At 39.3% G+C, this 121896-nt stretch overlaps 3 protein-coding genes across 12 annotated transcripts in view; all 3 read right to left on the bottom strand.

The window, feature by feature from the left end:
* Positions 1 to 366: 366 nt before the first annotated feature.
* On the bottom strand, positions 367 to 7581 carry lmod3 (leiomodin 3 (fetal)). 2 transcript variants are annotated; one of them, XM_084098915.1, is made up of 4 exons: positions 6577 to 7581; positions 5725 to 5996; positions 3904 to 5418; positions 367 to 782 (listed from the first exon to the last, which is right to left on the bottom strand). In XM_084098915.1, the coding sequence occupies exons 1-4, from the start codon at positions 6755 to 6757 to the stop codon at positions 735 to 737; spliced, it is 2016 nt and encodes a 671-aa protein (XP_083955041.1). In that variant the 5' UTR covers positions 6758 to 7581; the 3' UTR covers positions 367 to 734. The 2 variants fall into 2 exon arrangements, with proteins under 2 accessions (XP_083955041.1, XP_083955040.1); XM_084098914.1 differs by having other exon boundaries at positions 3904 to 5421; positions 6577 to 7578.
* Positions 7582 to 9249: 1668 nt separating this feature from the next.
* zbtb46 (zinc finger and BTB domain containing 46) lies at positions 9250 to 85140 on the bottom strand. 4 transcript variants are annotated; one of them, XM_084098913.1, is made up of 8 exons: positions 84871 to 85140; positions 59383 to 60384; positions 29557 to 29826; positions 23132 to 23361; positions 21618 to 21660; positions 21386 to 21508; positions 14673 to 14848; positions 9250 to 11316 (listed from the first exon to the last, which is right to left on the bottom strand). In XM_084098913.1, exons 2-8 carry the CDS (start codon positions 60347 to 60349, stop codon positions 10891 to 10893), a joined length of 2235 nt encoding a protein of 744 aa, XP_083955039.1. In that variant the 5' UTR covers positions 60350 to 60384; positions 84871 to 85140; the 3' UTR covers positions 9250 to 10890. The 4 variants fall into 4 exon arrangements, with proteins under 4 accessions (XP_083955039.1, XP_083955038.1, XP_083955036.1 ...); XM_084098910.1 differs by lacking the exons at positions 9250 to 11316; positions 14673 to 14848 and having other exon boundaries at positions 18138 to 21508; positions 84724 to 84876; XM_084098911.1 differs by lacking the exons at positions 9250 to 11316; positions 14673 to 14848; positions 84871 to 85140 and adding an exon at positions 79663 to 79715 and having other exon boundaries at positions 18138 to 21508.
* A 32205-nt stretch (positions 85141 to 117345) lies between these two features.
* uckl1b (uridine-cytidine kinase 1-like 1b) overlaps positions 117346 to 121896 on the bottom strand; it is a 37827-nt gene continuing 33276 nt past the window's right edge. For all 6 annotated transcript variants that reach the window (XM_084097938.1, XM_084097937.1, XM_084097940.1 and 3 more), the window contains 3 exons: positions 121278 to 121385; positions 119658 to 119814; positions 117346 to 118680 (listed from right to left, as the gene is read on the bottom strand). In XM_084097938.1, coding sequence (XP_083954064.1) covers positions 118601 to 118680; positions 119658 to 119814; positions 121278 to 121385 — 345 coding nt within the window. In that variant the 3' untranslated portion in view covers positions 117346 to 118600. The remainder of the gene's footprint in view (positions 118681 to 119657; positions 119815 to 121277; positions 121386 to 121896) is intronic.

Raw genomic sequence — 121896 nt, 5'->3', positions numbered from 1 at the left:
GATATGGATATATTGTTTAACACTAAGTGTGCATATTAAGCCTGGCCTATAATAACGGGGCCTACCATAATAAGTTGTTTATGTACTTTGCTATGTTGTTTAAATTGCATTAAATAATCATTACTGATGTACAAGTCGAATTTAGCTTCTTGACTGTAGCTTTGGTTAAAGATCAAATGTATTTTTGCTTAATGCAATATTTTTTTCATAAATTAGTTTGAGATCAAACAGTAATTGGCTGCCCCTTGTGTAGGAAGAGGAATGTAACTGAGAAAAAAAGCACTTACCGAAAACAAAACAAATGTTACTGCATTTACATAATTATCTTAATAACAGTCACTAGAAAAACAAGAAAAAGTCCAGAGTGACATTTACACTGTTAAGTTTATTAACACTATAAATACATGAACACAATTTCAGACAAGCAAAAGAATACTTTTACCATGTGCATTATGTGTAGCCAAAAAACATTCAGACATTTAGAGATGGGGTTAATATAAATAGATGCGCATGTTGAATTTTACAGTTCAGGACATCATCAAAGTGCCCACCGTGTTTTGGCTTATTATTATGCAACTGCTGTCTCTTATTACGTAACACTACTCTCTCCATTACTTGAGGAGCACCATGGAATCATTTGGCCACATGAACTTCCCCATTTCCATGATCTGTGTGATGTTGGCCTGCCCTGTCCCTCTGTGTGGTCTCTCTCTCTCTGAAGTCATGAGTGTGGCTCAGAACAGACTGGTTTCGCTTGACTCCAGGATTTTTGGAAGAGGTACCTGTGGGTGTGAAACAAACATAAGCTCTTTTGAAATTATATTAACACAACACTGGTACTACTTTCTTGGACCATCAGTACATTTCAAGATCACTGACAGCTTTTCAGTTGACATCACAATATCAAAGTAAATAAAATAACAAAGATATGTCTGCGTAAAAGGAAACAACTCTCCTCAATGGGGTTGTCACAATATCATAAAAATGTCTTATGATACTATACCAGCTGATGAAGTATCACGGTTCCAAGTAGTATCACGATACAATTCAGTATTGTGTTAATTCATTGTTCAAATCTACAAAATGAACCACATTTTCATACATACTGGCTATTGTTACTAATCAAATGAAATCAGTGTAAACAAAATCCATCTTAGCTCTGCACAGTATAGCACAGAAGCTGCATGAAGTGATATTAAGATGTGGCATTAATGCATTTACGCTGCAATTAAAATCGCATCAATGATGTTATGAGCTTAATGTTTTGAATATAAAACTGATTATAGAAATATAAAAAGTTGAAAAAATAAATAAATAATAGGCCTACTTTTAAAATGGGAAACAAAAACCGCCCGTAGGTGGCAGCAAGTCTCTACTTTAAAAAACAAAACAAATCTAAAATGTTTTTTTAATTTTATTTTGCTCACACTAGCACGACCATTCAAATTCTTGGGGGTCAGGGACGGACGCACAATGAGTAATCTATGCCGAACCATAAAGCAGTGCTTCTCAATTGATAGTTTATATATGTGTGTTTTGCAGTTCTGATACTGCTGTGTAAAAACTATGCTAAATGCAAAGTTAGCATGGAAAAATGAATGGCAAGTCAGCTTTTAAAAAGAAGAATTCATGTTTCATAGAATCTAGAGAGTGTTTCATAGAAGCATAGACTTCATAGTCTTCATAGAAGCCAGTCAAATGCAAAAACTACACAAGGGGAAAGAAAATACCTTGAAATTACCTTAAAATACCTACAAATTATTGAAACAATATCATTTACAAAATTATACATTTTTCTAGATTCAGATTAGGGACACTAACGGTTAATCGAAGATCGATTAATTGTCGATAATTATTTAATCGATAACTTATCGATAGTCGAAGGTCATCATTAGATTGTGTAATTTTGAGGTGTGTGCGGCTCATGGGCAAAACACGTACAGCAGACACACAGGGAAGAATGAAGCAAGCACGCCGTAGTTACGTATTACTTTAATCGCTCTTGCTGTACTTTGATGTCACACACCGATCCGTCTGCGCGGTGTCAAGTCGAACACACTTAGGGCCTGATTTACTAAACAGGGCAAATTAGCGTGAGAGCGCAATCCCACAAAAGCGCCGATGGGAGTGGAAAGTTCTACGCATGATCTACTGACGACACACAAATTAAAGAACACAAGATTCAGCCGGATCATTTCAATAATGACCAACGCAATCTACCAAGAGCAGCGCAAATTAGCGTCTGGTTTAAGACATGCTATTTTGGGGGGCGTTAAATAATGGCACAAATACCAGTAAATTGATGAGTGCAAACCTTAGTAAATCTCCTTGTTTTGTTTATTTAAAAACTCTCTTCCCATTAATTTTGCGTCTGAAAGGGAAACTCCTACAAATGCATATGCAATAAGGTCAGCCGCAAAAATAACCCTGTCCATGCTTTTTCAGCGCAAATTTTTCACTGCGTGTCTTTAATAAATCCTGAGAGTAGTTTTTTGCCGCCAATAGAGGGTTTGCGCTGGTGCAAGCTGTAAGTAAATCTAATGTCTTCAAGCCATGCAACGGATTAGGTAAGCTAGCTGTTTATTTAGAAACATAATTAAGCAAGAGTCAAAAAACCCTTGAAAGTGATTTTACTGAACAAAATAATTACTTAGTTGTGTAAACGCCAAAATAAAAGTACATCGAATAAACAAGTAATAAGATTCTGGTGGATGAGTAATGGTTTTCCAGCTCTATTTCAGCTGTGCGCTCCTATTCTATGGCCCACGATAAATAAAAACCTGCCAGTCTGAGCGATCAAACCAATCCAAGCACACTCTAGCTGTAAAACAGTGTCAGATTGGTCTCTACACATCTTCCCTATCCACTATCCCTATCCTATCCCACCACCCCCGAAATCCAGTTTCCATTGGTTGAACGTTCAAATGACGTTGGAAAACACTGCATTATAATTGCAACATGATCCGATCCTGTAAGTTCTATAGCTTTAGCCAAGCAGCCTGTCATGCCACTCCGGGATCTATGCATTGTCTTATGTTGTGTTTGGGCTCGCTCGAGACCATCTGTTTCAAATAAAGATATACAATCTACTATGGTTTACTAATGTTTCGTGAAGGTACAAACAAAAACCTGGCGCAAAATATATACATGGCATCATATGGATACTGTTTACACATGCGTCAGCGGCTCTATTTCATACAATTCTTGGTATAGTTTGGTCTAACTGAAACAAATACGTTTGTTGTATTGCTTGTTGAGACCTTTCAACGATACATGACACAAGTTAGCCTATATACAATGATTTTACAGATCACATTTTCATGTAAAGCAGTTATTTTTTCACTCTATGAAAATAGAGCACATCTAATAAGCACCTATATTCACTGTAAAACCAAGCTTCTATGCTTTAAAACGGCAGCTATTTTGTGTTGGTTAAGCAAGTGGTTGTCAAGTAATGTGATAACTTAGTAGCGCCCCCTCTGCCCGCTTTGGATTTAAGAGATTGGTTATCGATTAACCGATTGTTAATTTAAACAACATTAGATTATGGGAATTTATGTAAATTGGCATCCCTAATTCAGACGATGCCTTGTTATTAATTTTGTATGTATGTAGGCTTGTGTAGTTCATAATAACATTAATACATAAACAAAGAAACGTTAATACTGTACATAATATATTGTTTGATTTTTATGGACATTTTTGTACTGTGTTGACTTTCCCCTTGATCAGAGTCCTGAAGCAAGACCAGTTGAGAACCACTGCCATAGAAGACCTTAGTGTGCCCCCATTGTTAAAAGAACAACAGTTCCCAGTTGTCCCTCCCTGACAATGGCCCCCACTCAAGCTTGTGCACACAGCAACCAATTAATTGTTAACTTGAGAGACTTCAACACTACATACCGCTTTGAGATAAGCCACGTTGCTCTGCCGAATCTCGCTGAGCAACTGATCCCGAGGTGTTGGGTCCACTTTAGGTGGCTGTCGCCTCCGAGGAACCGGCTTTAGAGTCTTTATCATATCTTTCAGGTTGGCTCTCTCATCTGCAGGTCCTTCTCTTGCCGTGCTTCTTTGTTTAGGAACACTCCTCAGCTGAACATTAGCTCTTCCCTCTTTCCACTCATCCCTTTGGTTCAGTTCCAGAAGTGGATCCCTTCGTTTTGGAGTCTTTTTCAGTTGTACTTCCTTTAAGGGGTTTCCTGTGTCTGAACTTCGAGGACGTTGTTGTGGGTCAAGATATTGAGTCTTGCGGAGCTGCTGAGGAGGACTTGGTTGTGGTGAAGGTTCAGGAGAACCTTCAGGACTCTCCTCAGCCCCATCTTGAGAGCCCTGCAGTAGGGACAATGGTATGTAGCCTCCTAGCATTTCCAACATGCCAGGGGGCAAGTTGAGAGAGTTCTCATACATCTCCATGACCTTCCTATGCTCTTTCATCTGCTGGAGCTTCTGGTCCTCCATTCTCTGCTGCCGCTGACGGTCCAAGTTTCTGGTTAGGAGATTGGTGACCACCATCCGAGGCCCAGGGAGTTCAAAGTGGTAGCCCATCTTCAGAAGAGTGTTGTTAGCCTTGAGGAGACGAGACACTTCCATTTCTGCATGGTGTCCTAGCATGTGCCTTTGGTTGTGGAAGCGGAGCTCAGTAAGTGTCTCATTGAACTGAAGGCAACGTATTATTGCCACAATCCCTTTTCCTGTGATGAAATTGGATTCGATATTTAGTGTGGTGATGCTTCTGTTCTCTCTGAGCATGTTAGCCAGAGCGAATGCCACGTTTTCGTCTGCGCCGGTGTTCGCGATGCTGAAGGTCTTAACGTGTCTGTTCTTCTTGAGAGCATTGACGTAATCAAGGAGCATTACTTTGGGAATGTTTTCAATGTTGTTGAGATTGACATCTGTGACAGAGGGGTTGTTGTTGTGGATCTTATCCAAAGTGGTCTCCAAATTCGTTTCATTCCCAGAAGGTCTTGCGGTCTTTTTAACAAAAGTACTTCCACCTAGGGCAAGTTTCGGGATCTTCAGCTTGGATATGACCCTTTCCTCTTTCTCGGGAACCCAGTTCTCATATGAAGAGGGAGCAGGTTCAGACTTGGTGGAATCAGCTTTCGTCTCCTCATTCGCTTTAGATTCTGTCTCATTAAGTTCTGATTGTTCTGTCTTTGCTTCAACTTTTGTATCTGCAACCTCTGGAGGCGGCTGTAAACCATCTTCTGAGGTCACTATGGCATCAAGTTCTATCTCGACAGGCTGCTTGCTTGCTTTGTCCTCTTCTTCAACCTCCATTATCACTTCTTCAGTCACTTCATCAACAAATACAACATCTCCCTCTCCTCCCTCAACCTCCTCAACGATCTCCTCATAGACATATTCCACCTCTTCAACTTTATCTTCTTCTTTTGCTTCAAGCTCCTCATCGGTTTTCTTCTGATGATGACAAATGGACAGAAGGGTCAAATCTGAAGAGTTGAACAACTTTTAAAGACTACAAATTATGAAACATTTAATCTCCAGCAACTTACTCAAAGCCTAAAAATAGAATGTCCTGTTTACAGCACAGTTGCTGTTTCAAAGCATTTGTTGTTGTGGTATTTTTGGCCTCCTGGTTGCAGCAGTTATAAATAGTCAAATTTGATGATTAATAATCAGAGTTCGAAGCACTTCAGCAAAACAGTTTATATGACGTGAAATGCTCTGAATGTAAACAACGCAAACAATAACTTGTCTTACCTGACTGGGTAATAGAGTTGTGGGAACTCTCTCCTCCTCCAGCATGCGTTTGGACTCTTTCTCCCAGTACATATATTCCACCAGTGATCTGTGATCAAATGATCCAGTGGGTGGTTTGTCAGTTTGGTCTCTCTGCCTCATTCCCACCGGCACTCTCTCGTCAGGAGCGATCTCTTCCATCTCACTCTGGAGCTGTTTGAGCTCCTCTGTCGAGAGGCCTGCCAGAATCTCATCCTCATCGATCTCTTCTTCTGACTGGGGCTCGCTGCAATCTGAAATAGAAAAAAATTTACACTGTAAAATAATCGTTAAAAAAAGTTAAACATAGTCACATTTATTTTTAAGAAAACAAGTAAATTCTATGTTGTGTTAAACCAATGAAAGCCGGATATCGGGCACAAATACCTTATGTATGCTGTTAAATAGCGGAGTAATTTCTGTGCCACTGACATCACCAAAACAGGTTTCTCAATCACTCTCCCTGCCTGATATTAGTCAGACAATCAAGGTAATAAAAATATACAAACTTGGACACATTTGGTCTGAAAATTGCAATAACTATCCCTTTAAGTGATATTACACATCTTGTACTGAATGTCAGGACAGCTAATATGTTCAGTACAACAACACGAATGCGAGCTTGATATTTCTTAAATATATTTTAAAGCTCCATTACTTAAAACTATACTACCACCAGATTTAGCACTGGTCTACTGGGAGTTAGTTAGAGATGGAGTAGGCTGAGTGTTAAACTCATTTTCTTTCAGCACCTCAGAGCTTTTTACAAAGATCACCTATTTTTTTCTCAAGATTAATGGCAACAAACGGCTGAATATATTAACAACAAAATACCTCGGACTGTCGTCTCATGAGAAGCGTCTCTCTGCCTCATTCCCAGCGGCACTCTCTCGTCAGGAGCAATGTCGTCCATCTCACTCTGGAGCTGTTTGAGCTCCTCTGCCGAGAGGCCTGCCAGAATCTCGTCCTCATCGATCTCCTCTGTGTATGACTCCTGATCCGTGTGCTCAGACATGTCCTCCTTAGTGTTTTCAAGAACTCAACTAAAGCCACTGGTTTCGAAGCACAGCGAGCGTCGTGGCAGGACTCAAGGCCTTATGCCGCATGTACGATCTAAAATAACCTCCATTCAACAGAGGGGATGGTATTTATGGAACAAGTGGGGAGATACAGACATAGACTTTTTTCAGCAACTTGAGTCAGCTGGTCCGTCCCCTGAATTTCAACATGACAGACTAGAGAGAGAGAGAGTAGGGTGGAGAAAAACAGCAGCAGGTGGACATGCCAGTCAAGCGGCCCCGGTGGCTCAGACGCTAACTTCAGCTACAAACATTTTATTTAACTGGAATTACAGGATGACCAAAGAAAAATAGACATTGTAAACCCGGCTGTTTGAAAGGCCAGTAAAACAGGCCTGTTCCATGTGTTAAAAAGCTGCGTACCATCAGCACTAGAAATATATCGTGATTTGACCCCTAATCCTCCACAGTTCTATGAGGACAGAAATAAAATCTGTCTGATGTTGAACAGGCGGTCAGGAAAAGCAGGCTGATGTAGGATGGAAAGACTCCACAAACATTAGTGTTGTTGTCTAGCGTTGGAGGAAAAATACTCGAGCAAGTGTAGTTTGTCGGAAATGTTTGGAATGCTAAAATTGCATATTGACAGTTTCAAAAATCAAAAATTAAAAATAAGTGTGTGTTGACAGTCACCTTAAAATACAAATATTGCATAATCACAATATCCACTCATTTTATAATATTACACCAGGAAAACAGGGCATCCCATTAAAGTGTTCTTGGTGATCCCTTTATAGATGGCATTCAGTATATTCTAAATCTGTATCATTTGTGTCACAGATCAAGACCAACAAAGACTAATAGTCTTTTATTTGCGTTGAATAATCATCAAACATTTTTTGAAGGTTAGCTATAAATATACTAACGGAAACAGCTTAAATTATTTATTTATGCCCACAAAGATTATATAAACTGACATGATATCCATGTTCTTCCTTACTTTTACAAACTTGAATCAATGAATAGTAATAATCCTAGAAACAATCTTTCAATGGCATCATTTTTCCTGTCTCTTCAATAACATGCAACATATTCTTAAATAATGATGTTTATGTGTATGAAAATATAGTATCTGCATTTGACCCTTGTATCAGTTTCATTTTTTTCTTACATTAAAAACGCTCAACATGTTTTGAGCAATTACCATAATTCCCATGTAGAATTTTCTCCCACCTACACTAATTATACATCGATGTGTGTTGTAGTTATAATAATTCTGCAGTGTTGAAAAGAGGCTTATTGTTAGGTTGAAGCAAGAAGATTTGGTTTAACAGAAAGACATGAACACAAAGCCAGAAACACCATATTGTGCACCAGTATTGGCAGAATGTAATCTGTCTTTATAAAATGGTAAGCAAGGGCAAAACCTAGTTTTGCATGCATTCACAAACACTTGGAAAAAAAATAACACACTTGTATAGGCCAAGCACATCTTTTTGTTTTAGTATTCAACCTGTAGAAGTTCCTTGATTGTGAATCACTGAGAATTATAAAAGCTGAATTGGTGATGGATTCAAATAATGTGATCCATTTTCTTTTTAAATTCCAACAGATTTTATTTCAATTAAAGGTAAAGAACACAATAAATTAAACAAACAGGAAAAAAGCTAAATGTCCAATCGTTTGGAGGGATTTGGATAGCAACTGTGCCTGGCACTTAGACCAGTGACATTTGAGGTCTAAAGCTTGCACAAATACTCTTTGCCAAGCATACATTTCCCATAATTCCACATGACAGTGGCCAGCCTTCTAAATTCAGATACAGGGCGATGGCATACAGTAGAGCACATTCATTAAAACTTGAGCATGTTTCCAAGGGCAACAGAATTAAAGCTGCGATTCTTCTTTAAAAATGTACTTTCAAGTGATGGCCCTTCATAACACAACACCATAATCTGTGCTTTCTCAAAGTAGAGGGGAAAATAATGGAATCAACCAAGCAAATCACTGTTTGATCAAAGCTTTGCACCTGTACACCAAATCGAAACAAAAGCACTAAATGTATACAAAGTATACCGGATTATTATTTTTTGGTATAATATTCATTACTTAGTGTACGTTAGTAATATAGAAGCGTGTGCTGCTGTATATACCTTTCTGTCCAACACTTAAGTTAAGCTCTCAGAAGGATCATCCTTCAAAAATAAAATGTGAAAAAATGTTCTCAAATATCACTCAGAAATGCATGGAACTGGCACAATATAATAACTTCTGAAAGCCACATGGCTTGCTGTCCATAGAAAGGCAAGATTGGAAAGTTTTACACTGTTTTTCAAGAAAGGAAATGTAAAAATGAAACAGATAATAAAGCTTAGCCTCCAGCACTTAATAATAATAATAATAACAATAATTATAATGATAATAACAATAAGAATTACAACAATATCAACAGTAACCATAATAATTAAAATTTGTTAATCATAACAAGTAAAGCATAATAAAGCGTTTTATTCCCATTGTCAAAGATTCTGGCACAGATTGTTAAAACAATGAATAAAAAGACATTCATGAACCCGGTCCTACACACACACACACACACACACACAAACAAACAAAGTGTCAAACAGAATGGTAAGGATGTGTAAAAAGACTAGACAATCTCTCTCTCTCACACAAACTAAATAAATAACCATTTAATCCCAATAAGTGAACAGCAATTTCACTACAGCACACATCAATCCCCAGGGTCTCATTACAAAGCGTCTTTGTGTTTCGTCATTTCGAATGGACTGACAACAAAAGAAAGCTGTGGTTCACTGATTAAGAAATCGATGCATATTTCTGAATATTCCAGAAGTTAGAGCAATAAATATTTAGTGGGAAGGCATGATATCTCCGTCACATCACACGGCTTTAAGATTTCAGAGGCAGACTCAGTACAGTACAATGGCAAGGCTGCGAGGAAACGCGAAATACGTAAAAAGAGGGACGAGAGGAGAGAGTCTGAAAGCGCTTCAGTAAAGGCTTTTGAATGATGTGAAACACCCCCCCCCCACACACACACACCAAACCTACAAAATACACACATTTGCATACAGGTTTTGTTTTTTGTTTTTGTCTTATAAACACGCCACACTGGAAACCTTCTGTATAAAACCAAACCCATCCCTGACTGTGTCCACTATGGAATGCAAATAATGAGGAAATATTATATTAAATCTACTCGTATACTCTCTCTCCTCCAGTCTCTCTCCTTTGCCATTGCTGAAGACTCGTTTTCTCTCCCATAATAGAGAGAATAAAGATTGTTGAGAACTAGAAAGATTCGTTTCTGCATAGTGTTCACCCACCTTCCCCACAACCGTTCTTTGTCGAAAACACAAAATCAACATCTCACTTATATGTATCTATATACATGATTTCCCCCTTGATATAAATGTTTAGGAATGAAAATTGCAACCAAATAAAACATTACAAGGCATACATAATAATTAGCAAACCTAGCACAAATGTTCATATATAACAGTCATAAGGACATACTGCGTATCCTTAAAGGTAGGTGCGGTCACCATATTCATCTATGTAAATTGGAATAAAAATGTAAACCACAGAAACAGGGAATCAATAGGAATCTAGTCAACGTTTAAAGTGCAAGTCTGTTGCAGTTTCTCTTCGCAGAAAACAACAATGTGCCAAAAAACTGGTGCAAGTCTTCTGACGTGAACTGCTGCGCAATAGATTCGCCAGCGCCCCCTGGTGGCAGCTGACTATATGGCAAGAGCACATCTTTCGTACACTTTTTCTGTCTGACCCATCGAAGCATGGTACTGATTTTGGACAATCTCCCAAGACAACACAATCTCTTTTGTCTGAAGAAATAGCAAACACATACACAGAAACCCGTTTGGTCCTCAAGGAAGAAAGGAGACAAACTGAAGCCTGGGTCAGAAGCATATGGAGTCGGGGCGAGAAGACTCTCCATTGTCTCTCCTTTGGCAGCCATGTGGGCATCTCAAGGATCTCTCTGTATCCGGCTCCAACCAGATCCTGAGATCCGAGTGCCTCACCTTAAGCGTATCTCCTTACAGGAACAGGTGGTCGACCTTGGAATAAGGATTCAGGCATTGGACTAGGAGATCCAACTGAAGTCTTTCTCGCTTCCCGCTCTGGCATCTCCTTCCAGAGCCGAGTCACTTTCCTCTTTGCCATCGTCTATTGCTCTGTCGTCTCGCTGCGACATCCCTGAGCCGGCTCGCCATTTCCCGTTCTCCTCCTCGCCTTCACCTTCTCCCATCAGCTCGGCCTCCACCATCATCTCCTCTTCCCCGTCTCCGTCGGCGGTGTCATCAGGGAAACGGTGGTCCCCGGGATACAAGAGTTCCTCTTCTGGGGAGCCGTCCTCGCCGTTCTGGTCCAGCAGGGCAGCCATGCCTCGACCCGAGCAGTCTGCGCAGACGCCGTGGCGTCGAGAGCCATGTTTGATGCCCACGCTGGCGGCCGACATGAAGACGCGACTGCATACTTTACACACGTACTTCTTGTCCTTACTGTGCACCTGAGAAAGAGTGATAACGCATTGTTGAGAGACAGCAATTCATGTCTTTTACAAAAAAAGTACTGTGGCAAAACCATTATAACACCATAGTACAACTAAAGCTATAAGATACGAGAGGCTTACAGTGACCCTGTTTGAGCCTGGAATTAAAGGTATAGTTCCCACAAAAATGAAAATTCTGTCATCATTTACTCATCCTCATGCCGGTCCAAACCCGTAAGACTTTCGTTCGTCTTCCGAACACAAATTAAGATCTTTTTGAAGAAATCAGAGAGCTTTCTGTCCCTCCATTGACAGCTACGTAACTACTACGTTGATGCTTCAAAAAGTTCATAAAGAGATCATAAAACTAATCCATATGAATTGAGTGGTTTAGTTCAATTCAGTCTGTTCATCATATAAAGCGATCGAGTCTCTTAAGATATTTGGACTAAACCGCCTAATTCATATGGATTCTTTTTACGATCTCTTTATGAACTTTTTGAAGCATTAACGTGGTAGTTGTGTAGCTGTCTATGTCAGCAAGCTCTCAGATTTCATCAAAAATATCTTCATTTGTGTTCTGAAGATGAGCGAAAGTCTTACGGGTTTGGAACGACTTGAGGGTGAGTAAATAATGCAAGAATTTTCATTTTTGGGTGAACTATCCCTTTAAGATGTTTCTCAGGTGATCTGTGGCTGGTTGCAAACAAGTTAGTCATCTAATTTTCTCTTCAGCAGTGGTCACGACTCACAATTTTAAGTCATGAGGTAGAATGGTCCAATTTGAATTCGGAAAAGTGGCTGTAATGCAACATTTTGGATGCAAACTGCGTAAAACACCAAGGAAGAAGAATCTGTAAAGTGACTGTGTTTATGCAATAGGCCCCTGATCACAGGTGGACAGTGTTAAAAACGGGGTCCGACAGGCTATTTTGAGGTCGGGAAACACTCAAATTATATTTGTTAATAGTCAAAATTGCATGTGACCACACTGGATTTATACAACCACAACAGTTAATCATGCACAGCCAAAGTTCAGTTAATACAGGTACGGTTAACAAGCAAGTTAATGAGATTTTTGCTCAACATGACATGCCAAAGCAACAGCAATATAAAACACCCCAGTGCTCAATAAATAGTTTGATATATTAAGAATAATTCTTTCACCAAATAATATAATTTCCCAACCTTTTTATCCTTAATTGTACCCCAGAGCTCCTTCAGTACTTGAACTTAATCAATAGAAACCAGAAATGTGTTTCTCTTTTACCTTAATTTACACTGGATATCATTTAGCATAATCAGTAATATTAAAGCTACACCATGTAACTGGTTGTGTTTTGGCTCTGCTCTGTGTGGATGAATGTAGTTTGAGGCAAAGGTGTACACAGATAGAGGACATCAGAACCAATGGACAAATAAATTGTAGTTATTTAGTTTTTACCATTTTGCAAGACCCATGGTCAATTTTTCTAGTTTGTTGTGACAACAAATGTTCAGCTTTACACTGCCCAGAGCCAGAGTCACTATTCTCTGTGGACGGACATGATGTGACATGCATGGTTGAATGATGGATTTTTACCCCGAATCCATACAAATCATTATTATATTACTTCTATACTACAAACAATCACTACTGTGGGTAAAGACAGTATTCAGACTCACCAAGTAGCTTCCTCTCATCTGTTATTTTAAACTGCATTTGGTTTGATATTGTTTTGAGATATATTGTTGTAATTTTAATCTTTTGAAAGGTTCACAAAACAAAACTTTGCCAGTAGCCTCAAGAACCTGCTTCAGTACGTCTTAGGTAAAGCCCTGGTTGGGAATCACTGATATACAGCAGTTAATTAGGCTATTTACAGTTGCCTAGCAACATGCCACATTCATGTAGAATGTACATTTTATCCACAATTTATCTGCACTTTATAATGGCTTTGAACCACTGATCTATATAAATGACTGGACTGCTCATGACGTCATAAAAAGTGAAGCCACCGCTTCATAATATACATGCTTCACAACTTATTCAGACAAATGCCGCTGACTGCGTATGGATTTAAAGACATGATCGTGCACGGTAAACCTTTTTAATATAATATAGTGCAATTTAGTAATGGGATTGTATGTATTATAATATTTATTGTATATTCTGATAATAATCCCAGATATACGTTCATGCCTAATATTTCCTGCATAATAAAAATGTAGACACACCCATCTTAATGATTTCTATATATCGCTTATTCTACCCGAAAAGACCATAAACATTACAGATAACGTTCAAAGTATCAATTAATGTACATACATATATCTTACAAAGATATGTGCGAGTGATTTGCTGCAAATCGGGTGATTTTAGCTCAATGTTTTAAGAGAAGGAGAATCGTAAGATGGCGCTCGAACATTTCCAGTGGCAATGAGAAATCCAGTCATTTATATAGTGCTTTGAACACATTTACATTTAGGCATTGAAAATATGCTTTTATCCAAAGCGGCTTACAATGGATTCAAAGTAATCAAGACCTTGACATTGCTAATGCCGCGCTCTACTGTGGTACATTCACTTTATTAGCGTTACATGTATACATGTACTGTGCTAACATGTCTAACAGCAGCAAACTGTGTATCCACCGTCATGGCTTGCTTCACAGGAGAAAAGAAGCATTTCAGCCAAGTACAGTCTCTTATGCAGACCTTTGAATTTTTCACCACATTTTAAGGAAGCGTTGACAACATGCGGCGGTGTAGCATATCGGGTGCGATCCATCATGCTGCGGATCATGAATTAAGCAATGTTTAGGTGTTAAACGTTTCAGCGCTAAGCAGAAGCAGCGCTGTCTGTTATCATGTCACACTATTACAGGCCCTTTGATATGCTCAAAACCAGAGCTAATTTCTGTGGCACGTCGCTTAGCCACACAGAGACCAAGAACGTGCCAAAGCATGTTTATGAGTGCCTCCCATGAGATGATACAGTAAATGCAGGCTTTAAGAAAGAGAAAAGGAGAGGAGGTGTTAAAAGACTCCTGGCAATAAGGGCAGAGAAAAACTGAGATAAGAGGGGTTTATGGGATATGGCAGAATCTTGTGTTTAATAGGGGCCCACTAGAGACTCGAATGTCTCCCACACAAACATCTTTACAAAAAGCACATATGCTGTTTAGTCTTTCAAAAAAATAAAGAATTAAATGTTTAACCATGTGCTTCAAAATTTGTAATATTTAATAAAGAGCATTTTATTTTGAGGTGTATTTACATCCACATTGCTTCCACAGTGTTATGCAGTGCCGTGTACTTTTAGTGGCGTATACTTTAGTGTTTGCTCCAGTTGCTCCGCGCTCACTGCCGCCCCCTGTTGGTACTGCACTCACCAGCGTGTGGCGTTTCATGTGCTCCCTCCGCGTGAACTTCTTCCCGCAGATCTCACAGGGATACGGCCTCTCGCCCGTATGCGAGCGCATGTGCCTCTTCAGGATGCACTGGTGCATGGCGGAAAAACTGCAGTACGGGCACTTAAACTTCTTCCTGATCACTGTGAAGTCGTTTACTGTGGATAGAGATGAAGAGATGTGAGGAGAGCTGATCAGAGTATGAACACATGCAGGTTAAGCCACTGGAAGTATGAGAGTTAATATGTGAGAAGTGTTAAAGCCCTGCACAAGGCATTAATGCCAAACCTACTTACCAAAGCACTGGGCTAATCTCTCTCTCTTTCTCTCTCTATTGGATAGAATGACTTTAATTAACAGCCGCCATTGCTGCATTAACATTATGAGTTGATTCGTGTTAACCCTAATTATTTTAATGGGTGGTGTTTGGGCTTCTTCTCATTTTAGCATTTTGTAAAGCCACAAAGGATGAAAGAAGAAAAAAATCTACATCAGAATGAGCCAACTGTAATGTTAAGGTCATGAAAAGTAAGGACACATATTTTGCTTTAAAATGCCCATTTTTTGTACCATTCAGTTTTCCAGTTTCCGCCACTGAATAAAAATAAAAAAAAGTTATTTTTTTTCTCAGAATTGCGTGATATAAAGAGTTTGTGAGATAAAAAGTCACAATTACATTTTTTATTTAGTGGCGGAAACAAGCTTCCATAGCATTGTAACATTATTTTTATGACAATTAAACATTTATCAACCCCAAATGTTACATTTCTGTGATGCAGAAATTTGGCCGTTTGTAAACATTATTCAATACATTAGATATACTATTGTTCATCAATTTATGTTTATTTATAATACATTAATGTTCATTTATAAAATTAAAAATGTATCTATGTAGCAATTAACTACAGCTTTAAAAAAAATAAAAAGTTGCCAGCCATAGCCAGTGTTTTTGACCATTTTCACAAAAATGTCATGGCCCCGAAAATATTTTGTTGTCTGAATATCTGAACATGCAATATGTCAAAAGAAAGAACAGAGCTTCTGCTTTAAAAAAAAAAAAAAACTATTTTATTCTCCCCTCATGCATTCCTTTTGTATCAACACTAGAATGTGGACAAGTTTCATAAAAATAAAATAAAAATAAAAAAAGCGCAAAAAACTGAGAAAATCAAGTTTTTGTCAAACACTACTTCCAGATCAGATTCAGAAGGATGATAAAAACACAGATGGAGTCCATCAACACCCCTAATGCTTCACAGTCCTATAGCTCGTCCTGGGTTGACATTTCATTCACTGCAGTAACATAAGGCAGTTTTGATTTATATGCTGTAATGTCGATGATTGCGTTATTTTACATATGCATTACAGCAGGGCTGCCAACTCTCACTCATTCACCGTGAGACTCACGCTATTGACACTTTTCACACACTCACGCCACACATCCATTTTCTCACGCAGAGAAAAATCGCGAAGCAAAGAGGACACGGAGACCGACAGACAAGACAGAGCAGGTTACTTATGATATATATATAAAAAAATCTCAGCTCTCATATTCTGTCAATTCTATTACGAAATTCAAACCATAAATACCTTTTTGGCGCTTGTAAATGTGACGTGACCGATCCCAAGCGGCACGCGAACCGATCATCTCTACTAGCTAATAGTAATTAAACACGAACGAACACTGTTTAAAGATACAGTACAACTTACCGAAATGTATATTCCTCATATATCGATCAATCAGTGTTTTTCAATCGTGGAAAGGGGTCAATAAAACAGCTGGACAACAATTATGCCACATAGGCTACCATGTAGCCTACCTCAGGAAAGCCATTTAATGACCATAATATAGCCTATAGCTCTTTAGTTGGCTAGAAAAAAGAGCTATAGAGAGTATTTTGCTAAATATGTGCACTATATTACATATTTATTATATTTTTACTTATATCATTAAATAAAGTTGTTATTATAATAAAAAATGCATTGTTTTTTAATAATCCTTAAATAATACTACCAGCTGATAGGGCTTTCTGTATGTTTACAGCATTAGGTGAGGTTTTTTTTTTTTCTTGAGAAAAATGAATGCCTATCTTGTGTACCTAATATTTATGCTGTAGTGTGTCAGTAGGACATATCAGTTTACATTATCTAACATTACGTTTGCCATTAATTGTAATAATCCTGTGAGATTTTTGTATGCACAAGGAGTCTGACTACAGCCGATATGATCTGATCGAGTCCGTCTGTGATTACATGAAGAAACAGAAACACTGAGACAGACTAAATCCAGAAGAACTGCATCAACGTCTTCAAGACGCTCGAAGAAACCTAAAATACTAACGTGCCTAAGACTTTTGCACAGGACTTTACCTGTATTTTAATTTATATATTTTATGTAATTTATTTAATGGTAGCACTTTATTTTATAGTCCTGTTCCCCATGTATATATTATAGTAACTACAATAACTGGGTAATAACTAGGTTCTAACCCTGAACCTACCCCTAAACCTAACCTTAACCCATGTAGTTACCTTAAATTACCCGGTACTGTCTTAGGAAAGTACACTAAAATACACACAAGTGCACATACTGTAAAACAAAGTGCAACCTATTTTATAATAGTATTCAGTGCAAAAAAGTACAGTAAGGTCACTCATAAATGGTCAGTGTTCATCATCATCATATTATTATTAATGGAACTTTCACATCAGTTACTGTACATTCTTTCCAATTCACTCCGTGATCTAGTGGCAGACACTGAAGATAGCCAATGCTCTTCTATCACTTACAAACTGCAAGAGAGATACTCTCCCTAACTCACCTGCCCTTAGCTACCAAAAACAGCCCCAAAAGACAGTTTCCTTAGCAACCACAGCCCTGAAACAGATTTTACTGCTCAAATTCAACAAAGAAAGATGAAAAACCCACAATGCAGCATAGCATAGCATCCCATTGTTTGCTGAACAATTGCTGCACAAATTATCAACCCAAACTCACAAAACCAAACATCAATTCCACACGTTCTTGCTCTAATTCTTCCATCTTCTGTTAGCAAAAGATTCAGTCAGAGGCAACCATGCTTTATACTGCGATGACTGTAATGTCATCAGACAGTGATCTAGACCGACTCAGCTAATAAGCCGATGGGCAACATTTAGGTAAGAACAGACGAGAGCCCAGGTTTACCTGTAATCCATACGCATGAAACACCTGATGAGCACCAACATGTCTCAGTTGAGCAAATTTACTACTTCAGAATATGAACAGCTGCCCTGGTACTTTGACAATCTATACACTTTTTAAACACCTGATTTATGACAACAAGCTGACATTTGAGGTAGCAAATAAAGCCCATGTGATCCTCCAAACAAAACTGTAGTACTACAATTCCAATGTGAAGCTTGTGCTCTTTTTTTTTTTTCTTTGATAATAAAATAACCACACAGTTTTCATGATCAAATTTATTGTCTACAAAATTACAACCAAACAAATACACAATAGAATTATTCCAGAATACATAATTTAAAGAAATCTGTGCTTAAGTTCATTTCGGTAATAAAAATAGTGCAATTCAAAAGAGCTGTGACTGAGATTTCTGATGCGTTTTCACACCCACCGTTCAATCCTCTTGAAACAATATATCAGTCATTTAATTTCCTGAGGAGAAAGTGTTAAGACCTTGAAAACTTGCAGTGCAAATCTCTCTCTCTTTGCATAGTTCCTGAACAGTGATTCCTTTCACAAATCACCCCGCATTCAACACAGTTGAGATGGCAAATTAAAATTCCAATTTCGAATATTTGCCGAATTTAAAATAAAAAATCCACAAAACGGTGGAAAAACACACGTTTTAATGTTTTTCTTAGCCTATCCAGTTGAACCCACTTGATGTGGCGTCGCTGCGTTGTTCATTCAAAACACTGCAGAAATAGAGAAGCTGAATGCAGAGAAGGTTTTGGTTATGTTAAAACCGTTCACACACAGAGAACGCATTTTCTGCGCTTCTTCTCCATTGTTGTCTATGTAAACATGCGCTAGACGGACATCTTTGACCGTTACACTTGCGTCTCGCACAAGAGAGCCATGTTTAGAAAGCCATGTAAAGTTAAAAGAAGTTCTCGAGACTTTGTGGGTTTTTTTCCATTCCACTGCATCTCATGTTTTTAAACACAAAAGTGCTCTGTGTGATCGGCGCTTCGGCATTTTTTATTAAACTATGCATAAATGCATGCCGCTGTTTTGTTCATAATTGTTCATGCAATTTACGAAATTAGATTTGATTTATAAACGTTATGCACTTTTTTTACACAGTCAATTGGTTTGAATAAACAATTTAATGCAGTGCATTAATATTTTGCTCATTGCGCCCTCTTGTGGCCTCAGGACACAAGCCAAAAGCTTTTTTTTTCCCCTTCCTGAAATAATGCCTTTTAAATTTGAATAAAATTCAAATATTAGTAAGATTTAAATAAAAATTCGAATGTAGTTTTTCAGCCAATTTGGCAGCTCTACAACACAGCACCACGCTTAACAGTTTGAAAGATAACCGTTAGATCGCAGTTTCACTTTGAAACTTGGAAAGTTGTGTACCAAGCAGACATGTTGAATGAGGAAGAAATGCAACAAAGCTTTACATACGACACACATATTGGAAAGTATTTCAGAGCAGAGCGTGATCAAGACCTTCAAGACCACAAAGATGCCAGACAAACATCTCCATATTTTCTGAGGAGAAAAAAAATGAAATTGGGAGACTCATGGATAATTTTAGGGTGGTTGTAGTATGACAATAATCCACTTTTTTTTTTCACTGCGGTGTCAGTAAGAATGATGTTGACACATTCAGTTACTGCCAAATTTGATTTACTGCATAAGGGCACCTTTATGAGTTTACCCTGCATCAGAAAATACTGCAAACCCACTGATTTCAGTTAGGACTGTCCGTCACAAAGAGAAAAAAATGCCAGTGACACTCAAAAGTTAACTTTTGCTGCAATGCGCACTTGACAGGCATGACCAATCGCAGAGATTCTTTGAAAGGTGAATCGAGTTTCAGAAATCAATTCACTGCATTTCAAACTAACTTCTAAACTCTTCCACACTCTCCAAATGGATCTAACACATCCTGAATTCTCCATCAGAGCTTCCCCTAGTGTGTAAGCGCCCACTGTTACACTAGTAAACACGTCATAACTGTATGACATATGTTGTGTGAAAATCACAATTAGCATATCTTTGCCTCCAGGTATTACTACAAGATTAGACTGCCTTGAAGATTTCCCAGAACTCTCTACTAGACAAGTTTGTGGTCTGACCACTCAATGGCACGGCCAACTTTAAAGATAAAAAAAAAAAAAATCGTATTCACTTTAGACATTTCCGTCTTCAACAGTCACTAAAAGTGGGTAACTCTCGAAACACAACCATAGTTCCATCTACGTTAGCAAGGGTCCAGAAACCCCCCTAAATGCCCTTTCACTTTCCCTCTGGCTGTGTTAAGAGTCAAGACTTGGGAACTAGCGTGAGATCACACAACTTAAAAAGACTTGCGTTTCTTCTTACATCTCCTTTATCTGTGTGATTTAGGGTCAGCATGAGAGCAGAGAAGAGCTAATTACTGACATAATTCAGTGTACTCGCATAGTCATGCACACACATTTGAAAAAGACATAGCAGGGTGAAAGATTTAGGACCTAATCATCTCCTTCCCTCAAGCGCAGAATGCAAGAGAGAGATTCCCCTGCAGAGGGCAGCATTGTGCACAGGTTTAACAGCTGAATTCACTGCTCAACATCGAGACCCTTGTGCCTGAGTCCGTATTGCAGTCTATAAGATAGATGGGTGCAATGCCACCCAAAATAAAAAAAGGCATCGGCATCCAATGCACCGAGATCACTGTGTTCTCCAGTCTTTAGTGAGAACTTGAATAATCCTGCGTGGTACAAAAAGCAGACAGCTCTATATGCGACAAGAGAAATGTCATAAAACGTTTTTATTTTGCATAGCAATTGTGCCTATCAGCAGACATATGCAGTAGTCATAAAACAACCTGACGGTTTAGATATTCCAAAAACATATAAATCTGACATACTCTAAAAAGAAAGGTAGAAATATCAACAGTGCTGTGGCCAAAAATTGGGGAAAGGCCTGAACTGGGATGACCTGAAGTTTGTAAAACATTCCCTTATTGAAATGACGAGTCTGGCTGCTTTGGAGAATCAGTCGTCTATACGGATGTGGCCGTGGTCATCTTCCCGTAAGCTGTGCAGGTTCCACAGCTGCTCGCTGGGCGAGATTCCCGAATGACAGCAAACCTTGGCATGGGTGGCCAGGTTTTTCTGCGTGCTGAAGGTTCGAGAGCAAGCGGGGCACGTGTACACACGCTCGCTGGAATGCACGGACGACAGGTGGCGGTTCAGGTCGGTGCGGTCGCGAAAGTGCTTGAGGCAGTAAACGCACTGCATCAGCTTCCGCTTGAGGTGGATGGTCTTCTCGTGGCGGTCGGCGTTGGACTTGAGGGTGAAGCTGGCGGGACACTGCGAGCAGTGGTAGCGCGCCGGCGGAGGGTTGAGCGGGGACGCGGCCACTACGGGGCGATGGTGGTCGAGGCAGTCCAGCGAGAGGGCCATGAGCGAGAGCGTGTGGCTGTATTCGTGCTGTCTCAGTTGAAGCAGGCTGCTAAACAGTTGCTTACACAGAGAGCAGGCGAGCTCCTGCCGCCAGCCCGGCCCTCCGCCCTGCACCTCCGCCACACACACTCCATGCTTCTCCTCCACCATCTGATCTTCCTCTACAGGAACCTGGATGCGCTCCAGCCCTGAGAGAGAGAGAGGTGAGAACTAACGCCAGGATGTCGGCTTATGTATGTGAAAAAAATAACAGGCAGTCATGTGGCGGGCCATCGGCGTCACAGACGCCACACATACCTGCATTGTTATTTGGATTGTCGTCTTCCTCTTGCATTTCCTCCTGTAATAATACACACAACATGCAAATCAACACTTGTGTACTTCTGATCCCAGGTCTGTATAGAGGTGTGTACTCCTGAGGCATGCAAGTTCATGAGGTAAAACACACAAACAGACACACTGGAAAACGAGGAGAGAGATGGGAGCCTTGAAGGAAAAAAGAAAAGCAAAGAAACAGTCGAAGCAACAGAACCTGAGACACAAAAAAATAAATAAATAGCATGCAAAGAAAGCTGACGGTCTTTCGTGCAAAAAAAATATTTTTTAACCAGTATTTTTTCTTGGCTCATTTTCCGAGAATTCTAAAATGTTAACCTTAAAACAATTAAACTCTTTATCAGTAGGGTAAGAAAAATAAAAAAATAATATATTCAAATATATTTTCTGTAAAGTAAATGTATCTTAAGTGATGTTTAGATATTTTTACTGAATAAAAAGTACCATTTGGCGAGCAACCAGCAAGATTTACGTAAAGGTTTAATGGCTTTTCTACTATTTTTATGTTTGTATTCTATCAGTTATTCATTCAACTTGGGTTTTCAATAGCATATCCAACAGGTGGAGACAAAGAGAAAACCCCTGGCCCACAAGGGGATATTTAATATTTTTCTATGAGGAGAGGTGTGTGTTTGTTTGGAAGGTGGAGGGTTACAGATCCGATTGTGTTTTTTCAACCGTCCTGTGAGATGCATGCAACTTGAATGTCTATAGATGTGGCCCTTCCCCCTTATTCTCGTTCCGCCCTCCCTTGCATAAGAGTGACACATTATGGTTTAAGCAAACAGATGGCTTGTCCACAGAGATGGTACAACTTCTTGGGGGGGAGGTCCTGTGAAACCAAATGCCACCTCAGCACACACGGGGAGAATGCAATTTCCTGCTCACTCTAAAGAAAACTAAACCCAAAAATCCACCCTGCCCCTAAGCATTGTCCCTCTCTATTGATTTCTACCACCACCAGGATCCCCCTCTTATCAGAAGACCAGAAGCTGCGGAAGTTGTGATTTGATTCACAGAATGACAAATGCAAAGGGCGCACTGAGGACGACAAACATCCTGAAGTCGGTCACTTTTTTTTTTTTTTTTTTACTGATTTTAGGGGGGAAATATGGTAAAATGTGTTAGTTATTAAGATATTATATATTAAGGCGGACATAACCCATTGGTTCTTGTCCAAATATAACTTTTACACTTGGTCCCCTCAATCTTACATGATTGGATAAAGACATAATGAAACCAACATTTTTGATTATGTTTCTCAAGGAAAGGAAGAAAAAGCAGAAACATGAATTAAAAAAAGAAACAGAGAACATGCAAGAACAGAGCTGGCAATGCAACAAAAAAAAGAAGAAAAAAAGCAACAACTCTTCTACAGAAATCCGACAGATTCTTAATAAAGAGGATACAGTATATACCAAGAGACACACACAAAGCTGAAGGATAAGTGGCCTATAGGGTGTTGTTGGACTTACCTCAGTGGGTGAGGCCTTCAGGGCCTGTTCCGCATTGAGTTTGTCTGGGGGGCCCCCAAACTGTGACATACCGAGGGCCCCTGGGGGCCGCAGCACAGATGGCGGAGGCGGCAGTAGAAGAGGAAGAGGAGGAAGAGTAGACTGAGGAGAAGATGAAGACGCCCCGTGTTTGCTACCAAACAGGGCCCCTGGATGGTGCGAGCTGCTGCTGCCATTGGAGCAACGAGGCCCTGAGGAGCACAGGAAATGAGTCTCACCCACCTACTCTCAGACCAGCGGCCATCTTCCATACAGCAGCAGAGAGAGAGGAGGAGGAGGAGGAGGAAGAGGAGGAGGAGGGAGGAGGGGGCAAGGGGCACACATAGCCTTCATTTAGAACCAGAGAGGGAGAGGAGGTAAGAGATGAAGAGACCGGAGTGGGGTTAGGGCTTGGCCTCTCTCGCTCTGTTTTTTTGGTCCTCTCCATCCACCCACGTGCACACACAAAGGATGACTGTATGTGTGTGTGTGTGTGTGTGTGTGTGTGTGTGTAAGTGAGCCATAAAGAAATAGGAAAGAAGAGGCTTTTAAATAATGGCGGAAGTTCTCTTCATTTTAAAACCACATCAGGCTACTTGCCAGAATCCGTGCGAAAAGTTCAAACGTACACGAAATAGATTGTAACTGCCTTACTCGGCAGACATCAAGAGTAGCAAAGGTTCAGAGAAAAATGAAATATTTACACCAATTATATAATGTTAAGGGACAAATGTGTCATTTTTATTTGACTTCTTCGATGGATGATTTGTCTTTAATTACTGTATAGAACAAAAAAGCTTTAATGTACAATAATTAGGCATGTCAATTTAATGTGTTAATTCAGTGCATAAATGTAAAAAAATAATTAATCATGCCCTACGACCTGTATGCAATTCTGTAATAAGGAATTTTCCTAGCAAGTTTCACCTTTTTAAAGCTTTACTTGATACTGTGTTCGCATTGGACAAAGATGTCAGTCCGCATTAGACTCTTGAAAAAGAGTTTTTGTGATTTACTTGTCTGTCACAAGAATTTGTGTTGCATTGAAACTCTGAATTATAATAACAAATATATTTCCTCTTTAGACCTGTGCTAGATCTATACTATATAAAAGGTCATATGTGTATGTGTGAGACAGGTACTTTCAAGCCACAGTTTCTGAATGTTCTTCTGGTTTTTCTTCTTTTTTTTGGGAGAAGAAGAATGTTTGTGGACTCCTGTTGTTGGGAATATGCCGGAGTTGCTGGTTAAGAGCTAAGTGGACAGATGCACATGCTACAGTAATGCACAACCACGAACAGATTCCTGGAATTCTCCACTCCTACACCGTCCACTCCCATCCAGCACACATCACCCCCTCATTTCTCTTTCCTCGTGTCTGCAATGCGTGCTACAAACTCCTCGTCAATTAACAGCTATTGAAACCGAATGTATGGTTCGCATCTAAACATTAGTCCATTGTCATTCTCGTTTGTAAAATTCCCAACTAAAGTGCACTCGGGTGCTTTGATGTACGTTGCAAAACTTTCCAGGAACTTATTCGGGGGTAAGTGAAAATGTGGTGTAGGTTTGAGTGATCGGATCTGGGGCAGCCATTTGACCCGATTACCACCAATAGATATTGTCCATTACAACAGATATTTAAACACTGATCACAGGTCAGGGTTTTGATCAAGCCTGCAAAGCTTTGTCTCAGGCTTTAAACTAACTTTCACCTCTCTCCCATTAGTTATCTAAATAAAGCAACATGTCCTACGGTTGGTTTCCCAATCTAATGGAATCTACAGGGAGAGAATTCTCTTATGAATGTAGATGAGAGGTACAGGAAATCATTTATTATTACAGCTCATGATACACCAGATTTAAGAGAAACTAGCACAGGTTTACTGGCACACTGAGGTTAACCACCAGCTGCCATGTCTTTTCTGAGGGAAACGGTACAAACCTTCATGTCACGTTCCCTTAATGATACCTAATTGGTAACAATGCTTGTTGTTTGGTTTGGAAGACACGTTACTCTTAGAACAATTTGCTGCATGAGCTTTGGCTGCGGAAATAGTATGAATGTAATCCGGACGTACTACATTTGTGTTATCATTGTCATGTGACCTACCAGTGTCATTTAACTGCCATTCACAACTTTTCTCCCATGGCCGTATCTCACCAAAAGTAGTAGTAGTCATCCGGGTACTTACTGTTTTATGTATATTGTTAATTTGCACATAGTACTCTTTTCATATACTGTTTGCCTACTGTATAGTAGGGAAGAATGCTGTTTCGGATGCAGCTTATGTTCAGCATGGGCAGATCAAACACGAAACTGTCTAGCTACAACCCACCGAAAAGAGTAATGATCTATGAATTCTGCAGAAAAGGAAGCAGAGAAATAGCTCGAACTGCAGGACAGTTTTACCTTCATTAGCGAAGCATTTACACCCAACAGGAAGGCACATGCTCAGGTCTAATTTAATGAAATTTCAGGCCAAAAATAACCAAACATTCAGCTCACTTCTGCTGACAGCTTGCCAACAGATGCACAATTACGAGCACCTTCATTTGAATTCCACCTAAGCCAAGCAATTGAATATACTTGGTTCCAACTAATTTCCAAATGTACTCCAGCATGTCCTATCTACAGCAATTTAAACTGAATTTGCTCAGTTGATCCATGTTAATAATTAAGAAATGTTTTACAATCAAGAGTGCTGATCTAAGCTTGGGTTGAGTTTATCCAATATCAGTTTTTATTTTGCATTGCCAATCACTATTTCTAAACATCTTGAGAAAATATGAAAGTACATCAACTGATTAAAGATAAGGGAAAAAGAAAAAGGTATTCTAAATGTAACAGTGCATATACTACCAGTCAAAAGTTTGAACACACCAACTTATAATAATTATTTTCCACATTTCACATTAATAGTCATCAATGTATGAAATCATTACATACCTCCCATTTTTCCATTTGTTATCAAAATTTATATAAATATTTTAATGATTATATATATATATATATATATATATATATATATATATATATATATACACATACACGCACATTAAAATCTAATCCTTTTGATGAATATTTTAAAAGACAACGAGAAAAAAAGATTCTAAAAAATGTGTCCAAATTGAACTTGTAATGTAGGTGTGCTTGTTACATGTCTACAAATAAGACAGTAAGGACAAATTCAGTAGGACAGAATACAGTATTAATATGGTATATGTATATTCATAATCATAAACCTATTTAGTTATCTAAATATTTTATGCATACTATCCCATGTGCAGTAGTGTACATTGTTCTGTATTGTATTGCATTAGAGCATTGTATATTTTACTGTGTTGTAGTATTATCAGTGTTTCATTTATTGTTCACACTGTATTGTATGTGGTTTGGATTGTACATTGAGTGTGTAGCTTGTTCTTTGGAACAACTCAGTGATTCCTAGTAAGTGTAAATTTGTATATCTGTATGCATGAAACCATACACACACACACAAACACACACACACACACACTCCCCTGAGACTCCGGCAGTGGTGTTGAAGAGGACAGGTTGTCAGCCTGCTGTCAGTGTGTATAGATCAATGGAGAAGACAGGCACACACCTAAAGCAAGTTACACTACTAAACCTGACCCAGGATCAGCCAATAACACACAATCTGGGTTAATAACAGCAGCCTGCAGGACGCAAGGGGACCCCCGTGACCTGCTCGGCCCCATCAAATCAATTCCTTTCCCAGAGACTTCAACAAATCTACTTTGAAGTTTGTGAGAGGAGGGTGACTAGTGATCCGTCAGAGCGGACACAGTGCGATTGAACGAGCGCTGTTGTTTTAGAGGGTGCAGAACCCCAAACAATCATTGGTTGATCGGTTACATATTAACGAGAGTGTGTTTGGGCCAACTTCAACACGCGTCCCTTCATGTGGAACATCCTCAAGATCTTCCGTGATCATTGTTTAATATTGAGATTCGATGAACAAAAAATAATGGATTTTCATATCTCTAATAAAATCACAAAGAAATAAATCTATTGACATTATTATACACTGATCTTACAGAGACACTTTATCTAAAAATGATAATTCCGTCATTATTTACTCTCCCTCATGTTTCAAACCCACATAATTTACTTTCAAGCTTCAAAAAGGGCTTAAAGCACCATACAATCAGTCCATACAACTTGAGTAATATGAGTGACCAAATTTGTGTTTGAACTCGAGAACCGGATCAGTCCGTTTCGTGAATGAATCATTTAGGCCAATGTGAACTGGATTAACTGATCTATTAAGAAGATCTAACTTAAGTTTGTTCAGGAATCAGGAATTGCTACTTTCCTCATGAATGTACCAAGAAGAGCTAAAGCAGATGGCATGATTTTTAGCGAATAACGACATTTTTGTTTTCCAAAAAAAAAAAAAAAAAAACGTATCTTTTTGGATTATCTTTATCTTTTGTAATCAAACCACATCATTTAGAGTCCACTTTTCACAATCCAATCAATACGCGATTAAAATCAATTCATGCGCAGCAATTTTTCTTGATGAATATCCTGTTTTACTCTGAAATATGTCACACTAAACAGTGAAATGGTGACTTTAAGCCAGAAGTAAAGATCACAGGAACATTCTGCCAGTGCTGGTGGAAGGCAGGAGGATTTGTACATTAGCGAGATGATCAGATTAATGCTCCTCTACGTCGTCTTTTAGCTAGAGTTTGGGAGACAAAACCTCCTGTGGCGTGAGTGACAGCCACTGTGTTTCATCCTCAAGAGTGGCCATTAAGACTTAATGTAGTTCAGCAAACACACACTCTTGAGCCTGCCCTAAGGGTTTTAAGAGCAGGAGTGGTTCAGAGTTGTCCTCCCTCTCCTATTCACAAGACTGAACTTAAACAGACAAAAGAGACAATTACCAACCCAGGACAGAGGGAGAGAGAAGGAGACAAGGAGACACAAACTCTTAAAAGGAAATAGCCAAAAATAACAACACACTCACAGACATTCAATACTTTGACAAAGTGATCGAGTGTGGGCAAAGATTGGGTTTGGCGAACCCAAAGCTTTTATTGAATTTCAGTGCCATTCATAAAAGCTCTGCTGTTTTTGGAGGAGGTATTCTACCACAAAAATGTTACAACTCACACACACTTCACCAAAAGAACGTGTTGAGGGTATAAATATGTATGGATGCATCTAAATATGACAAACTACACTAGAAATTCTAGTCATTCCTCAGTTAGTATATTGTATTACATGCATTGAACTACATTCAAATGTGAAATTCAACACTGCGTTCTGTCTGCAACCATTTAAAACAGTATTTTTACATCTAGAGTCATTATGACTACACTGCAATACAGACTATCTCTACAGGGTAGCAGACATCACATCATTTTTCAATGTCCCATCATAAAAAAATGATATTAACACACACACACGTTTGGTTTCCATGTTCTATGGTGACTTTCCGTAGACATACCCGTCACAGAAAACATTATGCATTTTTTAGAATTTCATAAAACATCACTTAGTATGATTTATAAGCAGTTTTCCTCGTGGGGACCAGAAAATATCCCCACAAGGACACACATTTTGGATATTGCCATCCTTGTGGGGACATTTACCTGAACCACACACACACTCACACATATGGAATTTCCTGAGAATGTGTATTATCAATGTTCTAAATGTCAATATTTCATCATGCAATTCTGTTAATATTTAAGTATAACTGTCAATACTGTCTCCAGTGTTGAAAAGCAAAGTCTTGTTAAACTAAATCTGGCATTATATCTTAGTGTCAGGTTATATTAAATAATGACACTATGAAAAAATATGATGCCCCAAAGTAAAAAAAAAAACTTGATAATCTCTAGGCACAGTCAACTAATAGTATTTATTAAGACACGGGGGCACGAGGTACACAAAGACATACAGAGAGAGTTTATATAAGAGTTTTCAAGCACTCTATATACTAGCAAAAGAGCCGATACCATCCTAGCAAGAGCACAACTGTATAAGATTCTATAGAAACTCCGAGGTTTTGGACACATAAAATACAACAGTGGGTCTTGAAGCACTCAATGACAGCACATAAAGCCTTTACCATTCTAGCAGGACCACATACAAGTTCCTATAGATCCTCTACAAGAAGAATACAAAAACTCCACTATAGCACATACAGCCCAGCGGATAAGAACCTAAAAGTCCCTACAGGACCCTATGGTTTATGAAGACCTGTCTAAACCTATTGGAGAGTCTTCATGCACCCAATGATAGCACATAACACACAGCATATATTGTTCTAGCAGGAGCACATCTACATCCCAGTGGGATTCTATCAGAACCTAAGACTATGGAAACTCCATGAGTGAGAGCAGCAAACCACAGTTTGACTTACGGGAAAGAGAGTGTCCTCCCTTGGGCAGGTATTCGAACAGAAGCGGGTTATCCTCTCCGAGCATCTCTGCCCCCAGAGACAGCAAGCTGTTCTTGCTCATGAGGGCGGCCCGCAGGTTGGCCACCGATCCCCCTCTCTCCTGGGACACGGCCTCGTCCCGCTCCGCGGACAGAAACACGCTGTCCCCCGCGCCGGCCTCCTCCTGCTTGACCAGGAGGTCCATGCGCTCGCTGCGGCCGTCCGACATGTTGGCTTCCGTCACTTCTGCACCTGAGAGGAAAGAGAAGGAATGTTAAAGGGGTGGTTGAATATGATTTCACTTTTCTAACTTTAGTTAGTGTGTAATGTGGCTGTTTGAGCATAAACCACATCTGCAAAGTTACGACGCTCAAAGTTCAAAGCAAAGGGAGATATTTGCTTTTAAATAAATTGCTTTTTAAGGACTACAACAAACGGCTGGTAAGGACTACACCACATTGCTCCCAGGTTAGTGACATCACCAACCCTAAAATTTACATAAACCCACCCCTGGGAACGCGATTTACAGATTATCATGACAGAATATGCTAATCAATGACTAGAAGATAACTACACAATAGCTACATAAATTCATCAACTATCCATTCAGAAATGTTGTCTACATGTTGTCACTTCTTCTTGAGTCTCTCCATCTTTCAGACTTCGGTTTGAACATAAAAGGCTAAAAGTTTTTGAAATTTTCAGTGCATGTCTGTGTGAGTGCAAGCTCATGAAGCTCCGCCCCCTGTGCCGGGAGCAGCAGCTCATTTGCATTTAAGGGAACAGACACAAAACTGTGCGTTTTTGCTCACCCTCAAAAAGTTACAACTTTAACATGCTATAAAAATATCTGTGGGGTATTTTGAGCTAAAACTTCACATACACACTCAACTTACATCAAAGACTTATTTTAGACTTATTTTACATCTTGTGAAAAGGGCATTATACCACCCCTTTAAGAAATGCTCAGAGACACAAATATACACAATCACATTAAAAGATGGGAATTTGTCGACTAATTTGCAAGAACAGGTTCAGGCCTAGACCAGAGGATAGTGCATTTTGTTTCTGCAAATGTGTATTCTTAATTTAGGACTAAAATGTTAAGCATGACAAATGCGGCTGTGTAAAAATATCCATATTTTCCAATTAACCCTCTGAGGTCGACAAACGCGCCGACGCGTTTTGCCGGATTTTCTCCACATTGTAGCACTATAAACTTAAATTACTCCATCATTTATGGTCATACAGAAAAAAGAAATATAAAAAAAGAATCTGTGATATTTCTCCTTTTGTATGTGTCCACTTACAATCAAATCAAAACATTGTGCTTTTGTAAAATAAAGAAAATAAACAGGGTGTGCGTTCTGCCTCTCCGTCGCGGTGAACTTTTTTTTCTTGAGCACGTCTATAAACTGAAACAAAACTCAGCGAATACTTGTCACACATTTATGAGCCATATACCTTTATAAACATTTAAGTGTGTACTTTTAAATGATCGGATTCAAAACGAAAACAAATATTCTCTGTTTAAGTAATTTGTATAAAACCAACAAGATGTCCAGCTTCTCAAACGCTTGCTCATTACAGTTAATTTGGCCACGCCTACTCGCGCAAAAGATATTCACATGCAAATCTCCACATGGAACGCGAACGCGCTCGTTACCTCAACAACAAAACACTTCACTTTACTTTTCGTCGAGTTTGAAAGACGTGCCTGAGCTTACATTGGATTTAGGCTACCTCAGAAGAAGAAGAACGCGATTTGAAGACAAGAAAGATAAGGTAAGAAATTCTTACATAGCCTAGTTTGTTATTGTTGCATAAATGTCACGTTGCAGCTGAACTGTTGCTAGATATATGGGGAATATTATAATATTTAGACCCGTGTTTACTGTGTTTGTGGATATCTGCTCAAACATAGATATGTTTATGGTAACCATAATTTTTTATATTTGAGAGTGATCGCGTTTGAATGTATCATATTTTGCAAGCGATCGCGTTTGAATGTATCATATTTTGCAAGCGATCGCGTTTGAATGTATCATATTTTGCAAGCGATCGCGTTTGAATGTATCATATGTGTTTACTGTGTTTGTGGATATCTGCTCAAACATAGATATGTTTATGGTAACCATAATGTTTTATATTTGAGAGTGATCGCGTTTGAATGTATCATATTTTGCAAGCGATCGCGTTTGAATGTATCATATTTTGCAAGCGATCGCGTTTGAATGTATCATATTTTGGATGAAAGCAAAACGCACCAAACCGCTTCATGTTTTTATTATTATCTCATTTCATATCATCATAACGGATGGAAACATTTGAAGTAACATGATAATCAATATATTTTTCTCTAGCTTCTTTTGGAAGATTTATAGGCTGCTATAGGTTATTTATTGTTATTATTATTTTATCCGCACTGCGCATATACCTTATGCCTACAAGGCACAACAAACCTGGTGTTCATTATATTATATATCGTTGGAAACGTGTGTGTGTGTGTGTATTCTGTGAATTTTAAAAAGGAATTTTAAAAAGCAATTTTAACCAGAAAAATCTAATATTTATTTCCAAAATCGTGCAGGCCTTTCTCTTGATATCAGTATGTTCACTTTTTTTTTTTCAGGTCCCAGATGCCACTGAGGACTTCAACATTCACATGAGTCTCAGTACGTGAACATGGTAAAGTGAAAATCTTGGAAATGAAAGGTATGTACAATGTTTTTAGGAATGGCACAAAGGTCTCTGTCTTTGAAGTGCTTTTTTGGCATTTGTTGTGTATCTTTGGATTATGTTGTGTTGTAAATAAATCAAACAATTTAAAAGCCATTATTTTTTAAATCTCCTCATTTACAGTATTGTGCAAGGTTGCTCAGAATGATAGGGGCCTGATAGCTCCTAATAGGGCCGTTAGGGGAGGTTCTTTGTCTTTCTCAGGTGAGAAAAGCTTACATATTAATGAGCTCTCGCATAAGGCTTTTTCACACAAAACACATCGTAAAATTTTTAAATCAATATATTGTCTTATCTGAATGAGCAGTCAGGGTGATTTTCACATAGTTTTGCAGCAAATATTCTAGGCTACGTCATACAATTTTCAAAAGTCTTGTGAAGAAATAATCAGTATGGGTTTCATGGCCTTATTTCAGTGAGAATTTTTTTTTGTATTTTCAAAAACCACGCATAAATGTCATTATCTCAAAACTACAAACTTTTACATACATGCTGCTGATATATTATTGTAGCAGAGTTTGTGCTGAATACAGTGTAATTAGACTTTAGCCATGAAAATGTCACAAGTAACAGAAATAACCAGAAATGTCAGAGCATGTCAGAACACCTCCAGGGCCCAGAAAACAGCTCAGACCTCAGAGGGTTAACTGGGACTTTTATTTGAACAGTACTGTAGAACTTCTTAAAATCCCCAGATTGATCTCATGACTTGACTAAATGTGACCCTGGATCACAAAACCAGCCACAAGTCGCATGGGTATATTTGTGGCAATAGGCAACAATACATTGGATGGGTCAAAATGATCCATTTTTATTTTATGCCAAAAATAAATGGACAACTTTAAAGGGGATTTTCTCAATGTTTTTTGCACCCTCAGATTCCAGATTTTCAAATAGTTGTATCTCGGCCAAATATTGTCCTATCCTAACAAACCACACATCAGTGGAAAAATTATTTATTCAGGTTTTTTTGTGATGTATAAATCTAAATTTTAAAAAACTGACCCATGTGAGTGGTTCACAAATCTTATGACCAGGTTATTTTAATGAATGGTTCAAAAAGACAAATTACCATTTTGTATCTGAAAAACTGCCCTGTATATTTTACAACATTAACAGAAAAAAAAAATCAGCATTTTCTTCATGTAAAATGAAATGGATTTTCATTCAATTTATTTTCTAAATGCATGTTACTGATTTTTCTGTGAACAATTGCTATCATTTTAATCAAAATGTCTCCACTTGATCTTCTGGTGAAACACCATTCTTCTCTATGGTGCCGTATGCAGGTTTCCTCCAATCATTTTGTTCGTACATTAGCGAGAACTAATCTTTCTTAAAATCGATTGCAAGCTTGCATTCAGATCTGCTCCATCCAATTAACAACCAATTGATTGAACCAAGTCCAGCCCTACATTTGATTTAGTCCGTTTTGCTCGGATGTACATCACAATACTGAAGAAAATATCTGTCGCTCCTCCTGATTCATTGAAACTTTAAAACTGAACTATACCCAAATGAATCAGAATCGAAATTGGAATTAAATCAAATTGAGTTGGCAGAACGAAACTGAATTGAATTCCAGCCCTGAATAAAAAAGACAACTGATAAATAAACCATCAAAAGAGAAACCAATTTCATCCCAGCAGTTATCATTTTAAACAGAAAAAAAGCCATGTCAGTTTTACCTCCCTATTCATAACTACTGTCAAATCAGGCAACACAGAGAAGGCTGCCAAAACACACACGTACACACTCCACCTGTCAAAAGACAAGGACAACTGCTTGGATGTAAGGATGTCCAAACTGTAAGAACAACGGTAAAAAAAAGTGGCAAGACAAAAGCAAAAAAAAATATTTACCAACAGAAAGCCAAAAAAGGCTTGTTTAGACTCAACTGACAGCCTAAAGGAGAAGAGCTTTTCAAAACAGCTGTCAGTGAAGCTCAGATCACTGGAAGCCTCAAAGCAGCATGAGTGACAGCCCAGCCGGCGAACGGCTTCAGTCACGGCACCGCAAGACCCGTGCACAACCTGCCATACTTCACACCACTTCATTACACCTTACTTTAGGACAGCATGCTAGCAGAAAACACACACACGCAGCTAGGCTCTGAAGCATGTATTGTGTTTACACAGTATTCTCGGGGGTCTGGAAGAATAGACAGAGAAATGGAGACAGTGTGAGGGGATGAAACATAATGAGTGTTATAAACCCCCCTCCCTCAACACATACACACTGTAACTTCATCTGAGGGCCTCCCAATGACAAGCATCAACTTCATCAACTTTGAGTTTTAGAGGAGGATTTGGCTCATTTCCAGAGAGAGAGAGAGAGAGAGAGAGACAGAGAGAGAGAGAGACAGAGAGAGAGACTCTCTCTCCCTGTGTTTGTGTGTGTGTGTGTCCTTGTGGGGACATTTTTTTGGGACAAACCCAACCTGTGTGTGTGTGTGTGTGTGTGTGTGTGTGTGTGTGTGTGTGTGTGTGTGTATGTGTGTGCGTGTGGCTCATGAAGCAGTGACCCCCATAAAGATCTTATCATCTCTTCTGGTGTCCACAACCTGGAGTTCATAAAAAGGTCACTCGCGAACAACTGAGTCTCCATCATTCAAACTTAATTAAAATTTATTTTTGGAAAACAAGTGCTGTTTAAGCAGATTCTGTAGATTATAAGTTTCCAAAATGTACCTTAGCGGTCTTGCCAAGCTCGCATAAAGCTGGTTAGCATAAAGGATAGTGACTAATAAAATGTGTTCAAGAGACTGTTCAAAAGAGTCCTCAAGATAACGAAAAGGAAAACTGTTTTTAAAAATCCAGTTGAAAAAACAATTGTGCGGAGTTCTTAGAAATGTATTCATGCTGCTATATATCATTTTCAACAATGGTTTTTGATTTAATAACTCTAAAAATGTCATGTGTAACCATCAAGTGAACAGAAATTACATTTCCTTACACCTTGAATATGTGTAGATAAAAAGTTTTTTTTTAAATAAATGTAATGAATCATTTCAAGTTTGAACCATAATGACATTTACATTACAAATTAACCTTGTCATGTTATAAAAAGGTCAAAAGGACTTCCTGACACACTGTATCGGGGGTCTCCAGGGGTCCTCTTCAAGACCATTCTTTCAAATAATAAGAAGAAGTGAAGCTGTTTTCTTAATATATTTTAAGAAATAATAATAAATTCCAAATTACTCAAAGATTTCTTTTCAAGAATTTCATCCCTTAAATGATTTTGTTTTACTTCATTATGATATCAGTTGTATCACCTGACATCTATGCTGCCCAAAAAAAACGAATTAATTTATGTTTGCAAATTACATACACATTGATCATAGAATAGGTGTATTTAAGTCATTGCCTGAGTAAAGTGCATTTTTATTGCATTTTTAATATGTAATTATTATATTTGGGGGAATAAATGAGTGTCATGTCATATGGTCTGATCCACTTTAGAGTTTATACTGGCCGAGATCCGCCCATTTTCACAGGGACTGGTCTGCTCTGACCAACATATAAGGCAATCAACCACAAGTTGTTTCGTTTTACATACACGCTATTTAGGGACGAGTTTATCAAACCTATTTTTGTTACCATCACAAGTCGATAGCACAAAAATAAACTGAAGTGGAACAGAGTCTTGAAATAATTAAAAAACATTGTTGGTCCAGGACTGAGTGTATAGAACATCAATTTAACTTTAATTTAAGTCACAATGTGACTTAAGAAAAACTGAATATCTAGCTCTACCATTTAAAACCACTAACCTGGCAATGTGAGAGTCTTTTCAATAAAAAAATAAAATAAAATAAAAATAACATAGAAAGAAAGAGAACACATCTTATTCTAACTGTTTGAGGTGCTGAAAGAAGTAATTGTGAAACAGAATTAGAGAGAGGATGTGGAAGATGTAGAAATGAGAGAGGAAGCAGAAATGTGGAGGTGAGAGAGAGAGAGATAGAGAAAGAGATGAAGATCTACTAAAACAAGATAATTCCAACATAATTTCATCATTTCAAGATCATAATTTGGTTAATGTGTAATTTATGAAAATGTTTCTCATTCACAGATTCTGTGCAGCTGCAACACTTGTTGCTTAAAGACATGTTGAATGTGTGCTCATGAATATCTGACTGTGCGTGTTGCTCAATTGCCACAGGGGAACATTCCACTAAAACCAGCGGATTAAACACAATTCAGAGAGGTGTGTGTGTGTGTGTGTGTGAGAGCGAACGAGTGTTAATGGATGCACCCATCATACAATTGACCCTCACCGACCCAGAGCTTTAGAAAAAATCATACAATCAGCCAAACATAACCTGTGTGTGTGCCATAGTTTGAGGGTGTAAATATATAAATATATATTGAAAAAAATACAGTAAATAAGATGCATGTGTAAAGGATGTAGGCCAGTAAGATTTGTGCGTGTAAACCTCACTCCCATGGCCTCAAGAGGCCCACTAGCGCCTCTAGTGTCCTTGTTAGTGCGCCCGCCTCCCACATCGGAGACCCCAAATCCAACTCGGAGCGAGTCGAGTAGGGCCGGTTACATTTGGTGCCGTGACCCGGATGGGAGTGAGGATTAGGGGGGGTGAGTGTAACAGATGTAGGCCAGTAAGAGCTGAGCGTCTAAACCTCATTCCCCTGGTCTCAAGAGGCGCACTAGCGACTGACGCTATGGGCTGTGGTCTTTAGCCTCTATGTTAGCGCTTCCCACATCGGAGCGGTAAACACACATGGTCAGGACACATTGAGCCTTAATGCTCAAGTGGGAAATGTGGGTTTGAATAGTGTAAAAATAAACACTGCCCAACTTAACTTACGGTCAGTGGGTAATAAATTGGAGTTTGGCTGGTAACTTTACTAGGAAATGCAACATAAATCCAGTAATGATAATGTTGTTGACAAATGAGCAGAAAAAGGACAAGCAGGAGAAAGAAATGAGCAGTGGACAGGTAACACACACACACTGATGTGCACAAACATGCACAGGCAGAGTTAATTAAGTTGGGGGAGTGGGGAGACGGGAAGCAGGAATTCATTAGATAAGTTCACCCCTCATCTGTGGGCCGGGGCCACAGGAGTCAATCAATAAAATGGATCTGCCGCTCCCAAATGCCCCAAGACACGACGCCCACAATGAAGAGAGGAGAAACTCGCCCCTTTGACCCCGATTTCTCCCCCTACACACCTGCCCTGACCTCTCGCCCAACACAAACACATTACAGCCAACACAATACTGAGGCATGCCGTTATTTTAACCACAGCATATTCCACTCTGTTGCGCTCTATAACATCTCACTGTTCATTACGTCCCACTCAACGCACCACATGGAGATACAGGAGGGATCATTCCCATAGCCGTTATGAGCCCACTGTGATTCACATCTAAAAGTACAAACACACACTATACACTAATGCATGAGGAACAGTGGTAGTCTATAAGAAAATACTGTCTCTTATACAGGCATCAACAGGCAATACGGGCACGGCAAGACGGTTTAAAAACACATATAGAAACCTATAGGAGAGTCAGTGAGCAGTGCCAGTCCTGCTCCATCTGGTACCAATCCTGGGAAGATATGCAGAGTCATAAATATGCACAATGACAGACAAATAAACATGAACAAAGCACCAGCTAAGCATGTGTAAAATGCACAAACTGCCCAAAAAAAGTAAAAGACATCTTCTCCAAAGCAGGGAGTTTCAAAAGGGTGGAGCAAAAGTGATCTAGGGTCAGTGGAACCGCCTAGAATTCAATTTAATTTTAATTATTTCATTTTGTAGGCTTATTCATCTGACTTTCATGTTTAATATTACTCTAATTGACTGTCAGTGGGTAGAAAAAGACACACTTAATAAAAAATGATTCAATATGAGTATCAGATGTTAAAAAAATATAGTAGGCTACTTGGATATACTACCATTCAAAAGTGTTTCTTTACTTCAAAGTCTTTACTCTCACTTCTGATTAATTTAATGTGTCCCAGCAAAATAAAAGTACTAAATTCTTTCAACCAACAAAAACAAATACTGTACGTACACAAACAACGGTAGTGTAAACAGCATGGTAGTGAATTATTACTATGTTTATGTATGATGCTATTGATGAAAACAGGATACAATATATAGTTTTCTATCGTTTTGATACTTTAGTCAGAAAACGTCTTTACCTGCACATGCAAGTGAACTGAAAGATTTTCTTCATCGCTAGCAAACAGTAGAGAGCTTTTGCATGTTTGTTTTTAATGATTGTAGGAAAATGTTCCACTTCATCTAGAACTCTTTTTGTTCTCCGTATTCTGAAGTTTCCAGTTTTACAGAGTGAGACACGATTCAGTGCATGGGTGATCCATCCAAATGATCCACACTCAAGCCTCAAACTCTTTTTTTCTAACCAGTTTGGCCAATTCATGGAAAAGCACTTCCTTAAAAGAGTGATGTATTAAAATCCCATTAGAGAGTCTTCAAGTATTCAATTATAACACTAATTATTCATCATATACTACACAGCATAACATACTATACAATTTTTAAATACTATTTTATTCAATCCACACCACACAAGACACATTTACTAATGCCTCTCCGTTATTACGTCCCACTCGAGACGGCGCACTGAGATACAGGAGGCATTGTTGCGCCTTTGTTTCTGATAGCAGCTTAAGTGATTGAGGAACGCTTATGGAATCTTTCTTCATGTGTGTAATCCGAAAGCTTTAATGGGCACTGATTGAAGTGCTGTGTCACCCCGAGTGAGATTACAGTGGGAATAATGGCACGTATTGTCCCCCGTTCCTCTCATAAGAGAACGCCTGAATCAGTTTGATTCTTTCTTGTAAAGGGGATCTCAGTTTAATGTGGTTGCCATGGCAGCCAGGCACTCTTGGCTTCAACATTTATGCTAAATAAAACACCCTTTTAAGAGTAGACACAAATAGGCGGACCCACCGTGTTGGCTTTGTGTCCGTGCGTGTGTGTGTGTGTGCGTCTGCGCGTGGGCGTCCGCTGGTTTGTCGTGTTCTAGAATGTAAACTCTCGGTATGAGAGAATATGCATTCAGAAATGCGAATAAGTGTGTAATAATCGTGCGTAGTGGCTAATGGAAGACCTTGTGGTGCGGCACTGAATGCACGCTTCGTCTCTGAAAGAGCTTTTGTGAGCATTGGGAGTGTGTGATCTGTGCGTGTTAATAGTTATTGGAGGGGATGGGGTTGGGCGAATGTCTATTAAAGCACAATAAACGAGAGAAAGACACAGAAAGACAGAGAGAAAAGGGTCAGCTGATGGGCTCTGACCCAGTGACCCTCTGTTCCAGCTGCTGTGGCGATTACGACCCTCCCCGGCTGAAACTCAACACTGTCTTTTGTTTCAGCCGGTTTCGAGGTGTCCCTGGACTCTCTCCATCTCGCACAGAGATCAGGTTTACGCACACACAGCGTGGAGTTTGTTTCTGTTCGCTGATAAGACACCGAGAGCTGTTTAAGCTGTCATGTTTAACTCTTATCTGCTACATCGTTACATCAGAACTAGTAACACGCACTCATTAGCCACGATAAACGTCCCCTCAGGACACCGACGTAAACATACACACGCCACTCATGTGTCCAGCCGGCTTATAGGTAGGGAGGGGAAGGTCAGGCCTGCTTTCTCAGCGTGGTTGGAGTTCGAAAGGGTAAAAAGTAATTTCCAAGGAATGGAGGGAGGGAGGCACTAAAAAAGCCGAAGAATTCAGAGGCAATTTAAAAGCAGTGTGGGAGAGGGGGATGAGAGGGAAAAAAAAGAAGAAAGAGGAGGCATGATGGAAAGTAAAAGAGAGGTTGTTATTTTTCTCTTTCTCTCGCTGTTGTTTTTTAGGGACTAGTCGGGCCACAACCTCCAAGGAGAGAGAGAGAGAGAGATAGAGAGATAGAGGGAGAATAAATCAAACAAACCCTGAAGGCTAGAAAGGAGGGAGGAAAGACGAGAGGAGAAGTGTGGGTAATGATGGAGGGGGGAGTTGAGTGGGCGACGGAGAGGACGAGAGGGTGAGCGTGAGCAAGGGTGGAGGTGGAGAAGAGGAGTGGAGGATTGCAGGGCTCAAGGTAATCTGGGGAGTTAATGCAGCTTAGCAAAGCAGAGAGAGACCGAGAGAGAGGGAGCACAAAGTGGCAGACAGTGAAAGCAGCAGAAAGAGAGAGGGCGTAAGAGACAGAGAAAGACAGACGGAGAGAGAAAGGGAGGGCCGGAGAGAGTGGGAGAGAGGAGATCTTGGGGAAAATGGAATGCTGGGTGGAGAGGGGAAGCAAACACGCAGGGCTTTGTGCTAAAAGCACGACTCTGGGGAGGGTGCGACCGACGCTAAATCCAGAGCACAGGCCAGAAATCAGGGTTTAAAGAGCAGCCAACAGGACTGGCCCTTTTTAGACGTGCACTCTGAGAGCCAAACACACGTACATATGGTCTGAAGTGAACCTGATGGTGAACTAGGACAATTGATCAGCCATAAATAGTTCTTAACTATTGCTTAATTTACAATGCATTACCACATAAAGTGATGCATAATAACTCATTGTTATGTGACCGACCAGCATCAGTTGTGTCACTTCAACTCCTCTCCCGTAGCCTCATGGGGAAGGAAAGTGTCAATTGGATAACCACTTCAGAATCTCGCCGGAAGTAGTGGGTCATGCGGGTAACTTCTCATCTACTGTTTTACAAATACTATGAACTCGGACATACTACTAATTTCACATACAGTTTTAACCTACTATGTAGTAGGGGGTATGCATATTTGGTTTTTGAATGAATTGGTTGAGTGAATGACTCAATGACTCACTTGCAAAGACTTGTTTTGTTCCTGAATTAATCAATGTTTTTGAAAAGACTGAAATGTGCAAACACAGAAAAACGGGGCGATACAAACATTTAAAAGTCCCAGTGCTGTTGTACTGTTATATCAGCACTCTTGCAATGCTGCTCGGCCAATCAGATTCGAGGACCGGTGTGGTGAACAAATGAGTCCTACTGAAGAGATGAGCCCAAGCTTAGGACCCAAGCAATCCGATTGGTTCAAAGCACGTTTTATGGGTAATCGGTTTAGTGCCTGGTTACAAATCATACAAAATCACTTTATTATAGAAGACGTTTGTACTACGTTATAACGAGTCATTAATGTATTTTAACTTATACGTTTCATATACTAGTATGTAACCGAAGCTATAGATTGTGACATTAAACATTTCTCGTTGTTAGTTTGTTTTTTAGTTAGCTTAGATAGTAGCATAGCATACAGCTAACGTTATCCGATGATCGTGCTAGCTGAGCTTTACCTGAGCTTATACTGCCCTGATACTGCCTTAACGTATTCACAGCAATTGTAATTATGTCATTATTTTTTATTGTAATAATCAGCGCAAGCACGGGGTAATGGGGTCCTAAGCTCGGACTCATCTCTTCAGTAGGACTCATTTGTTCACCACGCCGAAGCTAACTGTTATATAATGGAATTTTAAAGCTAGTTTCATCCTTGTATATTAAATATAAACAGTTATTTTCAGCATCATATACAACATGAGTCTCTTTCCAGCTCTCTGGAAAATGAAGCTTAATGGGAGGAATATTCCACATTCAGTATGTATCGCCACACTGGTTCTGGATAAACTTCTGATGATACACTTTTCAAAAAGGAAAAAAGTTGTTAGAAGTCTTTTCTGATAGGCCTTTGTCGTTGAGTTTCTTACATCAGTGAAAGAACAGGCTATCATCCTTACAGTTCAATTTAAGCCACATATTATGTTGCAAATCGTTATAAAGCTACCAGCCAAATGGAGTTTCTCCAATTGATTTACTCGCCAAAGGCAATTTTACTCACATTTGGCACTTAACGACTGTTAATTTTGGACCCTGAACATACACATCACAAACATTTTGCACACAGAAAGCTTCCACACAGCTGATAGATGTTGGTTTGTGTTGTACCTGTGAAGAATGTCTGCTGGCAGACACTTTGAATGAGGTTAAATTACTGTAAATTTAACAGCAATGTTGACGACACGGCCTGGCGAAGCATTTTTGTCCAGCCGATTCCCAAGTTTGATTGTGGCTTTAGTCATTTTCCAAACCTCATCTGATACCAGGTGTAAACTGGGCCTATGTGTGTATGCGTCCCATTCCACGTTTACTGTATTTCTGACTCATCATGAACTGTATTCGCTCAGCTGTATGGCCATATCCTTGGTAACTTCTTGGGCGATGAAGAACACAGGAGCCAGAAGAAAGAGCTCAGAGAGAGAGACAGTGAGAATTAAGACGTAAAGTAGTCAGTATAGATATAAAGGTCCGCCATAAAAGTGTAGAGGCCAAATGGAAAGCCTGAGGAGAAATGAGTAGGAGGGAGACGCCAGGTCTTCAGCCGCATAGACAGAATCCTTAATGTCAGATTATCTGACACACAATACAATTCCAAACAAAAAGAGAAACCTCAAGGCTCATCATCAGTAGTGTCGACTGGGTCAAAATCTATTTAACATTTTAATAAAATCATTAGAAATGATTCTGTTGAATGATCAATCATGCACATATTCCCGGTTCCGTAGGTAATTCTGCAGCTGTCAAAACACGCTGTACAACTTTACAACAAGCATGTCCGGCGTGTGACCGATGTGCAGTCTGCAGCTCCACATGGTCAATGGAGCTCCATGGCAACAGGATCTCATTCAAAGGCTTCTACATTTCAACTCCACACAGTTGAAGTGAGCACGAGAGCCAACAATGAACAATAAGAGATGACAGGATTGCAAGTGATTTGATCTCGAAATCTCAATACAATTCCACGCAAGGTTTCCGCAAGTAATCTCGATGCTTTCAAAACACGCCATACAACTTCGCGCCCATCGCACATGGTCAACGGAGCTCCATGGCAACTACATCTCATGTAGACGTTCTACATATCAAGGCAGTTCTTAAGTAAACGTAAGAGTTCATTAAAACAATGAGATATGGCGTGATTGTGTGTGATCTGCTGAAATCTTAATATAACTCTGTACAAGGTTACTGTGACTGACGTGCCAATCTAAAATGGAACAATAAAGAGGTATTCAGGAGGGGGAAGAGTGGGAAAGAGAAAAGAGAGGGGACGAAAGCAAGAGAGAATGGGAAGCTTCTTATTCCCTCTTGCCAGAGGAGAGTTGGGTCATTGAAATTAATTGCATGTGATCAAATCAGCTGAATCAAGGCAGATTAAGGAGGTGCCCTCCTCTAGTATGATGGACGGAGAGTTAGAGACTCTAGGTCTTATTTAAGATAGCTGATGTGTCACTTCCTCTTCCACTTGTGGCGGGGGCCACAGAGCTGGCCCCGTTGACATGTGGGTAATACGCCACACAGTTACACACACTCTCTCACTCATCAAAACGCATCAGAGCTAATGACAGAGTGTGGAGGAGAGAACAAGACTGGGCATGAACGGAGAGAGGTATCCCCATTAAACAGACTAATGTCCTAAACCTTTAAAGCTTAATTTTCATTCAAGTTCAATTAAATAAGGCATTTACCCTGAACTATGGTCCATAAATAACAGTTTGATATCTAATATGTCTAATAAGCATGCAAACAGCACACACAAATATGGGTGAAATAGCTATGGTTTTATTGGACTGAACAATTTTTGTCAATTCTTCTCAGTATTGAATGTAAAATAAGTACATCTATTGTCATTTCTACTTCAACTTTGTCTGCCATCTTGAGTTTACTTTGCTTTGGTTGTGCGCCTACGATGCCTTAAAAATGGGCAGCGGCCATAGCAATAGATGCTATTTACACTAAGTTAATTTGTGATAGATTCTATTTACACTGTAAAAATAGCAGTATTTTCTATGCAATAAGTGTAAATAGAAGTTAGATGCTATTTGCACTTATAAATAGTGGCAGATACTATTTGCACCTCAGTGTTGTTGTACATTAAACGGTATGCAATAATAACAGAGTAAAATAAAAACACTTTATTTCCACTTTTTGGATATTTTCTTCATTTTTATTGAAAATACATGCCTATCCGATCCGATATGTGATGGGAAAAGGGAGTAGAGGGAGTTCAGCAAAAGACGGATTTAGCACGGGTCGATTAAAGTCAAAACTTGCCACGTGCCTTACCCCTACACTATTGCTACTGCCGACAATCCAGCATCTTCTGTTATTTTTTCTGGCCCAACTAGATGTCAGTGGGTGGAGTTAGTGTAAATAGCCTCTGCCAAAAAGGCAGCAACACTCTTAACAACACTCGATAAAAAATCTAGGAAGAATTACTATACTTTGGTAATGAATATAAGAGAAAAGAGGAAAGAAAGTCCAAAGGGAGATGAAAAGATACAGAGGGAGTGTAGGGAACCAAAGGTTAGACAGAAAAATGAGGGAGAGAAGTGGGTAAAATGAGGAAAATAGCAAATGAAGGAATGAGACATAATTGACCTCATAGTTGTAATTCCTCAGAAGAAAAGGAATGGAGGCTGGAAGTGGTGGAAAAATAGAGGAATAGGGAAGGATAGAGAGGATGAATGTGGAGAGAGAGGGGGAAAGAAATTTACTTTTTGGGAAGACAGTAACGGCCGCTTCCTCATGCGGTCTCAGGAATGCAGGACGGGTGGATCTGAGTGTGTTCTGGTGTGTATGTGTGTGTGTGTGTGTGTGTGTGTGTTTGCCCGATAGACCAGACAGGAATCCCTAACCCCCACAGACTCTGGAGCCAGTTATCAGAGAAAGAGAGGCCGGGATGTCACAACTTTTATCTCTCTTTCTTCCCCCTCCCTTTTTCCAGTTCTCTCTTTTCACATCCTCCTCCTTCTGCCCCTCTTTCTCCATAATTGTGCCAGAAGAAAAAAGAAAACAGGGAGGATGTGGGGTAAAAGAATGAGAGTGAGCTAGAGGCGAGAGGAGGACAAACCTTGTGAAGTGAGACTGCTTCAAGGTTGTGGTGAATTCTTTTACAAAGCCAAACACAGAACAGAAAGAAACATCAGATCATATCATTATCCTGTTTCTATATTGTAGTGCATGGCCATCTGAAATTCTCTATTCTGATTGGGCAGTTTTTCTGTAAAGACACTGTAACTTCTATAATGAAACTTTATGACTGTTGTCCCAGGCAACCGATTTCCTTCATAGCTGTGCTTATTTCTCTCTTTTTTTCTTAATCAAATAATTAATAATTATGTGTGCAAATAATAATTTAATCTCAAATCAATAATTCATGTATGTTAATTGGAAGTTCAAGTTAGCAAGTTTTGACATAAATAGTGACATTCACTTTGATAAATGACGGCCTGTAACCACGGGTACACCATTAACCCTCAAGCAATCATATTCATCCATTGTGAAAAGCTGAGCCAAAGCCCACCTCAGAATTAACAATACAATGTTCCTCCACAAGTAACATGCAGTTTAACACCTTAACCACTAGAGGGCCAAATCTTCAGTACTGCAGCTTCAAAGTACATAGTAAAAATACGCTCTTAACACTAGATCTGCAACTTGTAAAAAAAAAACAAAAAAAAACCTGTGATGTAGTAACATAGTTACGTCACTCGACAGATAAGCCAGTTCTGAGAGTGGTCCGCAGATCCCCTGGCTTGGCTCCAGCACTATTTCTGTGGAAAGGGGTGTGTTTGTGTGTGTGTGTGTGTGTGTGTGCAGTTCCCTGCCGTGAGATTCTGATTGTTTGGAGCCGAGCTGGTGATGAGCCCAGACCCTCCATACTGATCACCTCAGGAGAAGGACGGTGACACCTCTCTCACTCTCTCTCTCACCTCACACAATACCTCTGAGAGAGAAAGATGGGGAGGGTGGGCAATCTGCTGGATTCCTGCCATTTTCTCAGAAAAAGGAGCCCTTTAACTTCACACCGCTGTCATAGAGTGAGCTGGTCCAAAAAATCCACCTCGGTACAAGAGTATTCACAATGAAAACCACAATGCAGCTCTTACTGTGTGTCTGAGTTTGAGTGAGTGTGTGTGTGTGTGTGTGTGTGTGGGCATGGAACAGAAGCCAGGGAATGCTTCTAACGGTGTGAAGCTCACACCCAAAGATACTGCATCTCTTCAAGGGCATACCTTCACACACACACATACACACACACAATTGCTGCAGTCCATTATTTGAAAGAAAACAGAAGTGACACACTGAATTGATGGGGCACAATTGACGACATACAAGAGATTTTTACACTCCATGCATCACTACTAAGACCACCACCCCCCCCCCCCCCCCCCCCCCCCCCAAAAAAAAAAAAAAACCCCACATGTGCATTTACCTAGTTATCTACATGAAGACATACCGCAGACTTCAACCATGTTTACGTAAAGCAAACTGTCATGGCCACAGACCCGTTAGCATTTCCATTCATCTCAGCAGCGATTGCTAGGCTAGTGCAGGAAGTACATCATTTGAAATCTACCATCTTTGTTCATGGGTACTCAGTTCTGGACACTTTTTTTTTGAACCAGTCATTTTGAGTTAAAAATGTTGTGTTACTTAAAAAAACTGGTATAATGTTTTGAATAGCCATCAAAGGATAATATATATTTTTCCAAATGGTGCAGCTAAGACATAATGCTAACTGTCTGGATCTATATACTTGTTCAAAATGCATTAAATATTCAACAGTTTTGTATGACCTTATTTTCTAAAAATAAAAATAAAAATAAAATATATATATATTAATTTTAGAATGATTAAAAATGAAATAATAAGAGGTATATTATTACTTTTTACTTCATTGTTGACTTTAAACTTGATGAAAATGGGATTAAAAAAAAAAAATTACAATCTTATGAACTTGTGACTAACCCAAACCCAAATCTTATTCCTACTCCAAGAAAATGTTTTGCATTTGTATTAATTATAATAATAATACATATTTTATGTTATTATAAACAACATTATTTATGTATGATGCACTTAGTAGTTTACCTAGGGCACACCCATTTATCTAGCTTCTAGGGACAATTTGTATGACACACTCATACTCCTCTGCTCCATGATCACACCTGTGAGCACATATGACACACACATAGCACATCTTGCAACACAAACCAATGGCATCATCTTCTGTGCACACGCAGCTGTGGTGTTGTAGCTACAGTTCATGCATCAGCCATTGCCCACTTTACACACACAGACATAGGAATTTCCCCTTGCACCTTTAACGCCCTCTCCCCTAAACCTCTCCTTATTTAGGAGCGAGGGAGAGCAGGGTGCAGCCACAGGGAGGAGGCGAGGGAAGGGCAAGACAAAGGGTGGAGGGTCGAAAAGAGTTGGGGAGGGTGTGGGGTTGAAAAACGAGTGTGTGTGAGGAAGGGAGATTTTGCCCTCCCACGCCGGTTGTGTGAGTGTGTATGTGTAGCAGGGCCAATCCGACACACCCAGAGGGCAGCGAACCTCCACATCCTGCCCGGGGCGTCCGTTTGTCCAAACAGCTCACTTCTTCCTCTTCTCTACTCTCTCTCTCTCTATGCTCAAACCAGTCTGACTGGAGGGTAGAGAACAGGAGAGGGTGGGGGTTTGTCTATAAAGAACAGAAACCCCCCGTAAAACCAGAAGAGGAAGAAAAAGCCACGGAGTAAAATACAGCAGAAGAAAACAAACAGCAGGGCGTTGTCCTGCCCTGAATAGGGAAGTTTGATGGTTTGGTGGTGTTCTTCACACACTCTCAAATACACACACAAGCACCTCTTACCCTCTCTGTCCACAGCAGTGAGCTCGGAGCTAGTGCACAGCGATGACAAGAAGTACAGCAAGGACCCGTATGCAAGTCTTTCAGAGTGTCTAAACACTAGACAAGTCAAATGATATATCCTGTCAGGCCTATAATCATGTCCCAGAATGCTCTCTTCTCTCTTCTCCCCTGTGTCTCTCAGTGATCAGTCTTTAGAGTGGCTACCAGCTACAGTCATCACATACCACTGCAAATCTACGGATTTCAAAATGGGATGGAGCAGGGGTGTCCAATCCTACGACTGGAGAGCCAAAGTCCTGCAGAATTTAGCTCCAACACAATTGCCTAGAAGTTTCTAGTAATCATGAAAACCATGATTAGCTAGTTCAGTTATGTTTAATTACGATTGGAGCTATCCTGCAGGAAACGGGGAGAAGGATTGGACACTCCCTGTGATAGTGCATCTCAAGGACACAGAGCAGTGGTCTCCAACCCTGTTCCTGGAAGCTCCCCAACAGGATACATTTAGGATGTCTCCTTGGACCCTAAGATCTGAAATTATTGGGTTAGATAAGATAAACCTCCAAAATGTCTACTATTGGAGAGTTTGTGGAACAGTTGGAAATCACTGACGTAAAGGAAACCTGCAAGGATTTTCTATGAATGCTACACCATCCGACCAAAACTTAAAACTGTTGCTGTAACACAGGGGTGTCCAATACTGCTCCTGGAGGGCTACTTTCCTGCAGGGTTTAGCTCAATCACACCTGCATGGAAGTTTCTACTGATCCCGAAGACTTTGATTAGCTGGTTCAGGTGTGTTTAATAAGTGATAGAGCTAAAGGCTACGTCTACATTAATCCAGATCCATTTTAAAACGGTGTTTTCGTTTCAAAACGCTCTCTGTCCACACTAGCGTTTTCAAGCATTTTCCAAAAGTTTCTCATCCACATTGAAACTTCAGAAAACTATAGATTTACCTTACTGCGCATGTGTAAAACCTCGTAAAAGCTCACTGAGATGATACAGATGGAACAGACATCATAACATTCTCATGCTATTCTTCTGGCAGAATCATTTTATTTAGCAAAATATTGACTGATACATGCAGGTCGCACTCAGTCACCATTATATGTTTGGTCTAAAACACAACTGCTCCCATGTTTTCAAAAAGCTCAGTTTTCGCAGGACAAAAACGCCGTCTCAGTGTGGACAAGGCCAAACCCTGCTGGATATTGTCCCTCCAGGATCAGGATTGCTGTAACACAATTGGACGGCATCTATTGATCAGTGAAATTTCAAAGAGTCCAGGAGTCCAACGGGTCAACCTATGCTTTGAGAAATCCAATTTGCCACATTCCTGGCTGATTTCAAACTGATCCATCATTTTTCACACTCTCAAAATGGATCTTTATGCACTCCAGTCTCTAAATACCATTAAACTGATCACAACATGTCTGTCACAAGTGTGGACAGGCCCTCTCCATTAAAAAGGTAAGAAACACAAAAATAACTTTTGAATAATAGCAGGACAATCCCTGTAACCCCCACGGCATCCGGAAATTCTGAAGGCGAGCGGCGAGAGCAAAACACTTTCCCCCACCCTATGTATTGTGATTAGAGGGATTATCCTTCATTAAACAGCCCACCACGATACTAAGAGGCTTGTCTCATTGTATTCCTCTCAAGATGTCTATTATTTTCCAATAAGCCAGATGAGCATGGTTTTCCTTTAAACTGGTTAATGTAAGGAAATATTTGTTGTGGGTGGGGCTTGATTTGATCAAATGTCTAATGGTATTATCAAGGCAATGTGTAAAATCGCATATATATTGTTTCAGAAGCACCTTTTTATTTACACTCTCCACATTTTCAAGCAATGTCTGTCTATGCATTACCGCCAGTGTGTGCATTCTCGTTTAAACGCGCCTGTCAAAGCTTTACAATAAGGACTGCCTGATGGCGCGGGACAGTTGACGGAACTGTCACTGTCCCAATCGGGCCAGTGTTGCATCGTCACGAAAGTTTGTCATTTGCGCGTTTTTAAGCCTTGCCAATTGAATCATTCAAGCGCAAGAAGATGTGAAAGAGATGTGAAAGAAAATAAACTCAAGTGCGCAAAAACTGAATTGAGTTCTCTTTCGCTTCTTTTTGTGCTTTATTTTTGTAATTTATTTTTGTAAATGAATGTATTTTTTTATACAACTGGAGTACCTCATTTTTGTTGTTTCCTAATGAGGACTAGATTTTACACATTGCACATTTTATCACAGAAGCCTGAAAGACTTTCTTGACTGATGTCATGTCATAAGCTGTCATCAGATTACTGATCTCATGTGTGACTTGATTTTGTTTCACAATTATTTATTTTTCTTTATTATTAAAAAATAAAATAAAGTGCGTACATGATGTGCAATTTTCAGATAAATGTTCATGTTATATATTTTGGTTGCATTTGTGAGTTAAATAAATATGTAACTGGTTGTGTAAAATAGGCACACATAATATCATAACATCGATAAATCGATCAATATACCCCTGAATAAAATTGTATTGTAATCATATCACAGAAGTTTTTGAGGTATCGGAAAAAAGCTCTTAATTTTGAACTCTCAAAGTGCACCAGATTGATGAACATAACTTAAAAATGTACAAAATGTTCTTCCTGGGGGGGCCATACCCCCGGACACCCTTAGAAGGAACAAGGTCCACCCATCCCAGTTTCACAAAATCCTGTGGGGAAACACTGCTATTTGTTGCCTCCATGGGACTGGGATGGAGCCCGGATGGCAAAGATGGGCACTGGGCTACATTTGTTACTGACTAACCCAACTCAAGTGTGGGGAAGGGGCAGACCTGCGATCTGCTGAGCAGCTCAGGCATTCTGCTACAAGGGCAGGGGGTGCTGACGTTTTGGAAAATGACTTTGCTATCATCGTCATCTTCATTGGCCAAAGCCGAGGCACCGTGGTGTGTCCTGGCTTGAGGCACCTCTTGGTTTTAGAGGCCAAAGTGTCTATATATAGTGCATGTGTAAAGGATTCTGGGAGGGGTAGGTACTCAGAGACCAGAGCACTGAAGCAGGAGGGAACTCCACCACAAGGAAGTCTGGATTTTTCTGCCTATGATAAAGTCCAGAGTGTTCACTTTCAAAGACACTGACACTGAGACACATAGGTGGGAGGTGTGGAGGAGTGACAGACATGTCATTTCCAAGCAGAGAGAGCGAAAGAGAGACAAGGACAGTGGGAAGAGACCTAAATGCAGTTTGTGAACCTGAAACCTGACCAACAACAAAAAAGAACACACAAAGGTTAGATAAATTATAAACTGACCAACAACAAAGAACAAAGATAATTTCCTGCTATACACTCACAACACTTTAAGTGATTATTGTCTGAAATGTTTGAGAAATTATTGACTGTGGTTATTAACAGTATGTCACACAAGCAGTAAACTGACATTAGGTTGAAAAATACAAAACAAAATTCCCTTTCAGAATCAGGCAAACAGCTGACTTGGTGACCATCTTGGTAACTCCCTGGGGCAGCTATTGTCCAATTGTTCCAAGTAGTACATGAAAGAGGAAAGTCCCAAATCTCCAAAACTGTTTGCTAAGCTTATGTTTATTGCATGTATCACATCACCAATAAAAGCTGACCGCAAAACTTTTTCATGTCACGTCTAAACCTTGTTTTTGCAAAACTATTTTGAGATTTGCATTATCTATAAATGATGCATATGAGACCCACACAATGTTAGGTTACCATCAACACAACTATTTTAAAATTAATTTACATTTTAGAGACAAAACACAAGAAAAGATTGGCTCTTTAACTAACTCCTTTCCAACCGACACTATATTGAGCATTGCGATTTCTTCTATTCCTTCCAAAGTGGTCAGTTTCCTCATTATATTGTCTCCGGATTCCTTTGACCACTATTAGTACTTAAACTAAACGTTAAAAACACTACCTGGTCAATTAATACCTAATAATGTTGGCCTGTTTTCACCTTATTGTAGTTGAAGACTTGTTCTAGCGAGGGAGGAACAGAGGGAGACTGAAGAGAGAGGCGACAGAATGGCATAGAACGAGGCAGAACACAAGAACTCTGTCTGACAGTCCGACATGACGCCTTACCCCAGAACAAACAAGCATTCAGCTACATTGAGGGGCAACCCAGAATGCCATGGGGGAGACAGAGGGAGAGAGAGAAACAAGAGAAAGAAAGAGAGAGAAGAGCGCTGTGAAGGTCATCTGGTGGGATGGAGAGTCTCAATCAAAAGAAAATAAGGAGGCACATCAGATGAGAGGGAGAAGTAAAACTGAACCAAACCAAAAAAAAATTACTTACTATAAGGAGTGAGTAAAGGCATAAGAAAGAAAGAAAGAAAGAAAGAAAGAAAAAGAAAAGGGTTGTGAAGAGAGACTGTCAAACTTCTTCTGTAAAAGTTCAACTTGTGAAATATATAATCTATTTTAGTTTTATTGCAGAGGGAGGAAATATGAAAGTAGATTTTTAAACTGGGAGAATGTGACGAGGGAGGGGAAAATCCAGAGGTGTTCAGGGTGGGAGGGTTGAGATCTGTTCACGATGTTTTAAATATTAAAGCTATTTCAGGTTTAATGAGGTGTAAATACTATGGGGAGAGTGGTAAGAGGATGGGGGTTAAAGGGGCCTCACTCTCATTATTTCAAGCGCACACCTTTAGACTATAGAGACCCAGAGCGAGGGAAGTGAGAGTGAGTGAGTGTAAAAACAGAGAGATAAAGCTGATGAGCTGGGTAAAAGACACAGGACTGAGAGCGGGATGAAGACGCATTTGAAGGGCATTACGTGAATAATGAATGAATGAACAAAAGATTGAGCGAATGATTGAAAGAGTGAGTGAATGATGAGTGGAAGGTGCATAAGTGAATAAAATGAATGAATGAGTGAATGAATGATTCAGTAAATGAATAAATGATGAGTGGAGTGCATAAAATGAATGAATGAGTCAGTGAATGAGTGAAGGAATGAGTGAGTGAGCGAATTAATGAGTAAGCCAATGAGTGAGTAAATGAATGAATGAATGAGTCAGCAAGAATGAAAAAGTGAGTCAGTGAGTGAATAAATGAATTAGTGAGTGGAATGAGTGAGGGTAAATTCAGTAAATAGACAAATGAGAATGAGTGAACAAATAAATAAATGAATTAGTGAGTGAGTGAGTGAATGAATGAATGAATTAATTAATTAGTACTAAGTACTAGGTACTAAGACTGAGTGACCAGTGAAAACATGAATAAGTGAATGAATGCATGAATATTAAGCAAATGTTTGTATAACTCTGTGTGTGTGTGTGTGTGTGTGTGTGTGTGTCGGTGGGGACTTCAACCTGTGCATTGACTCATGGGGACCATCTGTGATGCGAAGGTTTAGGGGTAGAGAGAATACAGTTTGTACAGTAAAAAACCCGTCTACGTCCATGGAGAGTCCCAACAAAGATAGTAAACCAGAAGTGTGTGTGTGTGTGTGTTTTCTTCACACAAACACTCTGAAATCACATACAAGCACACAATGGCCACATATGCATCTGTACGTAAATAAACACAGATATCTGAAGAAAAAAAACCCACTTCTCTTCTGATGAAGACTCACAATTTAAAAACAGAACAGCACATTAACAGTACAACTTTTGAAAAACGAATGAATGACCTAAACATGGGCATTTTGTCTTGTGGAAGGGGAAGGCCAAGATGGTCTTCTTCTCATTTTCCTAGTCTCTTTCTGATCAAGCGATATCCTTGCTCATGAAAAGATAATCTAAAATAAAGTTTCAGTGACCATTTCCTGATCAGCGTCAAAAATTCCCCCAATAGATAGCGTGAAGTTCACAGACACGGTCAACCACAGAAACCCCCCTCTTCAACAGGGAGTAAACCTGAAACATGAACAACCCTGAAATGAACAAGCCACTTTCACACAGATACCATGACATCACATCAGAGACACATGGGTAAATTTCCTTCTGATTCTTCACTCTTGGTGGTAATTTTGTGACCTGAAAAGCGAGTGCTAATGCTAATGCTAATGTATACTGTCGTAGCCTCTAGCATTAGACACAGGCTATGGAAAGTCTACTAGCACAAAAAGGATTGTTGTTTTTTAAGAGACTGTGAGACAGGGAGCTGTGACTCAGGTCTGTGTAACAACCACAGTGTGTAAATGAAGAGCGTGGCTGCTCGATCAAAGGAGTGGTCTGGCTTTCGGAAGAGCGTTGAGTTTCTACATTCACATTTTACACTCCTGACAATGAGTAATGTGATCATACCACATGTAGATGGGTGGGGACAAACTGATACAACTACTATACAACAAATAACTGTAGGATGATAAGAAGAAAGATGAGCACTATATGACAACAAAGAAATGAACACATGCATTTGATAGCGGCATTGCTCCTCTCACAAACACTTCAGGTTGCTTAACTTTACCTTACACAAATAAATGAGAGTTAAAAACACTTCTAGCTACTGAAGCTTGATTTCATGTGCCATTTACAACCCATAACTATTTTACGAGGTGGCGATTTCAGATGAACGCTGCTGGCATAACCAGCAATGCTGGTTTGAGAGGTGGCGCCCCGCCAAATCTCGCGAGAGTCACGACTTGCTTTTTACGGCACGTGAATCATGGCAGAGTTGACGAAGAAAACGAAGAAAGCACGGTCGGAAGAGTGCAGAGACGGCTCTGATGGAGTGGTATTTACGACAGTAAAGTTAAATACAAGTACTCCACAGCAACTCTAGGGGTCGCTGTTTGAGAAAAACGGAAACTGCATAGTGTGCCTTTAATGTAAGAATAATCACCATATCCTGGTCTGACATGTAGCCTAGAAACATGTAGAAGTGTACATCTCATTTAAACTTAGCAGAATGCAAACAAACAAACAGAAACATATTGATTGTAATATTATGAAGTTTCTTCAAAGTTTCAGAATCTGCATTTCGGGAAACACGTCCATTATGACGCCTGCATATTCTGCATCCAGCTTCAACACCCTTTCAACACCAAACACCTGCTAAACATCCAGTGCAACCTCACATCCCCTCTCTGGAACTGTGATGGCTTGATGCCTTGTGTTTGCCATCGGTCAGTAAGATGCTCCGAAAGGGAATGTCCACACATGGCCAATCCATTCAACAGAGCCCTAAACAAAAGGGTGCATTTGAAACCCAAGGACATACTGTATGCAAAGAAGAATGGGTATGCAAATCAGCCCATTGGCATTTTTCTGGTTCTTATCTTACAACATTTATGCAGAAAACAGTATCAATAAGAATTGAGATATATAAAGTGATTACGTTTTTTAGAAGACCAGAGAAACCGCTAGAAGCTTTACACCGCAGTCCTGACTGTCTTTTTTGGTCTTGGCTGCTTAATCATGTTAAAAACCATATCCACACACACACACACACACACACACACACACACACACACACACACACACACACACACACACACAAACAAGTGTTTTCATGTTTTATGGGGACTTTTCATAGACATAAGGATTTTTATACTGTACAAACTGTATATTCAATCCCCTTACACTAACCTTACTTCTACCCATCACACAAAACTTTCTGCATTTTTACATTTTCCAAAAACATCACTTAGTATGATTTATAAGCTGTTTTCTTCATGGGGACCAAAAAAATGTCCCCCTTTGTTGGGAAATTTTTCCCCATACTGTAGAGTTTACCAGGCCACACACACACACACACACACACACACACTTTTCAAAATGCAGGTTGAGTGATATCCTGCTGTTAGCCAGAACGTCATACCAAGAGCATGGTAATTCAGATATACAGTTCTATAAACATGCCAACCACCAATTACAAGCTTCTTAAAACCATTAGTCCGTGCACAATGCAACTTGGACATCAGCATCCTGAGATCCCATTTAGTGTTGTCAGCAAACAGCACCCTTTACCGTGCAAACCATTACCCCTGCAACTAGACACTTCCTGTGCCCTTTAACCAAATCTGGGAAAACTACCTGGTGACTGGACATCAACACAGACACGGACAGCATGGAAGCTGAAATCACTTATGAAGGCATTTATAGAGTCCTGCTAATTACTGAAGCTCTAACGCTTCTATTCATCTCAACATGCTTATGTGAAATATAACAGGTGGGTGATAAAATACACAAAAATAAATAATCTTTGTTTACTCTCTACAGTCATTCAAAGTCACAATGAGAAATAAGTACTTCATAAAAAGTAAATACAGGTAACTTTTCGCAAAATTACTTATTTATTAATTAAATATAGAATTTATAATTAAAATGTATGTAGAAGAAATAGGCCTTTCACAAAGATTTTTGCAGTATGTAGCATGTCTGACACACAACGCAAATGCAGCCTCATAGGTTAACATGGTTATCACACCAACCAACTTTGCTCATTATATGCTTTATTGAATGCAACTGTCATGCAGCTTGAAATGCATATGGTCGTTAAAGGGCATTATAGAAAGCTAATGTCATGGTAATACTGAACAACTTCTATAACTAATACAGATAAGCACAACTGATGTCATGTAATACATAAAAGCAATGACGAGTGAAAGAACTAATCACCTAATCAGTGAAACCCCTACATTATGCTACTGACTGAGTTAGGTTTAAAGTAGGGATGTCCCGAGACGATCTCAAGGATAGGTATTGGGGCCGATTAAGCTTCTTTCTTTTTTTACTGATTGGTATTGGCTGTCCTAAGCTCGATCCTTTATTTTTAAATGGGGTAACTCTGCTTTTCATTTATTACTTAAAGCTCATTTGAACTTCGATACTACATCAAAAACTACTAGCCGAACTGATAAAGTTCACACATTATTTAAAATAAGTGAACAGTCAGTAATAAAATAAGAACAACTACACAAATTACAAATGTAAAATAACACTATTTGTTCACTGCAGAAATTAAATATAGTTGTATCTTTGTTAAAGCTGTATTTTGTTGTTTTATTAACATTAATGACACAGACAACAGTAGAAATATTAGGTGTCTGCTGTCACTTTAGGACCAAGGAAACACGAAAGAGGAATTAATTCGGTATTCGCGCCCCTCTCTCTCTCTCTCTCTCTCTCTCTCTCTCTCAGCAGGTGCTTCCCGACTTTCGCCTCTTCTTCCACGTTTAAAAATGTTTGAATGTGTAAATTGGCAAGACAAAACACGTCCAAATTATTAACTTTCACGCTGTGATGGTTAAATTTAGCTGTTAATCCGCGAATCACGTGCGTGCCGAACCGTGGGGCCTAATCCGTACGGATCACGGATCAACTGCGATCCGTTCCACCCCTAATATTTGATGCAGACTTTCGTAAAGAATCACTCGGAAGTCATTTATTTAGTGTTTATTTTTATCTGCAGCTTTATATATATATAAAAAAAAAAAAAACTAATCGGGACATCCCTAGTTTAAACAAAACAAAACCATATGGAGATACAAAAAACCTAGCACTTTGTTAGCGGCTACATTTTGGGTTTTGAGGACAAACCGGTCTGCCTCAAGTCCTCAAATATCTACTAATTCAGTAGGAAAATTACAGCCGAGTCCAAAACCCGGAGCAGGGCAAAACAAGTCCTCTTTCTCTCACCCTGATCTGACTCGTCCAAGCCTGAGCATGTAATGTGTACCAAACAATTTTCTCATCTTCACTGAGCATCGAGATATGGCCCATATTATCAAATGACATCCAAAGCAATTTGCCGTTTTGCAAGTCCTCGGTTCCTTAGCGGACTGAGATTTACACACGGTTAAGAGGGATGATTTTAGATCTGAAAATGTTTCCATTCCATTTACAACGTAATTAAATTGACCTCAAAAGCTTGACTAGAATATTAGTTTGGCTTATAGAGGCCAATGCGTGAGGAATATAAATTTGTACTATTTATGTTGCACACAAAGGAATGGGCGTGACTTTTGCGAGCATGTGTTTGTACGCAGTACAGAGAGCCGCTGTGTACTTAGATGTGTGGAGTCTTGCACTTGATATTTGATCTGTGGGGTTGGGTCAGCAAGCGCAGTTATTTCTGTTGGAGCCCCAGGTAGCAGGGCTGGCAAACAGAGAGGATGAGAGAGTGCCTCGAGAGTTAAGTAGGTAAACTCGCGCTAAGCTGATGCAGATCTCCGCGAATTCCCCTCCCTCTCTCCTTCACTTTATCCCTTCTTCTCCACACTTCAGAAGACCTTGGGGCACCCCCCCATCCCAACACACTCGCACACACACTTACAATTTAATCCTCATTCTGCCACCAAGGTCAATTCAATTATCCTGTTTTCTTAAAGTGTGTGTGTGCCCATTTCACAGTCGGCCTGCACAAATACACCAGAGATTAGAGCTGCCACACTTTTAATGATCTACATACCTATAAGCAACTGTATCTGAGACAGGTAGGGCCTCTTCCCCGCTTGCTAGCGTGATCTGTTCCTCAGCACGGATTTTGTTTTTAGGTTGATGAGGCTGCCTCGCGTCCCATGTGTCTTTCCGAAGTTAATGAGGAAATTAGTTTTTTCAACCCCAAATTCCCCACCTCAATCTGTAGTTTGTCATGCTGCTATACTATTAGTGTTACAACAATAATTTTCATCTTCATCAGAGTTCTATTTCTATCTAGGTTTGAATTATACAATCAAACACGGCGGTAAAGTATTCCAGAAGATCTAACTCTCACGGGAATCGACGAGGCAGTGCTTGCATGTGATAAAGTTGCGTCCAAAATCGCATACTGTCTGAAACAGCACTGCATTTGATGAGGAATGAGCTTTGTGAGTGTTAAAAAAGTATGTTGCACATAGTATGAATGTAATCCGGATGTACTACATCTGCCACCTACAGCGTCAGTAGTGTGCTTTACTGCCATTAACAAATCCTCTCCCGTGGCCTCATGGGATAGTAAAGTGTCCATTGGATGCGCACTTCAGAATCTAGCCGGAAGTACAGTAGGTGGTCACCTGGGTACTTTTCGCCTACTGTTTTATGAATACTACAAATTTGGACATATTACTCATTTCATGTTCTGTTTTTCACCTACACTTTAAAAAAACCTTTGTTGGATGGAATGGAAAGATTCGATGGATGTTTAAGGTTCTTCATGGAACCGTAGATGCCAATAAAAAAAACTTTATTTTTAAGAGTGTATTATATTAGTAGGGAAACATGCATATTCAGATGCAGAGTAAGTCCCTTCTGCAAGACCTAACATACTTTCATTAAAAGGTAAACAATCGGCTCAATGATGTTGTCAAATTTTTTCCAGTGAATGTGATATAATGATACTAATAAAGTAAGCAATAAAGCAACCAATTCAGCAATCCTACCTGGAATGTCCTGGTTGCCGTAGCTCCAGCCAGGGGTGGAGAGCATGGACGGTAACGGAGAAGCTGTCCGACTGTCCCCTTCATTCTGTTGGGTTATATGCCTGACTGTGTCCTTGTTCTTACGGTTCTTCCTGCGGCCCGAGCCAGGGGGTTGCCAGCCCCCCTCTCCTCTTCCACCTTGCTCTCCGGGTGTGCCTTGTGTCCCTCGGCCAGCCCCGTCTTGCAGATTGGAGGGGGAGACCTGCTCCTCTTTGACCTGGACAGACCGGTAATCAGCAGGCCACAGGGGCTGCAAACAAGCATCCTCCTGGCTCTCATGGCTTTTGGGTTCCTGGTCCTCTTTGCCGTAGTTGCTACCGCCTTCATGGCAGCTAGCGATGGCTGAGTCTCCAGATGAATTTGCCGGGCTAGTGCGCCTGGCCAACCACGGCGAGGAGCTGCGGGCCGAGATCATGGACGCCAGTGCCTCCGAGGCTCCGCCCACCCCAGGCCCAGCCCCGCCTCCAATAGAGCTCACCACGTTGCCCATCTCAATATCCGCTAGTTCATCTGCGAGCTCTGAGCGAATGCTGATGTCTAGCGCTGCCTTGATAAAGCCGTGACATGCCTGCACTATGTCGGTCATTTGAAGGTAGCTGGCGGCCGACATCACCTCAATCACATTCTTGCTTGTGAGCGCCAAGTGGGCAGAGTACATGAAGTCAAGGATGGTCTTGAAACCTTGGGCCGTGACAATGTCCAGGTGCGTGATGGTGGCCTGCTGCTCTGAAACCTTCTTCACCTGGCAATAAAGTGTCTTGAAGTAGCGGCTGCTGCCCAGCAACACGTTCTTGTGCGCCTTGAAGATCTTGCCCTCCACGATCACACACACGTCGCACAGGATGCCGTGCTGCCGCTGCTCGTTCAGCTCCCGCAGGAGCTGCCGGTAGTGCGACGTGATCTCCATGTCTTCCTTCCGGTTATTCATTGGACTAACGGGTGGCTGCTTCTCCTGAACAGAGTCTGGCGGAAGACAACATACAAAACACAAACCCTGGTTAGTACAGTTGCAGTAGATGCAGGAAATAGACCACAAGTTCCTACAGCTTACACTAGTATGCACTTTGTAGAAAAAACAGTTGGCATTAATAAACATTTTAAACAGTAGTATGGCACATTGTTTTCACACATTATGACCACATTATGTCCCATGTGAATGGTATCCAGGTATCACTATCTTAAAAAAATAAAACCTGTTATTTTGCATTTTGCAATTCAAGATTTCAGAAAATGTATTTCAAAAATTAAGCTGAACAGAACATTATTTTCAGCATAATGCTGATAACCACAGAAAATAATTTTGACTTGCACTAAGCACAAAAAACATACAGTAATCCACCATGAAGGTCATATCTTTGTTAAAGCACTTATTTTCAAAGTCTAAATTATTTTCTGCGGTATCAACATTATACAGCAAATTCGGTTTTGAGCTTGTATTGACAGAGTCAAAAATGAGAAATAACAGCTAACATCTGCCACTTAATTTGTCACATTAGAAATGGAATGTCAGATTTAGAGCACGGCATTGTGGGATACAATATTGTGTGCAATGTGCTCTATCGTTTGCTGCACATTTCGGCAATACGGGTATTCTATAAATACAGGTAATTCACATACTGTGCACAGTATACATACTACATACTTCAAGAATAGTATAATAATATGCTAATCCAAACACAGCCAATGAACCAGAGTAAGACCTAGATGAACCCCTTGGAGGCCCAAAGGAATCTGCCGAGTTTCCCCCCACATTTTTTTTGCACTACTTTGGGAAGAAATATACTGGATTGTGTGAAATGTATTTGGTAAAATGTGTTAAATGGAGCTGAGAGTACTTCAATGGTAGCTGACAGCATTATCAAATTAGTCGAATTATTGAATAAATGAAAAACACAATTCTGCAGAAACGCAGATTGCATGTGAGCCTGGCAATCAGGAAATATTTCTTCATTTTATGGTGTCCAAATCTGTGTGGCAAACAGCTTTAAGATGTTTAAGTAGTGAGACAATTGACAGTCCCTGGCACTGCTGGTAACCGCTTATGCATTTTGAAAAAACCTTAAGATTAATATTAAATCAAGAGAAGAATTGCATTTTCATGGAGCGCAGCACCAAAATCTAGGAATTCTCACTTATCACCGAAAACCTGCCTCCATAAAAGACACGTACCAGCACAAAACCTGGCAGAAGAAATTGACCATAGCTTTGAGTTGTTATTACTGAGGTCTTCTATCTCTGTAAAAAGTCATTTAAGCACTAAATGTCACTAAAATGCCATTCTGAAGCAGGTGACATGCATTGGCCAGCTCTGATGGCTTGAGGCTGATTGTCTTCTGGACTACAGCCATCACCTTTCCTCGCTAAAAATGAATTATCTGTTTGGCAGCTCCATTTTCCACTTTATTATTCAACTAACTCACAAAATGGTAATTAAATGAAACAATTTAGAAACAAAAAAGAGAAAAGTGAGAAGAGGAGAGGCGATGATTGTGTTTAAGTGCTTTACACACTCACTGGGTGATTTTATTTGGCAGCTAATAAAGCGAACAGAGAGAAACATCATGATTAAAGGGTTGAACAGTGAACACCTGAGCATCTCTGCTATAATCATTAAGATAGAGAGATGGGGGAGGAGAGCTAGATGAGGCTGTGCATTGTTCTTGAATGTGCACAGAGGAAAGAGAGAGAGAAACTACTAACACAAAACATGCACTCAACTGGGAAGAGGGGAAAAGCATAGGGATGAATCTCACAAAAACAGTCAAAAAAAAATGTCTTGGTTATATTCTACCCCAAAAACAACTAAATAATATTTAAAATAAAAGTAAGCCTTTTTTAGGGCATTTTTTGCAACATGAGATTATTTTCATGACAGTTAAACACATGAACTCACAATTCTCAGTAGCCTTCAGTAATGCAATGCAATAAAAAAAAACGAATTATTTAAAAAACTTTGTCAGTTACTACAAAAATCACTTGTATTCATGAATGATTCAGATATCAGCTAAGCGAATGATTCAATGACTCATTTATACTGTAAATAAAGTCACTTGTTTTGTTCCTAAATGAATCAGTGGTTTTGATTAAATCAGTTGAGACTGAATTAAGTCTGTTTGAACACACAAACACTGAATTGCAATTCAATTAAAATTGAATGCCAATTTCAAATTGCTAAATCACAGCAATGAGAATTAGACTGTTTTCCACATTACAGGAATGGGAACTAGGCCGGAAAATTGTCTTAATGGTCATACAATTATGCTTCATCTTTTTTAACATAAACTATGATCCAGTCTTTGTAAGATTCACCCATAGACTGATTCATGACAGCAGATGCCTGTACTATCTCTTGCTAACCGCCAAGCCATGATTTCACTGACACCTCACTGAGGCCCTGTCCCTAAGCCCTCGCGATCTTCCTCTGAGTCCACACTTTCCTGACGGAACGCCACTTTGACTGCCGAGTAGAAGTCTGCTGCGAAGCAAAGGTGCGCATCGAGGGCGCATATAGCGAGCACCCTTCTATAACCTAACATGACAAATGGGACACCTTCAGCTCTCGTGGTCTTAATAGACACGTGCACGCGGCGGCCATTGTAAATCACAAGTTCACATGAAGTGTACCATTTGGGACAGGGCCTGAGATGCGACTTCCTACAGAACATGCACTACATATTCACACATACGCAGATATCCCCACTAGGCTACTAGCATCCTCTATGAGCAGCACAGAAACCGTCCTGGTTGGGGCTAAATCACAGGGACGTGGAGTGTTATCAAATGGGGCCATGATTTGTTTTGTGAGCGTTCAGGCTGTCAGCTCACATCGGGCCGGCTGCAGCGTGACAGCTCCCGTTCACTATAGTGACAGCAGCGTTTGCTGCGGGGCCGGCACACTTCAGGTCATGTTTAGGAAAGTTCCTCTCAACCTGATGGCTTGTAAGATCAAATCAATCCTCTGCCTCTCCCATGTCCACTTGTACAAATACACCTTACTTGGAAGACTGAAAGAAGAGGAGACTGACATTGACAAGTGACTTTTTTTTCTTTTTAATAGTTTTAAGTTAGCCTCCAACTGCTTCGCTTGAGGCTTTTTTGATTCGATTGCCGTAGTCCGACTTGATCTAAAGAACAACAACTGAACAATGTCGTCGATGTAAAGGGATAGTTCACCTAAAAACTTTTCCTCACACAAACATATCAGATGTATTCAGAAGACTAGGAACATGAGTCGCATAAACCATACATTTATGGTTCGTTTTGTCCTTTTTAGGACAATCTTTACTTTTGTGTTCCACTTGAGAAAGAAAATTCATACAGGTACGTTTTTGGAATGACATAAGGGTGAGAAGTATTTTCTAACATCTGAAAATCTTTTTATCAAAACCAATTAATTTTTCTCTGACAATGAGGATACGCTCAGTAAATAACGGCACTTTGCACCCCAGACACACCAAATTAGGAAGTTCTTTTCATGTAACTATTCAGAACTACTTCAACTGTGCAACCAACAATGAATATTAATATCTTTTCGTTGGCCGACTGAGTTACATGGAAATCTGGGCAATCAAGTGCAAAACAACAATAAACATAAACAACACAACTGACAGACGTGCAACACGGCTAAACACTGAATGAGACAGAATGCAGTCGGACTAATCAGATTTTCTGCTTCACTGGAACTAGACGGATCTGAAGCTTAAGGAAGAGTATGACAAAAAGGAAGAGTATGAAAAGAGAAACAGCAGGGTCACATTACCTTAGTGAACCCTACAGAGCCCTGAGTGGACGTGCAGGTGCAAGACCATATTTTACAATTCATATTTTTGGAAAAGGATATATGCAAGGAGGGGCTGATTCCAGAACAATACTTTGAGATGTCTATAAACGCTCACTGAAATAACCATCAAATTAAAGACTACATGCTTTTCTAATATGATGAGCGAAGCAGGATTGTAGGGCAGGACTTGATTTTATGCTTTGGGAATTGGTTGGAGAGTGAAAGTGGTTTTGATGTAACCGATGAAATAATGTGCACCGATGACCAGGGATATCATAGGGTCAATTTTGATGTTGACTTTAAAAAAAAAGAACATTCTTGTTATTCAAAAGAAGGCTGATGGCTTTAAATTAAGCTCTCTGACTACATACAATGACAGATAAATTGGCTAAAAGAAAAGCCATTTAAATCTACATAATCTAACAGTGTAGTTCAGATGATTATACATGATTGGAAGCAATTACTTTAATAAGGGTTGATAACCACTATCCATCAATATTTTACCACCAGGAGCACAACATCATGATATTATCTACCCTGACTATTGAGTTCACTGCAGCCCAGCTTGTGTCCGCACCAAAATAGAAGGTGTAAGAAGTGGTAGTAGTAAGGTTAAGGTTAGGGTTAGGCCTGTAATGGGATTGGAGGGAAGAAATGTGCAAAGAATGGAGGCTAGAGCAACATAAGTCTCTGAGGATAGAGTGTTAAAAACTGCCACCACCGCTTACAGTTCCTGTCACCAGCAAAAACTCAGATCTGGAGTGACTGGGTTCCTCCGGCCAAGAAAACACACACACATTCATACAAACACCCATGCATATATGTCTATTCTCTTCCCTGTTTTTGTTGAGGTGGTTCTGATATTCTTGGAGGGGATGGGGGAAACAAGGCCATCTTTCTTTCTTTTGCTTTTCGTTTCTGTTCATGATGCTGGGAAGGACAGTCGTGACATGCGAGGAGGTGGCGGAAATAGGAAGGGTGGGAGGAAGAAGGAGACAGCGAGCGCTCAGAGGGTGTAAGTCATGTATGCGTCAGTGTGTTTCTCAGGCAGCCAGTCATTTTAAACCACTCAACTGGACATCAGGGCCATTATCCGAGGGGTTAATCCCCAATTTCACAGAGCTGGCTACAGGAAAAGTGGAACAAAAAGGGTGCAGCCCTTTATAATAACACAAAATGTATGCTACAACTGTAGCTGACGCATAAGAAGAAGAAAAAGTTTAAAAAGAAAGGCAAGTCTGAAACTTTTTCAGAAGTTCGTGAAAGTTTTATGATGCTTTATGATAAAATAGCTCAATTTAATTAGGGAAAGACTACAAGCGTACCCTTAAATTGGCTTTCCAGATGGTGGTAAAACCATTAATTGACTCAACTAACAGCTGTTTAAATGTGGTCTGACCGAGTAAATGACTCATTAAACGAGGAGTATTGGTATTAAAAGATTAGCCAAATAAAACAAAATAAACAGAAAATGAGAATTAAGCACAGCTTTAAATAAATATGTTTACAAGCGCTATGCTGGGGTATCTCTTTAAAGCATCTAAGAAATAAAAAAAAGAATCTTGTGTTTCAACAATTTCAGAGATAAATGAGCTGAGGATAAAAGGTGGATGCATTTAGTCTCGCTATTTATAACTAATAACAGATATAAATAGACACAAGCAACTGAGGAGGATAAAAAAAGGTGTTTTGGAGACACTGCATTGATAAATACTAGATGATTACTACTTATAATTAGCAAATCTAAAGCTTATCAAATCATTCATATACATTAAAATATTAATTAAACTACATAAAACAAAGTTGGCATTTCTGAATGTACATTAATGTAGTTATACTGCATTATTATGCAACAATGTTTGTCAAATAAAGTTTTAACACGTGATACCAAAGTGTTAAATAAATGTAACTGATAAAAGTAAGGTAAGTTTCATACCAAGTGATTATTTCACTCTCAAAGCAAGCAGATACGTAGAAGTTAGTTACGATATGTTCTTTGGCACAACCTGTTCTAGGTACGATTAATAGATAGGCCTAAATAACATGTGGGACTTTGGTGAAATTAATTTGACTGCAGCAAGAGCAACTCAGAATCTCAGATACTTTATGTGCTGCCATTTTGCTGGTGTTTTCAGCACTTAAATGTTTTAATAGAGACTGCCAATCAATTCAAATTGAATAGAATAATTGTACAATAAGCTGACTAATTAATCAAAATTATTGCAGTTAACTGCATATATCAATATTTGCTGAAAAAAAGCTTCAAAAATAAAGATAATTCAAAGACATTCAGATTTTACAGATCCATTAATTTGATCAAAAGTGACAGTAAAGACATTTATAATGTTACGAACACTGTTCTTTTTAACAAAATCCAGGAAAAAAAAAAAATCACGATTTACACATAGAAATATTAATCAGCAAAACTGTTTTCAACACTGATAATCAGAAATGTTTCTTGAGCATCAGATCAGCATATCAGAATGATTTCTGAAGGATCGTGTGACATTGAAGACTGGAGTAATGATGCTGGAAATTCAGCTTTGATCACAGGAATAAATTACATTTTAAAATATTTGAACATACATACAAACAAGAAAATCTTGGATTTGTTAAGCCAAAATCCTAGAGTTCTCTTGACCACATATCTCTGCACAGACTGAGCAGCACTATCTCAGTGCCTGTCTTTAGGCCAGACTCCAGCTGGCCCAGGTGACAAGAGCCTGTCACACCACTGAGAATGTGACAAGAGCGGATCTAAAAGGCTTTAAGAGTCTTAACCCTCCGCTCAGCTCCACCCGGCTCAGCACCTCTTCCCTCCCCACCCACGTCCTCCTTTACCTCCTCCTGAGCATTAAGCCGGAGCGGTGAAGGTGAGTCCGTGCTGGAAAGCTGGATAGGTCAGAGTGTCGGGTGAGTGGTGTGAAACCGGGACAGGGAGACTGTAGTGTTTACCGGTTCACATCAAGGCCTTGTCCCTCAGTGCTCTCTGCTAAACTGCGGTCCTGCAAGGTTTCATCCAGAACTTCTCACTGAGATTTTGCCCTGAGCTAGCTTGCTAAAAAATTAGCGGTGAGCTTCAAGTATTCCCTCTCCCACTAATGGCAAGTTTTGTACTAGTGTAGTAACATTCGAGCAATTTTTACAACTGCCACGTACATTTATCCATTTGTTAACACTTTACTTCGATGGTCCACTTTAGACATTCTACGAACTGTAAGTAACTTCATAAGCAACTTATTCCACTAACCCCAGTCCAAAACTAACAGTCTACTGATACTCTAATGAGAGTTGATTGACATGTAGAATGTCTAAAGGGGACTATCAAAGTAACCAGTACTTTCATCCAAAATGACTTACATTGCATTCAGAGTAAACATTTTTGAGCAGCTCCAGCATTCCCTGTGAATCAAACCTACATCTTTGATGTCGCTAGCGCCATGCTTTACTGTTTGAGCTACAGTAAACAGTTCCACACCCAAGCAGAAAAAGGAAATGCATTTATCACGTCCTTTACATCAAATATAGATATTTTATGTGTTTGGATGTTACATAATGGCAGAAAGATCGAAATGAATGTCTTATCCATGAGTCTTTCCCATAAAATAATTTGTATTTTTTGCTGTTTAGTTGACACTACAGCATAGAAAGTTGTACTTTCACATTTAAAACAATAAATATTTAATAAATAAAAAAATTGCTGAGTATTCCACAGCAATTAATATTCATGAGCAAAGCTCTCAGAATCGAGTCACTACTACCTTTACAGCGGAAATAATTTGACATTTTTTGCCATCAAGCAAACACCCTTAATTTGAAAGTTTGGATGTGTCAGCATGACTAATTAACATTCATGAGAAAAATTGCCATAACATGACTCAAGTTTTTGCCATCATTCATATGGCTCGCTGCTACTTCTACAGCAGGAGAGCCACTATGATTAAAATTTGGCAAGTTGGCAATGCACACATCCTTAATATAAAGTTTGTATGTGGCTGAACAGTCCCAGAATATACCTATTTTTATTGTAACATTTTTCTATTTTACTATCAACTGAAGTACAGGTACTTTGGACACTCGTACTTCCATGCAAACTCACAGGCACACAAAGGCCTTATCTCTACTCTTTAGTAATGCTCTGGCACACTTTTCCCTAACGCCTGGTGAACATTTCCATTCATCTCCGCTTCGAAAGACTGCGACAAACTCCCTCCCCAGAAAGTATGCTGGCAATGCCTGTGCGTTACAGAAACACTGCCCTTCTCTCACTGCCTTAGTCTCTGAATGATCACAGAATCAAAACACATCACCATTATTTATGCCTTTCCCCTTGAAAACAGCCACTTTTTCCTCTAACCAATGGAAAGGATTCTGGAAAAAGTTCATGCCAAGGCAAAAGGCAGTTATCCTGTTAACCCTTAAAACTGTACCTGGCATAGGCACTTCTTGCAGTGTGAGCTATCTGGCCTTTGTCCTCCATCTTTCTCTCGCTCCTTCCCTCCCTCTTTCCCGCTGTCCTAGTGTATTTCTGGGCTATTCACTGCCTCGGAGGCCCTGAAACCAGCCGTGTCTCCAGTGGAGGCTCCCTCTCTGACAACCCGGGGCTTAGCCTAAATTCTCTCGCTATTAAAAGCTGTGAAATGCAAATAATGAAACATCTCATTACCACTGTAGGAAAATGAAAAGAGAAAATGGTAGGGGGAAGATAGAGGGAGAGTGAAAAAGAGCGAGAGAAGGGAGGTTAGCAGGAGATAACCTGACAGAGTGTCTTTTGTTTCACCAGTGCTGGTGTTATGGAGGGAGTCAAGATTGGATTTGCCAGTAAAATAAACAGGGGTGGATCCTGGAGTAATGTTCTGGGGTGACTTACGGTCGTAGAGATGATGGCATGAGGACACACACACACACACACACACACACACACACACACACACACACACACACACACACACAAGAGATCCGGGAGCTAACTGTCCATACGGGTTACACTTAAAATGCTGTATGTATTCAGTATGCAAAGTGAGTTTGAGGAGACGGGTGCACATGGGAGAGTCCCTAGGGGGCCCTAAAACCTCTGTGTGGGGTCTTGGTTGTCACATATCTCCTCCTATTACCAGCAACAAGGCCATGGATGGGTGAACCACACCTGTCAAGAACATGTCCAGGTCACATTTCATCCCACAATCAAAAGAAAAAAACATATTGTGCACCACGACACGAAGATATTATTATATGACCATTAAGATGTTTGAACATTATTTTAGTGACACAGTTTCTCATTATAATATTTCTCATTGGTGATTAGGGTAAAGGCCGTAAAACAAATATTACCATGACCAATTATTTACAATATGGAAGCTTCACTCTAAAAAATGCTGGGTTGTTTCAACCCATATTTGGGTCAAATATGGACAAACCCAACAGTTGGTTTAAATTTTTAAATAAAATATGAACAAACCCAATCATTGCAACATTATTGCAACTTTTTATCTTGAAATTCTGACTTTTTTTCTCGCAATTGCGAGTTTATATTACGCAATTCAGAGAAACAAAGTCAGAATTGCCATATGTAAATGTAAATGCAAAATCGCGGGAAAAATAGTCAGAATTGTGAGATAAAAAGTCGCAATTAACTTTTTAAGGCACAAGCTTTTCATAATTCTTGCATTACAGTTATGATAATTAAATTAATTGGGGGATAAAGTACTTAATTGGCATAAAAATAATATCACGATGCAAAAAACTGGCCTAAAAATGTTTCATTTTATTTATGCTCTAAGTATAATTTATTTTTTATTTTGGGTGAAATCTGACCAAGACATGTTTTTGACTGTTTTTTGTGAGTCACTCATTTCATTCATTGTAAAAAAAATATATATATTTTCTTATTTAGTTTTTTTTTTTTTTTTCAGTTTTCCAATTTAAAATGTTTAAAATAAGACATTTACATTAAGTAAATTTAAACTGCACAAGATGTTAAGATAATATCTTAATAGAATAGAGAATATATTTTAATATATCTTATCTTCAAAACTCCTGAACTTTTACTATTTCAGCATCAGTGCACCAATTTGAGTTGTTAGTAGTACTAATAAAACAGCAAAACTTTTAGTAATACCTTAATTAAAGCTACAAAATAACATCTTAATATCTCACACTATTTTGCTTTTCAAGTAAATATATGTTGTTTTAAGGATGTATTTATACTGGAAAAAAGAAATTCACAAGAAATTTTCACGCAATGCGTGTTATGATACTGCAAATGAGACGATTACAGGGATGGGTTAAATTGAATTGAATGAATGAGTTTGTGTATCTTCGTGTTCGCTGAGGGACGGGCTCACTTAAACGCAGAGTTGAGAGGTTGATGACAAGCTAGTTACTGAGTGGGAGACAAATTCCAGCACGATCTCCACCTCTTCCTTCTCTTTCGCTGTCTTGCTTTCTCCCACTTATTTTTTTTTTCCTCTGAGTGTACACTCACATTAACACACACACAGAGTCATCGTTTCAAATCCACCAAATGGTGTGCCGATGACTCCCTAAAGCTCGGGCTGCCGCTACTCACGAATCGACGACTCATCTTTAACACCTTCCTGGAGCTTGCACCGTGAGAGGTGTCACAACAAACTGGCGTTGTCACGCTGCACTGAAGCAAGGCGTTCCTTTAAGCACACACTCCTGTGCGCGCACACACCAACACACAACCTCACACACCATGCTGTGACAAGCCATTATCACAACAGGAAGGCTCATCACCGCCAGATAGGTCCACAAATGCAAACTTCACTGAATGATCCGCTGAATCCTGCTTTTCATTTTTATACTTCATAAAACATACATTTTTAGCATTGCACTTGTTTCGTGCAGTTGCAATGTAGTTTTTTATGTCCATTGTCCACCCCCTATGTCACTACGCACATATGCATTTATATACACATGGACGGATGGACAGATGGATGGATGGATGATGGATGGATGGATAGCAAACTCTCAAATACTCGTTCTTTTTAAAAGTAAGATTTACAGGCTTTTAAAGTTCCATATTCACACACACACACACACGTCCTGGCATGAGGTGTCTGTCAGGAAGCTAATTGTCATAATCAGGAACACTGGCTCCTGTCAATGACTCAGAGAGAGAGAGAGAAAAAGAGAGGAATAGAGTGAAAGAGAGGTGCAGGTGGACAGAAAGGAGGGGGTGTATGTAGCGTGACTGCTGGGCTGTCAACAAAACATTGGCATCCTTCTGAAAACCATCCGTACTGGATAACCCCGAACTAACAGCTCGCCAAATACTAAAATGATGGGGAGAGAACAGGAGGAGGTGGCAGAGAAGAGAGACAGATAGACGGTGAAAGAAAGAAAGAGCGGAAAACAGCATGACCTCACAGCTTATTAGCGAACTGTTGCTCCTCTTCAAATCGCTGATCATGACATTAAAAAAGCTCTCTCTTTCTTTACAGGTGTGACATTCAACTAGCATTATGAAACAGATCTTTGAAAATGACACTTCAAACAGGTTTCCTTGAACACTCCGCCGTCTGCTATTGGTCAGACAAACTCATAGCTCCGCCCCTAACTAAAGTCATTGGTTAAGCCTCTGTTGCGGTCGAAGGCTGGTTGAAGGCTCAAACAAACAGAGCGATGTTTTGAAAGCATCATAAAGAGCCACAGTTTATACTTTTTATGGAAAATCAACTTACAAATGCCTTCATTATAGCTGACTCTGTATATTAAGAAAAGCATTTCAACATCCAAAAGATTACTCACTTCTCAAGTCCCTCACTAGCAACTCAACTATTGTGAGCAGGGCAAAACTTTATAAAATGTTTCCCAAAAGTTATGTTTCATCTGAATGGTTGCGGCATTGGCTGGTTAAGATCTAACAAGCTGTGCTAACAAGCCAAACTCTACGCCTCGGGCAGGACTTCCTTGGGTAACTGATACTGTGGGGCTCAACATTAAAGGGTAAGTTCAACCAAACTACCACTATGACACTTCAAAAAGTTCATAAATAGATGTAAAAAAAAACTAATCCATATGAATTGAGTGGTTTGGTCCAAATTTTCTGAAGATACACGATCACTTTATACGATGAACAGATTGAATTTAGGCTTTTATTCACATATAAACATTAATAAACTCACACATCAGTTGTGGTAAACAGAAGTTCATTCATTCCCGTGTTACGCAGCACGTTTGAGCTTCAGCAAGAACCAATGAGGTTCATTCTCATGTTACGCATCACGTTTGAGCTTCTGCAAGAACCAATGAGGTTCATTCTCGTGTTACGCAGCACGTTTGAGCTTCAGCAAGAACCAATGAGGTTCATTCTCATGTTACGCATCACGTTTGAGCTTCTGCAAGAACCAATGAGGTTCATTCTCATGTTACGCATCACGTTTGAGCTTCTGCAAGAACCAATGAGGTTCATTCTCGTGTTACGCAGCACGTTTGAGCTTCAGCAAGAACCAATGAGGTTCATTCTCATGTTACGCATCACGTTTGAGCTTCTGCAAGAACCAATGAGGTTCATTCTCATGTTACGCATCACGTCTGAGCTTCTGCAAGAACCAATGAGGTTCATTCTCTGTTACGCAGCACGTCTGAGCTTCTGCAAGAACCAATGAGGTTCATTCTCGTGTTACGCAGCACGTCTGAGCTTCTGCAAGAACCAATGAGGTTCATTCTCGCGTTACGCAACACGTTTGAGCTTCAGCAAGAACCAATGAGGTTCATTCTTGTGTTACGCAGCACGTTTGAGCTTCAGCAAGAACCAATGAGGTTCATTCTCATGTTACGCATCACGTTTGAGCTTCTGCAAGAACCAATGAGGTTCATTCTCGGTGTGTTCTCTGTATTTTTGCATGAACCAGTGAAGTTTGTTCTCACGCGTAAAGCAGGTTCGGTTGAGCTTCTGTTTACCACAACTGTTATGTGAGTTGATCAATGTTTAAATGTGAATAAAAGCCTAAATTCAATATGTTCATCATATAAAATGATCCAGTCTCTTTAGAAAATTCGGACTAAACCGCTAAATTCATATGGATTAATTTTACAATCTCTTTATGAACTTTTTGAAGCGTCAAAATGGTAGTTCATTCTCTTGCTGTCAACGGAGGGAAAGAAAGCTCTCAGATTTCATCAAAAAGATCTTCATTTGTGTTCCGTAGATGAACAAAAGTCTTACGGGTTTGGAACAACATGAGGGTGAGTAAATGATGACAGAAATTTTCATTTCTGGGTGAACTATCCCTTTAAGGGTTTTTTTCAGCTACTTCACTCAACATTTTTTTTTTTTTTTTTTTTTGAGTTTTAAGCTCACTAAATGTTATTAGATTTATGATTAAAACTAGAAAATAACAATAAAAATTTATTATTCAATTTTTATGTCATTTTACATAAACTGGCATTGTTTCAGGTATCTTCCGATATTTTTATTGGAAACGATTTTAAAAATAGTGATTAAAAAGTGAAAGTAACAGTACCCTTATCACACTCACTCTGACGCCATGCCATCTATATCGTCGAGCCCCATATTAACTCATATGATGTGTTTCTGTCATTCAGGGGCATTTTCACACCTTCTTCGTCTTCTATCTGCTGAGGACTAAAGGGGAAAAGATGAAGAGAAACGGAACTGTGGCTATACTTAGAAGGTTTGACAGTTTGTGATCACAACATAGAAAAAGAAGTGAGCAAATGAGTGAGAATGGAAAAAGAATGAGAGTCCAGGAAATTAGTGACTGTATGGGTCTTACAAGTCACATCACAGATTTAATGCACTTTATATTAACCCATAAAACATTATGTATCAACCTTCCACAAGGCTGATATGACCCTACTAAATAATTCATTATCTCTAAGAGCTTCTTTTGTTTCATATTTGATAATCAAGTATAGCTTAACAATAGCCAGTGTTTTTACCCAGGATTGTGTTTCCATGGTAACCACGAGTGTGGCCAAGAGTCAACCCTGTCACCACACGCTTCGCTCCTGTCCCATACTGTCTGTTTTTCCTTCTTTTGTACATTTCCCCGTACGAAGCCTTGACAGAATGGCTCAGGTGTCTCCTGCTGAACTGCAGATGCTAACATCGCTCGATTAACAACGGATAGATTATCCGAGCGATGTACATCGTGCTGCATGAAGGGATAACAGGGCTAGCGTGTTGCTCTGGTGATCACGATCATTCTGCGACACCGCCCACCTCACAAACCTAATTTTAAAGAAAGTCACACATTCCCACGTTGTGAGGTGGCAGTATCGAGTGTCCAACCAACACTTTCTCTGATCAACCCCTTGGGTGGGTTGGGAGGGACGAGAGGACCTTAATTTCATTCCCTTCCTCTCATGTCGTTTTACAAAAGTAAAAAAAAAAAAAATGCTGTGATGGCACTTTGTGTATTTAACCATGATGTTAAATCATGTTAAACAATCATTTAAAAAAACAAATCACGTCAGTGGAGGTGCTATGGGGTCTGAAAAGTTCAGATAAATAATAAAATAATAATACAAAATTGTATTAAAAAAATAAAAATAAAAATAATAATAATAATAATAATATTATATATATATATATATATAGTCAGTGAGGGCTGCCAGAGGGAGATTTGAAAAATAAAATAAAATAAAATAAAATTGAATTAAATTAAATAATAAAAAAATAAAATAAAATAAAATAAAATAAAAGTTTTCACATCTAACCCATTCCTTCCTAAAACTCGGAGACAATTGCTACAAAGTCAGTGCGAGTTGCCAGAGGTGTAAGGAGGTTTGAAAAATTCAGATAATAAAAAATAATAATAATAATAATAAAACACAATAAATAATAAGCACTGAAAAAAAGAAAAGAAAAAAAAAACATTTACTAAACCACAAAGTGTGTCAATGTTCACAGCTAACCCATTCCTCTGACACAATGGCTGCACACACTTTCCATGCAGCCTGGCATGGCTGCGCTCACCTGGCAGTTCAGGCTCGGAAAGCAGGGTGTGGAAGCTGGAACCAGGGCAAGATCAGGGCTCTTATTTAATCTAGAAGATAAGAAAAGAAAAATGGGGCCATGGAGGGCACACAGGTACTATTTTCAACACCCCATGTCCTGGGCTAACAATCACTGGATTTGGGGGGGGGGGGATCACCAGCCAGATCTGGTGATCAAGGAGTCAAGCATGAAGGACACAGTACAAAGCTGACTGACATCGTCCATCACAGTGACAACACAAGTTTTGCTGTATATTATTCAGATGTTCCACCAACTGCAATTTTTGCGTATTGTCACAGTGTGCAGATCCAAGTTGTTATTGAAGCTCTTAGACAACTGACAAGCAGAGGAAAATTACAGCGAAAGCGGCAGTCCCGCGACACGCCAGAGCATGAAGGCCGGTTTCTGCCCGCGCAATCGCGGTTCGAGAGTTTCCCATATGAGACACTTATCCATCTGCCGCAAATGTACCTCTTCACCGTGATGAATATTTCATGTTCTGATGGCACTTTTAAGACAGGACTAATTAACGAAAACTAGTTGATCTGGCATACGTTAAATCAGTTCAATTAAAAGCACGCAGGCAAACGCTACATGCTAATAGCAGAAGCAGAGGAATAATTGTATGTTGAGGGGGAAGTGCTGAATGTTAAACAGGCCCTGTTAACAGCACTTTAGCACTTGGCAATGAACTCCTCTCAGGATTACACCGACCCTTGATAATGGACTAATGCGGATCGGCACATCATACAATACAACACATTTGGAAAAATCAGAGGCCTTCCAATGGCCATGACATATCTACAGATCTGATAGACGGTGACATTGCAAACGGATTTAAACCCAGTTGGGGATTTGGGAACTTATACCAACTTTGACTTTTGGGTTTGGGAATTTTCTAAGCTAGCATTTAGACACAGATCTAGATGGTTCTGAAGAAAGGAAGCCTTCACCCTAACAATCATTCCAATGGCTTTCTACAATTCACAGCGAGAAGGAAATGTGTTCTGTGGTATTGTGGAGTAAATGTGTTAGCGCTAGGAGCGTCTCCACCCTCCCTTAATGGTTAGCTCTTGGCAGACAAGATGGGATGAAAAGTATAGAGACAGACTAAACCATCTTATGAAAAATAAACAGAGCTTTTAAGAGACAGACAAAAGTGCTATGGAAAGTGGGCAACCCACTGTCCACCGATTCACCTGAGAACGTTTGAAATGGTAATGGCCTTCCTGTCCAAAACTGAATGCTAACGTAAAGCCGCTTCTTTTTTACTCCATTGGTTTTTGTCGTATCTCAATTGTTACTTCTCGACAGAAACGGTTTTCATTGATGAGCACATTTGTGTGTCATTTTCCACAATTTTTTTGTAATACTTATTCAAGCTTAATACGCAGAGACTGCTGTAAGAATGGCATTTTAGGTTGATTTCCCTGTACACTATGTCTCTCTGGTGCTTTCAAAACATTGCTCTGTTTGTTTGAGGATACTGATCAGGGGTGTGTTTCCCAAAGTTGCAAGTTCCGTCGTTACCAACACAATTCAACAGAACTTGCGACCACAGTTGGCTAACGATGCTTCTGGGAAACACACCCCAGACCAATACAGTAACACTGACTCAACCAATGGCGTTTTGGGGCAGGACTGTCTGTTTGTCCAAACAATGGACCTCCCATAAAAGCGCTGATGGGAGTGGAAAGTTCTGCGCGTGATCTACTGACGACACACAAATGCATAATGCAACAAGGACAGCTGCAAAAATAACCCTGTCCATGCCTTCAGTTCAGTTCGAGTTAATTTATCCCTTAGGAAACTGGTTTTGCACAGGTGCTGCACATCACAAAAAACACTCACATAATAAACACTCATGATTACAGATTATTTAACATTAGAATAGCAGTTGGTATGAATGAGTTCTTAAACCTCCTTGTTCTCCCTCCCATTACTCTATATCTACGTCCTGATGGAAGAATAACTAACTCTTTGTGTAATGGGTGTGTTGGGCAATTGATTATCGCAAAGGCTTTTTTAACAACACGTCCTTTAAAAATGCCTTTTCATCGCTTATTTCTTGACTGCGTTTCTTTAGTAAATCCCGACAGTAGTTTTTTAACGCCAAAAGAGGGTTTGTGCTAACGCAAGTTGTTAGTAAATCTGGCCCTTAATATTTTTAGGGTAAAGGGTTTGTTAAAATCCCTTAAATCTAATTTGGGGATAACAGTAATTATGATGCTTTCATGAGAATTCATCAACATCTATTGGACTTATTGAACTATTGGACTGTATATTACGAGCATACCATGAGACATTTAAAGGCTCAACAAAACTGTTTTAAACCAAAACTACTACACATCAGTGCAAAATAGGGGTGTAACGGTACACAAAAATCACGGTTCGGTACGTACCTCGGTTTTAAAGTCACGGTTCGGTTTATTTTCGGTACAGTAAGGGAAAGAAATGCAAACATTAAACTGCAGGTTGTTTATTACTATAATTTTTTTTTACAAGTTGTTTACACTTTTTTAAACACTTTTTAATAAAATAGATATAAAATAAAAAAAGAATAAGAAATAAAATACTGCTGCAAAGTTCTCCACTAAATAAAATACTCTCAGTCTCAAACCAATATCACATAATAAAATATAATGAAAAATATAAATAAATAACTATGATTACAGTGCAGGAACAGAAAATAGCCCTATATTAAAATAATATTAAACAAATATATTAATGTATTATTATTTTTCAATAATCAATCAACATAATCAATTTAAGATTTTTTTTCCACTTTTTTAATAATTATCAAAATAAAATATAGTCCAAAGCTATTATTACCAGAGCATGTGATCAGAGCAGGTCATTTTACCATTGTTGCCAGCATGACTATACCAGCTGCTCAGCAAACAGAAGTCTAGTTACTACTGAGAAATGTCACCTTATTTGAGCGGACTTTGCTTTTCCAGTGCGTGATCGGTACATGATTGAAGTGTTTGGGCCGTTAACGACAGAGCAGAACGCGCAGCGCAAACAGGGACTCGAACATTGAGCAGAGAGCGCAGCGGGTCGTCGACACACACACACACACACACACACACACACACACCACGGAACGGAGAGTGCGGCGGCGCACACGAAGCGGAAAAGCTTTTTTTCGCCCTGCAGTCTATTTCATTGGTTTAGGTTACAGTGACGACGGGTAAAACACTGGTAAAACCAGAGAATGTCTAATAGGAAAAAACATTAGAATCAGCTGCAGGGCGGGATTTGCGCTGAACGCGGAGACTTCCGCCACTTAATATGTTCGTGTGGAAACACGAAAATGTACCTATGTTCCGCACACAAAATATTGCATTCAGTCATTCGGTACACACGTGCACCGAACCGAAAGCCCTGTACCGAAACGGTTCGGTACGAATACACGTACCGTTACAGCCCTAGTGCAAAACTAACTAGTTTAAAGTGTAAAACTGTAACTTTAACCCTGTCATATGTTCATTTTAAATACCCTAACTGTTCCCCGATAGTGAGTTTTACAAAAGAATGAGGCAAAATAAGTGTGAAAGCATGCAAAGATTGCATAATCCATTGGGAGAAATGAATATGGCACTGCAACATTATACTGTATGTGTGTAATATGTATATAAACAGTAAACTTTTTAGTCAGGGTTGCAATGACTGCAGTTCCCATGGAATTGCTTCAGGTTTTTTCACAGGTTTAAGGTTTGACATATTGCATTTATTGTATTTGACAGAAATGCTAGTATTGAAACATTTTACTCAACCGATTCATAGTCTTCTAATTATAAAACTGTGCTAGTTGACTGTAGGAGTGTGCAGAAATGTATGACAAGGAGCAAGAAGAAGAAGTATTTTTAAAACTAAAAATAGTTTATTTTTGAATAGTTTACCATTCAATCCACTTATTAAGTCAATAATGAAAACAGACTATGTTTATGATTAATACTATACTGTGTTGAAGCTAAAATAGCATAACAGTGATTAAAATATTAGTATTTTAGGTATGGGAATGACATATTTTGGTCACACTTTATTTTTAACACTGTAATTATACATTTAAGTGGCGAGTAATATTAATTAACAACATGTACTTACTACATTAGGATTAGTGGCATGTAATTATGCATAATTTACTGTTATCACTGCAGTAAGTACATGTAACATTTGTAACAAGGGCACTGTAAAATAAAGTGTTACCCATACTTTTAGTTACGGTAGGTCATTGGACTAGTCTTTGGTTAGTTTTGGTAAGCAACCCTTATCGTAATACTTTGTGTTTTAGATGTCTATGGCATGTGATGACATCACACTGTCCTCAAAACTCAAATGTGTGACATTACTGCTGGGGAAAAGTTAGAAAGCGTCACAAATACATGCCAGTAGGTTTCACATTTACTTCATTCAATACTCACATATGAAGCTCAGCAGGGATGTACATTAGATAAAGTCTACTTACTCTAAATCCCTAATCACCACGTTAAAAGAGCTGAAGAGGATGAAGACAAGTATGGTTTTAACTGGTGAGGGTTAGCATACCTCCCTGTGTGTAAACATCCTGTATTTAAGACCACGTGTGGTCAGAAAGTAAGCCAGAAACGACTGAGCGCGACATGGGTGGGTGTGTTGTCAGCGAGTTTGTGTGTGTGTTTACTTTTCAAACCCAAAAGCAGCACTAGATTATGTGACGATTTAAGAACCACTAAGCTGGACCAAATCTCACCCCGTACACACAACCAAACTGATAATGAGAGAGAGAGATATTACCGAACATTGCAAGGTGGACAGGCATAAGGAGAAATAGAAGAGGAAAAAACAGAAACAAAAACCTCATGACCACATCCTCTTTTTCACCCTGGGAGTGTAAAGCCCACTGCTGCCTAAGCTCTTGCCCAGTGTATGCTATCTCATTTCCAGGGGCTTTTTTCTTCTTCATTCGGTTCCTCCCCCAGGGCTTTCCACACAGCCTGAGAGCCCCCTCTGAAATATTCACAAGGCACCTGAGGACACAGGTCTTTGTGGGGCGGTTCCAGGGAGGTCGGCTCCGGTTTAACCCACACAACGAGTGCCTAATCTAGGGGGATGAACACATCTAAGTGGCTGATGAGCACAGCTGTCACTCCACACACACACACACACAAACACACACACACACACACAGCTCTAGGGAGCAAAGCGCACCTGTATGCATCCTCACTCACACAAAAGAACTTCCACAATCTAGTTTAAATGTCCACTCGGAAGATAAGCACGGTGAAGGAGTATTTTATACTGGTTTAAAAGGAAAACATTATGAATGAAACTCAATTGACCTTAATAGATCCTATATCAATATCCTAACAAACAGAATATCCCAAATGTACAGCTGCTGGTACACGTCAAGGTTTTCTTGCGATTTTGCCGCCTGTCGTGTGTACAGGTACACGTTCAAACCCAGATGTGAAATCAATATTTTTTGAGGAACTGTATAATAGGCTATTGAATTTGCATACTGCCTATAGATTCATTGATTTTAATAAATGTCTATATTGTCTCAGTTTGGGATTTGACTGTTTGATACAGACTGTCTTTGTTAAACTAGTCGGTTACAAAATTCCAGTTTCACGTTAATTAGTTGTGGCACACATCCCTATTGATAACGCATATGGTGTGAGGGTGTAAAAATGAAATAAAAAATTCAAAACGCAACAATTGTCTGCTGAACAGTCATGTTTGTGTTTAGCTTTAAATATTGATGCGAATCAAAAAGGATGCATTAAACGAGACACGTACCGTACAGATGTTTAATGCACAGTGTTCATGAGTGTGTTTCTAAGCTGATAAATATAATGTCAGGCTTTGTGTGGTCTTAAAGTGAGGGGGAGAAGCCGGTCCCCAGTGTTGTTGCAGGTTCATGATTTCTAACCTGTTACCCACACAGCACAGCCCACAGCCCGGGGAGAGCAGCCATCTTCCACACACTCCACCCACACACACACACACACACACACACTCAGCTGTGTGTCGTGTCAGCTTGCACCCCCATACCCTGCCCCCCCACATCAGCACCCTTTCTCCACCGTTCACACACACACACACACACACACGGCCAGTTGAACTACCCCCTCTTTATCTGTTTCTCCATCCCTCTGCACCATCAGCCACCTCCTCCCCCATATCTTGTCTTTCTGTGCAAATGTTCAGATTAACAACCGCAACCACCCTGAATAAACACAGCACTGCACTTACTTGTTCAACTAACTGCCTGAACCTCCCTCAAGATACACTTGCACATCCACACACATGTTAAACATGTATGCTGAAACATTAGAACAGTACAAACAGTCAAAACAAACTCCAGCGGGGTGGAAACCCTCATTTAAAATGAAGAATAATTCAGCACGTAAAAATAATATTCAGGGTTAAATACAAGTTCTGCACTTTTAGAAGCGTCTATGCTATCTATTTCCATAGAAAATGTCAACTTTAGTTGGCAGAGTCGGAACAGAAACTGTGTTGACAGAGTTGCACTTACAGTGGAAGTCTATGGGGCATTAATTTGCTGTTTTGTTTGTTTTTACGAACTGAGGCATAATTACCAAACCAGGCTCTCTGGAAAAATCTGATATTTCTGCAAAATGGTTTTACATTGATTCTTACATGTTCCGTGGCTTTCAAAGTGAAAAGTCCAGTGAGGGGAATGTGAATCTGGCAACGTTTTATTACATTGGTTGTTGTACGTATCGCGGCAGTTCGGAATTGAGTGGCTCTCAAAGGTTATTCACGTTTAAAAAAAATTTACTATCTACACTAAACCTTTACCATAAAACTAAAAGATAGTGATAACAAAAGCAAACGTGAGCTAAAAACGCATTTGCTGGTTTTTACCATTACGCATTTTTAGGTTGGGCGAAACGATTTTGAATGCGCGATTGCTTTTTACTTTCACTTTTGAATTCGCGATCACGCGTATCCTGTGTATAGGCCTATAATTTGCAGGCATCAGGGAGCCGCTTTCTATATGCTAGGTTTTGAAACCGCTTTCGAATTCACTGCCACTAAGCAAAACCACAGTGGGGGCGGTGCTGCGGTGGGCAAGTAATGAAATCGGTGTAAAGCCGAACACCATGTAACACTGGTAACACTGACTACCACAGCAAGCCTAGTGTAAAGGAATAAACGTTGTTGGTGTTCTACTGCCTTCAGTGTTCATTTCAGCTGGAAAAAGCAGTGAATTGTATGTATAGGTACGTTTTTGGACTTTTGCCAAAATGTAGGTAGAGGCGCATTTTTCCATTGAGCCCATGTTGAATGATCCTCTGTGGTACAGCAAGCCGTCAATAGAGTTTAACTTGTATTTAATATTCTATTAACAGCTTAGTAAGCGCTGGACGTGGACAGATATGATATTTCGGCTTCATTAAAACAGTTCCTAGAACACGACGCTGCTCTTTACTCTTATTTCAGTCCCTCTCTTCCCTTTACCCCACGCAGTAGGAACCAGTTCCCCTCCCCTGCTTTCTGTTGACACAATACAGCCACACCTGTGAGGAAGTCAATATGCATAGTGGACCAAATCCCCCTCCTGTCTAAAATGTTCTCCCAGTTACACACATACGGATTCTCCATTAAACAAAAACACCTGGACACGACCCTGACCTGCAACACTGCCCTCTAGAATGAGAGCTCTTGCTAAAAAGAATACACAAATACAGTGTGTGCACGTATCGAAGAACGCTTTTATCTAAAGTGACGTAAAGCATACTTATAAAGGTATATATTTGTGCACTCAATGTGAATCAAACCCCTGGCGCTGTTAGCAACACGCTCTACCTGTCAAACACTTTATACTCAAGTAAAGGAAGGTGGCAAAGAAAAGACTAGGGAAGCACCATATTTTAGTGCTTAATAACAGTTTGGAACTATCGAAGTATATAACAGATACAAAGACTGTATGCGGATCTCTTGTCCTGGATCGGTCAGTCCAGCACATGGTGTCATTAAATGATTCTAGGCTATCCTGAATGACTGTTTTCCATCCCAGGAGAGAGAGAGAGAGAGAGAGAGAGAGAGAGAGAGAGAGATGGGTGGACAGCCTGTACCTGACAGCACACACACACACACACACACCACTAACATCAAGACAACATCAATTACAATCTTTACATCTACATTAGATGCTAAGGATAAATAATGCCATTGTCATGTTAATTAACTTGTTGTTTAATTAAAATACAGGTCACGGGTGTCAGAGGTGAATTAGACCTATAAAAATGATCTGCAAAGGAAGTTGTCATGTTGGCTTCATTCTGTGTAGATGGGCATGAGGACAGTTCCTTACATAACCAGTTCTTCTGCTCAACTGACTCATTTTTGCACTGCAGACAGTCACAATTCCATAAATATATGAATGTAACTTTAAAAAGCGTGATGTTTACAATTATCCACGTTCTTATATAGTTATGTTATTTATCAGCGAGGTATATTTCGCACGTAAATGCGTTAAGTAGCCTGACATGTATTGTCTGAATACGACATTTTCGCCTATACAGTTATAAAACATTTCCAACAAACCAATCAGAATCGGGTGCACCTGTAGCGAACAAGAGCCGACACGGCGCGAGCAAGCGTCATAATAATCAATACAGAGTGCTACATTCTTTTGACACGCGCTGAACGATACATTGTTGCGCGTAACGCTCGATTCGAATCTATCAATTCCTAGACGCGCGTTCGAATTCATTGTTGACGTATATCTGTAAAACCGCTGATGTTTCGCCGTAGGCGAGTCAAACAAGTGGGGTCGCTCCCCTTAAAACCAACCCGTCAGGGAAGAGAAAATGGAGGAAGACGGAACTGACCAGCTTTAAGGGGGCAGACGGGGGGAAAAAGAGACAATAACCCGAAGAGCAGCGCTCATGTCACCTAACGCTTTCCTCAGTGAAGACTCAAATACACTCCGCTCTCCTCAACTTGAGGGAAGTATTAGGCTACGAGCCCCTGGGTTTAATTATGCAGGAAATAAAATAATAGAAAAGTGTGTCCAAAAAAAAAAAAAAAAATCCCCTTCCCTTTTCTGGTAGTAGGTTTAGGGTGTTGACGCAGCAGAAATTTCCAGCTGGAGAAATTCCCCTTTTGGAGGTTAAATGAGGGGAGGAGAGTGGGGTTAAGCCCTTGCCTGCCAAAGCTGAGCTTTTCATTTAAAAACCACCAACACCACATGCACTGACCCCCCAAAGGACATGATTCTAGGATTAAAACTTATGGCGAACGTTGTAGCCTAATATAATTAGTATTAAGTTCTCAATGGTGAAATGTTAAATACCGCGCGTCGAGACAAAAAGAAAGTCTCCCATCACTGCAATAAAAGTATCCTGAATGAATGACTGCACATCTGACAGCTGTTCTCAGCGCGTGCATCATCTGTCATGAACATGTTCTCACCTGGAAACGTAAAACAGGTTGCTGTCACGCAGTCTACTTAATGACGTGAAATAAAACAAACACACCGGCCTCGCGGAAACTCACAACTTCAACTTACCTGGATACCTGTGTTGAGGCGCGAGCTCATGTCTCTGCTGCCATACATCCAGATGACAAGTCAAGATTGTAAAAGCACTGAGAGTGAAGCCTGTGCGGTGGTCAGGAGAGCTGTTAGAGATAGTGTGGAAAGGTGAGAGAGGCATACCTGTTAACCCATGAGTTCTGGGGGGAGCGCGATGTCGATGCTTTGGAGCTCCAGTGTTTGCTCGTGACAGGTTTGAGAGAGTGTGCACGTCAACAATGTCAGCAGTCAGCTGGGAGACGCGCGTGTGTCGGTCAGTGTAATTCCCCTGCTCGCTGTCTCCCTCTCTCCACGCTCGTCTTTTTCTGTAATTCTCCCTCCCCTGCTTTTCCGTGTCTCGGTATCAGGAACCAACCTCCCCCTCTCTCTCTCTGTGTGTGTGTGTCTCTCTCTCTCGCTCTCTCTCTCGCTCGCTCGACTGAGAGTCAAATACAGGAAATGAGGCAACATAAACGCTCACATTCACCATCGAACCCTGGACAGCTCCAGCTGAACTCATGCAGCCATGAAGCCTCCAGGTCAATTATGAATATACAGAGGGCAACATGCCCACTTTATTATTACAAAGATGCTTATCCTACTAATATGACAGGTGGAATACGGATGCTGGATATAAATTTGATTTCGTCCTTGCATACTCAAAATCAATCAATAAAAGCAAAAATAATTTGATTAAAATAAACATACAGTAAAATAATTTAATTTAATTAAAAATAAATGTTATAATCCGAAGAATCCCCGTTGATTTTATACAATTTGATATATGCATGACGTGTAAATATAAAACTGTAATTTGTGTAATTAATATATATATATATATATATATATATATATATATATATATATATATATATATATATAAAACACACACACACACACACATTGAATCATTTAGCAGACGCTTTTATCCCAAGCAACTTATATTATGATGTTAAAATATGTAAAAGGAGCGGCCATTGTCTTTCCTAATTTCCCCTTATTTAATTTTTCTCCCATTGATTTTTTTAAAACACGAATTGCACATTTTAAAACTCGTCTGTTAGAGCTGCGAGTGCCCAGTTCACAGGGCATGTGATGATTTTTCCTGTGGCTCCTGCTGAATTTGCATGAGGAAGCGTCTGTGCGTATAGGCGCGTGTAGGCGTCAGTGAGTGAGCGGCTGCTGCACGCTTTTGTCCACTGTGCGCGTTCTCGAGCGCTTGGAGAGGGACACGCGCCCCCTAGCGGTGAGAACGGCGCGTCGAATTCGCCAACGCGGGCATGTCTCAATCACCTACCGACAAATGTAAATCACAGGAGGCGTGGTTACTTTTGCTCGTTTAGCATATTCTCAGAGATACAATGAATTCTGCATGGCTTTACACCAGTTTTCAGTTTTTTGTTATTTGAATGCTGTCAGGTAATGGTCAGGCCATTTTGAATTGCACATGTGCGTACTTGAGAGCTTTGGCCAGATCAGAATGTGTGTCAGGCAGGGTGGGTGTGTGTGTGTGTGTGTGTGTGTGGATTAAACCCATTGACCTGTGGCAGGGCTCCTGTCTTAGGCTCCTGTGTACGCGTGTAATGCTGATGTTCTTTAGCCACTCTCCGCATCCGCAATCCGTGTCAAAATCAAGCTGCTTTTCTCCCTCGCTCTATCCGTCTGCCTGTCCATGTCTGCCAAGCTGCCTGACACAACATAGTCTGCCTGATTACGCCCCCTTTTATCCTGCCACCTCTTAAACACCACCCCCCTGCTTCCAGCAAGGGGCTCAAACTTCATTAGCCCTCTTACGTATTTATTCATTCATATCATGAGCACTCATCAAAGCCGGGCCAGAGGGACAATGGCCAAGGAAGGCCTCGCATACACATAAGCATAGGGAAGTGTCCAGACAACATAGCAATCATATTATTTTCAAAACCTCTCAACAAATGCACAGGCAGTCCTGCTAGTGCTAGAAACTCTAGGCTAGAAAAAAAAAAAAGTTTTTTGACAAATTACCCATGTGAAAAAGAAGTGCACTTTAGCATACTTTCAAAAAGAGTACTTGAAGGGGTCATAGAATGAGAATTCAAAAGTTTTAAAGAGAGTTCCACATGTAATACTAGCTATTTCATATGCAAACATGTCAGCCAATCACAGCAGTGGGCGTTTACACTGAAGTCTCACAGCAGACACGCCCCTTAAAACAGAGCGTTCAAATCAGAGGCTAAAATCAGGCTTGGAAAAATTCCTTTTATTTATAAATTATGACAATTTTTGATGTTAAAATCATACTAACATTATAAGGGCACCTCAGGAAACATAAAATAATAAAATAATCCAGTCTATGACCTATATAAGAATATATTTAGTTTTCAAACTAATTGCATGCTTATTGCAATTAAATGAAAATGTATTATAATTAAAAATTATATTAAATGCAATTAGTTTGACTTAAAAGTGCTTTTTTAAGTATAACTTAAGTAGCCTATAAGTTAAGGATTTAAGTTATAACTTAAGGACTTAAAGTCCCCTTATTATGCTATTTTAAAGTTTCCTAATGTTGTTTTGGAGTCTCCTACAACAGGTTTACATGCATCAAAGGTAAAAAAAAAACCACTTACATTTTCTCATAATATACACTTACATCACCACGTTTTTCAATAATTCTCAAACTACTCGTCAGATGATTCAGTCCCTCCTTTCTGCGAGCCTACTCTGCTCTGATTGGTCTACTCTGCTCATTATCATAACTGAACTTCAGCTCCGGAGGCTTCCTCAGTCCTCAGCGATTGTACACACTGTAAAGACAGTAACGATGACGTCGATTTTCCCATATCAATCCGAGTCCAATTATGAAACATAGGAAGAACTAGTTATTCATCTTGAACTCAGTGATATGCTATTCAGTTTGAGGTACATTATGAGATGTTTCAACTGTAATTCCTCACCATCAGCATTAACAAGATTATGTCCATCAACAAACCGATGTGTATATTTCAAATTTATTGCGGTGCACATGCGGGAACTGCATTAACTGTATAAATAACAGTGCATACGTTAGCCGAGCACTAACGTGAATGACTGGTGTAACATTAAGGTTTGTAAAACAAATCTCTAAAATTACACAAAGTGGTACAAATGACAGACAATCTGCATTAATGGACACAGTTTTATGTAATAGTGGGCCACAGCTGATTAGCATCAACTATTTCAGTAAGACAGTAATAGCGCGAGTTAGCCGGGTAGCTGGAGACCTACACAATATAAAACACAAAACGAAGTATTTTGAACACCCAGTAGAAAATATATCAATAATTATTCATACAGGTTGTGATTCTGAGGAGGCAGCTGGCCCAAATAAACTGGGTACTGACTCATCTTTCAAGAGCAAACGTTTTGCGAATCCTATGTTGAACTCCCGCGAGATTTGAGAAGCAGTCGTCAGTAAAATGACGTGTATGTGGGCTGGTCAAGTTGTTCGCGGGCGGACAACGTACAACATAGGTGGGGCATTATGTAAATGTATTTTCTAGTGACGTAGAACCATCACACAGTGGGATTCGACAGACAGATGACTCGTTTAGGCGGTTCAGAGTCGATTCTTTCTTTTGGGAGACAATAACTTTATTTATCGTGCACTTTCAACTTTACAACTTTGCAGACCGTTTACATTCACAGACAGCTATATTACACACTGCATGAAAGGGAATATTCAAAAAACCATAATAGTTGCACCTTAAGTATATCTTTATTAAGTATATTATGTAATTTCACAATGATTTCTATTGTCTTTGAAATATGGTTAAAGTTTATAGTCAAATGTACTGACAAGAACTTTTGGTAAACTAAAATACTTAAATGTAATTTCTTTTGAAACTTGTATGTCATGTATTTACTAGTACATTTAATATATATTAACTTTAATTGTGATATCAAATAACACACTACAGTTAAAATTATAATCAAGCACTTTACGCGTGCTTTAGTATGTTAGTCAACACATCAAAATAAGTGCACTTCTTTAAAGCACGACAAAACATTATTAAAACAATGATTTAAAATGTTTTTTTTAAATAAAACTTTTAATTTGACATTATTACAAAGTGCACTTTTTTAAGTGTAATTTTAAGTGTTAATTAATAAAGTGCCCCTCTCTTTAAGTATGCTTAGCTGGCCTTTTATTTCATTAATATTACATTATTTGCAAGTACAGTTTGTTTTTAAATATACTTAAAAGATTTGAAGTACACTACAAGTGCATGTTCAATACAGTTAAGTAAGTGCACTTCTTTTTCACAAGGGTAGGCATCTTGTTGCTGCCTAAAAACTTTATTTAGGCCACTACAAACACATTTTAACTCATCAATACACACATGTACGCACAGATCGTAGATGCATAATTAAAAGAAAACACTCCCGTAAGACGTCAGTACAGGAAACGAGAATGGAGTCCAAGTGCTGACATGTGTTTGAACTGTGACAACAGGAGGAGAAACATAAATAGCATCCTTGCAAACTTTCTGAAGTCTGAAATTAATTGCGTCTTTACTCCGGCCCCCCTACCGTGAAGCGCAATAATCGCACACGTCAAACAGGCGGGAGCAAAATATATATATATTTAAACATTAACTGTCATAAAAATAGCACGGATGGATTTCAAAGCACCGTCCCCCCACCTTTCACTATCAATTTGCCAGCGAGCTGAATAGTGCTCTGTTTCTGCCAGTCTGTCAGTGGATGTGAAGGGAGACCAGGTGTGTGTCTGTTCTATTCAGCGACGGTGCTGTTTTCTATGGGGAGTGCGGGGACGTGGTGTCCATCTAAAGGTGCAATGTGACGATAATGGCAGCTGACAAAAACCAAAACCGACTTCTACACTAGTACCTGCTCTCAAAAAAAAAAAAAATACTCAAAACAAACAAACAAAAACAACATTGGAATGACAGCAAAACAATGACACCTTCACAGGCATTATTGGGTGAATGGAAAAGAGGTTGGATAAACTGAGGAAAGGGAAGTGAGAGTGAGATGTGTAGTACTGTAGATTAGATACGTGACCGACTATCAAACAACATAACAGCTCTCAGGTGTCTGCATGTCCATCGTCGTCTAGTCTGGTCAAGTCTGGTCAAGTCTAATCTTGTCATCATGAAGCAGTGTTCAACACAGGGCACTTTCACACCAGAGCTTTTGTTGTGGACTCAGGTCCACTTGACGTCAGGGTTCAGTTAGTTTGGTATGGCGTTAAACTATAAACAAACAAACAAACAGTTTGTTTGGTTGGTGTAAAAGCATTTGCACCTTGTGTTAACTTGTGTGAACCAGCAAACCACACCTCTAAACCACAGTCTTATTTTGAAATGTTGAGCTCAGAGCTGGTGTACGATTCTTTTGGACTTGCAGTTGGTATGAAAACAATCCGGGCTAATTTGCACAAGTGAACAGCAATTGGTTATATATTAGTTTGTTAGGCCTGAAACATCCTCTACTCAATTACATGAACACACTCTTCTAGCTACTGTACAGAAGCTCAAAGTGTCTTGGTGCTACGAAATACCTCAGACCGTATGTGTTGCATTCTCAGTGTTGTATGGTGGCTGAGAGAGCTGAAAGTGCTGCAACTGAAGAAAACACCATCAAATACAGAAATGAGCTGCAAATACTCACAATGCACATATGATCAGGATGTTAAAGTAAACAAAAAACGTTGCGAGTATTTGAAGTGTGTTTCTGTATTTGGTTGCTTTGTGAGTATTTGCAGAGCGTTTCTGTATTTGATTGCTTTGTGAGTATTTGCAGTGCGTTTCTGTATTTGGTTTAGGGCTGCACGATTAATCGCAATAAAACCGCACGCGATTTGGCAAAGGCTGTGATTATTTTATGCGCAGCTTGTCAGTGGAGTGCGGCTGATTGGTAGTAAATACTGCCCCATTTGAACGCCAGAGGGCGCTCTCATGCAAACAAGATAAATATGCCCCGCCGCAGAAGTACAATAATTAGCATCATTCCAGGAAATCCCTATGGCTGTATCTGAATAAACAGAAGATCGAAACGCTTTGATTAAACATGACTTATAAATACACGACTGCCTTATTCTGTGTAAGAAGGCACATCATCTCAAAGAAGGATGCTAAACTGTCGTTATGAAGTGAGTTTGGAGTAAATGCATGTTATTAAATGTTGTCTGTTGTTGGACAAGAGGTTCATAAATGCTTCTCATGTTTTGGAAAGATGTTTGACGCGTGTTGTTTTTTCAAATGCACGTTATAAGTGACTCAAACTCACAGTGCTTTCAGATGGAGCAGCGTTTACAGAGCCATACATCAATGACAAGCTGCGCATGAAAAAAATAATCGCAGCCTTTGCGATTTTAAAATCGCGATAAGCCATCTAAATTTAAGTGCGATTACATGTAAATTGCGATTAATCGTTCAGCCCTAATTTGGTTGTGTCGTGAGTATTTGCAGAGCATTTCTATATTTGGTTGCTTTGTGAGTATTTGCAGTGTGTTTCTGTATTTGGTTGTGTCATGAGTATTTGCAGAGCGTTTCTGTATTTGGTTGCTTTGTGAGTATTTGCAGTGCGTTTCTGTATTTGGTTGCTTTGTGAGTATTTGAAGTGTGTTTCTGTATTTGGTTGCTTTGTGAGTATTTGCAGTGCGTTTCTGTATTTGGTAGCTTTGTGAGTACTTGCAGTGTGTTTCTGTATTTGGTTGCTTTGTGAGTATTTGCAGTACGTTTCTGTATTTGGTTGCTTTGTGAGTATTTGCAGTGCGTTTCTGTATTTGGTATAGCTTTGTGAGTATTTGCAGTGTGTTTCTGTATTTGGTTGCTTTGTGAGTATTTGCAGAGCGTTTCTGTATTTGGTAGCTTTGTGAGTATTTGCAGTGCGTTTCTGTATTTGGTAGCTTTGTGAGTATTTGCAGTGCGTTTCTGTATTTGGTATAGCTTTGTGAGTATTTGCAGTGTGTTTCTGTATTTGGTTGTGTCGTGAGTATTTGCAGTGTGTTTCTGTATTTGGTTGCTTTGTGAGTACTTGCAGTGCGTTTCTGTATTTGGTATAGCTTTGTGAGTATTTGCAGTGTGTTTCTGTATTTGGTTGCGTCGTGAGTATTTGCAGAGCGTTTCTGTATTTGGTAGCTTTGTGAGTATTTGCAGTGCGTTTCTGTATTTGGTAGCTTTGTGAGTATTTGCAGTGTGTTTCTGTATTTGGTATAGCTTTGTGAGTATTTGCAGTGTGTTTCTGTATTTAGTTGCGTTGTGAATATTTGCAGTGCGTTTCTGTATTTGGTTGCTTTGTGAGTATTTGCAGTGTGTTTCTGTATTTGGTTGCGTTGTGAGTATTTGCAGTGCGTTTCTGTATTTGGTATAGCTTTGTGAGTATTTGCAGTGTGTTTCTGTATTTGGCTGCATCGTGAGTATTTGCAGTGCGTTTCTGTATTTGGTTGCGTCGTGAGTATTTGCAGAGCGTTTCTGTATTTGGTTGCGTCGTGAGTATTTGCAGAGCGTTTCTGTATTTGGTTGCGTCGTGAGTATTTGCAGTGCGTTTCTGTATTTGGTTGCTTTGTGAGTATTTGCAGTGCGTTTCTGTATTTGGTTGCTTTGTGAGTATTTGCAGTGTGTTTCTGTATTTGGTTGCGTTGTGAGTATTTGCAGAGCGTTTCTGTATTTGGTAGCTTTGTGAGTATTTGCAGTGCGTTTCTGTATTTGGTTGTGTTGTGAGTATTTGCAGAGCGTTTCTGTATTTGGTTGCTTTGAGTATTTGCAGAGCGTTTCTGTATTTGGTTGCTTTGTGAGTATTTGCAGTGCGTTTCTGTATTTGGTATAGCTTTGTGAGTATTTGCAGTGTGTTTCTGTATTTGGTTGCGTCGTGAGTATTTGCAGAGCGTTTCTGTATTTGGTAGCTTTGTGAGTATTTGCAGTGCGTTTCTGTATTTGGTTGCGTCATGAGTATTTGCAGAGCGTTTCTGTATTTGGTAGCTTTATGAGTATTTGCAGTGCGTTTCTGTATTTGGCTGCGTCGTGAGTATTTGCAGCGGGTTTCTGTATTTGGTTGCATCGTGAGTATTTGCAGCACGTTTCTGTATTTGGTTGCGTCGTGAGTATTTGCAGCACGTTTCTGTATTTGGCTGCGTTGTGAGTATTTGCAGCTTTTTTTCTGTATTTGGTTGCGTTGTGAGTATTTTCAGCCCATTTCTGTATTTGGTTGTGTTGTGAGTATTTGCAGTGCATGTGTTGTCAAACTAATGAAGATGTTTTCCTAATATGCTGGTGTGTTTTTCTATTTGTATGTCGTCACCTTCCTAAAATAATTGCCCAAGTCATTTTTTCAGGTTTCTCAGAAAACACAAAAAACTGAAAAATAACTTCAGAGGTTGAGTAGGTTTTCGTTCTTCTTGATGCAGCTGCCATCTTGAAAAGCTTGTAAAATTGCCCAAGTCTCATTGTCTTTTGACTTAGGCAAAATAAAACGGCCTAAGTCACACTCTTGACATAGGCCATTATACTACGGTTGGTAGAATTGCATGATCTTTTCAACTGAGGATGTGGGCGATTTTACCAGAGGTGGCCAGCATCATGCACATTGCACTATGAGCAACAGTTTGAGGTACTGATGGGACAAACAAAGCTTTTCAAAATTCTGAATCAATTGAACCAATTGTTTAGCAAATTATTCACTGTTTCAAAGTACTCGAACACCACAGCTGGTGACGCCTGCTGGTCAAAACAACGTAAATGCAAAGACTCAGCTCAAAAACATTTTTTTTTTTAAACTAACTGCAAATGTGTTCTTGAAAGTAGTAATATATTAAATGTGATTTACAAATCTTTAAATAACATTAAATTTGAAGTGTCTGTAAAATATCTGTTCTTTTATTAATTTGTAGGGCTTTATTTTTTTATGGAAGGCTTGGTTATTCAGAACCCCTGAAATTTCTAAACATTTCGAAACAGTTATGATGAAACGAAGCCTTGTTTACTGAATTCATGTAACAGTTTGATACATGCTCCAAACCACTGGATTAAAACGAATGATTTGCAAAGGTTTTGAAACTTCACAAAGCTGTGTTTTGAAAGCACCCAAGACTACAGGACAATCTTGCTACAGAATCAAGTTAGCTAAACTGTTGATGTCTATAAAACTAGATGTTTATTAGCTAAATAACAACATATCCAATTGCATGGCAAGGGGTGTGATAGCAGACAGTCAGTCAATCTTTCTGCACGAGTTAACTAATCTGTCAACATGTTTTTATTTAGCTAGCTAGCTAGCTCAATTAAACAGATACTGTCTAATGGCACATACATTTTAAATTATGTTGCCCCCTTGAGTACTAAGGTTTGTTCCTGCTTCAGTTACACAAAAAAGCCCAAGTATAGGCTACTGTATGTCTGCTTACTTTTACAGAGTATATGTGCATCCTAATTTGTGCATTAACTATTCTATGCCATTTTGTAGTATAAATAATGTGTTCATTCTGAAATTCTAAAGAGAAAAAGGGCACTTCAAATACCCAGATGATGAAAAAAATGTTGGATATGTTGGACACTTCATGCACTCAACTGTCACAGCTTTTGCGTAGGGGAGAGAGAGGGAAACCCATGAATCTGATGACAAAATAACCTAATAAACTTCATACACTAGACAAATGAGTACGTAATGCATAGTATAAGTGCATAGTGTATAGTACGTCATTTGGGAAACAGCTCCAAAGAAATTGCCTTATCAAGCAACTCTTTGAATTCAATCAATCCACATGTCTAATCTATGTAGTTTTTTTGGGGTAAAATATGCAGGCATATTCTTGTCTTGAGTTGTTACTCAGTTACTTTAGTAAACAGCGGCCGCTAATAATCTCAGAGGTACTCATGTTGATGATGCAAAGGTAGCAGGGTTACAAATACTAATATATGAAAAAAATCGAACTGTTCAGACCAGACAATCGAACCAAGTGTGCTAACTGGCCTAGACTCACTGAGTTAGAACAAGGTTTTTACTGCAGTCAGAGCCCTTTATGTTAGAGACGGACTGTGCTGTGAGCTGGGCTGAACTCGGGCTTCTCTCCTCTCTCTTCCCACTCCACCCACTCCATTTCCTCTTCTTCTCTCATTTCTTTTGTAGCACCGAATGGCCTTGGCTGACCATCACTAACCACCCCCCTTGCTGCCCACCGCCTCTGCCCGCCTCAGAAATCACTCAAGGCCCTCTCTCTCTCTTTCTCTCCTGCTCCCTTGCTTCATTTCTGTGCGGCTCTTTGCAGTCAGAGGTGACCTTCCCCAGCTTACAAGCACATAGACTCAAGGCTTGTCTCCTGTTTAGCTTTAACAAGCTCCTATCTTTTCTTTCCTTTTCTCTCATTCAGTGTCAGTGTTTTTGAAACATAAAAAAACGAAAGCTAACCAAGACTAATGTTCCTCAACTCTTGTAGCTGTCTCTCTTCTCACCTTATATCTCATTCACTCGCCCCGTACTTGCAGGGGGGAGTATTAGAGTACAAAACGACCTTCTCTTCCCCCGAAGCAAAAACATCTTATAGCAGAGGTCGCCCTCCTGATACAGCTCTCCAGATTGGAACACTATACTGCTTGTTTTAATGATGTCAGGGAACATACAAAGCTTCCAGGACATCGCTTTCTCTATTCTTTTGAAATACTAAAGCCTTTCCTTACACCCTTTGCCAATTTCTTAAATCTGGGAAATCATTATATATAATAAATCATATATAATATAAATACAAACATGGTTTGTTCTCCCAAAAATGAAAATTCGGACATAATTTATTCACCCTTATGTCGTTCCAAATTCGTAAGACTTTTGTTCATCGTGAAATGAAATCTGAGAGCTTTCTGTCCCTCCATAGAAAGCTACGCAACTTACACTTTGACGCTTCAAAAAGTTCATAAAGAGATTGTAAAATGAATCCATATGAATCTGTTTGGCCCAAATTTTCTGAAGAGACTAGATTGCTCATTTAGGCTTTTATTCACATATAAACATTTATCAGCGAACATAAATAGAAGCTCAACCGTATTTGCTTGACTTGCGAGAACAAACCTCATTGGTTCTTGCTAAAGATCAAACGTGCTGTGCAACACGAGAATGATCCTCATTGGTTCTCACGTCAAGCGAACATGCTTGAGCTTCCGTTTACCACAACTGATGTGTGAGTTGATGAATATGTGAGTAAAAAGCCTAAATTCAATCTGTTCATCATGTCTCTTCAGAAAATTTGGACTAAACCACTCAATTCATATGGATTAGTTTTACAATCTCTTTATGAACTTTTTGAAGCATCGAAGTGGTAGATGCGTAGCTGTCAACGAAGGGACAGAAATCTCTCAGGTTTCATTTAAAACATCTTCATTTGTGTTCCGAAGATGAATGAAAGTCTTACGGGTTTGGAACGACATGAGGGTGAGTAATGATGACATAATTATTTTGGGTGAACTTACACTTTAACAGATCTAATGATACTGAATGAATACATGAAATATATAATATAAATATATAAAATACTAAATGAAAAACCTATATTAACTTTATATTAAAAAAAAAAAAACATTACAAAGACAAACATCTAAAATATATAACCATTACTGAGCTCCATGTTGCTCTTCACAGCAGTCCCAACCTTTCCACCTCACGAATGGTTTGAAGGTCTAGTGAGAGCTGCATGTGTTGAATGAGGGGGAGGAAAGGGTTAATCCTAAACGTTGCCTCTTGCTTTAACGGAGCAGCAAGCCATTTAATCTGACCTTACCTAACCTTTAGGGGCCGTGACACACTCCCACACCAGAACAAATTACCACTGACCTCGCTGGGAAGGGGCAGCTCTCGGCCACGAGTGTGCTCAGGTCATCGGCTCTGGGCTGCATGGGAACTACAATACAATATACATGAATATATGAGTGCGTTACTCAGGAAATCAATGCATTGTGTATTTTTTCATTAGACAATACAAATGCATACCAGGATAAACACAGCTTGGTTTCGTGTACTTTTTCCTTTTTGCCCCAGGGCGGTTTGTGCACAAAATATTTTCCAGGAGTTTTTGAAGATTTTACAGAGTGGTTTCATATAGATAAACAATTAGGGGTAAAACACAAGAGGAACTGATGTCAGTAAAAGTCCAGAAAAAATTTTCAGACGAAATTGGTGTTTTTGCCTACAAGAACATGCCATTTACAGGGAAACACCCTTTTGGCATGATAGAGCTTCCTCCATACAGATCTCAAAAGCCACCCCTGTTGTGTCCATCTTTCATCATATTACTCTCCTCTCGCTTTATTACTCTTTTCCTGTATGAGTGACTCTCACAAAACAAGTCTAGATCATGTTTCACTCCAGATGTCCAGATGTTTACAGTGTTTTAGTATTCATCATTACCCTCAATGCCTCTCAATGATGTTCTTATTACGGTATTATAGTTTTTATAGTAGTAAAGTAAAAAGTGCTGTGATACAATATGACCATGATGTAAAAAATACGTTACAAGTCAAATAATAATTGTAATAAGAATATTGGAAGACGGGCTATGAAAATAAACTAACTGTCTTTATAAAAATAGGATTCATTACATCATAAAATGTAATGCCACAGCCATACTTCTTTATATTTGATGATGAAATATGAAGTTTCTTTTTTCCCCTCTTCTTCCTCCACTTTCACTCCCTCACAGCCTACTCATCCTCTTCTCAAGCTGTTTATCTATTGGGGAGAATTTTTTTCTTTTTTTTTTCCATAATCGTCTCAGAGGCTGACGACCCGTTTCCACACTAGCGAGGTGGAGGCCTGTGTGTGTCTGAACAGCGGTTAATGTGAAAGGACAGGCCCCCAGCCTCTGCCACGAGAGAAAGGACGAGAAGAAAACACACAAGTGCAGAAAGAACCGATAACCACTCTCGCTTTTTGTATCCTGGTCCTTTTCTTCCTCCCTCCCGCACTGAGGGATATGTATTGGAAAGTAGCTGGCACCAGAGCCCGTGATGTCACTGCTGGTAGGTGTTTAAGCAGCTTACTAACATGAGAGGAAGAAAGAGAAAAAGAGAGAGCACACAGCGTGGGTTGAAAGGGTAGGGGCATGTGCAGATGCTGTATGTGGGTATGTGCTTGGTGGAGGATGATGTGTGTCAGAAGGGCAGATTCATGGAGCCGGGAGTGACCGTTCTTAGGCCATGAATGTCTGCGAGAGTTGCTGACATACTGAGTTTGAAGACGTGATTAGTGGTGTTGCCTAACAGAAGAATTACTAATACTATTGCTCATACTTGGGGATGTCGATCAAGGATTTGAACAAAACTCTAAAGGGCCGTTCACACCAAGGATGATGACTATAATGAGATCTATGACGTTTTAATAATCGTTCTAATTCTATGAGAATAGGGAGTCCACACAATAACTATAAAGATAACGACACAGAGGAACGATATTGTTGGAATCACTTTCAGAATGAATTCTTCCAGCTGATGAATGATAAAAAAAAACAAAAAAACATTGATAGCCAACTCGCTGCCACTGTCTTTTTGCTTTTTCGTAGAAATAAAAATCATTTAGTTAATGACGCTAAAAATATATACTGTTAACACTTGCTCTGCTCCATACAGCACAAGCTGCAGAGTCAGATTTCACTTATTATGTGACGAGAGTAAGGAGAGATGACGGACAAGATGATGGTGTGCAATAGATCCTGAGCTTAGTGGTTGCACAGACCAGTCTTCTTTAATGCTCTGCCATTACGATTTAAGCTTGACGTTGACTAGTCTCTGATCATGGCCTATAGAGGGCGCAACAGGATAAGAAATCTTTGAAGTCCACTTTTACGCTCAGTTTCCAACAGTTAAAATGACAAGTAAATGCATAATCCGAGAGCAATCCACAAGATGTTTGATTATATCATCTGGATGCTCAAAATTGATCGGGTGAATGCACGTATTAATTGTACACGCAAGTTAATCGCCGTTCTAAACGAATGCGCTGCTGCATTGTAACGCACACACATACAATCAGTAGCACGCAATTCACGCGCATGATCACACACAAAGGAACATTCAATAGCGCAGAAAGGTATTGTCAACACTGTTCTGTGATTTATTAATAAAATAGCTTAGAAACTGAAAAGTTCTAGCATATATTTCTAAGTAACTAAAACCCACAGCTTCACTATTAGTAGACAGATGGAATTAATCACAATTGCTCTCTGTAATTCATATAAATGTAATCTCTACTGTGCTACTTTATCTGTATCTGATATAGAACGGAACAGAAATCTGTGAGAAATATAAAGACCCAAAGACAAAAGAACTTATAAAAATAAGCTGTTATGTAGGAGCAATAGCCGTGCGGGCAGCGCTGTATCATATGCCGTTGCTGTGCACAAGGCAACCCGCGTTCGAGTCTCAGCTCGAGGTTCAGCCTTATTTCTTCATTGTTCAGTGACTAGTCGACGTCGACTCAACTTTAATCACTTAATGTCGACTTAAAAAAGTCAGTCAACCCCTACCTGAGCGTAATGGATAAATATCTTATCTTGTAAAATAGCAGCTCACTGTTGCCTGCAAATTATAGGCCTATACACAGAGTACGTGTGATCGAGATTTCAAAAGTAAAAAGCGAGCGAGTGAAACCCCGGTGTTATCTGTAATACATGTGTCGTCGCAAGTTTATTTACAAATGTAAATTTCCTCACCGTGAAATTCCTTGTAACAATATATCGTGCCTATATCACAGTACAAAGTGCAACAATATGCATTGTGGATGTTAAAAATGAATCGTGACATGTATTAGGATGTGTTTTCAGTGATCCAATCACAAGTGGTCAGCCAAAAGCGTCTCCTGTGACATTGTGTGGCTGTTTGACATGAGAATAAAAGAGAAACAAATGAAGACAAGATCCAGAATGAAGGTGTCAGAGAGACATATTACACATTTAAGGGGGGTCAAACAGAGAATCCAGCTGCGTTGTGTGTATATGTGTGTGTTTTGTTATTATGAAAGATTTAAGCCCCATGTGTTGTGCAAGAAGACCCACCCTAATAATTTTCACACTCCCACAGGATGGAATGGGTTAAAGGACGCAAAGGGAGAGGCATCATGGGAAGGCGTGGGATGCTCTATCCGTCCGGCCTGTTTTGCGGCTACAAAGAAAAAGTGAGGTCAGAAAAGGAGGAGTAAACGGGGAACAGCGATAGAGAGAAACAGAGGGAGGGAAAGAACATAATTGAAGGGTAGGGCTGCTGATCAAGACACACAAGGAGAGTTTCAGCATCGTCGACACACAAACAATGCTCACATGCCAAAATAATGATAGCACCAGGCGTGGACAGAATCAAGAGACAGTTCATATTGTGTGGGAAAATTTGTGGAATTCCATTGAATGGATTGAAGCAAACAATGTTTTAAGTGGACCTGAGAGTCCAACACTCCTATTGGTGGCTGCTGAAGGACATTCAAATTAGCCAAAATGGGCGGGGAAAGTGTCAAATATTATAAATCACAGGTGTTCTAGTTCTATAAAAGTGTTTGGAGCTTTTGGTGAAATTCTGATGACCCTTCTGAAATGAATATGTTCTATGCCAAACTACACAGGGTAAATGCACAGGGTAAATGTCTTTGGTACTGTACATCATTTGGGATTGAAGTTTTAAAGATTATTCACCCATTTTATCTTATGACAGGTTAAGGTTCTCTTGAAAAGTTGCAATAGTGACATGACTTGAGGTAACACATGTCTATAGAACATTGTGTGAGACCAGTTACACACAAAAGATTTAATTCAGTGTTTATTAGGGGTTTTAGAATGAACCTTAAGAATGAACCAGGCACATTGAAAGATCTAAAGACACATGGATACAGTTTCACCCAAACATCAACATGCATACACACAAACAGAACAACATGTCTTTGTCTTGTCCTCTCAGCAAACTCGTGCTGATGAAGACGCAAACACTCCCTCATTTGGTCACTCCTCCCCCATCTCTCCATTTCTCAGTTCCTCTATCCATCCCTCCCTTTCTCGCCTGACCAGCTCCACTAATTTAGTTTTTGATTTCTTCTCTCACCTCAACTCATCCCCATTCCTTCCTCTCTCCCAAGAAAAACACACCCACGAGAGTGTTAAAAGATGACATAGTATTGAACAAAAGGGGGGAATTACACTTACAGAATGATTTCTGAAGGATCATGTGACACTGAAGACTGGTGCTGAAAATTCATTTATTCTGCAGAGAAAAATTACACTTTGAAATATATTAAAATAGAAAACAGTTCTTTTAAAATGTATTAATATTTTACAATATTAATGTTTTACTGTATTTTTGATCAAATAAATGCAGCCTTGGTGAGCAGAAGAGACTTTCTTTTTAAAAATCATAATTATTCCAAACTTTTGACAAGTAGTGTGTGTCTGTCTATGTATATTATTATTATTATTATTATTATTAATATTATATTTAGGAAAATTACTTGCCTTTGCAGTTTTTTGTATTATTATTGTTGTGAATTAAATGTAAATAGCTTGACAAACAAAATTATGTTTTTATGATCCTCTAAAAAATGTAAATTAAAGTATATTTTTAAAAATCTTCCACGTTGTGTTCATTCATTTTTGAACTAATATTGAAAGCAGAATAAAGTGAAAATGGCAAAAATGTTTTGACTCTTTCAAAATAACAAAAAAACAAGAACGAGAAAGCTGTTTATCCATTTTCTACCACATAAAACTGAAAAATCATGCTGAATTCTTGATATTAAATAAAGAAAAATGAATGAACGCAGTGTACACAGACCCTTCTGCAGGGAAATAAAACACATTTATACACATTTACACATAAAACAACATTTGTCTCCCATGTCTTTAATTTCAATTTCATGTCTTTAATATCACACATACACTAGATTACGCATGCCCAGCATATTCTTTAAAAAGAAGAGAGAGCAATGTTAAATGAAGAAGTTAAAAGGAACTGTGAGCAACACAAGAAGAAGAGAGAGACAGAGATAGATAAAGCTGTCTCATCCCATCATATATAAAAAACTTCAGAAATGAGTACCACATCTCACAGGGGAGCAAGAAAGAAACCTAGAGAAAGAATGCTGAGAGGGAGAAGCAAATAGAAATCCCAATCAATACAGACTCTATGAGCAGCTCAGACGCAGAGAAAATGGGTCAAACAATGGCAGAAGAACAGGAATGAGCGAGGGAGAGACTGTGAGGGAGGGAGAGAGAGAGAGAGAGAGAGAGAGGAGGTGGTGACCCCTGTTGACTACCTATCCAAGACCCACAACCCCTGATGGCTTTATATGAGACTTTTGGGAGATTCTAGGCAATGCATTGTGGGATGCATTCTGCCTCTAGTCAGCTCAGTGACTGTAAGACACAGTGTGTTTGTGTCTTAATGGCTTAGCCGAGCACAACTGTTCTAACACACTGCAAAACAGAGTCAAAATGGATTGTATGTGAGCAGAAGATGTTTAGCGGAATTTAGTAATGCAAACACAGACCTTCCATATGGCTTATGTGAGATTGATAATGTTGTGTTTTGCGTACATGTTCTTGTGGCACTTTCGATACTGTTTACTGTTCAATTCCAACGTAAATGCAGCTAATTTAATTAAGACATTTTCTGAGGAAAAGTGAGTGGTCCTTTCCTTTGCAGAAGTGTCCAATTGAGGTTGCTTGATCATTTTTGAGTGATTACCTCTTTGTATTAGTATTACAAAATCACTAGTTTCTTTTTATGATGTTTCTAGTAAGCCTTAGGAAGATCTATTAAGTATTTAAATTATTCAAGCTTAAATGGTTTACATGACTCTGGGCCCCTTTTTGTCAAAGACAATATTCAAATGCCTTTTTATCAAGTCTGATATTTCCCTCTGGTATCACCAAGTGAAGTGTTTGTTTTGCAATGTCAATACATCTAGGAAATCACTAAAACAAAACAGTTTTTTACAGACGCTTTTACCCGGTGTCTGAAGCACGTGTAACTACATGGCGATACCATCAGCTGACGTAGTGCGATAACATCACCCGGGACGCCCGAGTGTATACATTTATTTTCTGTAACAGACTGATCTCATGAAATGGCGTATGTATGACACGCCAATTCGTATTTCCATTTTTGGCGTGTTATCAACACGCATAATCGCTTTTCAGCGTGTTTATCAACGCCGTTGATTTACGTTACATTACTGTATATAAATATATATGACCTACCCCAACCGCGTCCCTAAACCTACCCATCACTCGGGTTAATACCATTTATGTGTGTTCCCCTACCATCCTAGGAAAAAAAATATTGCTCCCCAGATGTAAATATACATTTTCCTCAGTTTCGCTCGGACATTTAACGGCGTACACATACACGCGGAATCACTCGGACGTATAACGGCGTACACATACACGCGCGTGGACATACACGCGGAAAGCTGAAAATGCGTATTAATAACACGCCACTGGACTTGAAAGTGGCGTGTATGTTTACGCAAAGTCATGATGTCATGTTGTTGAATCAGTAGTCCAGGGAGAGTGAACGTGTGGGTGGTTGTGTCACCGTGACAGCGTCTTGGCTGACCACTTGTGATCCCTGTCGATGTGGAACTTTACACTGCGTCTGATCAGATGATATGGGGAACACCATCAGAATGACCGGTGTCTGAAGCATGTGTTCAAACACGACAATTTTACTGGCCAACAACAGTCCATGATATCACTAGTGATGCGTCCGTGAGTATAAGAGAGCACCTGCGATATTTGTCATCTGCTATTATTTCTTCAGGAGCCATTTGCTTGTGTTAGCGCGTGTGAATGCGATTACCATGGAAATGCACTCAGGCAAGCATTTCAGGAAGTGTGTGCCTCTATGTTCTAGGTTTTTGACACCTGATGACACACATGATAGTCTTCACTGTATAAAGATTTGTCCTACTATAACTACTACTCTTTTGTTGTTTGATTAACTTTAATGAACAGACGGCAGCGGTAATATTAAGCTGCTGTCACTTTTAAGACGAATGCACGGATCTAATATACTCACCAAACCAGGCATTTTGACATGTTTAATTGTTTAGGCGTGAACCCAAAGCTCAAAGTTCACTTTGCTTCTCCCCCGCCGTTCCACTCAGTCTTGGAATGCGCGCACAGAAAGCCGCTTGGGGAACAGTATTCATTTCCCGGCTTAATGCAGTTCTAATAACTCTTTTTATTATCGAGCACGTCCTGCAGTTTAGCAACAGAAGACTGTATTTTACAACAATCACTTATCTAGCTAATTTGGACGTTAAGATCTGATTGGCTCTTCTGATTCTGATCTTTATAGAGACAACCTATCAAACTATAAAAAGCTATTACCGGCCAATCACGATTGGTGCCCGATCAGTAGGAGCACCCTTAGTCCAAATCTTCGCCGAAAAACTCTGAGGGACCTGGTCCGTCACAGGACTGGAGACAGGCCCAGAGGGCGTGGACACTCGTGCTCCTCCTCCTTCGAGCAATAAGGCACAGAGGAGGCAAGACTCTAGGAGGAAAAGGCAAGATCTGAGGGATGAAATTGATTTAGTAGACAAGATCAACTTACTGAGAAGAAATAACATCTCTCCTCCTTCCATCTCTTGCCTGATTTTCTAACTTTAGCCTGTGCTAATTGTCTTAGTACAGGCTATAGCAGGCCCTAGATGAGTACGGTGAGGGTCGAAGCAGCCTACCCCAGAGATTGGGGTATTTTAAGTAGCCTAGGTTATCTCCCTAATGGCTCCCCCTAAGAAGATAGCAGTATCATAGGTTGCAGTTAGTGCTTAGTATGCTGTTCTTCAGGGTTGAGTGTATAGCAGAATCCTCCCCCATTTCTGAGGGTCCTAAAGTAGGGTCCTCCGCTTCCCGCGAGAGCCTTTATCGATCTCTGAGAACCTGACGAGAAGTGGTATTTTGCCTTTAAGCATCCCTTCTCATATTTAGGCACCTTTGGGAGTGTTGGAGTCTTGAGTTCTGGGGTGAATCCAGTCAGGGTGTGAGTGTATTGGGGGAGCAAAGCTGAAGCTTCCCTGTGGATCCCTAGGAGTAGAGATTTTTATAGTGGGATATTAATTATTCTAGATAAAACGATTCCCATGCCTTCTCCTTCTAAAGGTAGTCGTAGGCTAATGGAACTAGAAATGTTCTCCCAGGGCCAGTACTCCCTATAGACCAGGGTTTCTCAATTCTGGCCCTAAAGTGGCCACTGCCCTGCAGAGTTTAGTTCAGACACCGATCAATCTCACCTATCTGCAATTTTCTAGTAACTATGAAGACCTTGATTAGCTTGTTCAGGTGTGTTTAATTAGAGTTGGAACTAAACTCTGCAAGGTAGTGGCCATCTAGGACCAGATTTGAGGAACCCTGCTATAGACCTTATGCGCCAGATAAACAAGCGTGCAGCCATCTTTACACCGTGTCCTAACTACACGTGACGCGACGCCGCGACAAAAGGTATCTTTTCCATGTTAATCAGAGTTTTTGTCCTAACCAGCCGCGACGGCGACACGTGATGATTCTATTTTAGAAACGATTTCAATTTTTCTGCGACGTCGCGGCTGGAACAACAAACATACAGTGATAATCTCAGGTACTGTTTATGTGCTTTATTTTATTTATTTAATGCATGCAATGTGACTTTGAATATCATATAGTGCTCCCAGCGTTGTAGCTGTAAAAGCAACAATGGTTAATTCACCTCAGATCTTGAAATTAAACAAATGGAAACAAGAACGTTCAAACTGTGAACAAACAAGTGTATTCTTTGACAAAGATTGTTTTAGTAACGTCTAGTGTGGACAGACAAATTATTTGTCGCTGGAATCTTATTGCATCGCGTCTGGTTAGGACACGGTGTTAGAATTTGTCTCTGACCTTCTGTTTTTGCGGGAGCTCTGTCTATTTCTATGGCATCACTGTTGAAGAGTAATTAGCTGGTGAAGTGGATTTACTTAATGAAAGTTATCGTGAGCATTGAAATGTTTGAAGTGGATGTCATAACAAATGTCAGTAGACCAGGGAGATTTTAAAACGAGCGGTTTATACAAAATACCGACCCAAACCTTTGAATGTGTATGTGTAAATTTCAGGGAGTGAGTAATGGTTAAATAATCAAATGACTTCAAAGGCATTTAGAAAAGGGCTCAGGTTGTTGTGTTGCTATTCAACTACTGAAAAAGTAAAAGGTTATTTTTTCCCTGATGGCATTTTAAACCTTTGTGCCATATAAACACATGCCGCAAAAAGTCAGTTTTACTCAACAGTTACAATATCTGCCTCTTGTGCATGTATTTGTTTCATGAGCAGCTCATGTTCCAGCCATTCATGATCGACACAAACTTTAACTCTTGCCCTCTAAACAAAAAACGCTCTTTCTCATCAGCGAGAAGGATGTGAAATCAGACAAGGCCTGTCACAAAGAGGCACCCATGAGCTCAAAATCCTTTTGAGACGCAGAACACCTTTTGCACCTCGTGTGAAAGCGCGCAGAGAGGTAAGATGAAAAGAGTTGGTGGAAAGAGTTTCAAAATCTGAGAACAAAAGACTAATTGGCCATCTCTTCCCCTCACCCTAGGTTTGTGGAGGACGTTTGTGGAGCGCAGAGAAGTGAAGAAAGAGAAGTAGAAATGTTGGTCACTGTTACACACACACACACACACACACCAACATGCATGATCTCTCAAACATATCTATCCAGATGGTGTTTAACCTTTCGCCCACACACACACATGCACACACATGGTCCTCCATCTTTCTTTTAAACCAAAGTACTGTAAACACTTTAGGAACAGACCTCTTATCCAAATATCCTTTAACCATAAACACACTCTGATGTGTTGCTGCACAGACTCAACCCTTAATCAGCGCACACACACAGAAACATATAGACGGTCATGTAGGGTTCTTCCCCCTGAGGATAAAGCCTATTGTTATACACCAGCGGGATGAACTCAAAGAGGATCTACACACTGCTCTTCATAACCTCCTATAGTCTGTAGCTTCTCTGTATTCACAACTCTGGGTGGAAACAACACAATGCCTCACCTGACACAATCATTAATATTCATTAATATTTTATTTAGATGATTGGCATACTGTATGCACCTTGCCTTGTCTTAGATATCTTATGGTTTATTTAAAGTTTTTTTTTTACATTTTTTAAAAAGTTTCAGTATACTTTTAAGTTACTGAAGGCATTGCAATATATATATAATTTTTTTTTTTTTTATTAGTTTTTAAATTTATGTGTGTTTAAAGTTTTCAGGCAATTTCAAGTTTGATTTTGATGTGACATAAAGCGGTGATATCTGGAGTTGTAGGCTATGTATATGAGTTGTTTACTTTTTAATTATTCTTCCCATTAACGTCATAATGGTCTTCATTCAGGCCGATTCGAGCATGAAAACAAGAGGCGGGATTTATCGCACACACCAATCATATCCAATCATAACCGATCATATCAAATCATAGCGCGATGGAGGCATTGCCTCCTATCACTTGACTTTCCCCCATTCATTCTCAATTAGCCCCCATCAAACTCACCTTGTGCATTATGGGGTCTGTTAAGTCAATGGGCTCAGTGGAGGCTAAGTGAAACAAGAACAGAACTCTATACAATATTAGCAGTTATGTTAAGATTTCTTTGAAAAACTACTGTGAAGAAAATGAAGAATATGTGACTGCTTTGCAGAAGCAATGTTAAAAACAACAAATCTACTCACCCTCAAGTGTCATGACAAAAATGTTTACTTCCATGAAACGTAACGATGGTGATGGTGTTATTCCAAGTTTTATGAATGTTTTCGATTTCTTTATGAGAAAAACAGAGCGCAGACTTAAGTATTCACTAAAATCTTGTCATCCATAAAGTATCATCAATTCCATTCGAACCTGGCGCGCGCACGAGGAAGTTTAACTTCAGCACAGAGAGCGCCACACACAGGAGAGGAAGAAACTGCACATTGGTTGCTTATTCTCACGTCTATTACTGGCCTACTGGCACATCACACACTTCAAGAACCACTGGTGTAATGTAAGTTAACTTATTCATATAATGCATTTACATGTCAGCATTGTGCCACTGATATTGCTTTTGTTGTAAGATGTGTTCTTCTTTTAGCCTACGACTTCCATCGTCTTCCCATTACATTATAGCCTACAGCTAATTACAAATACTATATATATATATATTGTTATTACAAATGTGGACGTCCCTGTAAATCCTCAAGTGGAAATTCTGTCATGTTTTTTTTTTTCATTTAAATAAAATGCATGCCTTTTTATAAAGCTATTAAAGTAACACAGACTATCCTTTCATTCAGCATTTCATTTTATTTATGAATATATTTTTTCAAAATAAGTACATAACCAAGTGCCCACAAAAGGAGGTTTGTCATATCTAGCTCAGCTAAGCACATTGCTCCTATACCTATATGAATCATGCTATGAATGTGTGGGGGAGTTTTTATATTTTAGGGGCAAAACCGCTAACACATTCTCATATTTCAAGTTGATTACTGCTGAACAAATTAGTTGGGGACGTCCTCAAAAATATAAATGCTTCACGAAGAGAAAAATGAATGTCTTAATTTACTTTTATTTTAAGTTTTCATTTTAAGGTAAGAGATTGCATTAGGGTTAATATGAAATTATCTCAACGTTAGTTAGTTGGTTAGTTCACCAAACGATGAACATCAATCATTATTTACTCACCCTCATGTCGTTCCAAACCCGTAAACATTTGTTAATCTCCGGAACACAAATGAAGATCTTTTTTAAAGCTGCAGTCCGTAACGTTTGGCGCTCTAGCGTTTAATAAACAGAACTTCATGCGTCTTGCGGAAGAACATTGTAGCCGGAGCTACTTATCTGTGTTTATGTATATGAAGTCACGCAGGTACTGGACTAGCCTACTCCTCAGTGGCCCCGACCCAAACCAGTCTAAAATAGTCCCACACTTATTATTATTAGGTTTACCGTAGTAATTTAGGATGAGACAAAGCACGGTTTGGACAAATGGATTCAAATGGATTATTATATACATTTTGTACATTTTGGAACACACAAAAAAGTTACAGACTGCAACTTTAAGGAAATCTGAGAGCTTTCTGTTCAACACTGCTCTGGCGTCAACACAACACGGATGTGTCGTGGTGCTCTCGTGAACATGCGTTGGAGTCTTGGAGATTAATATTTTGTAAATAAAGTGGTTATTTTTTTTAGCAATTTTCATAAAATTGAGGTTCAACCACTGGAGTCACATGGATTACTTTAATGATGTATTTTCTACCTTTCTGGGGATTGAAAGCGGTAATTGTGAAGGCTTTCAATGGAGGGACAGAAAGCCCTCAGATTTCATTACAAATATCTTCATTTGTGTTCCGAAGATAAGTCTTAAGTTACAGGGTTTGAAACGACATGAAGGTGAGTAGCCTAATTAATGAATTTTAATTTTTGGGTGAAACCCTTTAAGTTCAGATATCAGTAAGATAAATGTCACTAGATTTCACTAAATTAGTCTCACCACACACGTCATTTCTTTTTTTTTTTTCTTTTTTTTTCACAGGGGAAAATATTGCTAAACCTCAGCCAGATTTTTTTTCTCTTATATATCAACATAATGCTTTTTAAAAAATAAATAAAATCTCCATAAAAAATCTACTTAATTGTTGGTGAATTTCCTCTGAGCAGTGCTGTTCACTGGTTAGCATGAGTTCACATCATCATCACACATGGACGATGGTCCCTCTAGTGGTGCATTAGGTGATGGTGTCTGTGAACATGAGCAGAACAGATGTGCTCCTGCTCGAGGGTTCTGCTTTATTTTATCTGCAATCCGCTACCTGAGTTAACAGATTATAAAACCTTCTGAAGACTTAAGCCAATTATTTAGCTCAGTATTACACACATGATCCCTTCAAAGATCTACATCTGGCTCCCTCAGGATTCCAAATAAAAATCTGCATTCTGCAATGACTTTCCCACACACAATGTGTGGAAAACAGCTTGAATAGTTGATTCCAAGAATGACACCTAACAGACTTTGGGGCTTAAGGTTAATGCTTGGGAAAATATGCATTAAACTATACCATTAAGCGTTTTAAAGCACTCGGAAAGTTCCTTTAAAGCTTGTTTAAGGGGACATGCGTCAGATTGCTGTTTCGCCACTCAGGTCTTTTGTTGAAGGTTTAAATCCTTTGACCCAGTGACCCACTCTAAGTGGGTTTCTCTCATTCCTTATCAGATTGCCACACAATCGCTGTTAAAGCTGCAGACCGTAACTTTTTTGGGTTAAAAATGATCCAAAATAAATTTTTGAGCAAGTAACCAGCCAGTGTTCCAGCCAGTGTTCAACACTCTCTGCTTGCCTTAGCTCGATTCAAAACGGTAAGCTTGTAATAATTTTTTTAATTCCAGTGGTACTGGTGGATTTTCGCGGGAAATTCGAGCATGTCTTTGCGTCATTACGTCACATCTGTACACATAAAGAAGGAGTCTCGGATAGTAGGCTATATTGCGTCATTACGTCACGTCTGTACACATAAAGAAGGAGTCTTGGCTAGTCGGCTATATTGCGTCATTACGTCACGTCTGGCTAGTCGGCTATATTGCGTCATTACGTCACGTCTGTACACATAAAGAAGGAGGCTCGGCTAGTCGGCTATATTGCGTCATTACGTCACATCTGTACACATAAAGAAGGAGTCTCGGCTAGTCGGCTATATTGCGTCATTACGTCACGTCTGTACACATAAAGAAGGAGTCTCGGCTAGTAGGCTATATCGCGTCATTACGTCACGTCTGTACACATAAAGGAGGAGTCTCGGCTAGTCGGCTATATTGCGTCATTACGTCACGTCTGTACACATAAAGAAGGAGTCTCGGCTAGTCGGCTATATTGCGTCATTACGTCGCGTCTGTACACATAAAGAAGGAGTCTCGGCTAGTCGGCTATATTGCGTCATTACGTCACGTCTGTACACATAAAGAAGGAGTCTCGGCTAGTCGGCTATATTGCGTCATTACGTCACGTCTGTACACATAAAGAAGGAGTCTCGGCTAGTCGGCTATATTGCGTCATTACGTCACGTCTGTACACATAAAGAAGGAGTCTCGGCTAGTAGGCTATATTGCGTCATTACGTCACGTCTGTACACATAAAGAAGGAGTCTCGGCTAGTCGGCTATATTGCGTGTGAAGATGTTGGAGGTGGAGATTTATAGCCTTTTCTCACAGCACTTGATATAATTAAACTTATCAATTCGATGGCGGATCCAGAAAGGTTCAAACGACAATCACCAGGAGATTCACCCGCTATAAACCGCGAGACTGAAAAAAAGAGACTGCAACCGACCCATGCGAAAACAAGGATAATATCGGAAGGGCATTAAATGTAGTCACGCAATGCTGATGTTGTTAACATTAACAATTTGAGAACAAAGTATAATTTGCACGGTTTGACGTGATATAAGCGATCGTTAGATTTAATCAGCGCGATTTATTGCAATGCTTTTTTCCCCTTAGTTGGTCAGAACAAAAGTGGATGTTACTTACTTGTTCAGACGACATTTTCCAGTGAAAATTCTTATGTTGGTCATACTTCCAAAAAGTAGAATCGGTGATTGCGAATGCCAGTATCCACACCGGCGCGGTGACCGACAGCCGCACATTCTCCTCAAAACATTAGATTCATCCGCGCTGTGCCGTGCCGAGGCACAACCCACGTAAAGTTGATAATTCCACGAATGACTGCAATTGTGAACATAGATGGTGTCAAAGAGGAAAAACTACGGACTGCAGCTTTAAGGATGTGTGGCCTTGTGTCACGAATGAGGATTTGAGCAGTAAGTTGCAGATAAGTGGTATTTGAGATGCATTACACCACTCGCAATACTCAACACACTGTATAAAAAATAATTTGGGGATGTATTTACAGTACGGTTCATTTGGCATAATGAATTATCTACACATTTTAGGCATAATGTAAGAAGGGGAGACCAGGCTTGGTGGGTTATGGGTTAATTTATACATAACATAAACATAATTGCATGCCCTCTTGATTGACACATTCTATCAAGACAGGTTAAAGTCAACATGGAACTACAGTTGTGATAGTATTTTCTTCCCTGAGGGAACGATATTGTGACGTATATCTGAGTGTAACGGCTTCTGGAATGAGAAAAATGTAGGGCGGGATTTCTTTTTTGTCCTCAGGAAGTCCCTAGTTTGCAGTTAGTTGGAGGATTTTAGTCCCACCCTCCGCCGAGACACACGTCATGAAGAGAACAGACATTGTTTCGAGGGGGAGGGGAGGTTAACGGTTTTTATTAAAGGTGCAGTAAGCGATTCCTGAGAAACGCTGTTGATATTTAAAGGTAGGGTAGGTAGGAATTGTCTAAAAAACTTATTTTCCAAATTTGTTTAAACTTTATTTATATATCAATACATAATTAAAATGTAAGTACTCTGAAAAAGAAAGTATAAAAATCGAGTGTCTGTAGACCTCTCACGACTGTTTTAAAGACAGCTCATTATTTCCATTCACTCCACCCCCTCCCTTCTGGGCTCCTTCCAAAGCCACGCCCCCAAAACACATGAACTCGCGACGCCGACCACTGAGCTGAAGACGCATTATTTACCTGAGACGAGCGGAGAGGAAGGAGCGCAGTATGTGGTGACATCATGTCAGAATCACATGTAATAAAAAAAAATTAACTTTATCATTATGAAGATAAACAAATAAGATGTATTTTAGTACTCACTATCAAGCTAGCATATCGATACTGGTAAAGTTTAAAATATATATTTTTTGATTCGCTAACAAGCTAGTTATCTATAAGGCAAAGCTAAAAACAGGTTGCATGATACACGTTTTTCCATTACCATCATTTACACTGTGATGAAGATGAATTTCGTGTAAGATTCATAACATATATGGTGTTCTGCATGTAAGAGTTTCCATGATGAAAGCATTGTTGACTCTGATGAGGACTACACTCCAGAGACAAGTACCGCATCGTCAGCTCGAGGACAGGTCCGGGGTCGAGGGCGAAGCAGAGGAGGTCGTGCAACTAGGGTCCGAGGATATTGACACGCGTTTTATTCAAAGACTTTTTGTTCATTACCTTTTCTAGTACTGTCTTCCTTTTTTGCCTTGTTTGCCTTCGCTAACTGCATATGCCGGTAATGTGAATTTTTGATTGCTCTTTCTCTGCCATTGTTTTGCTATTCCTAGGTTCCGTGCCTCTTGAATTCCTCAAATCAAACGGGTGCGCGCGCATATGGGCAGATCCTGTGTGGCAAAAGGGTGGTTGCCATGGTTGCGAGAGAGTCACAGTCACCTAAGCCAATCCTTTGTTTCGTCCCGAATGGAAATAATGAGCTGTGTTTAATGCAGATTAAACGGTCTAGAGTCACTCGATTTTTATACTCTTTTTTTTTTCAGAGTACTTACATTTTAATTATGTATTGATATATATAGAAAGTTTAAACAAATTTGGAAAAAAGTTTTTTATAAAATTCCTACCTACCCTACCTTTAAATCACGCCACTACCCAAAAAGGATCACACCCCTATCTTGATAGCCCCGCCCCCAAATTCACAAACACGCTATGCAAAACAGGCACCTCCCCCCGCATGAATATGTATATTATATTATTATATTATATATGTGTATACGCCCCTTACTGCTGATTGGCTACAAGTGTGTTTTTGGTGCTTTCAACAGAATTTGCTTACTGCGCCTTTAAAGATTAATGATGTGCATGGGTGAATTATTTATAATAAGCACTGCAACATTCTGTAAAAAATATGAATTGTCAATTTTGATTTCATGGTGACCATGAAAGATCAAAACATGCTGAGGACAACTATAGAGAACAACAAAAATCAACTGCAATAGGAAGAAATGAATAACTTAATTAAAAATGGACAAAAAAATATATTAAAATATATATGAATGTTAGAGATGTGAACCAGTTTGTTTAAAATTGTTAAAAATAATGCCAGCTGACATCTTTTATAGAAAGTGTCGAACGAGGATGATCTCACCATCCTCGCTTGGTGAGATTGGTTTTGGGGCACAGTGTAAAAGAGTTGATAATTCATCATAGCATGTGAACATTTACACACACACACACACACACACACACACACACACACACACACACACACACACACACACACACACACACACACACACACACACACACACACACACACACGTCTGGTGTACTATCTTTGTGAGGACTCTCCATAGACGTAATGGTTTTTATACTGTACAAACTGTATATTCTATCCCCTTACACTGCCCCTATCCCTAAACCTACCCATCACAGGAGACATTCTGCATTTTTACATTTTCAAAAAAACTAATTCTGTATGATTTATAAGCTTTTGTACCCATGGGGACCTCAATTTAGGTCCCCACGGTGACACGAGTCCCCATGAGTCTGTGTGCATTCAGGTTTAAGTCCCCACCGGTGTAGAAAAACATGTCCACACACACACACACACACACACACACACAGTAAAACAGGACCGCAACCACCGTAGATCTTGAGAAAGAATACATCAATATTCAGATTAGCGGTCAACCAATTTGAATTTTGTAATGGCTGGTCCTTAAAATGTTACATTTGGACTTTCAAAATGATTCTAAAGTGTGATTAAAAAGCTATTATAAAGAGTTGAAAAATGCTTAAAAAAATAAAATTACAAATATTATTCATTATTATAATACAATATATAATTAAATAAGACGTGCATTGTAAATGGTATATGCACCTGTAAGTGTTTGCACATTTACACAACATAACTGTAGTCATTAATACAGTTACTGAACATTTCCTGACATTGAAATAATCAGATTTACCCAATAACTTTCATTTGCACCTAGTTGGGTTTTGAACAGATTTATTAATTTGTTGTTTTTCAAATCCAAAAATATTCTAAATCAAGTATCATATGTAAATATCGACCATCTTGTGAATCTGTAGAATTGCTTCCAAGCTGTTACAAAGTCAGGCAGTATTGAATAGTCTTTCAACCCAAAAATAATGAAATAAATAACCCACACAACATCTAAATCTATAACGCTGACAATACATGATAATACAAAACCCCCGACAGTGATTTTGAGGTGATGGAGCATTGAGGTGGTTTGGAGGACCACTGGTTCCCGTGTGGGTTTCAGCGAGGCAGGTTTTCATGGGCTGACGAACCTGAGATTGACCAGAACTCAAGCATTCTCAGGTTGGACAGTCCTCAAAAGCACTGCTCATTCATGATGGTCAGATCACACCGACCACAGATTACTCGCATCGTCTAGCTAAAAAAAAAAAAAAAATTATCAGCAAAATCTAGACTTGCCAAAAACAAAATTCATTGTATCAATTTAATACACAGCAGATGATGAGAAGAAAATAATTGCATGTCTTGAATGCAGGAAAAGCAAGCACATTCACATCATATGGAAATATTGAATAAATAGATGGAGAAATTTAGAATTATATTTCTGAAACGTCTCCTAGATTTTCCATACAACCAATATATAATAATGGATCCACAATCTGAATGGAATCAGGTACAATAATCATTAAACCAAATTTTGTTTCACATTGACCAAATGTCCCCCATAAAAGTAGATGTCCCCCTTTTTCAATAGAAAAAAACTCGACTCAGTTCATTATTAGACTCATTATTGGCAATAAATTTGACTCTGTCATGCAGTATATCTACGCTAGTACATCATGACCAACTTTCGCGCCTTTCCAGCTGGAAATGGCCATTGAAACGTTTCCTTCAACTTGCTAAATCTATAAAATCTATATATCCACATCCATTCAATTTGAATGATTCATTAATATGAAGCTAAAACAAAGACAATTTGATCCGATGCGATGATTCTATCACAATCCACAACCATTCAATTACCTGCGATGTGTCTGACGGTAATGGCTTTACAGAACAACACCGTCCCACAGCTTCAACTATTTTTATACCCCAAAAACTCATAAAACATTGCTCTTGACGCCAGGACGACGTTCGCAAACGTGAAAACCTCGACAAAAACTTTAAACTATAAACATTTGTGCACGCGCATCATCTCGAGACCTGTATTTCTCACTTAATACATTTAATTTGGCATTTGTGAGGCTGGTTCATGCAGCTATACAAAACACTCACCTCTGCCTTACCTACACTGACGCTCAGTTGTTCCACGTTGACTGAAGATTTCGAGGCCTTCAAAATATCAACCTTGTCATCTTCTAGAGATGCTGGATCGTCCCGCTCATGCTCACACACTCACTCCTGTGACCTAAAGGGCCTTTGCTCACTGCTGGAGATGCTCTAGAGCCGCCACACACACACACACACACACACACACCAGCAAAACGCCTCCTTCCTGTTTGTCACTATGAACAAGCCTTGTGGTAAACTTTCCATGACATCTCAATATTGAAGGCCACTAGAGCACGTTTCATTCATCTCAAACCGCTTCTTTAGAAACGTCTTATGACGCGATGATTGTTTTATGACAGAGGAAGAGCGAGAATATAGTTTTTTCCTAGATGAAAATTTGTGTGCCGTCAAGAAAAGAGGTTTCATTTAAGCGTTGCTTGATCATTTTGACCAGGCTGATTGTAATGATGAGTCACATTCACCTAAAGCTGCATTAGTCACTTCAAATACACTGTAAAAGATACAAATGTTCTCAGTTTGCAGTTTGAGTTTGCAGAAGACACACTAGTTATATTGTGTGTGTTGATCTGTGAGGTCAGCTGATTTTTAATGAGAAGAGATGTCGGTTGATGTTGTAGTGTATGAGCTATAGCAGAGTGGAGTTAATTATGGAAACTGATGAAAGATTGCAAGGTTAGTTTCCATACCATGAGGACAACCACAGCATCCTTCCTGTGTGTTTGAGAAATGAATGAGTTTCAATCCCGCTGTCTCCGTTGCAAAAATTAGGCAAATTCTATACATAATAAATTGTGAAAAGTTTAATTCTGGCTCTTTCTTCTCTACACACCCATGGACATGTTTTGGGGTCGGTAAGTCTTTCCGCTCACCGAGGCTGCGTTTGTTTGATCAAAAATACAGTAAAAAACTGTAATATTGTGAAATTTAAAATAGCTGTTCAATATGTTTTAAAATGTAATGTATTCCTGTGATCAAAGCTGAATTTTCAGCATCATGACTCCAGTCTTCAGTGTCACATGATCCTTCAGAAATCATTCTGATTTGATGCTCAAGAAACATTTCTGATTATTAGTGTTGAAAACAGTTGTGCTGCTTTATATTTTATATGGATTTATTTTTCAGGATTCTTTGATTAAAATAAAGTTCAAAAGAACAATTCATTTGTAGCATTATAAATGTCTTTACTGTCACTTCTGATCAATTTAATGTTTCTTTGATTAACAAAAGTACTAATTTCTTTCAAAAAGCAAACAAATCTTTAATGAAAATGTTCAATTTCCAATTAAAATACTAATACACAGGCATATACAATGCGCAATGGATAATGTCAGTCAGTCATGATCACGTGACATGAAGCGCATCACAATTATTACAATGCACTGCAGTTCACCAAATAATTCAATAAATGGTCATGAAACATTGACTTGAGTTGAAATCGGTTTATTACGCAAGGTTATTTATTACACATAAATATCCGACTGACCAATCAAAATCAAGTATTTCAGAACATGTGCAATGACAAAGCAATAAAATAACACAAATGATAGACTTTTATCCCTGTTGTGGGTCAAAAGTCACAGTATACATTCACTATGCCGTGACATTATCACTGCAGATCTCAGTGCTCTAACATTAATACAATATTGTTCATTTTTACGAAGTTTCTAAGTATTGTTTAAAAAAAAAAAAAGTATTTTGCATTATTTTGGTTAACTAAATCAAACAAACAATGCACACAATCCCATCATATTTCTTCGACAAAATAATCTCCTCAGGCTGGGTACTTCCTCAAAGTGCTCAGTGGGGTAAAACGATTAAACCAAACACAATTAAACCTAGATTTGAGGCCAAACACCAACGCTTCCTGTGGGCTAGTTTTGCTCTTGTGTTTTCGAGCGAACATCGAGCAGATCTGAGCCATATATGGTAAAGGCAGCTATAGACTCACTGGACAGATGCAAGAAGCAGGTCATTTTTTATTTATTTTTATAAACCTCTAAAACAAAACTTTAACTGACCTAAAACTCAGCGACCACCGATTAGAGACAGAAGCTGTTCGCTCATGCTTGTGTGTTTGATAGAGCTCTGCAACTCCAACCCTTGAATTGAGCTTTATATCTTCTACTTAAAACTGTCTAACCAACTCAAAATTGTGCGGAATTTGAAAAACATGTCAAGTTTTAAAGCCTGAGCCATGGTACAGAATGCCTTTCTCTGTTGTGAAAGTGTAATTGTTAACAGCTTGTGGTTTGGTCAGCAGCCGTCTGCAGGTAAAGCGAGACTGAAAGCAAGATTAAAACAAAGCAACGCCCACACATTTTTTCCGATGAAGTGGTCCTTCAAAGAAACTCACTGTCTAAGTGTCGCAAGGCAGTCTTATTTCACTCTCAGAAAGCTGAGTAAAAGTGGCATGCTGTATGCCATGACAACCAGACATATTGTTCGCATGCCGAAAATCCCTAAACATGTCAGCAAACACGCAAGGCAATGGATCAAGAGCATGAGCTTCAGAATCAAACACTACACACTTTACATTAAAAAAACAACTAAATTAACCTTCATAAATAAAACCTTCACAAATAAAAACTTCACATAAAACATTTCTGTTTGGGGAGTGCAAAAGAGTATAAAAATATTTTATAATGTACAGATATCAGACATGATTGTCAGACTGGCGTCTCAGTAGCTCGGCTCATCCATGTCATCATCACTCCAGTCTGGAGGAGCATCCGTGCCAAAATAACGATCCCCGAAATTTCCTGGACACAAAAAAATTTGACATACATGTTTGGGTAGTGCTCACATTTCACAAATTAACCCCTAAATCAATATCTAAGAAATTGCATGAGACGAGGTTTTTGACTATTATTTCATGATAATCAAGCACATTTTACCCAAATATTTCATTACTGAAATTCAATAACTGACATAATCTAGAAATGAGCTAATTATTTGACAGCATTTAATAACCTTAATGTTACTTAATAAAAATTCTCATGTTGGATCACACTGCATTAACTGAATGGAAATAAATACAACTTTTGATTTACAACTAATGATGTATTAGTAAACGTTGAAATGAACATTAACTAAGGTTAATAAATGTATTTAACTAATGTTAACTAATAAAACCTTATTGTAAAGTGTTACCGATTCTCTTTACTGTCATTTTTAAATTTTTACTAGATTTTTAGTGTTTAAAACAGAATTAAAAGCAGTACAACAAATACTATTTTGATACATTTAATTGAATTATCAAATATAATATATACATACATACGTGTGTGTGTGTGTGTGTGTAGTTAACCAGCATTTATTTGCAATAGAAATCTTTTGTAACATTAAAAATGTCTTTCATGGCACTTTTGATTACTTTATAAATAAATAAAAAATAATAATAATAAAAAATATATATATATATTAATTATTATTATTTTTTTATAAAGTTATATATATATATATATATATATATATATATATATATATATATATATATATATATATAGATATATTTCTGACCTCAATTAATTCTATAATAATATACGAGTCATGAAAAACTAATAGTCATGAAAAAATGTCACATTGCTAAAAACCTATAAAAAAGCAACGTATAGTTTATATCTTATGATTTAGGGTGAAATATGTCTGCTTTGTGAGATTGGCCTGTTTGTGTAAACGTAACTTGAAGGCGTAAAGGAAAAAAGGCCACAGTCAAGCAAATAAAGCAATGGCTCACCTATGCCAGGGATGATGTGGAAGAGGTCATTGACCTTCTTGTCGACGGCGGTGGTGATGATTTTGACCTGAGGGAAGGCGTACGCCACGGAATGCACACCCATCTCAGCCATCAGCAGAGACACCAGCAGGATCTTCTCCTCCTGAACGTCATGATCCTGCACGCACACACACACTGCATGAGGCATGTCTACACACAACAATAGCGCCTTAGCAGGACATTTCCAAAAAATATCATAATATGACCAAATTCTTATTTCACGTTATGAGAAATTTTATTTCACTATAACAATATATATTATGATATAGTTATTTTGTGTTATTTTATCTCATTTCTTTTATATATATGTAAAAAGAAGCAAATTACAAACAATAGGTCAACAATATAAATTAAACAAATTCAGTTTTTCAGGTACAATAGGTTTATTTAACATGTAGTTAGAATTAGTACAGAAATGTAATAATCAAATGTAAAATTAAAATGGCATAATTGCACTGTGTGAATTTCTTTAAAAAATAAGATTCTCATTCTCTCATCTTTAATCAAGAGCAGTAAGTTATTTTCTCTTTGGTTTTATTCACATTAATGACACAGAGATCCAGGTTTATTAGGCTGCTGTCACTTTAAGACCAAATGCACGGATCCATTATACTGATACACATCCGGTTTACACACAACTGTTTACTCTTACTTGAGACATAACCGGCTGTGTTTACATGAACACTCCACACGCTGGGAATCTTGACATAATTATGTGTGTATTCGACCATTCAAGCGCAACAAGTTGTGAAAGAGAACTGAATTCATGATGGCATGCTGGGAGACATGGCTTTCTGTGCACCTGCTTACGCTGTGTGTCAGTCAGCGCGAGCAAAACATCCAGCTCTTTTTCACTGCTTATTGTGCTAAATAACACTTTTATCGAGCACGTCCCAAATTCACGATCGCCTTTTGAGAGAGGAAGCTTTCTGTGCGCTTTGGCAGTGTGCCAGTCAGCAGAGTTTCTTTTCAGGATAGATTGCGCTTATAACATGCGCTTTTAACATCAAGCACGTCCCGATCTTTATATTCTCATTCATGCATTTTATCACTCTGAAGTGTCAATAGAGCTACATATTTACATACTGCAATATATAGCACAATCTCTTAACGATAGACATTTTATACCGTGGTAACGATATATATCATCATACCGCCCAGCCCTAATACATCATTTCAGATGTGGAGGGCTTTTTAGATAACGCATCTCTTGTCATGAAAGCATATACAGTGTTAGTAGATAAATGAAATAAGCTGGTGAGTGCATGAGAAGTGCTCTAAGTTTCTTCCGGGCCAAAAGCGGCCATCGAACAACAAAGCAGCTCGCCCTCGGATCAACTGTAGAATTAATATGTGAGATTGTGTGAAGTTATGTCATGCTCTACGGCCGCTGTCAGATAAGTGAGGTTTCACTGCAACGCCTACACTTACAGACAAACGAACTGGGCCGCTCTACATGTGGTGCTTGAGTAGGCGTGTGTGCCTGAGCCATTGCACACCATCGGTTCCATTAAACGGCTAGAGCTGCTGCAGCTGTGTGTGTGTGTGTGTGTGAGAGAAAGAGCTCAGATACAGTCTTACAAGCAACACTCTGATGGCCATCATGGCTGCCGCCCCAGTGGACACAGTGCAGTCCATCAGGATCACATGATCTTCGCCGATGTCTTTAGGTAGACGCAAGTAGTGCAGCTGGATGAAAACATAAAAGACAACTTAACAAACGCTGCTATGTGCAGCAATAGGTTTAAAATAGTTAATCTATGTAATATATATACACTCACATACATACACACACTCACATACATACACACACTCACATATTTACACGCACACATACATGCATATATATATACATACATACATACATATACACATTATCAGTGCTTAATTTGTAAAGTGGGAGGTCCCGGAGCGCAGAGGTGGGGTGGATCCGGCGACTCAAAACGGGGGTTGGAGGTAACGGAACCATAAAAAAAAAAAAAAAAAAAAAAAGACACTGCCTACGTAGCTTCTCTGCAGGGACAGCATGTGCTGAGTGGGTGCTAGATCATTGACGGGGAGCTGCGCAAAACTTGGCCACTAAATATTTAATATTCAGTTATGTTAATGATCACAATTAAAGTTTTAATTTTATTCAACTGAACAAGCGCAACATTCAGCATTCAATCAAATAGGCCTATTCTAAAAGATGTAGGCTATT

This window comes from Abramis brama (assembly GCF_963993115.1).
Source record: "Abramis brama genome assembly, chromosome: 22".
NCBI lineage: Eukaryota > Metazoa > Chordata > Actinopteri > Cypriniformes > Leuciscidae > Abramis > Abramis brama.
This window is presented reverse-complemented; position numbering and strand designations above follow the sequence as displayed.

Coding starts and splice junctions, on each gene's coding strand:
- lmod3 (XM_084098914.1), bottom strand. CDS start 6,757: ATGTCTGAGCACACGGATCAGGAGTCATACACAGAGGAGATCGATGAG. Junction 5,422..5,724: donor CAACTCTATTACCCAGTCAG/GTAAGACAAGTT, acceptor TGTCATCATCAG/AAGAAAACCGATGAGGAGCT. Junction 783..3,903: donor ACGTGGCTTATCTCAAAGCG/GTATGTAGTGTT, acceptor TCACACCCACAG/GTACCTCTTCCAAAAATCCT.
- zbtb46 (XM_084098910.1), bottom strand. CDS start 84,868: ATGCCTCTCTCACCTTTCCACACTATCTCTAACAGCTCTCCTGACCAC. Junction 60,385..84,723: donor GCCTCAACACAGGTATCCAG/GTAAGTTGAAGT, acceptor GTCTTCCGCCAG/ACTCTGTTCAGGAGAAGCAG. Junction 21,509..21,617: donor CAATCCAAATAACAATGCAG/GTATGTGTGGCG, acceptor TCTCTCTCTCAG/GGCTGGAGCGCATCCAGGTT.